Source organism: Helianthus annuus, chromosome 1 (assembly GCF_002127325.2).
Source record: "Helianthus annuus cultivar XRQ/B chromosome 1, HanXRQr2.0-SUNRISE, whole genome shotgun sequence".
Lineage (NCBI taxonomy): Eukaryota > Viridiplantae > Streptophyta > Magnoliopsida > Asterales > Asteraceae > Helianthus > Helianthus annuus.
The window spans coordinates 67,130,828-67,275,006 of NC_035433.2; the positions used below are offsets into that span (position 1 = coordinate 67,130,828).

The window sequence follows — 144,179 nt, forward strand, 5'->3', positions numbered from 1 at the left end:
AACTTTGGGCAGTTGGGCCGAATGTGACCTTTTTCGTTGCAACCAAAACACGTTGCATCCTTCATCTTCTTGCAATCCACAGCCTTATGATCGGTGGACTTGCAGATTCCACATCGCTTCTCCGAAGACTGGGATTTTGTTTCAAACCGACACCTCCCAAAGTGGTGTCTCCTACAAAACTTGCATCTGGGTTTTTCACCCGACTGATGATCATTTTTCCTAGACCCCGACCCTTTCCTGTGGTCGTTGTTCCCTCTATGTCGCTTTTCAGATCTTCGTGAGGTGTCATCCTCACGTTTCCGTTTGTTCTCCTCAGAGCTCTTCATGGCTCTCAATCTAACCATGTCTTGAGTGAGGGAGAGGGATAGATCCGCTACGGATCGAAATGTTGTAGGTCTTGAAGCTTTGACGCTGGCTTTAATCTCCGGTGCCAGACCCCCAATGAATCGAGCAATCCTACGTGGCTCCGGGGTCACCAAGTAAGGCACTAAACGAGACAGCGTGTTGAACGTAGTAAGATATGTTTGACAATCGAGGTTCTTCATGACTAAGGATACAAAATCCGATTCAATTCGCTCGACCTCGTGCTGCGGACAGAAGTTCTCTTTAATCAGGGCCACAAACTGTTCCCATGACAAACCGTACAGTGTGGCCTTACCGGCAGCTTGTAGGAGTGACCTCCACCATGCTAACGCATCTCCTTTGAATGATTGGGACACGTACTTAACGACGTCCCTATCAGCACACCCGCTGATATCAACTACAGTGTCCATCTCGTCGATCCACGTCATGCAGTCGACGGCTCCTTTTTCCCCAGTGAAATCTCTGGGCTTGCAAGATACGAAGTATTTGTACGTACAGGACCTGCTGTACGTGTCACGTTTCGGTTCAATCTCCTGCTTTGGGACGCTGCTGTGGTTGGAGGAATGATTATCATCCTCAACTTTCTTCGGCTCACTCTTTTTAGACGGCGGCTTACTATGAGCCCCAGAATGAGTCTTAGCCTTGACATGCGTCACTGAGCGGGTTCTACTCTGAGTACCACTAGATTCTCTGAACTGCCTATCCATAGCCTTGGCGACAGCATTATCAATCAGTGCTTGCAATTCTGCACCGGTAACGTGAATCTTCGCATTATCTGAGCGTTCCCCAGAATGACTGTTGGTTTCTTCCGATTTGGCCATCGTAGCTTTAAGCTACAATAAAGGACAAGGTCTTATTTAGAACCTAACAGTATTATCGTCCTAGACGATTTATTAACCATGGTATCAAAAACCTTAGCAGTTAATTTAATAGATTTCATTCAGGCTCTTATTAGCAATCAAGGAATGAAAATATATATATTGGCACCATAGGCCTAGTCACAACGGACAATTACTAAATTATAAATTTAGATTTTTATAGGATTATAAATTGTATAATTAAACAAATAATCCTTTACTAGACAGAGAGTCATAAACCACAACTGTCATTATATAACATAGTTATAACCCGTAGGTATCAAGCCATTAATAGACTTGTGTACAGATAAAAATCTGTAGATAATTCTTTACTAGGCAGGGAGTCATAGACCACAACTGCCACTATATGACATAGTCATAACCCGTAGGTATCAAGTCATTAATAGACTTGTATACAGATATAATCTGTAGATAATTTATTAAAAAGGGTGGCTTGTGTGATTCTACAGATCACGCTTAGCCAGAATGTTAACATGTTCTCAGATGTTAACAGGGAGTTGAATCCTTTCAACCAGGTTTTACCATCAGGGCCAGGCCTGTTAATAAGGCATTCAGGCTAGGTTATACCTTACTAAGATTCTTATAAAATGGCAAATCAAATAAAAATTGATATTTTCCATTATTTTAATATTATTCATGCATATAAATAAAATGATGAATTCAAATTAACCATTTAAATTTCCAATAAAATACCAGTACATAATTGCCCTAAACGGGACTTTGAAATAACATAACTAGCATGAATAACATGCCCGCGCAGGGGCTAAACAAGTACAACAATGACAAAATAAAATAAAACAAACCCACGCAGGGGTTAACAAGATAACATACCCACACAGGGGTAGGGAAAGATAGATATACCCACGCAGGGGTAGAGTACTGGAATAAATGTCCACGCAGGGACATGAGTACATGAAATGATAATCGAAGGATTCAACGATCCTTCTTGCTCTTACCCTTGAGCAAATCGAATACCTTCTTAAACAGGCCACTGGTGCGTCGGCGATCCTCTCGCATATTGTGCTGAAACTCGCGTCGCATGCTATCAATCCCCTGCAGGATCTCCTGAACCTGCGGTGGCGACATCATAGGCGCCGGTGGTGGTGGCTGGTAGTGCTGCGGCTGCGGCGGCTGGTAAGGCTGCGGCTGCGGTGGCTGTTGGTAACCTGGAGGGTAACCAAAAGTAGATGGGCCAGCAGCCCAAGGGTCTCCAAGTGGACCACTATGTGGGAGTGAGCTGTAGTTCACAGCTTGCCAATAAGGGTCTCCCGTGTAATCATAGCCCTGAGGGAACACCTGCTCGAACGGGTTGAACTGAGCGGCACTAGCATAAGCCGGAATCGGCTCTCCAAAATTCTGCGGCGGCAGAGGCGGGATCGGAACAGAAGTAACCTCCGATACGGGATGCTGAGACTCCCCTGTCTCAGACTCCCCGGGTAGAGATGTGTAGCGGCTGCTACTAACACGTGGAGGGGTGCCTATGCGAATCCCTCCGCGCGTAGACATGCGCGCATTCCTCCTAGGCCTCTGAGGCGGAGGAGGTAAAACTGGCGGCGGCGGTGGTGACGGAGTGATCACGTCACGCCACAGGGCCTCAGATAGGTCCTGCGGTAGAGGCGGCTGCTGCTGGAGCTGCTGCTGCTGCGAGTGGTGCTGTGAGTGCACCGGCGAACCATGGAGCGATTGAAGCATCGGAGTACCATGGAGTGATTGAAGCATAGGAGAGTTGTGGCTAGGGGTGAAGTACCAATCATGCTGCTTGAACCTCTCCTGGAAGCTGTCCACACCATTAAATGGTGATCCTGTGTATGGCGACCCATCCGATATCTCAATCGGGTGGTTTGGTGTGCCTGATGGTGGGAGCGAAGGGTCCGTCTCCTCGTCTACGTCCATCTCGTGACCACCAGAAAAGTGGTCCTCCTGTCCAAGTGGGTTATGGCCCACTGGCTCCTCCACATAAGCATTAGGGTTATACAAACCCTGGTAGGCTGGCGCTGGGTGCTGGTGTGGTGACTGGTGCAACGGTATGTATGATCCAAGCGAATCATGGGGCCCGTTCTCCGAATGGGGCCCAAACGAGTGGGGTAATGACGGAGAAGTGCTCGCGGAAACCGAATGCCTAGCAGGCTCGGCAATAGACCTCCAAAGGTCGTTAGCGGCTGTGTTATGTGTAGCAGATGGAGCCCGCCTATGCGAGGGACCAGCCTCATGATCGTGCGATGTAGGAAATCCTCCACGACCTCTCATCCTTGGCGGCATCCTGATCCTGTCAAAAGTCAAACAAGTTGCACAACAAAATATATAAGACAATGCAATAATAAAATAAAAAAAAATAATTAAACGAAATGTTGAACATTTCCTAAGTTCCTTGTCTAGACTCGAAAATCGAGGAATGTGCAATTGTGTAACTGAGATTAAACACAAAAGATTAGTGTTTAATTCACTCAGCGTTGGCTCTGATACCAACCTGTCACACCCCGAATTTCCACGTGTCACCGGTGGGCCCGGTGTGGGGTACAGTGACGTAGTTGGCATCGTCATAGACAATCAACACAATATAATAATGCACAGCGGAAGCAGAATAGAAACATTTCAACTTTAATTAAAGTGCAATAATAAATATCACAGTCGTTGAAATGGATCCACAGGCGGATCAAATAAAAATAGAAATAAATAGTTCAACAGATAAATGTCGTCCGAGTTTGCGAGACTATTGTGGACGCTCTCTAGGAAACAGCCAGCCTATTTCCGTATAGTACCTGCACTTAATCTTTTGGGAAAAATACGTCAGTTTACACTGGTAAATACAAATCAACCGACTCATTTTGAAAATGATTTAAAATTTATTTAAATGCACAAGGCATAAATGTTTTATTAACTTGGGATAATTATAAAATATAAACTTGTGAACGAATTACATGCACTTATATCTCTGGTGGCCCGGGATCTACTGTCCGGGCTAGAGATTTAATTGACACACCACATCAAAGAGTTATACACGACGGGTGTACGCCTACACCCCGTGCTCTGGTCGTGGCCATCTCGTAAGATAATGCCAAGGATATCCGGGACATGGTCAACAACCCCCCAAAGCCTTTAAGTAAGACAAAACTGTTTAAACGAAATCACACAAGCTATTCAAGACTGAACACCCATAGGGAGCAGGACTTGTGCGCCCGATCAAGCGGTATTTTAAATACCGTACCCCAAGCCCGTATAGGGAAAATAAGTCAAAATGTATTTACCTGAGCAAGTATAAGTCACAAACGATAAGTGGTGGTAGCTTTTACCGGGCTTCCTAATCTGGAACAAAGGTTTATAATTAACCTATTAGATTCCTAACGGGTCTTTTATTTAAGCCTAAGCTTTGACCGGTTAGTTTTAGGAGTGATACGGTTTACGCACGATTAAGCGAAAGACCGGATGGAATGTGATTTAGACCCGACAAGTTTGAATACTTGTATAATATGAGTATACTAAATACATTCTGGATTTTGAAGTAAAAATGATAACGTTTGCCCCGGTTTGGTCAATTTACGCAAACTAGTTACGTAAACCGCACCGAACGCGAAAAGGGCGATACGGGTAGCCAAAAGATTCAAATGCAAGTTTCCTGAAGTAATATGCTTAGAATATGATATTATATCAGTAAGTTATGTCCTATATTGCCCGGGATAAATTTTAAACTCAATTTATGCCTTAGAAGGGCATTTTGGTCATTTAAAAGGTAATAAATGGATAAAATTAGAAATCTGAGTTTCGGGTCTGGTTCATACAGTAAATATACTTAATATAACATATTATATCAGTAGGGTATGACCCATATACCAAATATATCATTTAAAGCCAAACTATGCACCATAGGGGTAATTTAGTAATTTCACAAGGGCTAAAAATGCCAAAACTGGAAACCTGAGTTTAAAATATCATACTTACTGTTATTATATGAAAATATGTGATTTACATCAGTAGGTATAAGTTTTATAGGTTTAAAACAAGTACAACGCTTACTATGCGCTTAAAACGCTAAAAATACGATTTAAGGGCGTTTTCGGGTTTTCACAGTAAATCTGAGATTTTTATATTTCCAGAAGTCTTATAATAATTTATTCATCATACAAAATCAGTAGAAAAAGGTTTCGGGTCAAACGGATGTGTAAAACTCCTTTTATGGCTAAAACGGTCAAAACCGACATAAGCCGATATGACTAGGTGATCTAGGATCCGTTCAGCCAAAAATTACTTAAAAATCATCAAAATTCCCAGAATATTATATATAATCAGTTGGTAAAAAGTTTTGTGTCAAAATGTGGCCAGAAACGGGTTCTACGCGAAAAGGACCGTTTATGTAAATTTATAATATAGTTTTACGCTAATGGCCATAACTCACAATCTGGACCACCAACTGATCCGAAACTTTCGGTGCAAGTTTATATTAATAAAATAAAGATTTCTATCCTTTCACTTTTCCAAAAATCCCGTTTTAAATCAAAAAGGGCAAAATAGTCAACTTTATGCATAAACCGGAAACAAGCATTCGAATAGGCTAAGCATAGACTCAATCAAAGAAAATTCCAGAAAGTTTAACTAAAATAAAAGTAGTCAAAAATACTTTCCAATACAGATCTCGAACATGCATGTACGAATCCGAATCGATAGTCTACGAAATAATCGTTTTACAAGACTTTCGGTTCCGATTCGTGTTTATACTATAGATCGTCGAGTTGATGATGATTAAAACACATTTATATATATATTACAAGTTATTTTCAATGATCAATCAGGTTGCATGTCATCTATATCATTAATCATGTCATTTTCCACAAAAATCACTTCTGTTGACTTTTTAGAAATAGGTTTGACTCGACATTAAGCATGCATGTAGTGGGAATCAGTTAGTAACCTTTAGAGGGTTTGTTTCCCACATAAATACTAATCTATAACAAGTTTCAATTCGAGAAATTACTGAAAGAAATCCGTTTAATCAGAAAGTCAAAGGTTATGAACACCCAGTTTGACTTTTACTAATAATCATAGCAAAAACGGATTAAAGAACGAATTGAATGCTTACAATAGTTCTATAGGTGTTAAATGATCACTAGGAGTCGGCCTTGAGGATCAGATTATCTCCAGAGAAGCTTTGAGAGCTCTTGCAAGTCTTGGTGTTCTTGTTTACTATGAAAATGCTCAAGAAATGGATGCAAATTCGGATTTAAAGCAGGTAATTGAGGTTTACTGTTGTAGTAGGCTTGCATGTAATGTTATTGGTGCAAGAGGAGGCAAGACCAGCTGTAATACACTTGAATTCGGACCCAAATAACCCATAATTGAATTTCTGGTCGCTGGCAGTCCCACGCGGCCCGCTTGGGCTTTCCCAGGCGGGTCGCCTGACCCTTGTTTCAGCCAAACAACTTTCCAATGTTGACAGCTTTGACCCCTGAACTTGCACGCGATGTTTCGGCTACTTTTCTCGACCCGTAAACCCCCAAACTTGGTTTCTATGGACCTTAGGACTTTTACCAACATGGTAATGCCCTCGGATAACTTTGCGCTCAACCGAAAAGCCCTGAATTCGACGTTGACGCTTTTAGTCCCTTAAGTACGGTTTTGGCCATAACTTTCTCATACGTTGACGAAACTTCATGAAATTTTTACCACATATTCTAGTGAGTATATTTTAGCTATACAAAGCTTCGGGTCTGCCAAAAGTTCACTCAGAGGTATAAATTAAACATGTTGACACTTTTGGCCCCTATAGTTTACAATACTTCACTTTAGTGCAATTTCCGCGTCGTATGATCCATGAACCATCCGTTAAAAGTTATAAACATTATGTGGGGTTATCATAGAGTCTATTTATCCATTGTTGACACTTTGGACCCTTACGTTCCATAGTTTTCACTGTTTGTCACTTTTAGTCCCTCTAAAGTATGTTTTCACATAACGGAACCTTATGACACGTGTCAAGACATTATTGGACGAAATTTTTCGAGGTGTTACAAATATGGACCTCACTATACAACACCCTTAACTGGAGCAGGCAAAGGACGCGGGCCTCGATATCCTATTCACCTGAGTTTGGATAGGATGAATTAAACCTGAAGACCATGTGCGGATGACCGGGCCTGAAAGGCCCACATAGCAACGCATGAGGACGATGTTTGACCTGTGGGAAAGTCAAGGTGGGATATTAGCAACCAGAAACATTTATACGGAAAATGAGAACATACTACCATGGACTTTGTCGCTAGCCTACCTAAATATCAAAACGGAAACATTATCGTTATCACCTAAGTGATCGTCGGTTGTCTCACGTAACCATCACACTTCCTTGCAATCAAGGAAACTGACGAGCCTTCACAGCTTATGAATATCCCTCTGAGAGAGACGGTTTTAGGCACGAGGTGCCAACTTTTGTTACCTTTGATTTTCAGCTATTCCTGATTTATGGCGGGCAATACACAACACCCTTGACTCACATCTAGACATGAGCATTGCTTATCACTGTAGGATAACCGGACAGAGTAACGAACCCTCCTGGCAGTCGAAGTCATGCTGCGAGCATGTGCGTGATTGACTTTGGTGCATTTTGGAAGGACTTTTACCTATGGTTGAGTACTACTGCGGCAGTTATCATCTTGGTAACCAGACAGCTCTGCTGAGGCATTACATAGACAATAATGCCAACCTTCTTGTTAGACTGTGATGGTTGACAACTTAATTACTGGTCCAGACAGGTACTTGAAACTCTTGGGAAGGTTGTTTGGATCGGGAGTTGATTGGCGACAACGCGTGACTATCAGGAAAACTGATAAACTTGGGAAAACGCTCGAAGATCGCTGTAGGCGATCGTATCATGTTGAAAGTCTCACCCTGGGAGGGTGTGGGATACTTGGGAAGCATGGCGAGCTTAACTGACGTCTGGGAGGAATGGGTAGCATAACCTACAAACTCGAGGGACCCGACGAATCAGATAACGCACACGATGTCATTTATGTTTCGGATCTAAGGTAGTGGTTGTCTGATGAAACATGTGCGATACCTTTACTGCAGGAATTTATCAAACACATGGACCAGGAAGTCAAGGTTCGTTAACTTGGTCGAAATCCAATCATGAGTGTTCGTTGGGACTCAAGATGTGGACCGGAGTTCACGTGGGAGCGTAAGGATCAGATGGAGTTAAGTATCCTCAACTTTTTCCTGATGACAAGTCTAAATCTAGTAAAGTTGGCGAATTTCGGGACGAAATTCCTCTTCAAGTTGGGGATGATGTGACACCTGAGGAGAACCTGCAACAATCTTGAGTTATCACTCCTTGATTTATCACTTCACCTCTCTGTGCTTACTTGTCAAATTTCGGGACGAAATTTCTTTTAAGTTGGGGATGATGTGACAACCCGAACTTTTGAGGTTAGTATCTTTTAGTCTCGCGGTCCTGTTTTTCCCATCTTTCCTCGGTTACGTTCTTTTAGGATTAAACTTATTTGTTAAACGCTTTGTGTTGTTATAAGTTTGTTAATTATAAACGAAATGGTTGTTTGTGTGTTTGGGCCACCGATATTGGGCCGCGTCTTGACACACACTTAATTTATCACTGGTCCGCGTTTGTTGCAAACCCCTTCGGCCCATACACACAGGATATCCTAGACTGAATTACATGAGTCCAATCTATAACCGAAGCCCACAAACTGAACACCATTATACATTGGATTATGGTTGGGCTTGGTAGAGCCCAAGTGCATGGTTGTTTGGGGGCCGGTTACGAGTTCTAGTATTCTACGGATGCTAGTTTGGAGATTACGTATCATAGCAACACTCATGTTAGGCCTTATCTACATAAGCCCAATCAAGATTTAGGTAGTGGGCCGATTAGTTAGAGAGGGGGGGGGGGCGGTTAGCTGGGTAATGGTACACGCACATATAGGAAGTTATGCATGGTCTCTCATATTAACAAACACATAACCCTAATCACCTCTTTCCCCCGCCGACGAAACCCTTCCCCCATCTCGTGTGATTTACTCAACTCCATCTTAATTTTCTCCGGTTAGTGTATTCCCTCCTTACTCGATGTGCATTATTTAGTATTCTTGATCCATGTGTGTTATGTTATATATATGAGTTAAGAAATCTGGACCTTGAGTAGTGAAGTTTATGAATGATCATAATGATTTCAATCTTGTTTGGCTAGTAATGATTGTATGAGAGGTGCTATTGGTATGTAGGCATGATCAAAATGTTTGGCATATGATCTGAAAGGTTCACGTGATTGACTGAACAATCACATGAACTTGGCTGACACCATTAATCACATTCAAAGGTCATTGGACCATTAATATTGATTCTAATATTCTAATTGGGCCAAGACAAAAATGATATACACTATTAAATGGGTCTTGATAATTGTTTAGGTTAGTGTGAATTTTGTCGGTAATGATATTATAATATGCTCATGCAGGTAGACGATCATGTGATGGTAGGATAGATGGATTTTTATGTTGCTGTGCAAGAACCTGATGTGTGAACGTGATTAACCACTTAATTTGTTAACTGTGATTGTTATTGAAATTATCAGTGATATTAGGTGGGTATTAGATGAACTATTATTTTGTCTTGAAAACTTTCGTGTTGATTAATCCGAACCGAGCATTGGTTTACTGATGATAAATTATTCTTGTTTAAGTGATCTAATACTCCTGTCACCATTAAATATGAGATAGCCCTTAGGTGTTATCTTGGGCTGTTTAGCACGATACAAGGGAGGGGCATAATGTGCTAATTATGGTGATTGTTATAGAATATGGAATAATGGATTAGTATAGTTTTGGTGGATTATTGTTGTTAACTGGACTATGCTTAGTGGGCCGCACAAAAGAAGATGGGGTATGGTACGGTTGGGTTGGATATATTCTTGCACATCCACTTGGTGATTGTTGAACTAATAATACATAAATTGGGTTTAGAGGCTAACGAATAAACTGTTAACAATGGGTCACATGAAATGGTCCGCGGAATGGATCATACACTCGAGTGGGCTGTATATTTCATTAGACTTGAATCATATGGGTTGCGCATGTTTAATGATTGGGCTCGACATGTTTGCGAGTAAACTATGCATGTGTGTATGAAGTGAAATTGAGCTATTACGTGTTATGCTGTTGTTCGGGGACACTAGGTGATTTGATTAATGGTCACGTCTTGAATTATATGAGTACGTTACTACTTGGATTGTATGATTAACTGTCACAAACTATATGATGACGTACGTGTGCTACAATGGATTGTTGCGTTATATGATCCCCTGTTATGACCTGCATAATGATATGTGATTTATGTGTATGCCACTTGTGTATTGTGTGAAGAATATGTAAATTATGTGTATACGAAACTGATGGTCTTTGGTAACCATGGTAGGGTTTGGTTGACCAACCCGGAATGGGTAACGTGATGTAACAAACCGAGCAATCTAAGGTGAGTTCACTACATTCGAGCATGCGTCCCAGTGGTTGGGGACAGTCAGTGGGTATCCCGTGGAGGGATAAGTCCTTTGGGTAAAAACGGGTATATTGGTTAATATTCTCACCTATCATTTTGTAATTCCCTTATTATGTTACCTGGAGGGTAACGGGTATTAGTTGGTAGCGCTACTTAGGTTTGGCACCCTCACACCGCTCCTGGATAGGACGGATGTGAACTAATGACCCAGTCGTGGCCCAGTACTAGATAGGAGTACGTGGGAAGGGCAGTCATGTATTTCAGGAGCCGTCTTGTTCGGAATTGAGATATTAACAATATTACTTGCATTTGTCAGTGAACTGTTTTACATACAACTGGTAACAAACGTTTTCTAAAACTATGAACTCGCCAGCTTTGTCTGATACACTTGTTACATGCTCGCAGGTCGTTAGGTATTTGGGAACAGGAACTGGCTGGCTGGAGGGCGTGAGTGGTCATGGTTGCATTAATGGGTTTATCTATCAAAAATTTATTTACTACGGATGTTCGGAAAGTATTTACATTATATTACGTTAACGCTTCCGCTGAACTTGATGGTTTTTGAATTACTTATGTTTGGATTTTATTACTATTAAATGATGAATCGTTATTTTAAGCTTATGGATTCAATGTAATTGGTGGCTCATTACTAGTGGTCACACGCCTAACAGGGACACTCCCTAGGTGGTAATTTGAGGGTGTGACACTTATATTGTTGTTAAATAAAGTTGATCCAAGTAATTGTTGCTTCCGATCCATAGCATAGATTTTTGGAGTACTAGAGCACAAAATCCAAGCTGTATAATAGAACAGGAAGATGCCTTTTGACTTTTTTTTGTCTTATTACCTCTTTTACTTTCTTATTACAGATTTGAGTAGTGGATGGTAGAAAATGAAGTTTTAGGACATCAAATACGGGTTGCTCAGAGTTCTTCATCGTTAAGTGTAAAAGGTAATACACGATTTATTTTGTTAACCTGTATGTAATACGGGCCGCTCAGAGTTCTTCATCATTGAGCTTCAGGTAATTCATATTCATGATTTCCGTTCATCTTGCTAATTGTTTTTCAATATTTATTTTTTTCTTACCAAAACTTACCTTTAATTAACAAATTTTGATCAATCAGATTTCAGGTTTAACAACTTATTATATTGCTTAAGATTTTATCTTTTACTTCTTATAACTACGGTCAGCGGATCGGGCAGATTATGCAACTAGTCTAAACAATTTAGGGTCAATATGGGTCATTTGTTTAGCAGTCATACAATGCATCGACATATTTGGTTCTTGGGCATGAATATAAGCAGAGGCTGAAAAAGATACAAAGAAGAAGAAAAATTAGAGAAAACATGTTAAACCGACAATGGAGAAGATGAAAAACCAAGTATGATAAAAGAAAGAAAGATAAAAAAAAAGAAGAAAATAGAAGACTGAGAAATAATGTATGGTTGAAAATTTGAAATTGAAGGATTTGAAATTTTTGAGTATGTTAAAGAGAATAGACTTGATGTTATTGGAGTTTGTTTTTAGATCATACTAAAAAACATTTACTAACAAAGTTCATTATAAAAAAAACTTGTATATTTTACATCGTTAAGGTTATTTTATTTAGAAAACATACCTTTTAATTAATATCATGTATTTTTATGTTTATTTTATTAATATCTAATTTATTTGCATTAAATTTGAACAAATATAAAGTATTTTCATTTGTTAAACCACGTGTACACGCGGGTTCTAACCTAGTTTTCTAGTAAAGATAAGCTATGAAACAATCATATTCGATTGATTCTCGTTGTATATATTTATGTAGAATGCAATTTCAAATATATAGAGATTGGTGATAAGATACGTAGAACTAACTACCGGATAAGATAATGTTGAATTCGTTTAATCTAAATCAGATAGAGTTTTTTTTTAATTAATTTGAACGGTTTATTTTCTTTTTTGAAAAGCAATTTTTTACATCTAAGATAGAAGGTTATCTATTTAAATCTTAAATTTTCACAATGGATTGCGGTATGCGCATGTAATGTATATATGTGTGGGCGTTCGGGGAGCAAAAGTGAAAAAGCACTAATTTTAACGTTATTTTACTAATTTCGTGAAAATAGCGTTAAAAGAGGGGGATGGTAATCATGAATCATGCGGTGGTGTTGATAGCCGAAAGACAAGGGGTACATGCACTAGTCGGTAGTTGTCTCAATTGTTGAGTGTTATGTGCCTTATGTCCAAGGCTTGATGCATAACTACTATCGAGCCGGAGGTCTCACTGGAAGCAGTCTCTCTATTCCTACGGAGTAGAGGTAAGGTTGTCTACATCTTACCCTCCTCGGACCCTACCTTAGCTTTGCTATTGATTGGATTACTGATGATGATGATGATGATGATGATGATGATGATGATGATGATGATGATGATGATGATGATGATGATGATGATGATGATGATGATGATGATGATGATGATGATGATGATGATGATGATGATGATGATGATGATGATGATGATGATGATGATACAGGGCAGACTTATGTGTGAACATCGGGTTCCTAGGAAGTCATTCGGTTTTTAATTTTTAGCGTAAATGTATAAGACAAACTGAAAAGGAACCTATAACTAAAATATTAAGGGAACCCATAACACAAATGCTCTAGTGTTCCACTGGTTAATTGGGCACCCCTTTAACTTGACACCTTGGTTCGAATCCTACATCAACCGGCGCACATACTTTCTCTTAGCCTCCACCCTCAACCTAATCCCTCTCCGTCTCTGGCCGTCCTCCTCCTGCCACCGCTTCTTGTTTCCACCATTCCAGCCTTCAAATTTCCCTCATCCTCAATTTATCTCAGGTGTGTTAATGTCAACTTTTAACTTTTATTGATGTTTTAATTTTAATTTAGATGTTAATTTTAACTTGTTTGATGTTTTAATCTTAATTTTGCCATTTGATGTTTTAAGTTGTTTTGTTGAAACTTAGAATTTAGCCATTTAAGGATCTAAAATTTAAAGTATTGTCTTTTAATCAGCTTGAGTTCTTGATTAGTGATGTAAAATTTGGTATTTAATCAGCTTGAATTCTTAATTTTGTCATTTCATATTGAAACTTGAATTTGGTATTTAGGTAGTATCGACTTGAAGGCTTTGACACACTTTTGAAAGATGTCACATCCTTTTGTGACAAATATGATATTGAGATAATTAACATGGAAGATGAGTATGTTGACCAGAAAAAATAAAGAAGAAAGACCAACATCACCAATCGTCACCATTTTGTGGTCAATAATTTCAACACGGTTCTCGACATACAAATTCAAGAGCATGGATATTGTTTCAACGAGGTAACCACTGACTTGCTTATGTGTATGAGTTCTGCAGAAACACTGGTTCAACAGAACGAAATCAATTGAACCAGGGGGTTTGAATCTGCATAAAAGGGTTAGGTCTTCTCGTTCGATTCGGGGGTGAATGATCTCCTTCTTCGAACAATAACTGCAAAACGAACAGCCGTTAGACTCGCCACGGGGAGAATGGGGGTTCTTTCCGTGACCACCCTCTGGCGTGAGAATAAGTACAGGTTTTGATGAAGAAGAAGAAGTAATAGTAAAGTGAAGTGAGAGTAACTTGAGAAATTGATACCTGAGTTGTCTTATTTATAACCGAATTTAGGCGGGAAAATCTGTTGACGGGAGAGATAACGGAAAGTATTTTTCGTAAGCGGTTACTTTCTCCACCGTTAATCACTAACGGGATGTGTGTGCACACGGATCGTGGACATGATCAACGGCTGGGGATATGCCATGTGGAAAGTGGGCAACTGTGGATCCTTCCCCAAGTTAGTGCCATCATCGTGATCTTGAGGGATGCTCAGGATGATGCCACGTGGCCATTCGGTTATAACCGAATGGTTTGTGCACGATGAGACCTTCTAGAAGGATTACAGCTGTAATCCTATGTGGCTTATCCTTATGCTAATTCTGATGTGACAGAAGAGTTATTTTTGTCCGAGTCTGAGTGACATTCGCGCGGAGATGTTGTTAAGATTTTATCCTATCTATTACATGAGAGCTTGCACAAGGATATGTTATCTCTATCTTGGCGCGCAGATGTTGGAGACTGCTTTCTTTTAAATTCTCTTCTCTAGAACTAGTGCGCTGTCGCGCAAGGTTCTTTGAAAGAGGTTCATTGATGGTGAAGTTGTGGTATGGTCCCAAAAACCTTACCTATGCAAGGTTTTTGGGACCTTACCCCTTCAAGTTCTTTGAGTCTATGTGATAATTTAGTTCCTTTAATAAGCTAAACTTGCTAAAGTTGACTGAAATGTATCCGTATGATTTTACTTTTGATGAAAAAGACAAGCTTATCGACGAACTCGGCCATTACATTTCTAATGTGAAAAAAGATAGTTGATTTGACAACCTGAATGGGGTTAGTGATCTTGCTACTCTGGTTCAGTCTTATGTCAAAGAAACAATAGCCACTCGACAAACATGGTTTTTGTTGTAAATGTGTTCTAGTGTAATTTTTATACAAAACCCCTACTAACTTTCTTCCCCAACAAATCCTATGTCGAAACCCCAACCCCTATAACCATCAAATTCAATCATCACGGTTAAAATTCAGACAATGACTAAAGAGGTTTTTATCCCGAATTAAAGCCGAACAGAATGATGTGATTTTCACTTACTGGTTGCGAAGATTCTCGGGTTCCGACGAGAGGAACCATTTCGGTGAAGCTCCGGTTGAACGCAGGTTACAGAGGGTGAAATTGATAGTGGGAATGATGTGGTAAGGTTTCGAATTAACACATAAGTCTTGTATTTAAACCGAATGTGACCGCCAATAGTTTGGAAGGAAATCACAAAAAGATTTGGCATTCATCCAATTTCCATTTTTGAGAGAGGGAGAGGAGAGAAAGAGTGGTGAAGGTGATGGTAGGTGGTGTGACGTGGGTGTTATTTTGTGTGGAGAAAGTGGCAGTGGAAGGTGGTGGTTGGTGGTGGAAGGTGGTGGTGAAGAGAAGTAGAGAGAGAGAGGGAGGTAGAGAGAATAGGTTAGAGAGAGAGAATATAGATTAAATTTATTTTATATATTTCTTATTATCTTACAAAAGAGTCCATATGTCACACCCCAACCGATGGCGGAATCATCAGGGCATGGCACTGAGCGAAACAGATTGTCTAGAAGTTTCCACAACAACTATTAATACAAATTTAGTTTAAAATGATACGTCCCATACCGTATCCCGAATAAATAACAAGTTATTACAGATAACATCCAAACAATTAATCCTGTTCCGACAACTCAGATTCAAACTAGACATAGATATTGTTCAATGCCCCTAAAGACCCAGACTGACAAGATCTACAGGCAACTATGCACTAGCAGCTTGTTCTTGACAGACAACTATTTGTTGGGGGCCTCTAGAGACTTTTTCTAGCTTCACTTCCCTAGCAAGCAAAAACCTTAAATACCTGTCACATACGTTAAAATAAAGTCAATACATAAAATGTAAAGGTGAGCATACAAGTTTGATAATAGCATATAGAGTTCGAATAGTTTACGCATAATCAGCACGTACACAGAGGGAAATGATGCATGTTAATTATCGACATGGACCTATCGATACCAACGACGGCGGGTTGACTGTCCGAGACAGTTCGCAATACATGATTACCACCGTAATCCATGCAAGTAATTGTCCTTAACAACCCCCGTGTGAACGGGTGCTGAGTCCAAACTATAGTACTACGTTGCTAAGGCAGGTAGACATCATTCCACGTGTAAACATAACAACAAGCATACATTTAGTCACGTAATACATGCAATCGGTTAGCGTTCAAATAGTTTGAATAGAGTGTTCGATTGTGATTTTGATAAGTAACGTATGTAACACCCAAAAGTGCTAAAGCAAAAAGGGTTCGAGTATACTCACAGTGATTGATTATGGATTGAAGGGAGCGCTGGGAGTAGGGTTAGCCTGAATAGTTCGATAACATAACAATGAGTAACACGGAAATGCAAACAAGTGTAAATGGATCGAGTAGCCTGGTCGATCGAACAACGGGCTGTTCGTTCGGCTTGAAAGTCCGTTTGAATAATCCTGTTCGATCGGCCGGTAGGCTCGATTGGCTGGACCATTCGAGTGGATTGTTTCTTCCTCTGATGTGTTTGTGTATGATGGTTTGAACTTTTGAAGTTTTCGTTGTAGTATTTGAGAACACTGAAGTGTTCTTACCTTTCAGGTCGATCGATCGAACGGTCTGTTCGATCGGCCGGCTTAACCGATCGGTTAGGAACTTCAGAAGTGGTTCTCAGCAGAATGTCACTCGATCGAACAGTCTGTTCGATCGGCTGGCACTCCATACTACGAACGAGTTGCAAAATCGATTAAGTGTTGAAGCATAGTATCTCATGATCCAGAGAGTAATGTTTACCAATCGAGTAGCGTATTCGATCGAACATCACTTCGTCAATAGCATACTTCATGAAATTTGAAAAGTGTGGAACCATGTGCTAGCCGATCGGCTGGCCCGGCCGATCGGCTCGGCTGTTCGTTCGAACAGCCTAGCCGTTCGGCCAGCAATTCTGACCTGGTCGGCCTTTCGTCTAACACTTGGCTGTTTGATTATTTGTCATGATTTGAAGGTATTCTGACAGCGAGTTAAACCGTAGAACGTGGGTTCTTACTTGCTTCACCGGTTCGGACAGGAATCACCCAAGTCCGGCCGGTGAACTGTTCGGAACGGTAGTTTGGTGTTTAACCCAAAATCGGTGAACCTTGTAGATAGTATCCGAACCTTGAACCTTTTAACCGTTAGAACGATTAGTTAGTTGGTTCGAGCTCCGTTTCTATCGGTTTTAAGGTTTTGAGTGTAAAATGTTGAAGAAAAGTTGGAGATCCTTCCATGATATTGTTAAGATTCTTACAAATCCTAGTTTGTTTATGTGGAAATCGGTCAGATCTAAGCTATTCATGGTTGAATGAGGCCAAAGTATGATGTTCTTCAAGAACACCATGATGACATCACCCAAGAACACTTAGATCTTGGTGATTTCACGGTTAGAAATCAAGTTTTGAAAGATAGAAATGTGTAGAATCATGTAATGATAAAAAACGTACAAGAATTATGGTGAAAACTTACCGGAGATGAGAGAAATCTGAGAAAAGGTGAAGAACAAGGCTGGTTCGGTCAGAGTTTTCCAAAAGTAGAAAGAGTGACAATGACAAGGCTATTTATAGGCTCCAAAAGAGGAAAGTGTCAACCGATCGGCCAGGATCTCCGATCGAATGGCCTGCTCGATCGGCCAGGAAGGTACTAGCCGATCGGCTGGCCTGTTCGATCAGGATGCTTCCTGTTCGATCAGCAACCCCTTTCGAATGTTTCGCGACGGTTTTCGATATTTCGATTTCGATAGAGGATGATACGAATACGATAGAGTTCCTAGTCAAATTACTTTCAGTCCCAACTACTATATCTAACATACGATCATCTATAAGTCACGTTTCGATGTCGGTTTCGATTGAGTTTGATTGCTTTTCGAGTTTCGATTCGAGTTTCCATTGATTCGATTGAATACCACAAAACATAAAGTAAACATGCACAAGTAACACATAAGGCACACACACACACGTAAGTATTACCACACCAGTTCCGCATAGTTCGAGTCTCGAGTTCGATTGATTGACTTGATTAACTTGATTATTGATTGATTAACTTTATCGCATTGTTACTTCCTACTATTCACTGTCGTAAATCGGTCGCATTGATTAAACATTCGATCATTTTATTTAGACAACACTTACTCCACATAATACAAAAGCAAAAAGAAACGTTAACAGTCAAAGAAGTCAAAGTTGACCTGGTCTTTGACTTTGACTTCGACATTCGAAAACACGGGGTGTTACACCATAGATATTAAATATTTACACAATAATCCCTGTAATGGTAAAATAACAAATATGCCCTCAGGTGCTAGTCACATGACCGGATTTGACATAAATATATAACCTGGTTATGGCTAAAGGACATAACGTGCAGGAATTTTAAACATTAAGTACAAAACTCGTCAATTTTAAATATAAAGGACGCCGCCTGAAATTGAATATAAACATAAAGGACAAAACTTGAAATTCACTCTATATTAAATATTATATAATTTTGGCAAGTTATACTTGAACTTCTTTTTTTTAGTGGCTCATTTCTTTTAATCCATGTCGTCTTTGTGATTTGAACTTAAGACCTCTCCTAACCAATCCATGTGTTTAGAGGTTTTGCCTTTGCCAACTGATATCCCTTGTTAGGTTTGTGATCTGAGTGTTGTCCCCTGGTTAATGATAGTATTTATATACCCTAATTACCCTTAAAAATGTGTTAGTGTTAGTAAGGGGTCGAACCACGAAGAGTTTGTGGTTTGCGTGTGGACGTGATTGGTTATTAATGGTCTGTCACAAATTATGAAGCTTGCTATGAAAATGGTTAATTTGTTTGTTTGTTGAAAAAGGGTGTCGGAATGTACCGACGATTTTGATGCTAAATTACTTAACTACTAAAATTTGAAAACTTCCAATTGCATGAAAACTTGATTTCTTGATTGAAATACTAATGAGAGAACAAGGCTCACACTCGGTTCAATAATTGCAAAGCCTAGGTTTGCTACACATTTTTAGATTGATTTAGTTAAATTTGTCATTAACAGTTTTGATATCACGAAGCTTAGGTGTTGATTGCTATCAACGCATATAATGGACCGCAGTGCGCTTCGTTACCTAGAACAATTAAATCCTTTTGAAAGCTAAGGCATAAATACACAAACTTATTTTGAAAAGTCAAATTTTATAATCACTCGACAATTCACAAATCTAGTTCAAATGTAAGACAATTAGCAATCAATTCAAATACAAATCAACTAATAAACATGAAGCAAACCCTAAAATCTTACAAAAGTCTACATCGAGGTGAAGCCCGAGAAGATTTGCCGCTCATGACGAACGAAACTTGATCACCGGATGAATGAGACTCGAGCACGAACATCTTGAAGATTTGAAGGTGGAAATGGAAGATGATTAGGGTTTATGGTTGTGGTGATAATGGATGATTTCGTGAGATAACAGAGATGATTAGGGATTAGGGTTAGGATGAATCGATGGAGGATGAGTTTGGAGGATTGTGAGTAGGGGTGCAAATGAGCCGAGTCAAGCCCGAGCTTTACTAGGCTCAAGCTCGAGCTCGAGCTTGATTAACTGATGAGATCGAGAGAGTTCGGCTCGATTCAAGCTTTGTTTTCAAAGCTCGAGCTCGGCTCGTTGGTATTTTCTCAAGCTCGAGCTCGGCTCGGGCTCGACTGGTTTTTATCTATTAATTAATATATTAGATAAAAATAATATAAATAATAGACTTTAAAGACTCACAAGCTCGATAAGTAAATCTCGGGCTCGTTTACTAAATAAGCTTATTTTTAGGTTCGAGGTCGGCTTGTAAGCAACTAAGGGATGAGCAAGGTACCCATTCGGTACCGAAAGTACCGGTACTGACAATCCCCAAAAGTGGGTATCGGTACCAGTACCGAATATACCCGGTATGGTACGGTTCGGTACTGATATTTTAGTGTAAAAACCGGTAAATACAGGTACCGTACCGGTACCGAAAATGTCAAAAGTCGGTATCGAATCAGTACCGAAAATGTACCCAGTTCGGTAAATTCAGTACCCAGTACCATTTGCTCATCCTTATAAACAAGTTTAAATAAGCTCGGCTCGACTCGGCTCATTTACACTAAGGTTCGATAAGGCTCGGCAAGCCTAACGAGCTTCACATGTGAGGCTCGAGCTCGGGCTCGATAAAAAACGAGCTTTATTTTAGGCTCAAGCTTGGCTCGGGCTTGATAAGACTCGAATCGTTTCGAGCTTTTTCTCGAGCCGATCTCTAGTAGCTCGCGAGCCGCTCGGCTAATTTGCACCCCTAATTGTGATCGATTGGGATGGAATGATGATGAGGTTGGTGGTGTTCTTGGATCCAAGATTATGTTCAGAACTCAAATAATTCGTAACTCCTTTCAAATGACCCAAAAATTGGGTTTAACTCGTCCAAATTCGCAAAATAAGAAAAATTCTCTTCGGCCACCAAGAAGAGGCGTCGCCGACGCCCCTTGGTGTCATCGACGCCACCCAGAACATGCAACTTTCTGCCGACGCTCTAATACGCTGTCTACGCGAATTCCATGGACGCTGGGGCATCAACGACGCGACTTGTAGGGTATTATTTCCTGTTTTGTCCGTTTCGCGTCCTTGGTTGATCCCGTTCACTTCCGATGCCCCGTATAGCTTCCGAATAGCTCCTTAAACTCCATTGGACCGGAAAAATATAATTCTAATCGAAAGTAGGCCATTCGAAACTAAAAGTTATATAAAAACATAAACTTAAACACAATAAAACACCGGTTTTCAACCACGTATCAGTTTGGGTACAAGGTGATTGCAAAAGTGCTCGCGAATCGGGTAAAAGCAGTGATCTTTTCGGCAGTGTCACCAGTTTAGTCCGTTTTTATTGAAGGTAGATCCATTTTTTGCGGTCCCCTTATAGTTAGTGAAGTTATTTCTTGGTCTAAGGCGCATAAACAACAACGAGTTCTTGTTTTTAAAGTTGATTTTAGAAAGGCATATGATTCCGTAAATTGGAATTTTCTCTTGGATGTGCTTAAATGTATGAACTTCCCAAATCAAATCTTTGGTGTAACTGGATCAAATCGTGCCTCAAGTCGAGGAGATCTTCGGTGCTTGTAAATGGTTCCCCGACTTCGGAATTTCAGCTTTATAGGGGTCTCCGACAAGGCGACCCGTTGTCTCCCTTTCTATTCGTTTTGATTTTGGAAGCTTTGAACAAAATAATGGATAGGGTGGTGGAGGCAGGACTATTTTGGGGGTGGATCTTCCTAACGGAGGTCCCACTTTAACGCATCTATTTTACGCCGATGATGTGGTATTCATTGGGGCTTGGACGGAAGAAAACATAAGGAATGTTAATCGTTCTTTGGTGATTTTATCTTTGCTCAAGGCTAAAAGTTAACTTAGATAAAAGTTGTCTTTACGGGATCGGGGTGAATGAAGAGGAGTATACAATATGGCTAATCTCATACATTGCAAAGCGGGGGTTCGATTTCGTATACTTTCTTGGGCCTTCCCATAGGAGTTAACATGAAACACATCAAATTTTGGAAGCCCATTATCTATAAATTCAATTCTAAGCTTTCTGAATGGAAAGCGAAAAAATTATATTTGGCTGGTCAGGTTACATTGGCGAAAGCGGTTCTTGGTGCACTCCCTAACTAAGTAACTATTACTTTTCGCTTTTCGAAGCCTTGGTTGGTGTGTTGAAAGAGCTTGACGAAATTAGGAGGAATTCTGTTTGGGGAAACAATAATGGCAACAAAAAGATAAAATGGATTGCGTGGGACAAGATGTTAGGCCCTATAAGACATGGGGGTTTGTGGCGACAATCGGAGTCTCGACTTAGCTCTTCTCGCAAAATGGTGGTGGAAATTTAAAGCTAGTGAGTCCGGTCTTTGGGTTAAAGTGATTTGCGCTATTCATGTTGCAAAAAACGGGTCTCGTTCTTACCTGTTTCATAAGCGTATCGTGGGCATTTGGAAAGACATCGGCGCGGTGGAAAAAGATTTCTTCAAATTCAGTTTACCTCTTCACGAAAATTTGTTAGGGGTCGTCGGTTCGGGTAAGGAGATTTCCAAATTTTTTTTTTTTTGAAGAATTAGATTCAAAAAGTCTACAAAACCATTTCCTTTCGATTAAGATTCATATAATAAATAATGGGGGTAAAGTTCTTGTACAAATAATCTTAACATACTAAACATACAAATTGAAGGAAAACTCAAAAAGACAAGGTGACATTTTTGTAATTATCAATAACTATCAAAGTTACTCTACAAATACCTCTAAAAAAACCTAACCACTCCCCCCACCCCCCAAAAAAAACCTAAACCCCACACCCCCCCCCCCACACCCCCAAAAACCTAAAAAAAACCTACCCCCCCCCCACCCCCCAAAAACCTAAAAAAAAAACCTAACCCCCCCCCCAAAAAAAAAACCTAAAAAAAACCTAACCCCCCCCCCCCCACCCAAGCTAAAATGCTAAAAACTAAACCCCCAAAAAACCTAAAAAAAAACCTAACCCCCCCCCCCAAAACCTAAAAAAACCTAACCCCCCCCCCCCCAACCCCCACCCCCAAAAACCTAAAAAAAACCTAAACCCCCCCCCCACCCAAGCTAAAATGCTTAAAACTAAACCCCCAAAAAACCTAAAAAATCTAAAAAAATAAAAAAAAAACACACAAATTATTTTATTTTATTTTTTTAACATTTTTTATTAAAAAATCGCTACTTTTAGTAGCAGCAAAAAAAAAAAATTTTTTTTTTTTTTTTTGCTAACGAAATGTAGCGATTTTTTAATAAAAAATGTTAAAAAAAAAATGTGTTTTTTTAGGTATTTTTGGTTGTAACTTTGATAGTTGGTGGTAATTACAAAAATGCCACCTTGTCTTTTTGGGTTTTCCTTCAATTTGTATGTTTAGTATGTTAAGATTATTTGTATTTGATCTTTTGCCTAAATAATGGACTCACATGATGAGCCATTTAAACTTGTAGTATAATAAATAATGGACTCACATGATGAGCCATTTAAACTTGTAGTTGAATACGGTGGTTTCAAAATTGGTACCTCTACTTATTAATTATTTTAAACTATTTGGATTGACTTCTTGACCTAACTGTATAAAAATTTACACCAAACAAGTTAGTGCGGAATACACACGTACTTGAGTTTATTATGATTTTAGTATTCAGGAACCCCCTAAGCAAACGAGGATTCCTAGGGGACAACGCCCCCTTTGAGGGGGGGGGGGGGGAGGGGTTTGTTCGGTGGAAACGCCCTTAGACTCCTAGGGGCGACAACCCTTGTCGAAAGTATTTTAATTGAATTGTTTCATTGTAATTTTATTTGACCATTTATTTTTTGGGAAATCGTATTAAGAATATGGGATGATTTTTTAGCTCCAAAAAAGAAACAATTTTAAATAAAGATAAAAACTGGCGGTTTTACTTGGCCTCCCAATCCTAAGTTCGAAATTCAATCTCTTTGGTCAAACACTAGTTCACGAAATTCTCTACAGAATCATACTTTGTTCTTGCATAATTTGTGTGAGTTTTATCCGGTTGAAAAGTTGAGGGAACCGTCAAAGTTTTTCGATTTGAAAGTGTCCCACCATAGACTCTCAAATTATCCAAGCATTGGTATATTTCAGATATTTCCCAACATATATCACGACGACTTATTATGTCCCATAAACGATGGGAGTTGTAGTGCAAGAATATCATTAATGAGATCACTAGCATCAACATCTTCACAAACCAAATTACGTAAAATACACGATAGTCTTCTTTGCAAAATAGGGTTAGAAATCTGAAAAGGTCATATTCAGGGGTATGTGGATTGTTCACTGTATTCTTCAAAACTTTAATAATCGCTCCTGAATAATACTTCTCGATTTTTTACCCCTTTTTCTTGTAAATAAGATTATTGCGTATTTTAGGTATATCATGGATCTTGCAGATATTGACGCTAGTGATATCATGAATGATCTTCTCTGATTTTCCTATTCGATATTGACAACTGTGAATCAAGTTCTTTTAATTCTTTGACAAGCCATGCCAATCACCTTTTCTAGTAAATGTATGTCGACAACGTACAAACTATTAACTGTGTGATTTTAATATGCATATGATATGATATTTATAGTGGGTAAAATTAAAGATAAGCTATGAAACAATCATATTCGATTGATTCTCGTTGTACATATTTATGTAGAATGCAATTTCAAATATATAGAGATTGGTGATAAGACACGTAGAACTAACTACCGGATAAGATAATGTTGAATTTGTTTTTTTTTTTTTAAATTAATTTGAACGGATGATTCTCTTTTTTGAACAGCAATTATTTACATCTAAGATGAGTGAGTTGGGTGTAACAGAATTAGAGGTGTGAAAAAACCGAATTAACCGACAAAACCGAACTGAAAAAACCGAACCAAATAAAAAACCGGTGGGTCGGTTAATGGTTTTTTCGAAAACCGAGAGTAGCGGGTCGGTTATGGTTATCATTTTTTCCATACCCACCATAACCAAACCAAACGACATGTAATAAATCTTTGTAAGATTTAGAACTTTTCACCATATTTTTAATATTTGATGTTTTTGACTGAAGATTTTTAGTATTTATGGGTTTTTCATATCGTTTGTGGTTTTGGTTGAATGTTTATTTGAATTTATGGAATGTATTATATCACTTTATTTGAATATTCGATAACAATTTGTATTAATATTATAGATTATATGTATTTTTAATACTATGTAATATACTAATATATATAAATAAGCAATAACAATTTATTTCATGTTAAAAAAGTTAAGCTATTTTAGCTAAGCTAAATACACGGTTAACCACCCATAACCGACCCGCTATAACCATCAAAACCGAATAACCATAACCACCATAACCGATCGGTTATGGTTATGGTTATCTATTAACCGACATCGCAGTTATGGTTATGATTTTAGGTAAGGGTGAGCAAAAGGAAAAACCCGACCCTACCCGACCATTACCCGACCCGACCCGAGAACCGATCAAACATAAAATACAAAACCGATTCACTACCCTAAATATAGGGTCGGTTCCGGTCCATAGATCAAAGTCGGGTTTCACCATGAAAAGAACCGAGAACCGACCCGACCCGATTTTTTATGAAAAATTGGAACCGATCTAAATACCTAGGTACTTGGGTTCGGGTCGGGTTGGGTAATTTTCGGTTCGGTTCTCGGTTATTTTCGGTCCGGACCTAAACTTGCTCACCCCTAATTTTAGGTCAAAACCGACCCAGACCGACCCATGCACACCCCTAAACAGAATTGTGTCAATGAGATTACGGAAATTGTGGGGACTCGAACCTGTAAATAAAATTAAAATTGATTTTTTCACAAAACCTCCCAAATGTTTTTGATTTTTGAGTGAAGATAATGCCCATCCTTGGGCATGATCTGCCATGTGACAGTATTGGTATTATGGGACATTTGTTTAAAATGAGTTTAATGGTATAATGCTCAATAATACTCTATCCAATAATTACCCAATTATTTTTTTTTCTTTTAAATTTAAAACTAATAATATTTCATTAAATAAAATAAATTACATTACTAAAAATAAAAAAAAAATCCAAAAAATGCTAAAAAAAACATATAATCTAAAGTCTGTATTTGTCACGGATTTGTTTCCGAAGCATTTCCGCTAGGATCGATGCGTCTCCTACGAGGTGATCGTGATCGATCGATTTAGACAAAAATTCTACTTCTTTCTTCATTTGCCTAGATTCTTGAAGCACGACAATTTTTTTGTTTTCGGCGTTCTTCTTTGCATTGTCTCCAAACGCCTATGACCGAGGTCTCGAATGTCTTGTAGGCGTCGATTCATCTCTTCGAAATCTTGCTTCATTTCGAAATTTGCCAAAGACGACTCCGCCTTCCCCCTTTTTCCCACTTCTTCTATCGGGCGGTCGGGCCAACTCCACTTCCTCATTCTCATCCTCCAAATTAATGTTTAAGTCGACATTTCGAGCATCGGAAGTGGGTGTTTTAGGATCAACCCCCCGAGGATAATGTTTTGGACCATTTTGCTTTACGTCTACCCGTAGTCGTCATGCTCGGTACGTTAGACCATTTAGGACTTCCGTGTAGAAGCTCCCAACAATTCAAGTATGTTAAAATGCCTCTCGTTTGGTTGTACTCCTCCAACGCTCTTGTTAATATATTCGCGTCGTTTTGTCCGCTACCCTAGTTATCCTTCGTGCGTTGGAAAACTTCTTGGAACTGATGACATTTTTGGTTTATATCGGTCCATTTGCTTGATATCGAGTCTTTGTCCCGATACTCACATTTACCCCTTGCATTAAAAAAAGTTTCGCGAATTTTGTTCCAAGAAAGGTATAGAGTTTGATAGTTTGCTACAAAAAATAAAACAAATATATTGTTATATTCTTTAAAAAAAACGATTACCAAACTATTTAAAAAAATTCACACTATTTAAAAGGTAAATAACGCTTACCAACTTCGGGGTCCTCCGATATGTCGAGCCACGCCCATGCTAACGCGTACTCCTCTTCTTTCGACCAAGCTTGGTAGGTTCGATTCCGGCGTGGAGCGTTTGGCTGTTTTTTATGAGACCGTTTACCACGTTGAGACGCCTCGGCTACGGGCTCGGGTTGTGTCTCCGGCACCATTTCAATGTCGGGCTCGGTTTCTTCTTGAGACGCATGCGACCCGCCCATGGATGCAACGCCGTGTGGACCGTGAAAGAATTGCGGAGACATGCCTAATATTGCGTGTACGCCATCATACTCAGGTCCGTCTCTTGGAAATTAAAGGACGGTTGCGGTTGGGTAGTGTTCGGGCGATATGAGGCTTGGTTTTCGAGTCTAGAAGGAACACCGAAATGGGGTCGGAAGGGATTCATGATGTAATTATTTTATAAAATATAAAGAAATATTAAAGAGAAAAGGGTAGAATTTATAAACAATGGGAGTTGTAGTGCAAGAATATCATTAATGAGATCACTAGCATCAACATCTTCACAGACCAAATTACTAAAATACACGATAGTCTTCTTTACAAAATAGGGGTAGAAATTCTGAAAATGTCATATTCGGGGGTATATGGATTGTTCACTATATTCTTCAAAACTTTAACAATTGCTCCTGAATGATAGTTCTTGAATTTCTATCACTTTTTTTGTAAATAGGATTATCGCGTATTTTAGGTATCATGGATCTTGCAGATATTGATGCTAGTGATATCATGAATCTGTGAATCTAGTTCTCGGTTCTTTGACAAGCCATGCCAAGCACATTATGTATTTCTACGGTTAAAAACTATAAACTACGTGTTTTATATGCATGTGATATTTTATAGTGGGTAAAATTAAAGTTAATCCTTTAACTTATGAAGTAAGCCACAATCTTATCCCTCATCCCAAAAAACCCTCTCGAAGTGAAAATAGCCTCCGGCGATTACACACTTTCGTCCACTATGAGCTCCGATCATCATCAATCAAGTCGACGATAGACAATATGTTGTTCTTTTGATTACATTCCACGTTATAGGTACCATATTGTCTTAATTTTGTATTCGAAGTCTCATTTGGTCATTAGATGTGTGTCTTGTCTGATGATCAATACCTGAAATGTGCTTTATTTTTCTTGCAATTCTAGGGGGATTCAGGGTCCAGGTGACAAGGCGTCACATTAGGATCCAGTACAGGGTCCTAATGAGGACCGGGTTGGGGGGGTTTCGAGTGGAACTCTGTTTCGCCTGTCGCATGTGAAGGCTTCCGGTTGCTTTTCCTGTACATATATGATGCATATCTAATAGCCTAACTATAAGATGTTTCTAAGTTTGGCCCTAGTCATTTTTGGGGGTTTTGTCGTTGTTGACCAGTCTGGCTTATAACAATTAAAGTGGGTCGCTTGGGTTGATCAACTTTTGGGAAAGTCAGATTAGTGATCAGGGGGTAACCCATGTTTTGGTACAAGACAATGTAGTATGCAACAATGTAATAGGACTAATGATCATTAACAATTATCTTTATTTAACTATGCTATGCTTACTGTTCAATGTCTATTGAATGGTATGATTTATTTGAATTTCTATTGTTTTTGACCAAGGATTTGTTTGGATTGGAATGAAAATGTATAAGACAGTAGATAAACCTGTTCATTTTGTAGGATCAATTTTGACCACACGAATGAGTCAATCAGAGCTAGTGCATACTGAAAATGTGGCGGAAACACATTTTCAGCATGATACAAAGATAAATGTAACAGAAAGGAGTAGAAACAGATGAATTCACACTTTAAACACTTTGCATAGCTCGTCGTTGGTAGAACCAAAAATAATATCGTCGACATAGATCTGCACAATCAGCAAGTGGCCAGCTACTTCTTTTGTAAACAAGGTGCTATCTACTGTGCCTCTTGTGAACCCGTTGTCCAGCAAGTAGGTCGATAGCGTCTCATACCAGGCTCTCGGGGCCTGGTGGAGACCGTATAAAGCTTTATCCAGCAGATACACCTTGTCTCTGTTTAGCGGATCTGCAAACCCCGGTGGTTGCCCCACGTAAACTTCTTCTCGAATCTTGCCATACAGGAATGCCGATTTAACGTCGAGTTGATAGACTTTGAAATCTTTCCATGAAGCAAAGGCTAGAAAAATGCGGATTGCTTCAAGCCTTGCAACCGGCGCATAAACTTCTTCATAGTCTATTCCCTCCTGCTGGCTGAAGCCCTGGACCACTAGACGTGCTTTGTTCCTCACCACGACTCCTCTATCGTCACGTTTATATTTAAACACCCATTTTGTCTTTATCAGCTTCTGATTCTTCGGCAGATCGACCAGTCTCCAGACGCCCAGTTTCTCAAATTGTTGCAGTTCCTCCTGCATAGCATTCACCCAGCTGTCCTCGGTCAATGCTTCTTTGTAAGTCCTGGGCTCAATCTGCGAAATAAAACATTTGTATGAGACTTCTTTCTGCATATCAGCTATATCAGAATAAAAACATGTAAAAGCTTGGTCTATCTGATGTCTTGTTTTGACACCACTCTGTAAATCGCCGATAATATGTTCTGACGGATGGTAAGACAGTGTCCTTGGCATCACATTATCTGGCACCACAACTTCCGATTCCAGATTTGAAATGTCGAGATCAATGATTTGATCAACAGCCTCCTCTGATGTCTTATTTGGTTCCTCGTCAAAGGTAGGAGCGGGTTCCTCCTCTGAGTCGTCAGAAACGTCAAATGATGGAGCTGGTTCCTCTGGTTCCTCTGGCGGTATATGAACTGTTCCACTTGGTCCTGCTTCATCATCGTGAGTACCCACGGTGGGCGTAGGAACATCTAGCGGACTAGATAATGGCTCTTGCGACTGACTTTGTTGATATAGATACATAAGAGCAATTTCCTCCTCACTCGGCTCGGACGGCAGATGAAACGATTCCCAGAGTTTGTCGTAATCAAATAGGAATCTTTGTCCGGGAAGTTGTTGCAACTGTGTGTGCTTCTGACAATCCATATGAAGGACCTGAATCACCTTCCCCAGACACGGTACAAATACCCTCTTTAATGGGCTGGCGTATCCTACGAAAAATCCTTCATTTGCTTTCGCTCCGAATTTACCATCAGCATTGATGAACGTACACGGAGAGCCAAAAGGTTCCAAGAACTCAAGATTTGGCTTATAGCGATGCAACAACTCAAAACAAGTCTTTTTATATTTCTTCACTGTCAGAACTCTATTCAGCGTATAACAAGCTGCTGACACCGCTTCACTCCAGAAGAAAATCGGAAGCTTTGAATCGGCCAACATAGTACGTGCAGTCTCAATCAAGGTTCTATTCTTTCGTTCAGCCACGCTGTTCTGTTGTGGTGTATATGGCGCACTGAATTCGTGAAGTATCCCCTTTTCATTGCAGAATTCGTACATTTTGTTGTTTTTGAACTCGGTTCCATTATCGCTTCGAATTCTTCTGATCGGTAGCTTGTACACTGTTTCCATCTTTTTGAACAAAACCATTAAAGCCTCGAACGTTTCATCCTTCTTTTCCAAACAAACGACCCATGAAAATCTTGTATAATCATCCGTTACCACCAAACAGTAAGAATCTCCACTGGTGCTTTTGACGTTGACCGGCCCAAAGAGATCCATATGCAATCTCTCGAGAGGTAACCGGATGGTGTTGAGCATCTTTGGCGGATGAGACTTCCGTACCTGTTTACCTTTCTTACACGCAACACAATCGTCAGGTAAATGAAAATTTTTAACATTCACACCTTCTACCAAATCGTTGTGCACAAGAAAGTTCATTTTACGAATGTGTATATGACCCATCTTTCTGTGCCACATAACCGACTCTTTTTCAGTTGCTTTAGATTTTGTCACAAAACATTGTTTTTGAGGAGTTGTTGGTGTTGCAGCGCTCATGTCTAAGATGTAAAGATCATTAACCCTAGGAGCGCGCAACAGAACCAACTCATCAGGGACTTTAAACCCTGGTTTTAAGACCAAACATTCTGTTTTGGTAAAGTGTACGCTAAAGTCTTTGTCGCAGATTTGCGAAATACTTAACAAATTGTTTGTCAATTCAACAATATAATTCACTTTGTCAAACGATATGATGCCGTTCGTGAGCATTCCCTGACCAACAATCCTTCCTCCTTGGTTACCGGCAAATCCAACGTAACTACCATTAATCGCTTTGACATCATATAGCAGTGCTAAGGATCCCGTCATGTGTCGCGACGCTCCGCTGTCCATTATCCACCTTGAGAGCACAGACTTGGGCAGCTCCTGCAATCAATTCACAAACACATCAGTTAAACAATGATGCCCACGACTTTTTAACTTCCGACACTGTACCAAAAACCACATTGCATTTCTCAGTTGTTTTTGGAAAGTTAAATGTGACATTTGAATCAATTTCCTTTTTATCTTGTTTCACATTGTTATGAAGTTTGGGAAATTCCGACAGAAACTGGTCAATTTCAGACTCAAATACAGCAACATCATCTTTCACAGACTGTGACTCATTTTTCAACACATTTTCCATCTTTTTAATCTCACCAGATGGTTTAGACTTCGCGATCCATGAATGATTTTCAAAAGTTTTTGCTTTATGGTAAAATTTCGAAGTCTTGGGGGACTTAGAAGACTCGCCAATTTCGAAAATCGATTCTGGCTTATCCTCCGACTTCAACTTTTCACCTCGTTTGAGAATTCGGATCGGCGAAACCATCACCTGTTTATCTTTTGCAACGACCGGTGATTTTGGTCGAGGTTTTTGAATGGTCTGTTTTGACACATTTTTGTTTTTATCCTTAGGTTTTTCAACCTTCGGTTTCTCAACCACTTGTTTGTTAACAGCTTTTACCACAACCGGTTTTTCGATCACTTTCTTACACTGCTTCGCCATGTGGCCGACTTCATTGCAGCGATAGCATACACGTTTGTCATACTCGACAAATGTGCTACTAACAGTTTCTGCTTTCAGCTTCTGCGCTGCATTGAAATCGTCCACGGGTTTTTGACTAAAAATATAATCTTTTTCAGTCTCAGTGCTCGGACCACAAACAAATACATCATCAATTCTATCTTTTGGCTTTACCAACTTCTTAGTCATTTTCTTCTCAAAACCAAGACCTTTATTCTTTAACTGATTTTTCTTGTTTTGGTTTTTACTCACCCCCTCTACCTTTTCTGGACTAGTAGGACGTGACGAACCAACTGACTTATTTAGTTTTGAAAAGAAATCATTTTTCTTTAACTCATTTACGCTCAGCTCAATCAGCTTAAACACTTTCTGAACATTCTCAAATTTAACATTCTGAAGCGGAAACTCGGTGTTGGAGTAAAGCTTGTCAGATCCAACCATAGTGTAAGCCACCATAATTGAATCATCATCCACACTTTTATCCGTTTTTGTCAAATAACGATCTAAAAAGTTTCCGTCCTCCTCAGACTCACTACCGGACTCCACTGATTTTGCCTTCTCAGATTTCTCACTATCATCGTCCAACACCTGATCAATAACCTTTTTGATTACCTGGGATTCGTTGTCAGTGTCAGACGCAGTGAAAGTTATATCAATGTTATCAGGTAAATCATTCTCAAGTGTTTTTAGTTTGATGTTTAATGCAGCTTCCACCCCATCTGGATATTTCTGTGTATAATGATTCCACATTGGGGGTGGAACACTGTTAAAGGCAGGTGAAGCATGTGGTTGTTGTGGTACTATTTGCTCTAACACATATGATGATGCCACATAACTCATCAATTTCTGATCAATTCTATCATTTTCAATTTTAGTCAACTCAAGCTCTTTTCTTAAAGATGCGATTGTGTCTAAATGAAAGTTTACTTCTCTTTGTTTGTCAAATAAAGTTGATTGTGCCAGCTTGGTTGCTTTATCGTTTTCAAGACTTTCTTTTTGGATCATTTTTATTGACCTAGACAATGTGTCGTACGCCTCTTTTACTTGCCCTAAGTCAAACTTCATCAGATCTGCATGTCGTTTCAGTTCCTGATACATGGTGTCTTTTTCAAGACACTCCGTGCATGGTTGTGAACAACGTTGACACGGTGTATCAGAGATTGAAACTTTTTCTACTATAATCTCATTCTCACAAACAATTTTACCAACAGGATTTGACTCCAACTCAGATGACTTGACCATGTTGACTTCTAAGACTCCAGATTCCTTTCCTAGACCTGACACTTTATCGACTGACTCCTGAATGTCTGAATCCACCTCTTTTAATTTGCTCATCAGTGCTTTATCTGCAATCTCCTTTAGAGTTTCTTCAGTCATTTCCTTCGACACATCAATCATCTCCTCGACTTCTTCTTTCTTTGCTTCGAATCTCGGGCACGTTCCGGTTCTTGGATCTTCAAAATAATCTGCAAAAGAACCAAAAACGTTAGGAGGTAAAATTGATTTCATAGTATAGACAAATTCCTCCCGTCGAGATTTAAAACTAAGAACATCAGATACAGATTCCTCAGTTTTTGCAGAATCTTCCATAGAAACATCTTTAACAACCTCTGGAACCTCCTAATCAACAACTTCAATAACCTCTTCAACCACGATCTCAGAAACAGATTCAACAGTTTCAGTAACTGCTTTATCAACCACCTCAGATCCAGACTCAACAATTTCAGTAACTTCTTCACCAACATTCTCAGTAACTACCTTCTCGAAAACCTCAGGCTCAGCACCCGTCTCGGTAATCTCCATAACTTCAGCCATCATTGCTTGATCGTCTTTTCCTGGAATATACTTGTCCCAACTAAAACCAGACGCAACCTTCTCATCATCTTGGTTTACGATCAACGCCTTCTCAGGTTTGTTCTCGATCTGAGGTCTCTGAACTGTAGACTGTTGGTTCGGGCGATGATATATAGCTTGTTTGTAATAATCATTGGTAAACGGATTCTGATGATTTTTCACCTCACGATTCGGACATTCGCGCTTGAAATGACCTTTTTCTTTGCATTTAAAACAGGTGACCTTGGTCTTATCGAACCCTAATTTCTGATCCGGACCCGACAAACTGTTTCTACCAGTGATTTCCATAAATCGTTGAGCTCTTCGAACTAAACTTGCCATACACCACTTAATATCTATCAATTCCAGTTCTTCCGGATCGATCTGATCGTAATCCTCTTTAGTCATATCAGGATTTCCGATCCTTCCAGCGACTAGACCTTCATAAGCTTCTAGAACTGATGCCAGTAACGCGATGTGCTGCTTGGCTGCATTCTCGGTGATTTCATTCCCATTCTTGATGTTAACCGCAATGTTACACTGCACACCGGACACAGACATCTGTTGATTTGACCCGGTAGAACTTTGAGGAGAATTCAGCTCTGAGACTTTGACATTTGGCTCGTAATTGGCAAACGGAGTCGATTGACTTGACTGATAGGCATTTGGAGCAACAGATGAAGTGTTGTCTGCACTAAAACCAGTTTGAATTTTCGGACTCTGAACATTCGATACTACCGGGCTACTCTTGTAATACAAAGATACATCCTGTGGCATATTCGTTGAATTCATCTTCTTGACTTTCACCAATTCCAACTCATGAGCTTCAATTTTCTCTATGAACTCACTCAAACTATAATTCACGAAATCCGAACTGTTTTTCAACATCATCACATACGTTCCCCATTCCTCATAGGGAAGTGCATCACACAATTTGTCTATCCACTCTTCATTTGTCTTCTCGATGTCCAACCTTCGCATCTCTAACACCAGATGACAATACCTCTCGATAAGCTGCTTTGTTGATTCACCCTTAATTCCTGTGAAGATGTCAAACTCTTTCTTTAGCAATGCCGTTTTACTTTTAATCATTGACGCGCTGCCTTTGAATTTTTTCTCTAATGCTTGCCATATTGACTGTGAATTATTTCTGTGCTGTAGTAACACTAAAATATCTTCTTTTATTGCTTGTTGTAAGATGCTGATCATCTTTTTCTCGGCTTTGAATTCGACCTGCTCTGCATCTGTCAGACTGGCAATTGTCTTTTTTATATTCAACCCGTCTATTGGAGGAACATACTCTCTTTCGTTTTTTATCCAACTCTCTCAGTGATTTGCCTGCACCCAATTTTTGAACCTCTCAGACCATCCTGAATATTCATCCAAACTCATCAATTTCGGAGGCTTCTGCATCGTTCCAAGTTCATTTTCTAGACTGACATTTTGCATGATACTTGCTTGACTTTGAGTCGCACCCACACCCGAAAACATGTTATAGAAATCCTGACTTTCCATTTTCAGTTGTAACGGAAAAATTTTTCAAACAGTCTGAATAAGCGATCTACAGAAGTTGAATAAGCGATCCACAGCAGTAGCAATGAGCAATCCAGAGAATGCACAAAGAGCGATCCAGATAAGTTGCACAAAGAGCGATCCAGAAGATTGCACAAAGAGCGATCCAGAAGATTTGTAAAACGAGCGGTCCAGACAATATGATGTTCAAGCGATCCAGAAGAGCGATCCAGCAACTAAAATCTCCATTATGAGCGATCCATAACTGAAAATTTGGAGCGATCCAGCTAAAAACTGTACTTAGGAGCGGTCCATAAAAGCGATTCAGTGATGACGTCAGAGCGATCCAACTTTCACGAGGGTTTTTAAGTCACTTTTAGTCCGTATTTTGATCCGAAACTTTCAAGGGTTTGTTATTACTGTATTTCACACCTACTGTCCAAATCTCAGTCCATTTCCACCGCTAAATCAGTCCAGATCTACAAAAGTCCGTGAAAACCACTTCGTATCTAGCAACTAACTCGCAACTGGCTCTGATACCAATTGAAAGAAAAACACAAACAAACCTTTTTACCGTTTGTTTGATTGACGTTACCGATTAGAATTTTAGACAGATGCCGATTCATGATCCACGATACCATCTTGGGATCTCCGGCAATTCCTGCAAAATCTTCAAACACAGATTTTAAAAAAAAATGCCGATTCATGCTCCACGCTTACAAACCTGGGAGCTCCGGCAAGTCAGGATTTTTCATTTAAACAGATTTACCCAAGCCTGACCAGCCTTGGGTGATTTTGAATTCTTGTTCAACAATGGTGGAAAATTTTTCTCATCCATTGTTAAATTAGAATTCTCAACTTTTACCTCAACACATGGCTCTTCTGGTTTTACCATACCAGAATCATTGCCTGACTGTGGCTTGTCTGACTTTGATGAGCCAGATTCATCGCCTGAAGGTGGCTTGTCTGACTTCGGCACGTCAGATTCATCGCCGACCTTTTCCTTCTTCTTCTCCTCTATTGTTGATGCATTTATTGTCTATCGCCTTCGTCAATCCGAGTCGTAGTGAGAAGCCGAAAGAAATCAAGCGCATAATGTCATATTTAGTCAGAAATGGCAAGGTGGCAAACTTGTAATTAATGTGAACTTTCATTAAATAGCCTTGACCATATAAATAGGAGTTTATGTCATGAGTTAGTTAGATTTTAGAAGACTTTCCTCCACATTTGTACTTTTGGAGATCCAAGTTTAGAGAGAGAAAGTCTAGAGAGAGAAAGTGGTGTAATCGTGATTCTTGTACCGTTCAAGTCGTATTTCTCAATGGAATCACGTTAGTAGTACGTTATTGTGTGTTCGGTCACGTTCGTTCACGGATTCCGCACGTGAAACGTTCGTTACGCAATCGAACGGCGTCAAAACCGGTCCTACGCATTTACCTGTAAGGGATTATACAATTTGGTTATAAGACCTTAACTTGATCAGGAATTTATAGTATTTAGGAGAGTTATACATAATGTGAGTTAGTTATATATAGAACAAGGATTATACGATTTGGTTACAAGACTTATAAAAAGGGTTGTGTGGTAGGCATTGCTTATAACTTCAACATGGATTTGACCAGGGAATAAGTAAAGGCTATGATTATTAAGGTATTGCTTATAACTTCAACATGGATTTGACCAGGGCTTTGTGGTAGGCATTGTAGGATTTAGGTGAATTTTAAACATGGATGATACACATTGGTTATAAGACTTATACCAAGGGTTGTGTGGTAGGAATTGGTTATAACTTGACAATGGATTTGACCAGGGAAATAAGTCAAGGCTGTTATAATTAAGGCCTTAGCTTGTTCAGGGATTTGTAGTATAGGAGACTTATAAATAGAGATGATACAATGCTCAAACCTGTTTGTAATTGAAGCCAATTCAAGTTGGCAGCCATGGCTTATAACTTAACTTTGGTAGCCATGGCCTGTTTGACCAGAATAGATAGTCAAACCTGTGAGTAATTGAAGGCAATTAGAGTTCTAACTACAAGATTGCAAATGTCAACCCAATTCAACTTGTAAAATTAAAAACCCAAATCAAGTTCTAATAGCCCAACCCATTTCAAATTCTACAGGTCAGACCTTTCGAATTCTAAAGGTAAATAGAGTGCAATTCTACTTAGATGTCTTCATATGGGCTTAACTAACGGTTATTAAGTTCATATTGCTGATTAATTAATGATAAACGATGGTTAATTACTAGATTAGGAAAGATTTTAAAAAATGGAGGGAATATGTAACTTTTACGTTCAGGGAACACACCATAAACAGGGTCAAGTACATATCACAACCGGCGCATTTGTCAAAAAAGGGCCGACTAAACAATTACCCCCCCCCCCCCCAAAAAAAAATGTAAAGCTAAGACATGGCTCACCAAAGGATTATCAACTAAAAGTCCCACAAGCAGCCATTACAAGAGTCACAACATAGATAAACTATGATTCAACAAAGTTAGGGTTTTAATATATTATTTAGTTTGTTAAATTTACAAAAAGTATTTAAAAGTTTAACTTGTAAAAACTTTTAAAAATAATTAATCAGTTTGTTTACAAAATGAATAAAAAATGGTTGGTTAAAAGCCTCTCTGTACAAGTGTTGGAACAAAAAAAACTCAAGCATTTTTTAACGACAAATTAACCTACTTTTAAATACTCTTATACCTTACAAGATTTAAACACTCTACAATGGGTGGTCCATATCTAGTATTCTCCCATTTATGTGGGTCATATAGTCATCATTGACCCTCCCACTATGGATGGTCCAATCTATAATACTCTACTATTTACTATTCCAACTCAACCCAACCTTTCATTAAAAAACTAATTTCCCTCCCTTCCATATATACAACATAACCTAATTCAACTTTTCACTCTCATTAACAACCAACCTACATCAATATTTTATTAAATAATTATAATTGTTTATCAAAAAGAACACAATTCAACAACTCATATAAAAAAAAAATACATTATAATACATCAAACAACTGATTGCAACCTATGATTACCGAACTGGTTGAGACATTAAATTAAACTTGATAATTTTAAAATACAAATAAGTTTTGTCTTTTTGTGATTCATGGCAACCAGTTGAGAAAAAGGTTCACCATAATAGATAAGTGTACTTTGTAAGATTTGAACACTCTACAATTGGTGGTCCGTATCCAGTATCATCTCGTTTATACCAGTCATATGGACATCATTGACACTAAAACATGAACTATAATTAAACTTTTTTTTTGTATGAAATCTTTTAATTTTTTTATAGTTTATTTTTGTATGAACTCTATTCAAGTTTTCTTTTCCGTTAACATGAATGTGATTTTATTGAGTACTTTTGGTTGTTTATTCACAAACTAAGAGCAAAAATAGACCTTTTTTTAGAATACTCTAATTTAACTTTAACGTATTGTATAAATTGAGTTGATGGGCTGGTCGGATTAGAAATCGACTACCTCGCAGATTTTTAAACTAGTATTATGTTCAAGATAACTACATTTTGAACTTTATGTTTGGATATTTTTTTTCTTGGTTCTCTTCTCTTTGTATCTTTATATTTGTATCTATATAATACTATAATAGTCATTACCACTGGTTATTATTTAAGTATTTAAATAAAGTTTAATAACTATAAAGATAACACTATTCGTACAATTAAAATATCTGTCTATAATCCAAATTTTCATAACTAAATGAAAAATAAAAATGTGTGTGAGGAGGGGGGGGGGGGGATTTCATATATCTAATTGCAAATATCATATTGCAAATATCATATTTTCTTAAAACACAAGTTTTCAGGACAAGCACAATGCTTTTCAAGAATTATTTAGAGAGAATATGATATTTTACAACTTTACAGACACAAATATAAGATTGCCCCAAGTAAAAAAAAAAAAAAAAAGTCTTCCATTGGTAATATTTCCAAAAAAAAAAAAACTAAAAAAACGTGTAATTTATAAATCATAAACCATAAATACACTCAAAACTTTTACCAAATCCTAAAAAAAAAAATCTTTCTGTATCACGCGATTGCTTTCAATGGAACAGTTGCTTCATCCGACTTATGTGATGTAGGTAACGGTGTATCGGGTTTCCTTTTTAAGAAACTCTTGGCATAAAGTGAACCAAACACGATAACCTGCAATGCAACAAATAAGATTACTATTGAAATAATATAACTTAAAATGTTTATCGCGTAAAACTTGCTAAAATGAAGAGAAGGGTGTAAACGAGTGCTTACGGCTCCTATGAATTGTTCCATGCTAAGAGGGTGCGAAAACCACACACACGACAGCAAAATGCTCACTAACTACAAGATATAAAAAATATATATATTTTTTAAAATAATGAATTAACCCATAGATAGGTTATAAATGGAGATGATAAAAGACTAATTTACTTGTCGAGTCGTCATTATTGTGGCGAATGTAAGAGCACCAAATGTGCGAATTGTGTAAGATATGAAGAATTGGCTCGCTGTTGCAACCTACAATTAAACAAATAACATAATTATAAAAAAAAATAGTTGCAATAACCAATCTAGATTTGATTCAAATATAACCCAATAACCAATCTAGACTTGAGGCACATTCAATACAGAACCAAATAAAAGAAGAGCATTGCGAGAACTAGGGGTGCAAACGAGCCAAGCCGAGCCGAGCCCAAGCTCGATCAGGCTCGAGCTCGATTAACTTATGAGAGCTCTAGCTTGAACTCGGCTCGTTGGTAGTTTCTCAACCTCAAGCTTGGCTCATTCAGTATCTATTAACTAATATATTAAATAAAAATAATATAAATAATAGACTCGTTTAAGCTTGAAAGCTCGATAAGTGAAGCTCAGGCTTGGGCTCGTTTACTAAACAAGCTTATTTTTAGGTTCGAGCTTGGCTTGTAAAGTTTAAATAGTCTCGGCTCGTTTACTAGAAAACTTTAAATAAGGGGTAAATGTTATTAAATATTAATAAAAACTAATATTACACTAAGGCTCGGCAAGCCTGGCGAGCTTCACATGCTAGGCTTGAGCTCGGGCTTGATAAATAAACGAGCTTTGTTTGAGGCTCAAGCTCGGCTCGGGCTCGATAAGGCTAGGCTCGTTTCGAGCTTTTTCTCGAGTCGATCTCGAGCAGCTTGGCTCGTTTGCACCCCTAGCAAGAACTATATAAACATTTGTGGGTGGTGTATCGAAAGAGGGGCAGTTAAAACTAAAAGACCATTTTATGCATCACCTTCAAAACAATAGATACAAGCATGAAGTATCTATGTGGTTCTCACAGTTATCAACTTATATTTGATTCGGTATTGAAAATCTCTCTTCAAACTTACAGTTGAAAGCAATGCAATGTCAAAGAAACAATCCTTGTGGCGAGATACAAAATCTATTGCCATCAGAAGATTGCCCTGCAAAATAAGACCTAACAAAAAAAAAAAAAAAAAAAAAAAAAAAAAAAAAAAAAAACTAAATGTATTAGTTTCAAAATTTTATTACTTTTACAATTTTTAAAATGGAGAAATTAGTTCCAAGATGAAGACACTTACCGGTCAAGCTAAGTATGCAAGAACAGAGAGTAGTGTAGAAAATTTGATTGTATATTCCCATATCATAACCTTTAAATAATTTATCTTGAAAAGTGCTAGTAAAACCATCAAACCTGAAAAAATAAACAAAAATAATAATAATAACAAACGACCCATCAATATATTATCACATACTACATTCGGGGGTGTTTGGATGTACGTTTAAACTAATTTAAGAGTATGTGATATACCCTAAATAACCGATCATTAAGGAGACTCCCCAAACGGTACTTTCCCTTTCTTTGCGGTATGGACTTAACTCACTTGCTCCCTAATATTGAAAAAAAATACTGTTATCAACTTATCATTTATTTCCCGGTTTTTAAAAACGGCAAAAGTGAAATTACACCAGTTGCGGAAGGGTAAAGCGTAATATTTACCGGAAAGAGAATAAATAACGAACACCCTATAGTAACAAGTAAGGCCAAGAAATAATCTGGCCCTTTGTACTTCTTTTGCATTATTAAGGTTCCCCAAATCTACAAAAGAAATTATCATAATTAAAGCATTTTAGTTAAAATAATCTAAAAGAAAATGAATTTTTTTTTAAAAAAAAAAACAACTTACCATTACGGGAATCATTTTGGCACACTTGGCTAAAGTCTGAACAGGAAAGCTAACGTATTTAAGAGCCTGAAAATATAATATAAAGATAAGAACATCAATAAGCAGTCCAATTTAACAAAAAAATAATAATAATATTATTATATATGAAAAAATAAAAAATAGAGTAAACTGCCATTTTGGTCCCTGTGGTTTGGTCATTTTTGCCACTTTAGTCCAAAACTCAAACCTTTTGCATCTGGGTCCCTGTGGTTTCACTTTTATTGCCATTTTGGTCCAAAAATGAAATCAGGTCATATTTGTCTTATAAAATCCTGCAATTTTGTCCTTTTCCTCAAGGGCAAATCAGGTTATATTTGTCTTATAAAATCTGGTATTTATTTATAAAAAAGAAATGACCATTTTACCCCTGATGAAAAAGACAAAATAGCAGGATTTTATAAGAAAAATATGACATGATTTCATTTTTGGATCAAAATGGCAATAAAACTGAAACCACAGGGACCCAGATGCAAAAGGTTTGAGTTTTGGACTAAAATGGCAAAAATGACCAAACCATAGGGACCAAAATGGCAGTTTACTCTAAAAAATAAGAGTGTAAAGAGTATTAACCTCATATTGACATGTTGTAGTTAGTATGTTAGATATTGATACAACACCATACTTGTAAATGGGAGCAACAGGATCCAATGCTTTTTTACTTGTCTGCAATAGAAATTATACCATAACTGATAAGAGAAAATTTAAAAAAAAAAGAAAGGAAAAATATTATAACCTTTTTCATATTATGTTGCATTAATGGTTCGATAAACAGATTTTGCTTCTGATTACCTAATAACTAAAGTTCAAAGAATCAAGTTTCATACGAGCTGCAACAAGCCGATTATCAAATGGTTAAACGACTTCACTAGTTACCTAATTTGTCTTTCTTTTAAGAGTAAATTACAAAAATCGTCCTTTATGTATGTCACTTATTGCAAACTGTGTCCTTTGTCTTTAATAATTACAGAAAACGTACTTGATGTTTGCAAACCCTTGCAAGTTATGTCCTTTAGCCCTAACTCAGTTATTTTTTTGTGGTTAAATCTGACCAAATGGACCCCACATGAGGGTATTTTGGTCATTTTACTCTCATGTGGGTCCATTTGGTCAGATTTAACCACAAAAATACCCTCATGTGGGGTCCATTTGGTCAGATTTAACCACAAAAAATTAACTGAGTTAGGGCTAAAGGACATAACTTGCAAGGGTTTGCAAACATCGAGTACGTTTTCTGTAATTATTGAAGAGAAAGGACACAGTTTGCAATAAGTGACATACATAAAGGACGATTTTTGTAATTTACTCTTCTTTTAATTATTATTTCATTAAATGATTATTGCAACTTTAAACAGCAGATACACATCCAAACACTATCTTCAACCACTTGTTTTATGTTTTATGATTTACTTTTACTACGGTTATTTATCTAAATCCTATTTGATCAACAATGACGGTAAAAAAATCAAGTTGTATTACCCAAGAAATGAATAACAACTTACATACCAATAAAAAAACTGCAGATACTGCTGAGGTGGTAAGGCGGTTACAGAAAACAAGAAATAATGAATGTTTGAAGAACTCGTGGGTTGGACCGTAAGGAACTCTCATAATCTTCTCCTGCAGATAAAGATTCAAGACTGTTTACATTTATTTCAACGGCGATGAACTATAAACATCATATTACTCAAAAAAAAAATATCGATTCAATATGATCTTGGATCATGGAACAGTCGTCTTGAGAAAATTCATCTAGTCGATAAACGATCTATAACAGTAAAATATGTATTACAAGCACTTGGGGCTGTTGGTAGAGCACGTGCGCTGATGGATCATGGAAGCCTCTCGAATGACTCAGCTAGTTTACTAGACCCTTTATCCGACCCCTGTCATGTAAAGAAAGCTAGATTGTACGACTTCCTGCCGGTCTATGAAGGCATTAAGTAATCTCTAGGACAAGTAGAACTAATCTTTATGGCCCTATTGTTTTAAGCTCGAATGAGCTGAGCCCAGAGGCTCGAGAGCTACTCGTGATCGGCTTAGTTAAAAGCTCTAAGGAGCTGAGCCTTAATGAGCCCGAGCTCGAGCCTGAAATAGAGTTCGTATAGTTATCGAGCCCGAGCTCGAGCTTTGGGTTTTACTTGCGAGCCGAGCTTTGGCTCGTTTAAGCGATACTGAAGCGAACTCGAGCCGAGCTTTTAGCTCTTTGAGGTTGTTCTCAAAATAGCTTGAGCCGAGTCAAGCCGAGCTTGAGCTTTGGGTTTTACTTGCGAGCCGAGCTCGAGCTCAAATAAGTAGGCTCGAAGCGATCCGAGCTCGGGCCTAGTCGGCTCGGCCCGGCTCGTTTACACCCCTTTGTTTAGACTGTTTTAGGTTGATTTCAGGCTTGTTTAGACATGTTCAAACAGGTTCAGACCGAAATTTGGCCGAAGAACCCACCTATTCGCCTGAAACTGTGCGTAATGCGCTTTTGACAACATCAAGTAGCAAATAACAACATTCAATCTTGTAGTAATCCAAAATCATACGAACAGAGTGTAAATGAATATCTTAAAAGGTGAAACTATCAAACAAACCATACCAAAGAAAGATCAAATTGGGGAAAACCCACAACTCAAATCATCACCAATTACTTCAAAGCATTCAACTTTCTCAGTTCACATGAAACTCCCAAAACAAATTATACCTGTAACACACCATAGATGACAAGGGTAGACATGATCCCCACAACAGAAAAAGTGCCCTTTAACAGCTTATTCTCATTAACATCTACTGACGGTGGGTTATCATCCATTAGCACCTCCTTCCTTCCTTGAGGACAGTATGTATGTATGTGTGTGTATCTATAAATGCAGAAGAAGAAGAAAAGGGAGTTTCATAAACCCTAAGATCATTGAACTGACATCAGATGTGACAGAGGCAACGTGCCGTAAGGGTTTTTGAAGATTATTATGTGATGACGGGGTGATCGATGATCGATGGCGGTTTCACCGGCGACTTTCTCTCCTTGTTTTCACCGACGATTTAAATTTGGTTTTGTGGGAAACTGAGTTGCTTCCCTCGGTCTTAACCATATTTTATCCATGTTTTATTCTTGTAGTTTATGTCTTATTGATATTACGAAACAGATTGGTGCGTTTGGTATAGAACTATAGATTGGTGTGTTTGGTATAGATGAATGGAATGGACAAATAAATTAAATGCATCATTTAATGACCCATGACTTTATAGTCTAGTGGTATTTTAGGAGTGAGATAAGACTTTGGACCGATAGGTTCTGGGTTCGATTCTCACAAGGGGTTTTCCCATATTTATTGGGTTTCCTCCTAAATTGGTGTATAGTGGAGATCGATATGATCGGCTGGTTCCGCTGGTGGCACGATGATACTCTAGTGGTCCGTCGGTGATCCAATTTTGCCATTCAAAAAAAAAATTAGAAATGGAATGGATTATTATCTTATGTTATTTGGTAGGTAGGAAAAGACGAAAGAATAAAATCGGCAATGTGTGATGGTGGTGGGTAGTGGTGGTGGCGTTGGTGGTGGGTGGTGGTGGCGATGGTGGTGGGTGGTGGCGATGGTTGTGGGCGATGGTCGGCGATGGCGGTAGCGCTGGTCCACGGTGGGTGGTGGCGGCGGCGATGGCTGGTAGTGGTGGTCGGTGGTGGTTGGTGGCGGTTGTCAGCGGTGGTCGGTGGTGGTGGCAGCGGTGTCTGCTGATGGTGGCGGGTGGTTGGTGATGGCGGTGGTTTGTGGCAGCGGCAATGGGTGGGAATGGTTCCAAAAAATCCAATCCCCAGACGTCGAAGATTTCACAAATAAGAATGTTATTTTGTGGGATTTCGTTTCTTCTTGATATGTTGTCTGCCCGTTGGCATGCATCACATGTTTTGACCAATACATAAGCGTCTTTGTGTATTGTTGGACAGTAAAATTCTGCATCATACACCTTTCGTGCGGTGCTGGCTATTCCATGATGTCCTCCACATGGTACTTCGTGACAATGGCGAAGAATTTGTCTTGCTTCACGATCATGGACGCATCGTCGAATGAGTTGGTCTGCACATATTTTGAAAAGATATGGGTATTCCCAAAAATAGTGTTTTACACCAGCGAAGAATATATTTCGTTGATGAAATGACAACCCTTTGACGATAGTGCCACTAGATAAGTAGTTAGCATAATCTGCGTACCAAGGTTCTTCCTATATTCTATCATTTCTAAGGATTATGTGGGAACCTTTTCATTGACGAGTTCTCGAGTTTCATCCAGAGCAGGTGTAACATGTAACGCCCTGCTTTTGCGTAACTTTCCTTATTTAGAAAGTGTGTTTGGTATTCCCATTTTTGGAAGCTTGTTCTTCTGGTAATCGTATTTCGTTGTATCAATTGTTTTATTCCAAATTATACCCTACTTATTCGTTATATATATATATATATATACGTTTCAATTCATTATACCTTTGACGTCTTATTCGTAAATCTTGTAAACTTGTGATAAACTTACACGTGCATATCGTATATACCTGACTCATATATTTCACATACGTTTATACGTCCTTTTGACACTTATAAATACTTATTCATGATTCTCATACTTATATTATACTTAATGATATGTTTTTATACTTGAAATCACATTATAATACACTTTATACCCTCAAAACATAACATATATAAACATCAGGGACTGAAAATGACAAAGATCAAACTTCTTCCGAAAACCAAGCTGGTCGCGCTGCGCGACGGGGATACCCCTTCACGGTCGCGGCACGCGACAATCCCGAATCCGCAGAATGTTCCGAGCAGATCATGGATTGGGCAATTGTGTGTATGTTTACTTGTGTTTTCTCTCTTAATTACTCACCTAACACAACCCTAAACCTCAACTATAAAACCACCACTTCTCACACTCTTTTACCACTTTACAAACCTCACAATCACTCTCAAAACACTCCCAAATATCACTTAAATTCTCAGATTATAATCAGAAAGTTCAAGGCTTTCTAAGTGAGTTCTAACTCACTTTTACTTCATTTTTCTACTCATTTCTTTCTTCTTAACACTTGGATAACCTCTAGGAAGGTTTTCACAAGATTATTTGGGTAATCTAAGGTGAAACCTCACCATATTTGAGGTCCAAAGTCTGATAAACTTTCTATTTTTGTATATATTCTTGTATGTTCATTTCTACATTGATAACTTGATGGAATCTCATTCCCATCAAGCTCACAATCAAGTCTATGATTATGGGTTTGTATTAGGGTGATTATCATCAAAGTTATGAGTTCAAACACTCACTTAGTTTCTGTTTAAACTTGATAATCAAATGATGAAAACAAGCACAAGTCATCATTTTCCATATGATGAACTTGTGACTTGTGAAGTGTGAACAAATGGAAGCCTTAGCTTTCCAAACTAAGTTTCACTCCTTCAGTTGAACACTCTTAAAACTTGTTAGATTAGATTTACATTCTTGTTATTCATGACCCTCCCACCATCTTCATGATGGTGTGTGTAGTGGTGAATCATATAATGAGGTTCTTAAACTCTATGCTTGACATACATGATGCTATATGACAATATTTGTTTGGACTTAGTTTTAGGATGTATTATTAATATATAAACTATAAGTAATTGTATAAGAACATGGCTGAGTTGTGAAGTTAATCAAGCTATAATTAATTGTCATGAACATAAGCTAACATATCAAAGATTCTATAGTACTTGTTATGATTCCAATGGGTAATTTGAGACCCATGAAACCACTTGATATGGTGTCATAAACAAACTCATAGAACTTAGATATTACTTTCGTATATACATACTTTCAATACTTTTAATTCATAATTTCGAGTCTAAAACACCCCCATAAACTCCAACACCGAACACATTCATTCTCCTATTCTCATTAACTCGTCAATACATGAATAATTGGAAGGCTCAGCAATTTTGTGAATACACTTGACCCTGTTGGGATTGAACCCTACAAAGGAACAGTTGATTAAAGCCAAAAACTGGACCAGATCAGTGGATTCAGAATAAGCAGATGTTTGCATCAGTCTTTCCCTTGGAAGTGGCCCTAACAACTGATGACCTCCATCCACTGTTCGTCTACAACAACTGCTGATCTTCAACAACTGCTAAAGATTATTAAAGGCTGTTGAAGGCTAAGCACTGATGCTCAATCTATTGTCATGGTTCAAGTACTACTGAAGACACAAGCACTGCTGGGAGTATAACAATGGAATGAGAAGCAACAGTTTAGTTTACTTCTTGTATTGTAATCAGTAGTTAGATAACAGTGCTTGTATAGATCAGTGGTTGTAGGTTGTTAGGAGGTTAGATGTCACTTTCATTGTGACGTCAGCAAAGATGCTTCAGTGGTTTGTTCGGTACTATAAATAGAACAGTACCCTGTACTGTTCTATTAGCTCTTTCTTCACAAGTCATTCTGTACGAACAAACTATCTGTGAGCTCAGGCTGAGGGGGAGATTGTATTGCATGCATGCATTGTTATTGAATCATTGTAATAAATATAATCATTCAATTTCATGTTAAACATGTGTGTTGAAAGCAATTATTCCATTTGATTGTGTTGAAAGTTTTATTCCATTTAATTCCGCTGCAAGTTGTTTATCATTCATCTTCACTTTAATCAAACAAACACAATCATAAGAAACTCCGATCCTAACAATTGGTATCAGAGCCAGGACAGTCAAATTTGATCTAACAATCATTTTGACGTAAAAGTTCAGCTCTAAATCGTTGATACTTTTAATTGTTCGTTTTGTTGAAAAACAGAGTAAGGTTTAATCATGAGCAAAGTTGATTAATCAGTACCTGTAAAACAACCAGGATGACGTCACAATCACAGGATGTTAACAATAACATCGGTTCACTTTTCAAACCACCTATGTTGAAGCGAAATGAGTACCACATCTGGGAGCGAAGGATGGGTCACATCCTAGCTCAACAGAACACCGGATGTTGGAAATCGGTTATCTATGGACCACATGTTCCAATGGTGCCGAGTGCTGAGGATCTAAAGGTTTTTGTTCCTAAGAAATTAGAGAACTACACTGATAAGGATTTTCAAAAACTTGAACTAGATGCCAAGGCATTCAGCATAGTTGCATCTGCACTACCAAATGAGATCTATGCTGGACTGTTACACTGTAACAGTGCCAAAGAGTTGTGGGATGCACTTAAGGAACAATTTGGGGGGACTAAAGAAGTAATTGAAAACAACAGGGAAATTTTGAACCAACAGTATGAAACCTTTTGTCACATTAACGGTGAAACATTAACACAGTAGTTTGAGCGATTTAGTTGTCTCATAAGTGAACTTAAGCTTGTTAAAACTGAATTTCTTAAATCAACTGTTAACAGCAGGTTTTTAAGATCACTTTCTGAAAAATGGGACACAATTGATTTTGTAACCAGAAACTCTGTTGAGTTCAAAGATCTAACCCTGACCCAACTTCATGGTAGATTCCTGACCTATGAAAGGGAGTTAAACCAGAAAAAGAAGTTGCAAGAGTCTGGCAAAGTTGCAGATGACTACTCATTTGGCAACACAGCTCTTTTGGGTCAGGAAGAGTCTGGCAGTAGTAAGGATCAGAGTTATGATCACTTTATTGACATAACAGCTGGTGGAGCTTTTAACAACTCTGATCCTCACTCATCCAATTATGCTTTTACAGCAAATGGAGAAAGCCAGAACTCTGATAATCTGTGCTTTGAACTCAATGATCTCCAGCATTTTGATCTAACTGACTTAGAGGAAATGGACATATTACACCAACTTGCACTGCTGAGTGTTAGAACCGGCAAGTTTTACAAAAGGATAGGGAGAAAATTCCTAGGGTTGCATGGGAATCTAAAAGTAGGGTTGGATAAGTCAAAAATCAAATGCTACAAGTGCAACAGGTTAGGTCACTTTGCTAGGGAATGTAGGAGTCAAACCAATGGACCTATTATCATTCACCCTAGTCCAAGACCACAAAATAACCAAAGCACTGTGCAGTATTCCCATTATACCCCTACTGCCCATGTAAACACTGCCCATTATGCACATCCTGCAACCCTTGTTTCTGTGCATTATGTCCAAACCACTGTCCCACAAATTCAGTATGTCCAAGCTCCTGTCCCTCAGGTTCAAGTGCAACCAGTTGCACCTCAATAAACTGCACCAGCAGTGGTTCAACCAGATCAGCAAAGCTTTTTCACCCAAGGCTTTGTTGACTGGAGCAGCTTACTTGATGAGCTAGGTGATGAAAATTTTGCACTCTATGCTACTAATGATGAATATTGTTTTATGGCATTAGAGTCAATACCAGAAGGGTTGGAAACTGAAGAAGGACAGTCAAATGTTGAAACAGTGGATGAAATTTCTGAAGCAGTGGTTACTGCTGTTACTGGTGAAATACTGTTGGGAGAGAGTTCAGAACCCTTGTTGGAACCACTGTCTGACCCCTGGTCTGAAGAAGAAGAGAAGAACCAAGGTGAAAAAGAAGAGAAAGAACCAGATGAGAAAGAGCATGTTTGTGATTGTGCTATGATGGTTGCAGCTAAGGTATCATCTCAGGTTCTTAAAAACCTTTGTTCAGACAAATGCATCATAACATTTGCAAATATCAAAGAGGTGAATGAAAACCTTAGGGATAGAGTGTTAAATGATGAAGTACAATTTGAAAAGTCTTTAAAAGAACTAAAAATCAAATTGGCTGAAAAAGATAATTAAATCTGCAGTCTCAAACAAGAGCATAGCATAACCAAGGACCAACTCCAAACAATGATAGAAAAATATCAAGTTTGCAAAAAGGAGTTGGAAGCCACCCAAATCACTTGTGAAAGATGGGTGGAATATTGCAAAGGTTATGAGATCATGCTTGAAAAACAGCTTGAAAGTAATGTAAAATTTGGCATAGGGTTTAGAAAAAATGACCAAGTTGAAAACACTGCTACAAATCAAGCTGGTTCTGTTGAAATTATACCAACCAACAAGGATGGCCAAGAGGTTAAAATAACTGATAAACTTGGTAACAAGATCACTTTGGAAAGATCTGTGAGGTCCTCGACCTTTGAGGAGATTGAGAAATACCAATTCAAACCCACATGGTCTGATGAGTGTGACATCCTTGAAAACTTCAAACCAATGGACTTCACAACTATCGATGGTGTCAAAGCTCCTAAGGCAAAGGTCATTCCTCTTAAGGACATCCCAACAGTGGTTCAAAACTCTGTTGCAAAGGAGTCTGAAAAGAGGAAGAAAAGAGAAAAGATTAAAAACTTGTTTTGTGACTTTTGTGAAAAGAAAAATCACTTGACCAAAGATTGTTTTCATTTAAAAGCTTATGATCTTAACAAAACAAGTACTGTTGTTCCTTCAAGCAGCTACACCATCTGTGGTAAAACAAATCATTCTACTCAGCAGTGTGTGTACTTGAAATCCTTTGAGGTCAAAAAGGAAGAGTACATTTCAAAAACACCAATGAGTGGAAGGAGGAAGGAAATTATATTCTACATTCATTGAAACGTACTTTGTATCTCTGACTAATACCGATTCTGGGAAGGAGAGAAACTTTTTTCATGCGTTAACTAAAACGCGTCCCGGATCTCCGACTAATCTCAACTACGAGAAAGGAGATGGTCTAAATGTCCCAAATGGCCAAAGATCTAAAGTCCAAGGACTTAAAGTGTAAAAATCTCAAAAATTAATTTCTGGCGGTCCCTTACGGACCGCAAGGCTTAAGCCTTAAGGTTCGCAAGGGGTGTCTGAATTTGTTGCGCATTGAAGGTCCTTACGGACCGTAAGCGGCCAACCCTTACGGTCCGTAAGGGGTGGCTCTAGCAAAATGAACTTGGCCTCTAAGGCTTTTCTTCACAACTTGACACATAGCTTCGTTTTGCCTCCATTTCTTCTGCTTCTTACACATAATTGGACATGTGTAATCATCTTAAGAACCCTTCCAACACTTGGCATCATCTTAATGATTTAGTTCAAGTATAAATAGCAAGTTGTTTCACTTGAGCACTTGTTCATTTCCTCACATCTTTCTTTAATTTTTCTCTTGGAGTGTTTCCTGGCCAAGGAAGCCTCCCTCTGAGTTCAAGACTCCTCCTTGGATCACTATTAAGTGTTCGATCTCAGTAATTTTCATTTATAGGCTAGTTATTAGCCGAAAGTCAAACAGTATGGTCAAGCCAAAGTTTGATCCGAACATGGCTACGTGATCATAATAATGAAGGTTATAATCCCCTGGGATCATAATTTCTAAAGATCACATTAAATAGGCGAAATGGTGAGCCAACTTTTTATTAAATAAACGGTCAAAAACGTAAACTTTGCAAATTACGCTAATCAAGTTTTTAACTATTAAAACTTGAAGTTTTGGCATTATATCAATTTATAAAACATGTTAGGACATATCTAAACATGTCCAACTCGTCATTTCTTGTTTTGAGCTTAAATTTATATCGAAAGTCAAGCAGTTTGGCTTTTGCTTTGACTTTCGATTCTGACATGTTTGGTCAACGTTTAGGCCTGTTTTAAATTAGTTATAGGACCATGATATTGTTGAGTATAACTCACTGAAGTTATACCAAATGGTCAGTTCGTTTGATGAGTTTTATGACAAGTCGCAAAAATATTGTTAAAAATGGCCACAATGCTCCTATGTGGTCAAATAAGCTAAATGAATGATTTTAAATTAAAACGGACTTATAATCTGACTTTAAGTCAGTAGATACTTCATCTAAAAATATGTTTTGATACTAAGACTTGTCATAAGCCCATCCGACCATCAAAACCCATTTTATGCGTATAACTAGTTATGAGAACCTAGTTTGCATAAACTAGGCGTAACGGGTCTAGGTATTTCAAAAACTCTCCAAATCATATTTGGTTAAATAACCTTTATCCAATGAGTCATTTCACTCGGCTAGATATAAACTACATTCTATTGGATATACGCTTAATCCAGTGAACCTATTCGTAAGTAACAGGTCATATCTAAAGGGACTTACCTTTTACCCGTATACATTTTAGCATATAATAAATCTATTCATTTCAGACTATAGTACCCCCCAGATAATCGTACTTGGGTCAATAATACTTAGCATTGCGGCTTTTTGCTAAATTATAATCATATTGATTGGAAGCTAGCAAAAAGGTAAATACTCTTAACTTATTTTAGTTTTTATACCTGGGATGACAATTATGCCACTTGGAGCGGGTATTACATAAATGGGTCGTCTATGTTGCGCATAAATGTAAGAATCTGGTTTATTCTGTTTTACTTGATAACTGAAACGGTTGGGGGTTAATGGTACCGTGTCGGGACGTCCCGACTCATATACCAATATGTCTTGATGGGCACAACCCCGTGCCTCCTTCTTCTCTGTCTTCATTTAACGAGTTGTGTCAGTCCGTATGCTTGCACGGCCCCGTGTGTTAACGGCACGGCCCCGTGGCCATTGTACTTGCTGTACTATCCAAGATTCTGCAAATCTGGGAGTTGACCACGACCTCTGTCCATTGGACACGACCCCATGTCTCTTGTCTGCTTCTGTTTGTCTTTTTCTTTCTAGAATCTTGAGTGGTGCATGGCCCCATGCCTTGGGGGCACGACCCCGTTCTTGTCTTCTGATTCGTTGTTTTTGGTCTTGAAGTGAAGCTCGGATGGTCGGTATGATGTATCAACTTCCCTTCTTTTGTATTTATGCTGGTTTTTGCCGTTAATTTGTTTCTTTTGTACATTTAAGCTCTTTTAATTCTGAAAATCAAAAGTATACAAAGAAATGCACTTTTTCCAACATTAGTACTAAAAAGGGTTGATTTTATACCTTATTTGATATAATTTATAAGTTGCATTTGGTGCTATCACCTACATACCAAACACCACCTTAGTTTTGGAGATCTAAGCCAAGGGGTATGAATAGAAGTACTAATTACAGCTAAGGAATGTAAAGTAGATACAAGGAGAAGTAATGTGGATGCATCAGAAGTAAGAGATGAGAATAAAGCTATAGTTCCATGTCTATGTCTTTGATCTGGTGTATGTTGCAATCCGTCCCTGGACTGGTATTTATAATGCTCCGGAGGTCCTCTCCTTCTGAGCATAACCCGTGATCTTTCCAGAAGATGAGACTTGCAGGTGGCATCCTCCTCCTCAGGGCCCTTGTCTTTTTCAAGCATTCCTTATTGGGTAATCCCCTTGACATCCTTGTCGGAAAAAAGCGACTACACGCGTTTTGTCCCTTTGTATGTACGTGTATCCCATTTGTCTTGTTTAACAGGTTGACTTATGAGATAATGATATTCTCCGATTATCATCTCGCCGACCGATTCGTTATTGACAAGGAGAATGTAACAACCCGACTTTTCGGATTGTTATCCATTTGCTACTTACTTTGATTTATAACCGTTTTGTACTCCGAGATTCGATATAAATAAAGGGTTATGTTATACTAAATACATTTTCATTACACAGCACCACTGCACGCTTAAACACTTTATATTCGCAAACACTCAACGCTAATGCAAAATGAATAACAGAGAATTATGCTGCTTTACTTGCCGAGTGTGTTTGTTTGTTCGATAACCACTCTCGCCTTCGCACTCGCTTATGGCGCTAAATCGCTAAATCGCAAACGTGGTTTATAGTAGTAATGTTATGTTGTGTGTTCTTATATGCTTTACTTGTGTGTGCTTATTATGTTTATGGATTATACTCGCACAACTCGATTTATCGCACTGAAACGCAAGACAACGCAATACTTGACATCTCGCTAAAATACTTAAAGTACCCTAGCTAACTAACGCAACAAAATGCATTAAACGAGCATCCTACACGCGAAACGAGGATTTCGCACACGAAACAGCACCCTTTGAACGAAGCCAGACAACCTCGTACGAAGGCAGGCAGCTTCGAACGAAGCCTGCTGTGCGAACCCACCACTTCTATAAATACCCAAGCAATTCTCAATTTCATTCATTGCTGCCATTTCATACCGAAACGCTGCCGAATTGCTGTCTGATTGTTTTTAAGTAAGATTTATCATTTTTACATGATTACTCAATGTTTTCCACTACGATTTTCCACAAGAATCATTTCGATTTCATCAAAACTCTTTTGTTTTCAACTAAACTTCATCTTTTCACTTAAACTTCATCTTTTTCATCATAAAATATTCTGTTTTACAACGGATCTACACTTTACCGAGTGTATTGGGCCTAGTTACGGCTTCCCAAGTTAGAAATCTACAGATTTCACACTCACCAAGTGTTAGATCTAAGTGAAAACCTTTTAAAACCCTTTTAAACTTGATTTTTACACTAAAACGGACCAAACCGACACATATTTCGTTCAATGAATAGTGGGACGAGGTGGTATCGAAACCGTCATGAATTGGACTCGAAAACACATCCGATTCAGGCGAAAACACAGCTCCTAACGTCAAGAACAACCACGAATGCGAGCTGGACTGTTCTGTGTGATGCCCGGCTTCGTACGAAGGCACTGGTTTTACACAACACAGCCCGATTCTCATCTGTGACTCAGACAAAGACCTCTCCAACTCTAAGTTTAATCAGTAGCTTAAGATTGGAGGGATGAACACTCAATTTTCCGAAGACAGGCGCGAAGAACACTCGATTTTGGACAACGGAAGCATCACTTATGCGAAGACTCCCTTCATACGAAGGCACGCCTTCGTACGAAGGCACAGCTTCGTACGAAGCCTCTGTTTCCCACCGACACTTCGATTTTCGACCGTTTTAGCACTTTGGAGGGCTTACGTTTCTGTTCCCGAACGCAAGCTGATTCGGCGCTCCCTTCAATCCATTTTCAGATCGTGTTTACTTGATAGACACACACTGTGAGTATACTCGAACCCTTTTTCGCTTAACGCACTTTTGGGTGTTACATATGTTCTCTATAAAAAACACAACACTTAAACGCTTTATAAACGCTAGCCGCACTCGCATGTTATACGTGATTAGTTGAATACTTGTTGCTATGTTATACAGTGATGACTTGCCTCTTGCCTTTAGCAACGATAGTACTATAGTTTGGACTCAGCACCGGTTTAGTCAGGGATTGCTAAGGATCACACACTTTACTTCACTTGTTCACTTCGATGAACTTGTGTCGCGCATACTCTACTCGTAGTCATGTGGTTCGCTTGTATCATTGTGATAGTTACTTGATTCGCCCGTTACGTGTTACATGCTGGTTATGCGTAAACGCTTTTTATACGATATTTATGCTAAACTTATGTACTCACCTTTACATTATTGTATTGACATTATTTTAACGTATGTGACAGGTTGATGATTATCATGTGTTGTAAATGGATAGGAAGTCTAGAAACTCACCAAATAAAAATCTAGGTTGTCGGATCTGTTTTTGTTTGAGAGATTTTGATATCTGTATGACTATTTGTGGATTATTTGTTTGATAGCATGGGATGTTAAATGTGTTAAAAATATTGTCACTAAATAGTTGTTATGGATCCTCTTGAGCAATCTGATTCGCCTAGTGCCGAGCCCCGATGATTCCGCCATCGGTTGGGGTGTGACAGAGAAACCCTTTCCTGCTGCATATTTGAGGGAGTAATGCTTTGTTCTTCTTAGTTGTTTGGGGAAGTGGGCCGACATGGACCAACCCAATCTTCAGTATGATTATGAGTAGTTTTATAATTTTATATGTTTGGTAATATTTGTTTGTCTATTGTTTGTTAAGGAGTCATGGTCTCCAAGACCCTACCAATATCGTTGTCATAGTCAGAATTTTGTTAGGTACTATTATTGTGGCTATAGCTTAGTTAACCAAGTTGTTATGGAAATGTGTCATTTCCTATGAGGTTAATGGTTCTAGTCCTAAGGTGTGTAAGTTGGGTGTTCCTAAAAGAAGACGTTTTAATTTAAATTGATCAACATTACATGATCTCATTTATACATATTGATACTTCGAGTACATCGAAAGTCATTATTCGAACAATAATGAACGATCAACGAAATAAATTTGCGGCTACATGGGGTAACCCAATGGCAAAGGGCGTTCCTATACGTCTGTGATCGCAGACAGCGTTGGGTAGCCAAGCCCACCATCGCCCGAAGGCCAACTATGGTAAAACCCAGTTGGGATCGTATTCGAACTTTAGACATATGACCTCATATCCAAATCTTCACTTCCCCTCCAATGCCAATTAAGCTATAGCTCATTGGCAATTTTAAACACTTAGGCGGTTAGGTGGCCCCAATGAAGCATGTGTCCGTTTGGGTGTTTGTTTGTGGGTGTACGGAAATCACACGCGACCATATAGAATTGTGGTGGGCATCTCTTACACACAACCGCAGTATTTATATTATTTATTTATTTATTTTATAAAGGGTGTTTGAAAGTGTAACTAACATTGAAGAGAAAATAAGTGTTTTGAATGAGGAATGAAAACCAAATGTAACATTTTTGTAATCGGTAAATTGAAGGTGCTAATATTCCATCGTCGTCAACTGATATCGGATTCCGGAATGTAACTCAAAATTATCCGCAAACAAATTTATACTAGATCCATATTCCATGTATTTTTTTAACGGTAAATGTTTTTCTACTCCAATTTACACTAAATAATACAAAATAATTCTCTTGTTCTGAACCAAAGATCTTCCCTTTTTTAGGCAAATATTAAATATATACATTAAATATTAGTTACAACAATGCGGAAGTAAATAATATTGAACTTGGAAAAAATAATGAAAAAGAAAAGTGAACAAACTAATAAAACAAGATAAAACACATGCGTACCATATAAATTGAACTTGGAAAAAATAAAGAAAAAGAAAATTGCACAAACTAATAAATCAAGAAAAAACACGTGTACCGTACCATATAAAGTCATAGATCTACTCAATGTGTCGTTGCCTAGTGCCTGAGAAATTTCCATTTACATTTGTAATTTTATGTTTCCGTAAATCTATTATTGTTCGTAGGGATGGCAATGGGTCGGGTTCGGGTCGGGTATTGGTAATCCCATACCCATACCCGGTTGTAAAATCGTGTCCCATACCCGACCCAATACCCGTCGGGTATATGTCGGGTAAATACCCGTCGGGTACCGGGTATACCCGAGGGTATCGGGTATACCCATTAGTTTGTTAAAAGATATACATTGGGATTTCCAAATACATTTTTTACTATTTTATTTATTATATAATTTAATTTATGCAACAACTATTATAAATTAAAATATACATTACATGCATATAAGTTTTAAAATAAATTAATAATAACTTTACAATATTTATACAATTATATGTATATACTTCACAACATACAAAATATAAATACTATCATCAAATACATATGCTAAAAGATAATTTATTTTTCACATTATGAACATGCTAAAATAAATCACTAATAGATAAGGGTTAACGGAAAATAAAAATATAAATTAAAACTTTTGGGTATATGATCGGGTATAGAGTTCGGGTAAACGGGTATGTGGTTTCGGGTAATCGGGTCGGGTATCACCTAATCCCATACCCGACCCATACCCACGAAAATTTTTAAAACTAATCCCATACCCGGCCCAATACCCATCGGGTATCGGGTATACCCGTCCCATTTGTGTCGGGTTTCGGGTATACCCGTCGGGCTCAGGTATTTTTGCCATCCCTAATTGTTCGTACATCTTTTTGGATCAAAGGGTACGGTAAAATATGATTGAAGTTTTTATTAATGAAAAACTATTTAGCCATTTAGCGTACAAAGAGTGGTTAAATATTTGAGAGTGGTAAACTTTAAAATCAATTAATAAGAGTGTACCATGTCATTCAACCTTAAGAGTTTAAACTATGCTGAAAAATGTTGGGGTTAGACACTTCATGAATTGATAAACTATTTAAAAAAAAAAAGAAAAAAAATGTGTGATTGGTTGAGAAGGCATGAACCCCACCACACAACCCCCCCTCTCTCTCTCCTTCCTCCCTCTCCCTGCTTCGGTGAAGGCTCGCCGCCTCTCCATCTTTACCGATTGGCAAAACCCATTGGCGGCGATGTTACCATGCGGTAAACCGTTTTGCCGAGTGGGTTTGCCGCCCACTCCAGACACCCTTAGGTTTAGTTTATCATTTTTTAAATTCAATATAAAATATTATTGCAATCCGTTATCAAAACATCTGCAATCTATGGGGCATTCTCAACTCATAACGTGTCACGTCATTTATTTTAACAATAAATTTGAATCACTGACGGAGAGTATTATCGTGTCACCAACGGAACCACCCGATCATCGATCATGTCACTTAACTTCACATCTTAAATTTAAATGTTTAAGCCTTTAAGTTATTACATTACATAATAACATTTATTGAAAACCCGTTAACTTTTGTTGGGTTGGGCTTGACTCCATCCCAATACTTTTTGCTCTGTCCTTTCTATATAAAAAAAAACATGATTTTCAATTTGTTTTCTTTTTTAATAATTCCTTTTCTATTGTGTCTTGGGAACACAATACATATGAGCAACTCACCATCAAATATCTGCTACTGTAATTCTTGAAAAGTAAATTATTTTGTGAAAGAAAAATAAGATATTAATAACCTATGGTTATAAATTATTTTCAAACGACAAAAAAAAAAAATGAATCAAAATAACTTATGTATATGAAAATAGCAATAAAGTTTGTCATATCAAACTCGAGTTTGTTTTAAAATATAAAACTTACAGACCTTAAACAATATCAAATTAAAACGAATCAAACACAAGGTTAGAAACTTCAAAAATATTAGAAAAAAAAAAAAAAAGAAACAGATCCATAAATTAAGTTTTTTTATTAGAATATTTGATGGGGTCATGACCCAAATGACCACCACCACCCTCCACGTCATCACTGTGTGACCTCATCCTCATCCACCACCCTATATGGTGTGAACCATGACCCCTATTATCACCCACTATCCTCCCCCACCAATCAAAATCCCTAATTAATTGAAAAAGAGTCATAGTTGCCATAGATTAAACCTTGCGAACCACCATGATTTGAGAAAAGAGAGGTGTACCACGAGAACCATATATTGCTCTATTGGTATTCATATTGTGTGTCACTCAATCTAAAACCAATTTTAAGTAGAGAACAATATAAACAACTCAATCTTTTAACAATATGTCTCCGCATAAGAGATTCCCCCTCTCTCTCACACATAAACACACTCTATATCTGGCAAAGCTACATACAAGTGTCTAAGCGGTTCGTGTTGTTCTCCACTTGGAATTGGTTGAGTAGCAGGGTGCCATAACAATTGGGACGAACGAAAAGACTTTGGAGAATATCGATTGGGCTAGGATTTCGATTGGCTCCTACATTGAGGTAACATATAGAATTGTTCGATATATCCAAGACACATCAATTAGCGTCAAATTTTAAGAAACTAAAGATTTCTTTTAAGCGTTTTATCAAACAACTAATATGCATACATATACCTAAATGAAAACATAAATATTCAGAATTAGTAATATTCACATACTAAAGATATTTGTTAAACCCAAATTCGAATTTGGTTTGATTTCAAATACGATTACAATCTGATTTCCACGTCTCAGAACAAGCTGCGACTTACCTGATTTCGCTGGTTAGAGGCCACCATGTGTAACAAAAACATTGTGACATATTAAATGATATATATCTTATGACACTCAGAAAACAAAACAAATAAACAAACATGTTCATTAGCAATGTCACTTAAAACATGCTTTGTCTGCCTGATTGGTTTATTAAAGATCTGGCATGCCCTTACCAGTTTTAGCATCATATGTCTTCTCCTGCACCAGCTCAATAGGAGTATCCTTGTGCCCCACTGTTGCAAAAACACAAACCCAATATTAATTTAATTAATATCCTGCGTACGTACAAATACCAACTCAAAACATATACCGATTGTTGGGCGTGGAGTAGTCCGAATTTTCAAAATCTCGGGACGAGGAATAATCGACCCTGATGCTCCTATGCCTCTTGAAACTCTTACTTTAGTACCATCTTCTTGATACCTTATTCCAACCTTACAAGGCTGCCTGAAAAAAAAAAAAAAAAAAATCATCGGACAACCTTATTGGGGCGCCTTGGGTCCTGGGGGTGGGCGGGGAGGACTACCGGCCAGAGCCCGATATTTCAAAGGGCACGTTATTTAGAAAAAAACCCGATATGTATATGTAAAAGAAATTTTAATATGGTATATACCCATACAAACACCAACATAGGCCTCACTTACAAAACTATTCTTATGGTTTATATTAGTTATTAGCCCACTGGCATTAGTTTTAGACCTTTAGTGAGCCGAATACCCAATTTCGTTAAGTCCTAAGGGCACTTTTTTTTAGCTCGACCAGGGTACACGAATTCTCAGAGCTAGCCGGCCCTACATACATACCCTGTAACTGGATCAACAATTTGAACATTTGAGACATGAAGAGGGGCTTCTACAGTAAAGATCCCACCTTCATGACCTTGCCCTTGCTTTATATGTTTCTTTACCTGCAAATTTTGATCCAAAGTGATGAGTGAATATTATGACATACATACAACAAATTTATTTATATTGCGTATCAATAAAAACGATTAATCACCAGGTTCTTTCCCTCGACAATAACACGATTCTGAGAGCGAATCACACGTTTTATCATGCCGGTCTCACCCCTATCTTTGCCCCTAATTATCATCACCTGTAACAAACAAACCATTTATTTAAAAATAATCGTATAAGGCGCAAAGTTTTATTGAAGTAATATTTTTTACATTATCTCCTCTCAAAATCTTCCAGTGATGTATGAGCTTCTGAGCAGCTTTCCATCCCATTGTCTGAGATGAAAATGATAACCCTTATGTTATAAAATATAAATATAAATAAAAATAAAAATCCCCAAGAAATAAATATCAATTCAAATTATAATTTTATCAGTCCTTAAATTCATAATAAGCATTCAAAGTAATAAACAATTTCACAACTCTATTTGCAAATTAAAGGAGTGGAAGTAGTTGTTTACCTCTTTAGTGAAATACGAATCTGGATTGATTGATTGTTGCTCAAAGAATCAGCGATGAATAGGCGGGTGAAGGATGAAACAAGTCGGATCTGTCGCTGCAAAATGAAACCCTAAAATGGGTTTTAAATGTTTCTTTCAAAATAAAAAAAAAGTTACATGTTAAGCTCGAACTTGGGTTAAAAGGTACACATTTTTCGTTGTGGTTTTTTATAATATGGGTTCATTTTAGATTTTACTAACATTTATTACCTGCAACCATCTACCTATGTTTAGGGATGGCAACAATACCCGAGCCCGACGGGTATACCCGAAACCCGACATAAATGGGACGGGTATACCCGATACCCGACGGGTATTGGGCCGGGTATGGGTTTAGTTTTAAAAATTTTCGCGGGTATGGGTCGGGTATGGGATTAGGTGATACCCGACCCGATTACCCGAAACCACATACCCGTTTACCCGAACTATATACCCGTTCATATACCCGAAGTTTTTAATTTATATTTTTATTTTCCATTAACCCTTATCTATGAGTGATTTATTTTAGTATGTTCATAATGTGAAAAAATAAATTTTCTTTTAGCATATGTATTTGATGATAGTATTTATATTTTGTATGTTGTGAAGTATATACATATAAGTGTATAAATATTATAAAGTTATTATTAATTTACGATAAAACTTATATGTATATGTAATATACATTTTTAATTTATAATAGTTGTTGCATAAATAAAATTATATAATAATTATAACAGTAAAAAATTGTATTTGGAAATCCAAATGTATATCTTTTAATAAACTTATGGGTATACCCGATACCCGCTGATATACCCGGTACCCGACGGGTAATTACCCGACATATACCCGACGGGTATTGGGTCGGGTATGGGACACGGTTTTACAACCGGGTATGGGTATGGGATTACCAATACCCGACCCGAACCCGACCCATTGCCATCCATACCTATGTTTTTGAAAAAAATTGCTGTGTCAATATATTCTTTTCAAGGTTTGGTGTCAGGCGCTACTATTTTTTCACAAATAAGGGGATGTTTGGCTAAGCTTTTGGAAACAACTTATTTGACTTTTTAAAAAAGTCAGTATGAAGTGACTTATTGACTTATTGTCCACCTTTATCTCTACATAAGTTACATAGGCGATGATGACATGCCGAATAAGACCATTTAAAAAGGGAAAAATTACTGGGTATGGTAAGGTGTGCCTACATCCCACCCTCCCCAGACCCTACCAATAGCTTTGCTATTTGTGGGATTTTACTGGGTATGATTGATTGATTGATTGAAAAAGGGAAAAATTACAAGTTTTGTCCTTTATCTTTATACCACTTTTCAGGATGTGTCATTTTTTACGAATGTTGACAGCCGGTGTCCTTTACTAGGTATTTTGTTGCGAGTTTAGTCCTTTACACCCAACTCAGTTAAAAAACCTTGTTAATTGTTGACAGGCGGTGTCCTTTACTAAGTATTTTGTTGCAAGTTTAGTCATTTACCTAGGTATTTTGTTGCAAGTTTAGTGCTTTACACCAACAATTAACAGGGTTTTTTAACTGGGTTGGGTGTAAAGGACTAAACTTGCAACAAAATACCTAGTAAAGGACACCGTCTGTCAACATTTGTTAAAAAGGACACCGACTGTAAAATGGTATAAAGATAAAGGACAAAACTTGTAATTTTTCCTTTAAAAAGGTTTTAGGCTAGGAAGTAAGCCCAACCCATGTCTAAATGGTACCGTTCTTATGTTCATTGGGCCACACGCCCACACTGGAACCAGGTTAACTTTTGTTGGGTTGGGCTTGTGTTTGACTGTTTACCTTTTTGGTTCATCTCCATCCCAATACTTTTTGCTCCTTATCGTTTCTCTATTAAAAAAAAGAGGGGTTAAGTTATTCTACAAAGGCTTCTAATTGTAAGAAGTGTAAGAAGGATTTATAGAGTAACAAGTGTCCAATGACCTAAAACTAAACCCACTACATCACCACCAAAAACCTAAACACCCACCCCCATCCCACCCCACCACCACCCAAAAACCTAACCCCCCCCCCCCCCCCCAAAAAAAAAAAAAAAAAAAACTATACCTCACCAAAAAACCCCAAAAAAACCTAACCCCCCCCCCACCCCCCAAAAACCTAAAAAAAACCTAACCCCCCCCACCCACCCACCCCCCCCCTCTCAAAAAACCTAAAAAAACCTAACCCCCCCACCCCCCACCCCCTCGGCAAAAAAAAAAATATATATATTTTTTTTTAGGGTGGGTGATGGGGGGGGGGTTAGGTTTTTGGTGGTGGTGGATGTTTAAGGTTTTTTTTTTTTTTTTTTGTAGTGGGTTTTTTTGTGTAGTGGGTTTTTTTAGGTTATTGGACATTTGTCACTATATAAGTCCTTCTTACACTTCTTACAATTAGGATCCTTTGTATTTGATCCTAATCCTAAAAAAGAGAACATGATTTTCATTTTTCAATTTCTTTTTGTTTATTTAAATATAAGTTTTTTTTTTCTATTGTGTCTTGAGAAGATAATGCATACAAGCAATTCATCATCAAATGTATTCTACTGTAATGTAATTTTTGAAAAGTAAATTATTATTGTGAAAGTAAAATAAGATATTTATAATCTATGGTTATAAATTGTTTTCAAAGGACAAAAATGAATCAAAATAATTTATTTATATGAAAAATTAAGCTTGTCATGTCAAACTCGAGTTTGTTTTAAACTATAAACTTAAAGACCTTAAACACTATCAATCAGATTATATTTTTACTAAAAACCAAATTTAAAAAGTAAAGATTTTTTTATTAAAAACTATACAAATACCATATCCATATAAAATGGATAATGAAAGACATTGAAAGTATAAATACAAAAATTATTATCAATCGGATAAATAAAACAAAAACAAACCACGTTACATATCACATCCACAACAAGTGGTGGTTCTTTTGGCCACCACCACTCATCGCCGCCACCACCACCACCATGGATTCCATCTTATTCCACCACCCACCGTTCACCACCACAACACACCCAACAACCTACGCCCTTCCTAAACAACCACCACCACTTTCCACCCTCAAGCCATCAACTCTCACTTGCCGTGCACTCGGAGACATCACCGGTGGCGAAAACGGTGCCGTTTTCGGCGTTTCAAGCTCCAACCCCGGTGAACTATTCCCCTCCCCAGAAAATTCAGAAAATTTCAATACAATTAAAGCCGAAATCACCCCCGAAACCGTTGATTTCTTCGTTAGTGATGCCGACGGTGATCCCGATTGCCCCTCAGACGGCTTCTCCTCCGTCGAGGACGCCCTTTCCACTCTCCGGCGAGGAAAGGTTTGTAAGATGAGACCAGTACCGAAAATACCAATACTGAAAATAACTAAAAGTACATACCGAATACCATACTATTATGGCGGTATGTACCGCCTCCATATTGGTGTTTCAAAAACTTTACAAGACCGATACCGAAAACCATAAAAATAAATATTTGCAATATTTGGTACCGGTTGTGAATAAATACCAAAACCGACTCGTACTAAAACCGGAAAAACCAAAAAAGTTAATACTCGTACCAATGTTGTTCGATCAGTCAGTATTGTAGCGGCTTGGTATCAATAATGCAAAAATAACAAAAAACCACAAAAATTATACCGGTTCGGTACCAATATTGTTTGGTCGGGTGTTACGATACTCGGTAAAAAATACTCATCCCTACGTATTACCGTAATTAACTAGAATTTAAACTTTAATTATTACACAATTAACTTGTTATGCCTTTTGTTGCAAATTGTTTAAAGCTTGTGATCGTGGTGGATGATGAAAACGGCGTTATCGAAGGAAACTTTGTGTTTCCGGCGAGTTTCACGACACCGGAAACCATCGGCTTCGTGATGAGACATGGCTCCGGCATCATATCCGTAGGTATGACGTCAGAAGATCTTGAAAGATTAAACCTCCCTTTAATGTCTCCGGAAAATGAAAACTCATTGGCTCCATCTTTCACAATCACCGTGGTAACTTTTAATTTCACTTATTTAATTGTGCTGTTCACGAGCCGGCCCGGGTTCAAAACAAACAGGCCAGTTAGCTCGGCTTGGCTCGGCTTGGTTTAAAATATTAAATCGAGCTGGGAATTTGAGCTCGAACTCTGCTCGAATATGATTATGTGTTTGGTTGGGTAAGAACATCATTTGGTAGATTATTTGATATTATTTATATTGCATTTTGTATATAAGGATTCGATTGATACGGCTACCGGAGTGTCGGCTTCGGATCGGGCGAAGACGATTCTCGCGTTAGCTTCTCTGGACTCTGGGCCCGAAAGTTTTAGACGGCCGGGCCATGTGTTTCCGTTGAAGTATCGGCCCGGTGGGGTTCTAAGACGGGCGGGTCACACCGAGGCGTCTGTGGATCTTGTTCAACTTGCGGGGTTGGATCCGGTTTCGGTTCTTTCGACTATTGTGAACCCTGAGGATGGTTCTATCGCGCCATTGGACCGGTTGAGATCACTAGCTGTTGATCATGACATTCCCGTTGTTTTGATCACTGATTTGATTAGGTAAGTTCTTTGGTCAATCAATTGAATATATAACGATGACTTCGGGTAGTTAATTACTTAATAGTGACGGTTTTCATCGAACTCTAGGTATAGAAGAAAGCGAGAGAGACTAGTTGAAAAGATCGCGATTTCTCGGCTGCCAACAAGGTGGGGTTTGTTTGAAGCTCATTGCTATCAAAACAAACTAGACGGAACCGAACATATAGCCGTTGTCAAGGTACACATACCCGTTAACATAATTTTATTTTTAAATAACATTAAAGATAAAACAGAAACATAATATGATCGACCTGTTCATAAGTAAATGGGTTGATATTGCTACATCTACTTAAAATTGCATGGTGTATAGGGGGACATTGGGAACGGGCTTGATGTGTTAGTACGTGTCCACTCAGAATGTTTGACCGGAGATATATTCGGGTCGGGTCGTTGCGATTGTGGCAATCAATTATCATTAGCGATGGAAATCATCGAGGAATCCGGAAGAGGAGTACTTATCTATCTTCGCGGACACGAAGGTAGAGGCATAGGCTTAGGTCACAAGTTACGAGCGTATAACTTGCAAGATCTCGGTCATGACACCGTAGAAGCCAATCTAGAACTCGGGTTTGCTCCTGATGCACGTGAATACGGGATTGGAGCCCAGGTTAGTTATATGATGGTTTGGCATGTTATTACAAGTTGGCCCGTTAGCGCTTTTTTGTTCACTTTTGTTGTTTACATTTTGGGCAGATGTTACGAGACATTGGAGTTCAAACGATGCGCCTAATGACTAACAACCCGGCTAAGTTTACCGGGCTCAAGGGCTATGGTTTGGCAATTGTGGAACGAGTTCCGGTCATGACTCCAATTACCGATGAAAATAGGAGGTACTTGGAAACTAAGAGAACAAAGATGGGCCATATATATGGATCTGATATACCAGACCTTTAATAAGCCCAAACATACCATTTTTTAAATGTTTGGACCATAATCAATATAATTTAGCCTTTATACACATTATGTTTGCATTCGGTTTTAGCTCGAAGCCAAGACCGAAAATTGCTCAAATATGAAACCGAGGGCCAACCACGACACCTTAATTTCGGTTCGGTCACTCAGGTTGGGCGGTTCGGACCGAATGGCACTCAACCCTACACACATGTACCTATTGTAAAAAAAAGAAAGAAAAATAAAGTTGGCATTTTAATGTAATCTTTGCTTTTTTGCTATTGTGCCTAAATTACTAGCACTAGGGCAAGCTTCCACCATCCTCCCTTGAAAATTACTAGCAAAATTAACCGCGCCGTAACTCAAAACACCGCCGCCACCAGCCATCATTTGAGAAGAACTCCCACAAGCCATTTGCGCGTACGGTTGTGATTGCTTCAACATCATCATTGGTGATATCAACTTATTTTGATTCCCGACGTCTAGCTTCTGGGCTGCAGTGATCTGATCAACTACAGTCACCATTGACGGGATGTGGACCGTCTTTAATGATGGCGGATTCCGCCATCTGGGAAGTGGGCCCGCCAGCATCAATGTTTGCAGAAGCGGGCCCGCTTCCACTACTGCCTCGAGTAAATTCCCCTTTTGTGGCAAAGTCTTGCCTTTAATCATACCCTCCATGACCAAAGTAGCTTGATCCACTTTTTGCACATTCATCAAACCATTCAAATGATTTGAATACCCACCATTTTGATCATAATCTTGAACAAAGGGTGTTTCAACATTAATATTCGAAAACTCGGGGGACGAGATCGGGTCAAAAAGCGAGTCAACAGGAGACGAGCTATGATTAAGACTATTTGATTCACTAACACTTGAATTTGCCTTCATGGGCATCATTAACGGGCCTTGATGATGCTGTCGAACTTGATCAAAACCATTTGCAATCAACGCGTTCGTTGTCTTGAACATTTGTTGGTCATTTGAGGGGATAGTCTTGTTTAGTAGCTTTTGAAGTTGATCTTTAGCTTCATCTCTTTCTTGACAAACAATCTTTAGCGACTGTAACAATCGTTTAACCGCTTCCCTGTTCCTTCTTATTTCTTCATCGTTTTCGGCTTTAACGGCTTCTAATTCAAGTGTTGTGTACATAAGCCTCTGTTTAAGTTCATCCACATTCTGCAATATTAAAAACCAGATTAGTTAGACCAATTATTATTAGAAGAACATATAAGTTTGTTTATCAAATGATAATCAGTCAGTAATGGGGCCAAAAACCAATCAAAAGGCAATCTTGATGAGATAAAAATGACATTTATTATTAAAGTATGAATTTTTATTCAATAATAAGAAATGGGTAAGGAAAATCAACGGTAACAAAGACTTAAAATGGTTGAAAGACTGTTTCTTGATCACTAACAAACAGTAAAATTGATAGAAATGTACAAAAATGAATATATATATATATATATATATATATATATATTAAAAAAATCAACATTTATTAATATGAATTTCTTGCAAAAAACACACAATAAAGCCACATTATGGATTTTCAAGAACAATTTACAAACATTTTTATACAAAATGATTTCAAATGGGATCTAAAGAACAAACAAATGTGAAAGTAAGATTAAAAATTTGAGAATTAACAGAGAAAAAAAACCATAAATTCAGTTCTAATTCACTTCTAAATTGAATTCAAGTTGACAAAAAATGCCATTTAATTGACATATAAGCACAAACTACTTCCAAAACTCAAAATCTTGAATACCCATAAAAAACCAAATCTTGATCACATGCCCATTTCAAAACTAATTAAAATCTGCAAGAAATGCAAGTAACTGAATAATTAGCAAATCCCAGAAGACAAAAAATGGCTTTTTTTCTGCTGAAAGTTACAGAAACATTCAACAATTGCAGAAAAAACGCGGGAAAATATTCAAGAATTTAACAGCAAACAAAGAAGAAATCATAACGCACCTCTTGATAACTCCATAAAGATGCAACTTCCTCCATTCTTTCTCTTTCTTCAAAATCTTGTTTGTTTTTTTGGTGGGGGAGGGGGGTCTAGAGAGAGAGGAGGGTGTGAACTCTTTTTATAGAAGAAAACTATGGAATAAAAAGACAAAAGAAAAAAATGTTTTTTTTTTCTTTTTTCTTTTTGTTTTTTCTAATTGTTTTGAGATAAAAAGAATAAGATTTCGGTGGAATTGAAATTCTTTTTTCTTTTGGAACTTTTAGAAAATTGGTTCCATTCTTTAAGGCAATTGTCTCTTGCTAAAAATAATGTTTCTCACGGGTTGTTATGGAGAATGAATACGTGGTTTAATTTTTACATTTTAATAAAGGTAAGTTGCCTTTAATAACCGGGTAAAGAAAACAAAAAAAGAATTATGTTATAGTGTAGTATCTGTTCTTATCTTATTGTCATTACTATATTTGCTTAACAAGGGATTGTATTAGTTGTTTAGAGGATGAGCATGGATTGATTCGCTTCTGTTATGGGTTAAAATTGAATCTGTAATTTGTTACATCCTTACACGTTTTAACCAAATGACGCAGCGGAAATACGAACTTAAAAATTTCTTTCTTAAAATGTTTCTTTACACTTGAAAATCATCTAAAAACATCTTTATGTAAGGAACTACATCGTTTATCTTTCATTAGTGTATCGATTATAACATACTAATACAGATTACATGACCACCCATTCCGTACAATCCATGTCTCTTTAACTCGATCTTCAATCACTTGCCTCTCATAATGTTGATCCATAATTCTGTACAACCTGCACTCACCACATACATTCATAACATTAGCACACATTATATATAAAGAATGATTCATAATTATGGAGTCTCGTTACGTTCTATCCTCGTATACTTTCCATTCCGTTATCTTTCTAAATTGAAGCATTTCATCTGGGTGTCTAATTCTTGTTGAGACTTCAATAATGAACCTGCATTACATTCTCAAGGTACACTATTAATAACGTAAATACTCAAACGTATTGAAACCATGTATACATACATACATGCCCCATTCTTTGTGAGCGATAATTCCTACTTCGTGCATACGCACATTCACATGTATATTCATACACACATACATACCTACATACATGCATACATACATATATACATACATACATACATACATACATACATACATACAAGCTCTTGCATACTATTTTACAGTTTCATATGATTATACTAACCTATCCCAATAAAAAACATCCATATAAATATGTCTCATATGTATCAACCTACGTACGTACTCATTTCTCAACGTGCTTACCTATGGATTTCATTACTAACATGTAGGTAAATCTATACCCATTCTTGTGCATGCCTTTAAATTTATTTCATTCCCTCTTATACTTATGTACGCGCTCATCACATCTCATAAAACACTCTACAATGAGTTTGGAATACATTTCGGGACTCTTTGAAGGTTACGGGATAAGTTACGGAAGACACGGAACTCATGGTGGGTCAAAATTACATTTTCAGCGAATTTACACACCAAATGGCGTCGGCGACGCCCCTCTAAGGCGTCAGCGACGCCTCTTTATTCTCCGCGTCGACAAACATCCTGTAGGCAGTGATTTAGGGCGTTAGCAAAGATGAAGGGCAGACACGGTGTCGGCGACGCCCTCTGGTTCTCTCGTTTTGCTGCTGTGTTGCTTGCATTGTTCGTTAATGCCAAAACTTGCGTAACTTTTAAACCATTTGTCCGTTTAACCTCCCGTTTCTTACTACATGATCGTAATTTGGTCCTCTATCATTTGGACACAAAATTCAACATCCGGATTAAGGAAATTTTCAACTTTTAAGTTTTCGGATTAATATTCATTTATGAATTATTCGACTCGTTCATGTTTTCATCAAACAAACTCATTTGTTTAAACTTAAAACTTACATGAACACTATAACTATAAAAGTTTTACATTATTCGGAGTTTCGTACTTGGGGTTTATGCACCCGATACCCGGTATGCGTTAAACTCATTCATCTCATTCAATTATACGTAATTGAACTTTTTTAGTACAATTTCTATACGCGAAATTGCTTATCCATTTAATCATAACTCACGACCAAGTATTTTGACTATTAACCCGCGTCTCCGTTTCTCAGTTAGCGTGCTTATATGCAATTTTACCCATTACCCGGTTATAATACCGTAGTTGTTACTTATGCAACCATTCCGATATAGCAATAAGACCTCATTTTGACCCGTTCGGTCTACTTATTCGAAAATCATCGATTTCATACAATTAAACCTTATTTGACTTCAATTTATAATGCTTAAAAACTAGTACATAACTTTACTTAAACAAATTAAGAAGTGATTCCGGAAATCACTTACCTTAGCGTTCGTATTTGCATCCGTTACCTTACCTCCTTTTGATCCGTTAGCCTTCCATGCTTCCATCCATCTTGATATGTGTAACACCCCGAAAACAGGTTTGATAATCAAACCATATTAATACTAAAAGACAGGTAAAGTACCGTTAGTGGTAAAATTAACCCGGGAAAATATTAGGATTTATATAATTAAACCTAATATTAAATAAAAAAGGGAAAAGAAAGCTTTCGAGAAAAATAAAGTTTATAGAAACCCTTGTTAACGGGACTTAAAATAAACTTAGTCATGAATTCCCCGAACCCATAAATTTAACTAGGAATGTTTCACCTAGTTAATAAGTGGATATAATGTTAGAAATTAAGTGGGTTGTGGCAACTTAATAAACTAACCAAACAAGAGGGGCCAATGTGGATAAACTTGAAAGTTTATTAAATAAAAAGAACATAAAACAAAACACACACATATGTGTGTTCTGTTGTATTCGGCCAGAAGCTCCCAGGGAGCTTTTCAAAACCCTAGTTCAACATAATTATCAAATTGAAGGCTCAATCGAAGCTCAAGTTCACAACTAAACGTGAATTAATGATCACCCAAGCTAGGGGATCATAAGTTGGACACTTAACAAGCTAGGCGGAAGCTTGGGAATGGAGCGGGTCAAACGAATCAAGAATGAAGAAAGGCATAATCTGGATGCTAGGTAAGTACAACTTACACTCTTTGTATTAAATACCTATTGGTTTTATAGGTTATGAATAATACAAAGTCTTATTTAAAATTGTGATGTTCCGACACGACATGTGCGATTCGGAAAAAAAGACAATGATAATAAACCATGTTTAATGGTTAAAAAGCACTAATTATGATTAATTGGTCATACAATGGTTAATAGATAATGAGTTTCGAGTGGTTACCGTATAGGGTAAACCCATATAACTAATAAGGGCAAAACGGTAAAATTGGTCACGCGTTGATAATAACTGTTAGTTCTAAAAGCCACTTTATGGCGAAAGTCGTAATGGGTCAAAAGCATTTAGAAATGGATTATAAGTAAAATGAACATACGGTGCAAACTGGAGCGAGTCATGTAGACGAGATGATAATAAATATCATCTTGCAAAGATAAACAGTCATTTAGACTAAACGGGTCAAAAGGTGAAAATATCACCCTATGACGATATCGACTAATGACTTTGTCGAGTGTATAATTACAGGAATATATATCTAATGGAAATTTGCATCGCTACTAATTAGCGTTTATTAAGCAAAGCATTAAATGGGTCAATATGTTGATCCGAGCCAGGTAAGTGTGATAGGTTAACTACTCATTTAGAACGTAAGGTTCAATGAGAGTTAAGTGAAGTTGAAAATGAATATTCGGTTATCTTATAGGTAAACCGAATAATTTAAGTTATAATCATGGTGTTTTAGAAACCTGATGGTTTCTAATCAAGATTATGGTAAAAGGTCGGATTTTGGGGCCAAACAAGTATTAAAAGTCCTTCGTCGTAAAAGAAGGACTAAAATTGACTAAAACGCCCTTGTAAGCTAAATCGAGCAAACGGCCCTTAAAGGTTGTTTGGAAATGAGTTATATGATGAAATAAATACTTTGAATAAGTATAAAAAGCGAAAGATGTAAAATATTGGTCAAATGACTCCATAAGAGTATTTGCCGTAAAATAATGATCCGAAGGGTAAAACTCGGAATATATAAATCACCACATTGAATCCACCACAAATACAGTTGTGGTGGGAGATCATTTGATAAGAAATGAGGACATATGCATTTAGAAACGAATGAAAGCGATTCGTGCTTAAAATATGCTTAAATACCCTTAACGGGTCAAAATAAGCATATGAGCGAAAATGGGTTTAAGAAGGTATATGAACCTGTAATTGGAACCTAATATGATAAATATTATTGAATTTAATAGGTTCATGAGAAATAGCGGTCAAACAAACTTGTTTGTTTGATAAATGCATAAACGGGTCGAATAATTTGGAACACTCCTACTGTACAGTGAAAACTCCTACTATTCAGTAAAAACCCCTACTATTTAGTGAACACTACTACTATTTAATGAACATTCCTACTGATGGGCGAACTCGTTTAGACATGTTTTAAGCGCTATATGACTAACTCATTTCATGTTTTATGAAATGTAGGTATTAATTGAGTTACCGGAGGACGATCAAGCTAAACGAAGAACCGAACACATAAAGAACAAAGCTTCCGCGAAATGATTCGTCGTCACGTTTTAAACGGCGAATGTTTTATAAAAAGTGGAAATGTTTTATTTTCTTAAAATGTTTTGACGAACCTGTATTTTTAGTGTATGGTTAACCGTAATACACTATTATAGTCGAAATTTATATATAATCGTATAATTGGACTAAGGGTCTTACAAGTTGGTATCAGAGCCCTGGTTTAAGAGATTCAAGTATGGCGGGGAAGAACTATGCTTGAACTTAAACCTTATGCTCTTGATAAAGATGGGTGTTCGGTTCGAGACTTGATCGCAAAATCCGGTAAGTTATTCAATACATTAACGGTCTAGCATGTAAAGTGTTGAAAATAACATATAGGGTTATCGTGTAAAACACGTTACCCCAAATAAACCGATAAAAGACCAATATAGTTAAACGAATTACGTGTATTAACACGTGTCGTAGAAATCATTGTAGTATAATACGAGTGCTTGTTAATGTTAACGTTACTAACAATTGTAGATGTTTTAAATTAAAGGATCCTTGTATCTGAAGATGACGAGAGTCTAAGGATCTATCGATACGATGAAGATATGGTCTAAAGTATGACAAGTAAGTCATACATGTTAAGGACATGAATCAAGAAATGATCTCGAACGAGAGATCGAACAAGAAAGTTATCAAAGAAAGTATCTACAAGGTACACGTCTTAAACTTATAGTATAACTAGAAATATGCAAGAAACATATAGTGAATGACAGTTGCATATAGAAGATAAAACTTGGAAAAATCTGGATAGGGTTCCTATCCAGGATGACGTTTCCAAGAGAAAATTCAGTAGAGATACGTATTATTCATAGTCGTGAATAATAAGACAATAACTGAATTTAGTTTAAATATAAACTTGGACGAAAGTAATCATCTAAGTAAGTATTCTTAATAAAGATCCAAATGAGAAAAGTGATGATCACATCAACGAATGTGATTGTATAAATGGTTATAAAAAGTAACATTGTATATGTTAAAAAGATAAAACGGGTAAAACTAATATTGTTAATTGACAATTATATAAAGTTTACCAAATGAAATCATAAAAATGAAATAAGTCGAGAGATTACTTACATGGGACGTGATGTAGTAATTATAATAAGGTCATGGGTACCATGTGTTGATCGCTTACTCTGGCCAAGTAAGTAGTGAACACATGATACCATGAGCTTCTTATAATGAGCACAATTATGTCCGATGTGGTAAGGTCAATATGAATGAAAAAGTTAAAAGAACCTTGGGGTCAAGAAATCTTATGGGCATACTCATATAAATGGTTTTCGAGGGAACCATTAAAACGATGTATGGCGTGCATAGAAATAGATGACCCAAGGGAATAGTGAAATAAGTCATAATGGACAAAAGAGACATGGTTGACAAAAAGGGCAATGTAAAACCAAAGTATAAATGAACCACAGGGTTATAGAATCGAAGATATTACCCATACACAAAAAGACAATCGAAGTCATTGACTTTGGTCGTAGTAAAGAAAGGATGATGATGATAATCATCATTTAGAATTTATAAGACCGACAAGGATGTCAGATAAAGAATAAATGTTTGGTTAAATAAAGCGATGGATTTCGCTAAGACAACCAAACAAGTCAAAACGAAGTTACAATGCATACCGAAAAGGATGCATTAATGAAGACTTCAGTAAAATACCCGGTTGATGGGTAAAGATTTAAACACATGCGTACACCGAGAGACGGGAACGTGGATTAAAAGTCAAAGGACTCGGATTATGAGTTATGCCTGAAAGATGACAAAATATCACAATTAGAAATTGTGATAATTATGTTCAACTATTTTGAGGTTGAACAGAATCAATAAAGAACAAAGTTTGACTGTTCACAAGTGATGGATTTCACATGAACAAGTCAAACGCGTTGGACACAAAGTAAGGCCGGATGGCATAAGAAAATGATTGTAGATACGGACTACACACTTAATGAATTTAAAATGTGAAAACAAATGAATTTCAAAAAAAAAGAATGATCTACGGGATCATCCTAACCTTCGGGTTACAAACAGTATAAAGGTCTACAGGACCAAAATGCCCCACGGGTCATGAATAGAAAGAAATAGATTATAAAGACCTTGTCTTAAAGAGGTGAAAGTCTAATGAAATAGCCCATGAGGCTAAGTGATAGAACCTACGGGTTAATTAGACAAAGCGAGGGAACTAGTTGAGAATCCCCGCATAAAAACAAAGACTGTAGAAGGATAAATTCTATGTTGTCAATTTCTTGATATGAAGTAATTGACATAAGTAAAAAGAAAACGTTAGACTAAAATTTAGTTTTAGTAAGAAATAACGTTTTTTTTTTTACCAATATGAATTCTGATAGGAATTTACATAGTAAATATTAAAAGATACAGGTCTTGACACTGATAAGTGCAAGACGATACATCCGAAAATAAATCTTTTCGATAATGAAAGGTTGAAATAAACCTAAACATGACGTGACACGATCACGATCAAGAAAAGTAAAGTGAAGTATAATCACATTATAGCTCAAGCGATGGGTATAAGGTAACTGGACTAATAAGTCTAGTCAGTGAGATCGGTTAAGGCCTTACTAATGAAAATTTATGATCACCTATATTGAGGGATCATAAAGCAACACAAGCAAAGAGTCGGGAGGTCAATTCGAGCAAAAGCTCGACTGAAGGATTAAGCTATAAAGTATGTTCTTATATACTTTATGGAATTATGTTAATATCATTTATTGAACTATTTTAAAAATAATTAAGATGAAAATCAAGAAATTCGGTTTGTTAATAAGCGGTGGATTCCGTATAAATAAATCGAATGAATGAATTCGAAAACAAACGAATTTGTTTGTCAAAAGTGAAAAAATTTCACTAAAACATTCAAACGGATTAAATTAGCGGATTCATGATGAATTCGATAGTCTAACAGTGATGGATTTCGCTAAATTAACGAAATTGGTTGAAATAACGAGATTACGTCATTTCAAAGTTGCATTATGTAGTGTGAGGTACATATATGCTTAGTAAAAAAAAATTAAAAAAAAAGATATTACCATACTTTTCTGATAATACTAACAATTGGTTAAAATATGAGTAATACTTAAAAGATTACTCATGTCAAATGCATTGAGTTTAAAACTCAATGAACTATGTAAGAAAGGTTTCGAGGACGAAACTTCTTTAAGGGGGATAGACTTGTAACACCCCGAAAACAGGTTTGATAATCAAACCATATTAATACTAAAAGACGGGTAAAGTACCGTTAGTGGTAAATTTAACCCGAGAAAATATTAAGATTTATATAATTAAACCTAATATTTAATAAAAAGGGGAAAAGAAAGCTTTCGAGAAAAATAAAGTTTATAGAAACCCGAGTTAACGGGACTTAAAATAAACTTAGTCATGAATTCCCCGAACCCATAAATTTAATTAGGAATGTTTAACCTAGTTAATAAGTGGATATAATGTTAGAAATTAAGTGGGTTGTGGCCTACTTAATAAACTAACCAAACAAGAGGGGCCAATGTGGATAAACTTGAAAGTTTATTAAATAAAAAGAACATAAAACAAAACACACACATATGTGTGTTCTGTTGTATTCGACCAGAAGCTCCCAGGGAGCTCTTCAAAACCCTAGTTCAACATAATCATCAAATTGAAGGCTCAATCGAAGCTCGAGGTCACAACTAAACATGAATTAATGATCACCCAAGCTAGGGGATCATAAGTTGGACGCTTAACAAGCTAGGTGGAAGCTTAGGAATGAAGCAGGTCAAACGAATCAAGAATGAAAAAAGGCATAATCTGGATGCTAGGTAAGTACACCTTACACTCTTTGTATTAAATACCTATGGTTTTATAGGTTATGAATAATACAAAGTCTTATTTAAAATTGTGATATTCCGACACGACATGTGCAGTTCGGAACAAAAGCCAATGATAATAAACCATGTTTAATGGTTAAAAAGGACTAATTACGATTAATTGGTCATACAATGGTTAATAGATAATGAGTTTCGAGTGGTTACCTTATAGGGTAAACCCATATAACTAATAAGGGCAAAACAGTAAAATTGGTCACGCGTTGATAATAACCGTTAGTTCTAAAAGCCACTTTATGGCGAAAGTCATAATGGGTCAAAAGCATTTAGAAATGGATTATAAGTAAAATGAACTGTAACACCTCGAAATTTTTCGTCCAATAATGTATTGACACGTGTCATAAGTTTACACGTGGTATTAAATACTAATTAAAGGACTAAAGTTGACAAACAATGGAAGTATGTAAATTCGAGGGTTAAAAATGTCAACGAGGGATAAATATATTGTACAGTAACCCTAAATGATGCTCGTACCTTCAAACGAATGAATCATGGATCGTACGGAACGAATTGTGGAAGAAAGTGAGGAATTACAAACTACAGGGGCCAAATGTGTCAACATGTTTAAGTTATACCTCTGAGTGACCTTTGGGCATACCCGAGACTTTGTAACAGTAAATTACACTCACTAGAATGTACGATATAAATTTCGCGAAGTTCCGTTTTGAAACGAGAAAGTTATGATCGAATTCGTTAAAAAGGGTTAAAAGCGTCAAACTTTGAGAGTTAAGATTTTTCGGGTATTAATAAATTAACCAAGGGTTAATAAGTTGGGTAAAAGTTCCGAGGCCCTTATTCGTAAATAAACGAGGCCCAAAACGCAAAGTTACCCCTTCGAAACCGAAAGGCCAGGGCAATAATTACAAAAGATTTGAAAATCTTGAAAAATTGGTCTCAGGCGGGCCGCGTTAGCGAACCAAGCGATCTTACGCGGGCCGCATGGTCAGTAGAAGATATGGGCTTGTCAGAAGGATTCAGGCGACCCGCGTAAGAGTTAAGTGATCTCTTACGCGGGCCGCGTCAGCCCCCCAGTTACAGAAAAGTCGGACAGGAGCACTGTTTGCTGTTTTAACCGACTTTCTGAGCAATTATGAGAGCATGGGCGCCCCCTAAACGACCCCTAGCACTCAGGGACACTTGGTGATCATCCAAGAACACTTGTAGCACTTGTTGTCAATGATCTAAGGGCTTATGATGGCTATAAAAGGCCACATTGTTGCAACAAGTTCTTCACACCTCCAATCTGCCTTCTTGATCACTCCTGGAGCTCAAGTGCCTTCTTTGCTCATCACTGGTTGTGCATAGGACTCTTGTAAGTATGCTCCACCCTTTCTTGGTTAAGTTTTGCTTAGATATAGCCTAAAAGTCAATCCGTCGTAATTAACGATTGGCTTAACGATAAATCACAAATGGTCCAGTGGTTTGTCGAATCAAAGGTAGTTATATGTTGGTAATTATGTGGGCATTAAACCCCTAAAAGGGCACCCTCTGATTCCCATTCTATCTAGTCCGAATGTCGAGTCAAACTTGCTTAGAAAAAGTCAACAGAATGCTAATTTGCGATTTTATGCATAATCAGTAATGTAGATGGCGTGTAACCTGTTTTAACACTCATATAACATAATAATAAATATATTAACTAGTCTAAGCTTGTTTGGTCCGACCATTTACTATTTTGACCCGGTTCGGAACCGAAAGTCGCAAAACTTTGACTTTTGCTTTGACTTCAGTTCTGACCCGTTATGGTGTGATTTAGATATGCCTTAGGACTCTCTTAGGACCAGGTTACATGATGGTATAACCCTCTGTGACCGGTTCGTTGTTTGTCCGAGTCTTTTGCACAATTCCGTTAAACGCCTAAAAGTTGACCATAACGCCCTTTTTACTTTCAAACAGGAATTTTGGACATGTGAAAGAACAATAACCTTAGTTACTGATTTCTAAACATGTCCCTAAAATTTCACGTCAATCCGAGGTCTAGAATAGGAGTTATGCTAAATAGCGCAATTACGGAAACTTTAGTAATTAAACGGCGCATTTAGCGTAAAGCCTATCTAAACCCAAATTTCGACACCAAAGCTTTTACACACTGATGTAAAATAATATTTTGGGATTTTTAAAGATTTTTAATTATTTTTAACCTGCTCATAACCTGTGGTTATGGCATCGATTCGGTAATTACCGAATATACCCTTTTCGGACATAACTTGAGTTCTACATGGTATTTTGACCCGATTCCAGTTGCTACTGATTTTAAATAATAAATAAAGTATTTTGGACTTTATAAACTGTTCGGGAAACTCAGATTCCCTGTAGAACTCGGAAAACCTCTTTTATAACCTTTAAAATGACCAAAATACCCCTACGGGGCGTATATTGGATTTAAACTCGTTACGGGCATAATGGAAGGTATCCTACTGATACCACAACCTCTTTAGAGCATGTTAACTTAGGAAACCTGTGTAGGACTCTTACGGTTCCCCGTTACGCCTTTTGCGCGCACGGTTCGGTTTATGTAACTAGTTTACATAAACTAGCCGAAACAGGTCAAACCTTATCGTTTATACTTCAAACTCCAGAGTGTGGTTATTATACCCATATAAAACAAGTCTTCAAACTTGTTGGGGCCCAAACCACATTCCATTCCCGGTTTTCGCCTTTCACGCGATTAAACCGTATTTATCCTTTGAAACTGACCGGTCTAAACTAAGGCTAAATTAAAGACCTGTTAGGATTCTAATAGGTTGTTATAAACCTTCATTCCAGAATAGGAGACCAGTAAAAGATACTTGCATTTGTTTGATTGAGGTTATTACTTGCTCAGGTAAATACTTTTAACTTATTTTCCGTTATACGGGCTTGGGTTACGGTATTTAAAATACCGCTTGGTCGGGCAATTGACCCCAATTCATTAGTAGCTGGGTATTATCAATGTGACCCGTTTAAAAAATTGTTTTTGTTGTATTTACGCCTTTGGGAGCTTAATGACCATGTCCCGGATATCCTTGGCATCATTTTACGAAATGGCCACGACCTCGACACGCGGGTGTAGGCGTACACCCGGCAATGTGTCTATATTAATTAAAGGTATAACCGTTGGTTTTCCCGCCACGGCTTTATGCTTTGTGGCGTGTCTATTAACCTTAAACCCGACACGACCCGGGCGACCGAACGCATAGTGAACATGTAATCCTTTTACAAGATTTAATCAATAAATTACCCCAAGTTATAAAGAGTTTGTGCCTTGTGCATTCAAATCAATTTTATTAAACATTTTTACAAAAGTGTCGGTTGAATGTATTTACCAGTGTAAACTGACGTATTTTCCTCAAAAAGATTAAATGCAGGTTCTGTACGAAATAGGCTGGCCACTCCTTAAGCATCGTTAGAGTCTCGCAAGCTTGGGATGCCATATCTGTTGAACAATATTTATATTTTTATTTTGATCCCCTGTGGATTTGTTTCGACTATTCGTGATACTTGGATATTACAATCAATGGTTGAAATATAATCTATCTTTATGCTTCCGCTGTGCATTTAAATATTGTGGTTTGACTATATTGTTGCCAACTACGTCACGGTAATCCCCCACCGGGCCCACCGGTGAAACACGTGGAAATCGGGGTGTGACATGAACATACGGTGCAAACCGGAGCGAGTCATGTAGACGAGATGATAATAAATATCATCTTGCAAAGATAAACAGTCATTTAGACTAAACGGGTCAAAAGGTGAAAATATCACCCTCTGACGATATCGACTAATGACTTTGTCGAGTGTATGATTACAGGAATATATATCTAATGGAAATTTGCATCGCTATTAATTAGCGTTTATTAAGCAAAGCATTAAATAGGTCAATATGTTGATCCGAGCCAGGTATGTGTGATAGGTTAACTACTCATTTAGAACGTAAGGTTCAATGAGAGTTAAGTGAAGTTGAAAATGAATATTCGGTTATCTTATAGGTAAACCGAATAATTTAAGTGATAATCATGGTGTTTTAGAAACCTAATGGTTTCTAAACAAGATTATGGTAAAAGGTCGGATTTTGGGGTCAAACAAGTATTAAAAGTCCTTCGTCGTAAAAAAGGACTAAAATTGACTAAAACGCCCCTGTAAGCTAAATCGAGCAAACGACCCTTAAAGGTTGTTTGGAAATGAGTTATATGATGAAATAAATACTTAGAATAAGTATAAAAAGCAAAAGATGTAAAATATTGGTCAAATGACTCCATAAGAGTCTTTGCCGTAAAATAATGATCCGAAGGGTAAAACTCGGAATATATAAATCACCACATTGAATCCACCACAAATATAGTTGTGGTGGGAGATCATTTGATAAGAAATGAGGACATATGCATTTAGAAACGAATGAAACCGATTCGTGCTTAAAATATGCTTAAATACCCTTAACGGGTCAAAATACGCATATGAGCGAAAATGGGTTTAAGAAGGTATATGAACCTGTAATTGGAACCTAATATGATAAATATTATTGAATTTAATAGATTCATGAGAAATAGCGGTCAAACAAACTTGTTTGTTTGATAAATGCATGAACGGGTCGAATAATTTGGAACCCTCCTACTGTACAGTGAAAACTCCTACTATTCAGTAAAAACCCCTACTATTCAGTGAACACTACTACTATTTAATGAACATTCCTACTGATGGGCGAACTCGTTTAGACATGTTTTAAGCGCTATATGACTAACTCATTTCATGTTTTATGAAATGTAGGTATTAATTGAGTTACCGGAGGACGATCAAGCTAAACGAAGAACCGAACACATAAAGAACAAAGCTTCCGCGAAATGATTATTCGTCACGTTTTAAACGGCGAATGTTTTATAAAAAGTGGAAATGTTTTATTTTCTTAAAATGTTTTGACGAACCTGTATTTTTAGTGTATGGTTAACCGTAATACACTATTATAGTCGAAATTTATATAATAATCGTATAATTGGACTAAGGGTCTCACAATATGATCCCTATACTTTCACGTCATCGCAATCACATTCTTATTAGCATACATGATTATGCATGTTAACGATCATATCAAATGCATATCTCCCATTTGACTTTCATTAGTCAATTCTAGCAAGCATAAGACATATACCCAAATTCACATCTTTTCAAACTCATAAAATTCATCATGTCATCACATATAACACATATTGATATAACACGCACTATATGACTTTCTGTAATCTTACTATCGTGACAACAAGTCTAACCATGCTTCTTATGCGCAGTTGACTTTTAGAAGTCAACGGTCTATCATATGAACTTTCGACTTAACCTCGTATATTCGTGTCATCATATTAGTTATACTAATGACACACTATATATATATTTTATACTCATGATGCAATATATTTATAACCATATGATCACCTAGTTATATCATGTACATGTATAACCAATTTAATACGAGGTAAAGCTCTCATGGTCCTATAATTGTCAACCACATTCAACACTAGTAATTTAACATAATCTCAACATCATTCTTTATTAATGAGTCCACAAGCTATTCATTTATTACCCAACCATTCTAAATTACCAATAAATAACTAGTTCGACACATTGTATGCACCACCATTCAAGCATGTAGTACAAGCCACTAATGCATACTTTTACAAATCTTGAAATCGGACAACAACCTTCATATGGATTAATTCAAACACACCTTTCTCATATAAGTTTTCTAACAATTTCATTGGTATCACATTCTATACTTAATTACAATGTTTTTGCTTACAACATCACCTTCTAACTTCACTTAGGCATTTCATCAACACTTGGTGTGCGTAATACTAATAAAGCATATTGTACAGCTAATTTATGCATGATCTTCCAAGTTTATACATAATTCAACAAATCTTCCTACTAATAAACAAATATTATTTACACATATTCATCAAGTGGAGGGTTCAAATGAGAAGAATTTTTTTGTTAGAAGAAAAAAAAAAGACTTTCAACCAATAAGAATGCTTCATTTTACTTCATTTAATATTTGCATTTAATTTTAATATAAGGATATATTGGTAAACTTACACAAATCATTAATTTGTATTCTTCCCCTTTAATAATTAAATAAATTAAATTTGTAACTCTTTTTCAAAATATATATACTTTTTCCAAATTAAAAAAAAACTTAATTTAAAGTGTAGAATAAATTATTAGTTGTGTAGGATAAATTACGAATTGTATTGGATATATTTCGAGGTGTGTAGGATAAATTTCGGCTGTGTAGGATAAAATTCTATAATGTGTGGGGTATATGTAGGAAAATTTTGATATGTGTAGGTTTTGTAGATTATATGTAGAATAATTAAGTCGACTGATTAATTAAAGAGAGAAAAATTAATGATATGAGTTATAAGTGAAATAGTATTTTACTAATATGCCTTTTCTTCTTTTTCTTCTCACATTAAATTTCTTCTCAAATGAACCTTCCCCTATTCATCAAATATAACAAACACCACATTTCCTTCAATTCATCTAACAAGATTCCATCATACACAACATGGGATACCAACATTGAACAAGAATTACACATGGTAAAATACCCATGTCATCTTCATTATTCAACTAGTGGGTTTTCATCTTTAAACATCAAATTAATCGAAATTATGCCTAACACATGTTTCCTAAGATGATGCTAACACATATTCATGCTCAAATTCATACAAATTCGTGGATTGATTATAACCCACTTCATATCAAAATCACCAAATCATAAATTACAACTTACCAAGTGATTTATAGGGCTAGATGATCAAGAATTTATGTACATGCATTAGATTTGGGCTGAATTCCCTTTTCAGTTTGATCAAAATGCATCTTTTGAGCATTCTCCCTTTCTTCTCTCTTGTTGGTGTCGACACACACACACCAAACACATAAAAACTAATGACTTCTGCATTTAACCAAAACTTCATCTCAAATCTTTAATTTCAGCCCCTCATGTTTGTTACTTGCTCATAACTATCCCAATTTCATTTCTTATTTCTTTTGACTAACTATTTAACTAGGTTAGGTAGCCTAGTCATCTTATTTTATGTTTTATCATACTAAAACATATGGCCGATGTAAACATTCGAGTTTTAGAGCGTTACATAATTGAAGTTTTGGTTTTTGAATGTTTATAACCGACCGAGTTAGCTTATAAACAATTGATTTGATTAATTCCGTTATTAGAAGAAAGAAAAGGTTATTCGGTTAATACTTTGATCACAAGTTTACTTTATTTTTAGGGACTAAACTTGTTACGTCATGCATAACTTGAGACCAGTTGTATAGTTTCCAATAAACATGTATCAAAGCCAAAATTTAGACACATCATATGAACTAGAACTACTGTGTAATTAATCTTTAATTTGATAAATAATATGATATTTTGATCAAATAAAATATTTATAATTTCTTATAATTTACAAAGAAGAGTAGACAAGTGATATAAAATTGTATAGAAGTATAATAGAACTTTTACATATAAATATGACAAAAGAAACAAATATACCCCGTAAAATATCACTTATAAGGGTGCTCGGGGCACCTTCCAATACCCCATTGCAACTTCACGGGTACCCACGGCTACACCGCTATCGCCCCCTATCCGCACGCTTGTGGCTTCAATCCGCATGTAATAGAGTCTGGACACGGCAAGTGAAGGAAGACGACTGATCAAATTCTGTGGTTTCATTGTCTTCCACCACGGGTTGAAGGCATGTGTTTCGGGTAATTCGAAAAGTGCAAATGTGGCATGTGTTTTTGCTCGGGTTATTGGCATGTGCCATGCCCACCCTAACATATAACCATATCTAAACCATAAAATTTAGTTATTGAAAAGTCATAACCAAATAATTATTTCTCAATTAGTTTTAAATATTTTGATTATTTTCCAGTTAATTCAAATACGATCCGGTTAATTTGATTTTTGTAGATAGTAACACAAACAAGTGACTAAGTGAGAATGTTTAGGTGTGGACGGTGCTTCTCATTGATGATATGTCAAAAGTTGGTTGAATGTGAGGCATGAGCATGAAGACGTTATCACCACCGTCTAATAAATCTGATACCTTCTTCAGCAGTAGCAATGGTCAACGGATACCTTCTGATACTTCATTCCCTAAAAAAAGAACCATTACACATATACATAATTCTTACTTTTATATAGCAAATGTACGTATATGTAGTATGAGGAACTGGGGAAGGATATGGTACAAAGGGAAGAAAATGAAAGATAGAAAGTTATCAAAGAGTGACACGTGTTTAATTAAAAATCAATAGAAAAAGGCAATGTTTTAAAAACTCGTATTTTAATCGTATCGGGTTGAACCGCGTTGTACCGAGTGATTCAAGCGTGTTAACTAATTAAGTTTATAAATCCATAAAATATAATTTGAAAGACCCAATGATTTTCTATCTTTGAGTGAGGAAGAAGTTTGATCGATGTGGATTGTCAGTTGTGAGCGCTAAGTTTTACACTTTAACTAAGAAGGTAAATAGTCACCTTTCTAGGCACCTAAAATTTAAAGTTCAAAATTTTGACATTTGGCCCGGTATGAACCCGTATACCGGTATAACCCAATTTAACGGCGGGACAACTTCTTTGTCATTTCCTTAGTTCACCAGTATGATTTGTGTCAGCCAAACATCCGGCATCCGGTTTAACCGCTTAAACCAACCAGTTTCAACCGGTTTTTAAAACAATGGAAGAAGGTAAATGCAGTTTGGGGAAAGGAAGCTGCACACGCTTTTCACATGTCAAAGAACTAACACATGCATGTTCCCCCATCAATTTTAAAAGCCCGTATCTTTTTATACGTCACATTTGAAAAAATATATATACCATAAAATTGAACTTCTTTTTATCTTTAATATGAATATATTATTGTTTACTTTTGAAAAATAATTGAAACCTCAGTTACGTAAAACACACTAGAACACAATAAAAATACAATGAACAATAGGTTAAAAACAGCATAGACAACAGAGCAAAAATACAATGAATGGTAGACTAAAACACAAAGGACGACAGACTAAAAACACCATCAACAACATACCAAAAACACAATGAACAGCAGACCAAAACATTATAGACAACATACTAAAAACACAGTGACCAGCAGATTAAAAACACAATGGACACCAGACAAAACACAATGGACAACAAATTAAAACACAGTAAACAACAGACAAAAAAAAAAAAAACTCAGTTAACAATATTTAAAAAAAAATTATATAGCAATATCATACTCATATAAAGATAAAAAGTGCTCGTTATTATAGTGTAACTTTTTTTAGAAAAATAAGACCGCATTAAAAGGCTATTAATGTTTAACGGTCATCAGTAATATGTATGTGCCATGCATTTAGAGAGAGAAAGTCAACAAATATAGATTATTCATTTTTCTGCTATACCTTGCCTTTTCAACATGACTTACAAGTAGCTATTTTCCCAATCTAATGTCAACTCTCCATATTCAAGATCAATGAATCATATCTCTTCCTACCCTTCTCACGGTATGTAGACTTTCTATCCGAACCCTTACCTATATAGTGTATTGTATATTGATGTGTATATTCTATAATGATCTCCATCTATTCACTAAAGAGATAAGAATTAAACTTGCATTTAGTTTAATGAAAAAAAGAGGAATAAACGCAATTCATGGTCAAGAATTTATTCAAGGATCACTTTTAGAGACATAACGTTAATTATGAACATAAACAAGAATACAATGAAAATATGTCATAAGTTACCACATCTATTTATAGACTTGTATCGAAATCTATTTAAATACATTGGTTATTCAAATGAATAGAATTTGAATGAAATGGAATTAAAAACTATCACAAAGTAAATAAAAATCGAAGGAATTGAAATATGTGAAACAAGTGATGTACTAAGTTGTATATATTTTTCTAATTGAGAAATCCAACAAACTAAACGCCCTAGTAAGAAAGAATAGAAGCAAACATCCACTAAAATTTCATATTAGTTTTGTATAATTTATTTACCAAGGGAGTTGCTCGAGGCGATTTGGCATATAGTTGACCTTAGCATATTCATTAATTACTAGTTCAATTTTAAAATACTCCAATCATTTTAGATTTAATTAAATAGTTCTATAAGCTTTAAATCGAGTCCCAAAGAAAAATGTGATGGTGAATTAAAAAGTAATGACCTAAGTAGATTAGCTAGATATAAAAAAGAATATACAAAATGTTATGGCAAGTAAGTCAAACATATGTATATGCCGTATGGTTTATTTCAGTTTTCTTGGGCAGTTCACAAGCACATCCCCCCCCCCCCCCCCCCCCCCCCCCCGATATTTTTAAAGAGGCAAAAGTGTATTAGAATTAAAAGAATGAGAAAAATACCTCGATACTCTTTATGGTTTACTTAAATTCCTCCTTTTTAACTTTTACATTCTTTAGTTTAGGGGGACGGTATGATAGCGGTGAACCCTTCAGGGATTCGATTTCATCGAGTGGTGAATGTTCGCCACCCCCTAAGCGGTGTTCGGTAATTGCCTTTTTCAGCGAGTATTCACCGATTCGATGAAGAAGAGGAGAGGTGGGAGAGAAAGGATGAATGGTAGGTCATAACCCCTTTCAACCAATCATAATTTTTTAAGTAAACTGTAATTTTACCTCCTGGGGTTAGAGCCCATTGGCACTCTAACCCCCTACCAGGGAAACATCGCTGCCTGACTCCCCAACTAAAGAAAAACTCTGCAATATTACCCCCTGCTGTCAAATAACTTAACAGTTCTGTTAAATGGTATGTAAAATGACTATGTTACCCTTTCATATTACCCCCTATGGTTTGTTGTAAGTAAACGTATTACCCCCCCCCGGTGTTAAATGATTCTATTATCCTTTCTTATTACCCCCTATGCTTTGTTGTAAGAAACAGTATTACCTCCCGTGTTAAATATTTCTTTGCTTCCTTACCCCCTGCAGAAAACAAACAATCCCGCCAAAAATGTTTGACCAGGTAAAGTCAAAGGCTGCAGAAACTAAATGTAACATACTGCAATTGATGTGATGATGTGATCCACTGCAGAAAACAAAACCAAACTTGCTGACTCATATGGTTTTTATTAACTGTGATTCACAAACCTTTTAATGCACATCAAACTGCTTAATTGATGTGATGATGTGATCCACTGCAGAAAACAAAACAAAACCAAACCTACTGCAAATGGATCATATGGTTTTTATTAATTGTGATTCACAAACCTTTTATAACTATGATCAAACTGCTGCACATCAAACTGCTTTTTTTTTTAACTGTGATCATCTAACATGCTGCACATAATTTAAATGGTCATTTTTGACCTTATAAACAACTCAAACCTGCTGCAAATGATAAAAATGGTCATTTTGACGTTATAATTAAGTCAATCCTGCTGCAAATGACCAAAATGGTCATTTTGACATTATAACTAAGCCTAACTGTTGCAAATGGTCAAAATGGTCATTTTGACCTTATAATTAAGCCTAACTGCTGCAAATGGATCATATGGTCATTTTGACCTTATAAGCTAGTCAAACCTGCTACAAATGACCAAAATGTTTTATTGACCTTAAGATTTAAGTCAATCCTGCTACAAATGACCAAAATGGTCATTTTGACATTATAATTAAGCCTAACTGTTGCAAATGGTCAAATTGGTCATTTTGACCTTATAAACAAGTCCTAACTGCTGCAAATGACAAAAATGGTCATTTTGACCTTATAAACAAGTCCTAACTGCTGCAAATGACCAAAATGGTCATTTTGACCTTATAATTAAGCCTAACTACTGCAAATGGATCATATGGTCATTTTGACCTTATAAACTAGTCAAACCTGCTGCACATGGATTATATGGTCATTTTGACCTTATAATTAAGTCAATTCTGCTACAAATGACCAAAATGGTCATTTTGACCTTATACATGCTGCAAATGACAAAAATGGTAATTTTAACCATATAAAGAATAAGTTTGTAATGCATGTGATTTTATAATTGGATAATTTTGACCATCATAATTAAGAAATGCTATAAATTAAGACTGAAATGCTATAAATTTTGACCATCAACATACAAAATTAACATCTACTTTAAGTTATCCTACTTCAAATGTACTAGTAACATCATACTTAAGTTAACCTACAAAATACACATTACTAATCCTACATAACTACTAACTTAACGCCAGCTCAACTCTCCGGTGGATAATGGAAGTTGATGACAGGGCGACCAAACAAGGAGACCACCAAGTGGACCACCAGCGATGAGCTTGATTGGCTCATCGTCAGGTCAACTGTAAAAAAACACCAAACAACACAAAATTAACATAGAAATCCGACTAATTTTTAATACCATGTTTATAACATCAAACAAATCTGACCCTGATCGAACCCTCCATTTACATCATACAAATCCGACCCTAATGGGGTTCATACATGACATCTGGAACCCTGATTAACTTAGAATGACAAACATATCAAACTATAATATACCCAATCTGTGATCTCTAATGTGGAACCCTGATTAACTAACAATGGAACTACGATTATACCTGAGGTGTGGCGGATCAGGTATCGGATCACCCAACACAGTAGCGACATTTGATCAGAGATAAGAAAGATCGTAGTTAATGTCGCCGGAGAAGAAACGAAGGAGAGCTTAATAGGGGGGGGGGTAAGATTGCAGCGAGTGTGATATATGTAGGGTGTTGTGTTGAGTAAGATATAAAACTAGAGTGGAAAAGACCATTACACCCTTTGACTGTTAATAACTTATGTTGACTTTAAACAGAATTTGACAGCAGGGGGTAATATTGCAGAGTTTTTCATTAGTTGGGGGGGGGGGTCAGACAGTGATATTTCCCTGGTAGGGGGTCAGAGTGCCAATGAGCTCAAACCCCAGGGGGTAAAATTGCAGTTTACTCTAATTTTTTTTAGAATTTTTTACCACTGTCAAGGTGTTTGAATCACCGCCAGTGATTGAGTGCAAAATGGGGAGTGGAACGGGGACTTGACATGGCATGATATTATTGGCTAGACGGTAACTCAGACACCCTAAAGTGATTGAATGATGCCCTTCAACCTTAACTAGTTGTTAGTTAGATAGTCCTTAAAGCGGATGCATGCTAGTTTTATCAATTAAGCGAGTAAGAAACAACGAAATTTGCCTTGCTAATAAAAAAGATAACTAAAACATTAAAATAAATATAAAAAACGTGAGGTTATAATCTTGGACAAAAAGATGGGACCCACCTTCCATTTCTTCTTCGTCATCCTAAAATCATCACCCCAACCTCCTAAACCCACCACCGGCCACCACCTCCATAAACTACCACCTCATAAAACTGACACTTGCCACCACCTCCTTAAACTACCATTGCCTACCACCTCCTTAAACCACCATCATCAGTATCTACCGCCATTGACCAAATTAATCATCACAACCAGACCAGTTTCACTATCGTCTTCGAATCACCGTCTTCATAATGAAACCACCACCAATGGCCATGAAAGGGACTGCTGATCAACATCATTATCACCACCCCATTACCATTGTTTCCGGATCAAACCCATCCCCGTCATTATCTTAGTCAACCAAAAATATTGGTTACCAGAAACAGTTCAGCTCCTCATTGTTGCTATCGTCGCCTTTGCTTGAGAGTCTTAGAAATCAACATGAACTACCGTAGAGCCTTGAAACAATCACCGAGATCTTTCTCATTGTCTGCTCTGGTCGGAAACCATAACTCATCGCCGATCACATCTGAACTCAAGGTCATGGCTTGCATCAGAATAGTCGTTGTCGCTACCATCATGCGTCGGTGATGGTCGCTAGAAGTAGGTTCGACTCCTCCTCTAAATGGAAGTTTAAGGCTTCCAATGGAAGCTAAGGAAATAACTTCTTCAACACGCTTAATGTTGGTGCATACGTCTGTCGACTTCGTCTTGTATCGAGTCTTGTATTAGAATAGATAGACCAGGGCACGTAGTACGAGAAAAATGTCAAATTGTGTGTTTAAGGCGATTTCGCACGAAATGACATGTGTGTCATTTCATACGAAATCAAGTGGCTATTTCGTGCGAAATAGTGATTTCGCATGAACTTGATTTCGTGTGAAGCATTCCGTGCGAAACCACCCAGCCTATAAATACTAGAGGTGCCTTGTCATTTGTAACTTTCCGGTTTCAGTGCCGAACTGTTGCCGAAGTGTCTACTGATACGCGGTTGAAAACCGGTGCTTGTTATTGTTTAACTTAACGTTTTTACGTAAGTTTTAGTTTCGAATAGCCTACTTTTAATCAAGAATGTGTTTTGCAGGTTTGATGGAGTTTAAGGAGCTTTTCGGGAGCTTTACGGGTCATCGGATTGAAAACCGGAACATTGGAACGCATTACGGATCAAACGGGAGCGAAACAAGCGAAAGCTGGAAATCAAGTTTTGAGAACCCGTCGCCGACGGGTCCCAAGCCGTCGGCGACGCCCCCTTAAAATACTCGTAGGATAGTTTTGCCCGTATCCAGGTATTTTAGCCGTCGGGACAAAGCAAGAAATCCAAGACCCGTCGCCGACGGGTTGAGGGCCGTCGGCGACGGCCTGCCAAAATCAGAAACGGGAATTTGCGCATTTGGGGGTTTAGTTCGATTTTTATTGGTCCTAACTCCTTCAATTCGGGAGTTACAACTTCTTTGGAGTTTGAAAACATAACTTGGAGCCATTATTCATCCATCCTTGACTACCACTTGATCTGGAATCCATAATCCATCTTCTCAACAACCAAATCACGATCCGAATCAAAACCCTAGTTCATCACTATCACAACCATTCTTCCACCTTCAATCCATCCATCACCACCAACCATTCCTAAACCCTAATCATTCCACCATCCATCCTCAAGCCCAAAGATGATCCAATTGAAGTCTTGTGCATCCGTTGATCGTGTCGTTTACACCATGAGCGGCTAGTTTCTTGGAGGTTTCACCCCGGTGTAGACTTTTGTAAGGTTTAGGGTTTATTATGTTTTGTTAATTGTTTTGTGACAACTTGAATTGCGTTTGAATCTTAGACAATTGTCCTACGTTGGTATTGAATTTGCAAACTGTCGAGTGAATGATTAAATTTGACTTTGTGAAATGAATGCACGTATTTATGCCTTGTCTCTTGGTAGGATTTGTTAATCCAAAGTAACGAAGTGTATCATGGTCCGTTGTTTACGACGTTGATAGCGATTGACACCTAAGCTTTGTGATTGCGACCCGTTAACGAACTATTTCAAGTAAAATTAATTAAAATACATAGTAACCCTAAGTCTTGCAATTGTTGAAACCGGGTGTGAGCCTTGTTTTCTTCTTATTGTTTAAACAATCATTTTCACTTCTTGCATTTAGTAGTTAAATTTAGTTAATCGTTTTAGTAATTTCAACTCACATCTTTCAATCAAACCAAAATATTCAAAAACAAGTTAGCAAGCTTCATAAAAGTGACAACTATTCATAATTCAATCAAATCCGCACACAAACCACATACTCTTCGTGGTTCGACCCCTTGCTACCACTAGCTATTTGTTAAGGGTAATTTGGGCATATAAATATTATCTTTGACCGGAGCGCGACACTCCGATCAAATTTTGGCGCCGCTGCCGGGGAGTGCGTGCGCTTTGTGTTTGGATATTGTTTGAAGTTGTGTGATTAACTGTTTAATTTGTTTTGCTTTCTTTTTGTATTGTCTTTTTCCTTGTTACGCGGGGTGTGTTACTTGTGCAGGTTACAGGTAGTGCATGCGTACACGAAATTCCGGGAGGACTTCACCTCTAGTCTACGAACCGGAAATTGAAAGACTCGCAAGAAGAAACTTAGCAAGCCGGTTAGAAGCAACTCTTGCTTCTAATCAAACCAACCGAACACCACCACTCACACCGACCATTGAAACCGATTCAATGGCGAACCACAATTCCAACCAAGAATTTAACCCAAACCAAAACCTCCACCCAAATCAATTCCAAACCCGAGGAACCTTTTTCCCCGCTCAAGAGCTACCGGGTGGTAACACCAATGCAAGACCACCCACTCCACCTTTCCGAAACCAAAACACCAACAACACCCAACGAACACCTCAGCAACAACCTATTCACCGACAAGCATCGTTGCCTATTAACCTTGATGATCGGAATGTCAACTCCGATCGAAGAGGTAACCGTGATCACGGCAATCCCGTGAACGAAGACCCATTCTTCAACATTGACGATTTAAGGAATGCAATTCCCGATGACGAACCGTATAGTGTTCCCGGTTATCAATCGCCGGAACACGTGAGTATTCATACGGAAAATTCGGACGATGGGGGTTATTATGATGATCGAGCCAATGATGATGAAGATTGGGGTTACTTGAATAGGGGAAACGTATATAATGCTCGAAGGTATGATGATGAGGAGTTTGGGTCTCAAAACGCCAATTACGTTGGGGAAGATGAATATGGTTATGGAGGTGGAAGAAATGAGGGTTATGGGAACAACCGTCAACCACAAAACAACAACCGACGAAACCGGAATGAAGGGTTTTACAACAACAACAATAACAACAACAATGTAAACCCTAACCGGATTCCTCGTTTTGTGGGAGGTGGTAACCCGAGAGATAATCGAAGAGAGGAGCGAAGGGATGAAAGACGGGATAATCGGAGACAAGTCGATCAAGAAGTCAACGGGCCACAACGTCGTCAACAACCTCCACGGGGAGTTAATGACCGTTTCCGACCGATAGTGACCGAAAACAATTCTCCAATAGTATGTGAAAGGAGGATGTTTGATTGTAAACCTCATTACATCAATATCCTTCCTCATTTCAACGGAAGGTCTAACGATGAGCCGTACAACCATTTGACGGAGTTCTCATCCATTTGTGACACTATTGGAGGACACAATTTCGCATTAGAGGAAGTGAAGCTTCGCCTATTCCAGTTTTCATTGAAAGATAAGGCAAAGCAGTGGTTCTTTACACTTCCGCCCAATAGTATTCGAACTTGGGAACAAATGCAACAAGCATTTTTGGATGAATACTATTCCATGGCCAAAACCGATGATGCTAGGGATGAAATTCGGTCATTTCGTCAACTTTCAAGTGAGCCGTTACATGAAGCATTCACCCGATTCAAAGAGCTAATGAGGAGATGCCCACATCACCAAATAGAAAAATGGGAACTGGTGAAATGTTTCGTACGGGGCTTGGATGATGCGACGTGGAATCGGCTTGAGACGACAAGCAATGGTACCGTTTTGAGCAACCATGAGGATGACGATTGGGAATTTTTGGAGAGGATGAGCAAACGGTCCAAGCAAAAAGAATCGGCCGATAGAGCAAAAAGGCATCCGGTTTCCCGATCACTCCCCGATCTTGATTCCAAGGATCGGATTTCCTCCTTAGAACGGGAGATAGCTCAATTGAAAAAGAAGAAAGAGGTGAACGCGGTTCAATTCGAAGTATGTGAGGATTGTGGTGATATTGGACATAGCACCGAGCAATGTTCAATGGGTTCGAGTGGTTACCCCGAAGAAGTCAATCACGTGTATGGAGATAGGAAGCAATATGACATGAACTCCAACACTTACCATCCGGGTTTGAGAAATCACCCCAACTTTCGGTATGGTAATGCTTCAAATCAAATGAACCCGAATTTCCAAGCGGGTAATCAAGGGGGAAGCGGGTCATCATACCAAAACCGCCAAGGTGGTAACCAAGGAGGCTACCAACGAAATTACAATCAAGGGTACCAAGGTGGATACCAAAAGAATTACAACAACCAAGGCGGTAACGGAGGTGGGTCAAACAACCAAACCGGTGGCAATGACTTGAATACAAAGATGGATGTGATGCTCTCGATGATGCAAGAATCTAAGAAGGAGAATGAGATTCGAGACAAAGCACATGAGGCATTAGCAAAGCAAGTGGGCCAACTAGCGGAAGAAGTAGCCCAAATCAAGGGAGGCACGGGAAAGCTTCCGAGTGACACCACCGTAAACCCTAAGCATCAAGGGTCGAATTCAAGGAACACACGTGAGGTACCAATTAATAAAGTTACTTTACGTAGTGGTAGAGTTGTTGATAATGGTGTCAACACACCACCACCCCAATTTGTTGAAGGGGTGGTGGAAGATGCTAGTGATGATGAGCTTGAGGATGGCCAAACGGGTCAAAACAAAAATGATTTGAAAAAGAATAATGTTACCCCCGTTGTGGCCATCCCCGTCCCCAAGGCTAAGGAAACGGGTGTGGAGGTTAATACCGCCCCTTATCCCGAAGCATTGAAGGGACCGACGAAAAAGGTTGTAAACAAAAGAGGTCCACAACAAGAAGAGTTGTTGGAAATTTTCAAACAAGTAAAAATCAATTTACCTCTTTTGGATGCAATCAAACAAGTACCGTCTTATGCTAAGTATTTGAAAGATTTGTGTACCCAAAAACGCACTCACAAATTTCCAAAGAAATTAGATTTAACCGAAAATGTGAGTTCGATCCTTTCGGGTACACTTCCACCTAAGCTCCAAGATCCGGGTGCGCCTATCATTTCAATTCAAGTGGGCGATTTTAAAATCAACCGGGCACTTCTAGATCTTGGTGCTAGTGTAAGCATCCTACCGGGTAGTTTATATGACCAATATGAATTTGGTCCACTTCAATCGTCAAACACCACTGTGGTGTTAGCCGATTTGACACCTAAACTACCCCGTGGAGTTGTTTCGGATGTGATAGTGAAAATCGAGGATTTTTACTATCCGGTGGACTTTCTTGTACTTGATTATGTGGCCAAGGACCCAACCAAGCAACCTACGGTGATTTTGGGTCGACCGTTCTTAGCAACTGCAAATGCTCAAATTGATTGCAGAACAGGGACGGTTGACATGACATTTGGAAACCGGAGGTTGAGGTTGCATGTTTTTTCCGGGCTTATGAACCCTCCAGTTGATGATGAATGCTTTATGGCAGACATTGTTGACACGTGCATACCTCTTTGCGACACAGTCGTTTATGGGGAAAACACAATGGAGGATTGTTATGTGTTTGACAGGTCACAGGTGGAGGTGGAACGAAGCATGGACGAGGAAGTGAGGAGTTTAGAGGTGCTTGCGGTTAGAGAAGGAAAACCGACATGGACGCACCAAGTTGAGAGCTTACCGGAGAGCATTGATACTAAATTGAAGCCGTCTTTAGTGGAGCCTCCGGAAGTTGAGTTGAAAGCATTGCCAAAGCATCTCAAATATGCTTATGTTGGAGAGGGCAATACTCTCCCGGTTATCATTGCATCCAACTTAACCGGAGAGCAAGAGAAAAAGTTGATGGAGGTGTTGGTCACCAATCGGGCGGCGATTGGATGGACCATCGCGGATTTGAAAGGTATTAGTCCCTCGGTGGTGATGCACAAAATCATCACGGAGGAGAATGTGACTCCCGTTAGAGATGCGCAAAGACGGTTAAATCCGAACATGAGGGAGGTCGTGAAGAAAGAGGTGTTGAAGTGGCTTGATGCGGGTATCATTTACCCGATCTCGGATAGCCAATGGGTAAGCCCAACACAAACGGTTCCCAAGAAAGCCGGCATACAAGTCGTCAAAAATGACGCAGGTGAAGAGGTAGCTACCCGGCCGGTAACCGGGTGGCGAATTTGTATTGATTATAGGAAGTTGAATAACGCAACTTCTAAAGATCATTTTCCTTTACCGTTTATTGATCAAATTGTTGAGAAATTATCGGGGCAAAAAATTTATTGCTTCCTAGATGGTTATTCTGGTTATAACCAAATTGCCATCCATCCGGAAGATCAAGCAAAGACTACCTTTACATGTCCTTACGGTACCTTCGCATTTAGGCGGATGCCGTTTGGATTATGTAATGCTCCCGCCACCTTTCAAAGGTGCATGATGAGTATCTTCTCCGATATGGTGGGAGAGTCTTTAGAAATCTTCATGGATGATTTCTCAATTTTTGGATCATCGTTTGAGACTTGTTTGGACCAATTAGATAAAGTGTTAAAGAGATGTGTTGAAACTAGTTTGGTTCTAAGTTGGGAAAAGAGCCATTTTATGGTTCAAGAGGGAATTGTGTTGGGGCACGTAGTGTCAAGTCGTGGGATAGAGGTTGATCGTGCTAAGGTACAAGTCATATCTACTCTACCTTATCCCACGACCGTTAAAGGTGTTAGGTCGTTTTTAGGTCATGCGGGATTTTATAGGAGGTTTATAAAAGGGTTTAGTGATATTACAAAACCTCTATGTAATCTTTTGTTAAAAGACCGAGACTTTAATTTTGACAAACAGTGTGAAAATGCCTTTAATGTGTTGAAACAGAAATTGGTTGAAGCCCCAATCTTGCAATCACCAAATTGGTCATTACCATTTGAAATTATGTGTGATGCAAGCGACTATGCGGTTGGGGCCGTGTTGGGTCAACGGGTAGACAAAAAGCCGGTTGCCATTTACTACGCAAGTAAGACTCTTTCGGATGCACAACTTAACTATACAACAACTGAGAAAGAGCTACTTGCGGTAGTTTATGCATTAGATAAATTCCGGGCTTACATCTGGGGTAGCAAAGTTATTATTTATTCTGACCACAGTGCTGTCAGGTACCTCATGGAGAAAAAGGATGCTAAGCCGCGGTTGATACGATGGGTACTCCTATTACAAGAGTTTGATTTGGAGATTCGAGATAAGAAAGGGAGTGAGAATGTGGTCGCGGACCATTTGTCTCGGTTGAGTGTAGAGGATTCTTCCCGTGAAGAAATTAATGAGACTTTTCCAGATGAGCACATTTTAAAAGTTGGAATATTACCATGGTATGCTAATATTGTTAACTATTTGGTTACAGGTGACTTACCGGCTCATTGGGATAGAAGGAAGAGGTTGCATTTCCTGTCTCAAATCAAGTACTACACGTTGGAAGAACCGGACTTATTCAAGATTTGTCCGGATCAAGTCGTTCGAAGATGCATACCCGACGAGGAGATTCCTAGCGTCTTGATGCACTTGCATTCATTTGCTTGTGGGGGCCATTTTAGTGGTCACAAAACAGGGCACAAAGTGCTAAATAGCGGTCTTTATTGGCCGACTATTTTTAAGGATGCTTTTCATTTCGCTAAAAACTGTGTTGAGTGTCAAAAGTTGGGGAGTATCTCAAAAAGGGATGAAATGCCCATGCAACCGATCCTTATTGTAGATATTTTTGATGTATGGGGGATCGATTTCATGGGCCCATTCCCTAATTCGCATGGCAATTTATACATTTTGGTGGCGGTCGATTATGTATCCAAGTGGGTCGAAGCGATTGCCACCAAAACGAATGACCATACCGTTGTTTGTAATTTTGTTCAAACAAATATAATTTCTCGATTTGGGGTTCCCCGGGTAATCATTAGTGATGGGGGATCTCATTTCAAAAATTTTAACTTTGGCAAACTATTGAAACGGTATGGTGTTGACCATCGAATTGCTACCCCCTACCACCCACAAACAAGCGGTCAAGTTGAAGTTTCCAATAGGCAAATAAAAGAAATTTTGCAAAAGACTGTTCGACCCGACCGAAAGGATTGGTCAACAAAGTTGAATGATGCTTTATGGGCTTATAGAACAGCTCATAAAACACCTATTGGAACTACTCCTTATCGCTTAGTTTATGGGCGAAATTGTCACTTGCCAGTGGAACTTGTGCATCGTGCTTGGTGGGCTATAAAAGAGGTTAACATGAAATATGACGATGCAGGAAAGGAGCGAAAGTTGAAGCTTTGTGAGTTGGAGGAGCTTAGGGAAGAAGCGTACGAGTGTGCTTCAAAGTACAAGGATGACATGAAGAGAGCACACGATGCAAAGTTGAAGCCAAAGGAGTTTGAAGTGGGTCAAAAGGTTTGGCTTTACAATTCGAGGATTAAATACTTCCCTGGAAAGCTCAAGAGCAAGTGGATGGGCCCGTATGTGATTACACGGGTCGGGAAACTTGGCGATGTTACAATCAAGGACCCGAAGGACGGGTCGAAGCAAACGGTTAACGGTCACCGTCTTAAACCATTCCTTGATGGTAATGAAGAGAAAAAGGATGCAAATGTGGAGTTGGTATGTTTCTTGGGAAGCGTACCAACATATGAGGTAAATTAAAAGGTCCGGTAACACGTTTTGTAAAGTTATGTACACTTATTCAATTGTTTGCGTAATTGGATGTGAATCGTTTCCGGTTCATACTAACCTTTCTTGATTGTGTGAAGTTCGGGCATTCCAAACGGGTCGTGAAGATACAAGGTATGATTTAGACTTGATTTGGTGCATTGAGGACAATACACGATTTTTTTTGGGGGGTGGTAGGGCCGTTAATGGTTATTTGTTTAAAAATTTTAATTTATAAAAAAAAAAAGCACAAAAATATTTTTAATATTTTTTAGGAATTTTGGATGTAAATAGTCCCTTTGGTAAATATTCATATTTTTCTTCCTAAAAAAAAAAAAAAAAAAAAATATGGCAACCCGTCGGCGACGGGGTCATGACCGTCGGCGACGGGCTCTGAAAATGACCCGTAGACACATTTCAACCCGTCGGCAGACCCTTAAGCCGTCGCCACCACATCCACATTTCCTTACCCGTCGGCGACGGGGTGGGACCCGTCGGCGACGGGTTCTCCTTTTTAATCCGACGCAGGTCCGATCCAAAGACGTAAAAACCGATTTTAAACCCACTTTCACCTCACCTAACCTCTTCCAAACACATTTTTCACCACAAATTCGGTCCACCATCCTCTTACATCATTCCTCACCTCACAAATTCCTTTTTCTCTCTCTCCAAACTCACTCAACTCGTTCATCTTCTCCATCTTCTTCCCCCAAACCCTAGAAACCTTCAAGCTACCATAACTCTCTCAATTTTCCACCAAATCCTCTGATTCTTGGGTCCATCTTGAGTAATTTTTCAAGACGAACAAAACCCCTAACACGGTTTTCATCAATTCTTGCTATTGTGCAAGATTTCTGGGCGTGTTCTTGAGGGTTTTTGAAAGGGTGTTCATCAAAGTGATTGCTTGTCATCTTTTCTTAGTTTTTCTTGTCTAACAACATCAAAGGTATGGATTCCTCTTAAATTTATGCTTGATTATTATATATTAGTGTTTTTCTTCCGAAATTTTAAACTTTTTGGTTTAAGAGTAGGTTGTTTAGACAATGTATGTTATGATAGTATGATTTTGAGCAAGATTAGTGGTTTTGAATGGAATTTGAGCATGTTATAACCATAGTGAAGTGATTACACTGTTATGAACATGATTGAACATGAATATGATGTTGATTCTTGTTGAAATTATAAGATATTGTAAGATTGACAAAAGATTAATAAGTTATGATAAAGTAAGCAATTTTGGAAGTTTAAAGAGGCGACTTTACATATACTCGTTAATTAAATTGTCAACATCATACTTCATGTTCAAAGTTTGGGAGTTAATGAAGGTTGAATCTATATTGATGATTTGCTTGTTTGTGATTGTAGTCATGGCAGGAAGCAAGAGACAAAAGACTACGGGTCAAGCGTCATCATCCGGGATTGGGTCTTCTTCCGGTTTAATACCGAAGAAATGGGAACAACCGAGCACTGTTGCAGAAAATGATCCAAGATTATACCGACAAGATTGGGAATGGGCAAAGTTCAGGGATAGTCAAAATGCCCGAATTTGGGAAGATGAGAAGAACAAGCAGTTGTCGAGCTACCAAGATAGAAAGTTGGAAGCTAAGTTGTGGAAATGGAAGATGACAAATGGGGTGAACACGTCGGTTCCAACAAGAGTGATATGTGAACGGACCGTGAATGTAGAAGAATTCCGGAACATCGGGATTGTACAAATGTTTGAGAGGTTGGGCTGGGAGAGTGTATTGGATTGGTGTGAAGACAACACTCACCGGATTTACTTGTCAGAAGTATGTGAGTGGTTGTCCACATTGAAGCTTGTCAACAAGAGTGAACCCCCTGCGCAATGGAAGTTAGTGGGGAAGACATCTCGAGGAAACATGACGATGTCTTTTGAAACTATGAATCGTATTGCTAGGTTTGATTCTTTGGGGGTACAAGCCTATGATTATCCATCCATTGAAAATTTTTTGGATAATCATTTGAACACCAACGACATAGATCAATTGGTAGATGTTATCTTGCCAACCCACCCAGGGGGTGATATGAAACGAAAGCATATGTCACTCGAGGGAAAGATCCTTCAAGGGATCTCGGTTGAGAACATTTTAGCAAGATTTGGTGATCGTGGGGGTGTGAGAGTAAGTGATTGCAGGGTGGCGCATGCCTTATTGTATGGGACCCCGACACTGTCGTGGAGGCACATAGTCATGATGAACACATGGGCTACCAGGGAGTCGTCTCAGAGGCGGTTTATTCCGTATGCACGCCTCATTAGTGCCATGCTTGTGCAGCAGAATTGCTTGCCCGTGGAAGCGCTATGGGTTTCTAAGCCAGTGGAGGAATTTACTTGGGGTTACATGAAGAAAAATTGGAAGATAGAGGTCAAGTTTTCGGGAAATAGGTATGTGGTGACCGATGAGTTGGGGAACAAGTTTGAGGTTCGTACTTCCGGGGCACCACCCGTGCAGGAAGAGGATGTGGAGATGGAGGAAGAAGAGGAAGAAGAGGAGGAAGCTGAACCCTCCGAGGCACGAAGGCCAAGGCAACGTTATATGCGGCCACATAGGGAGATAAACGCTGAGGTGGCAGGTTTTGTGACCCGACGACGGGTACCCTCCTACAAAAACTTTGACAGGGGGCAACAGGAGATATATGATAATGTCTCCGCGTGTATAGGAGAGGGTCGGGAATACAATCAAAGGAGAGAAGCTTGGCAAGGGTCTTACGGAGCTTCAATGCACGAATATTGGGACGCTCAAGGAGCCCAACGTGAAAGAATGAATAAGTTCATGGAAGAGCAAGAACTGTTTCAAGCCATGCAAAGGTCACATATGGAACAGTTAGCAAAGCAACAGGAGGATGAAGCAGCCCGAAGGCGGGCATGGGAAGAAGCGGAAACGGCGCGTCGACAACAAGAAGAAGAATTGAACCGCCGCCGTTGGAGTGCCCTGTATGTCTCCCAAGAGATGGCGCTTAATAACGCCAAAGTGTTGCATGATCAGGAGCGACACCATAGAGACTACCAAGCCGGCCTCCCCTACGCCGAGCACTCGGGGTGGACAAATTACTCCGATCTTCCCTATCCTCAAGGCCCATCCGACCCGACTCCGCATTGGCCTGAAGCGGTAGGGTCTAGCTTCGTTCCAATCCCGTACCAACCACCACCCCAAGGGGAGCAAAGCCCCTTAGATAACTATAGGGAGATGTTCGAGGCCCTCACTGGTTATCCATACCAACCCAACCCGCCCATGGATCCAAACGAGCGATATCAGCGGTAGAGGTATGGTATGTTTTATGTTGTTGTTGTTGTATATTATTTTCCGCTATTTCTTTTTGTTTTTATTTAATTATTGCCTAGTTAAATGAACTTTGTGGGTGTGTTCCCTATATAACCCTCACGAGACCTACTCGTCCTCCCGAGCTATCGGGAGGTTTAAAAGGGCTTGTTGCATAAGCTAAATGCAACCGTGATTCCTACGAAAGTGAGTTAGGTTGATTGTTGTTGTAAAATATTTTCCACATAAAGTCAAAGGTACAATAACGTATGGCTTGGTAATAATTTCATAAAAGTGGTAGAACTAGGCAATTAACAAATTTTGATGGTTGTGAGAAGCATGCTTCTACACAAGGGTTAAGATTTGTAGGTACATTATGTTCGTGAGACAACTGCTTGGTGAAAAGATGAAGAGCACACAAGGAACTAGCGAAAAACCAGGTGCATACGTTTCTTTTTACCTTTGATCTTTAGTTAGCAAATAAGTGGAGTGTATTTTGTATTTTATTTTCCGGGGTGTAATTTTGGGGAGGTTAGCCGTGTCACATCCCTTGCGTTTTACAAACTCTAGTTCTTACATATTGAGGACAATATGTACCTCAAGTGTGGGGATGGGGGAGTAGTAAAAATTTTCGATTTTGACCCGTTCATTTAAATACTACACATTGAGGACAATGTTTACCTCAAGTGTGGGGATGGGGGAAAATTTCAAAAATTTTTCAAAAATGTCTTGTTTTCAAAGCAATCTCAAAAGCACAAGTAACCAAGTCAACGAGGGATGTCACAAACCATTTGGTCTTTTGTCATGGTCAAGTTCAAATTAATAAGCATATCGGGTATTTAGTGGGTGGTTATTTGAGAATAATTCGCCTAAGGAACTAGCAATGTATGCATATCACATATCATACCCTTATACGTGAGGATTGAGCCATTTTACATCATAGATTCACATTTACATGTTTCATTGTTGAGTGGGCCATTAGTCGCGTATTGTAGAACTTGCAACTTTTGATACATTCGAGACTATAGACCGAATACAAGCACGAGAATGATTAAGGCATTAGGTAAACATTTTTCTTTTACACCATTTGCTTACCCTTACCCAAATAAATCCCCTAGTCGCCCACTTTGAGCCTACTCCTTTCATTTGACCGCCCTATAGCCCATAACCGTAAACCTTTTTCTTTTAAACCCGTGTGATGGAAATTCGATTTTAGGATTATTTGTTTGTATAGTTGTGGTTTATATTTGTAAAAAAAAAAAAAAAAATCAGAAAATGTTACGAAAAAGAATGAAAAAGCAGTGAGAAAAACACAAAAAGATGTACTAGTAGTTTATTGAATAAAAGGCGAAAGTTTTTGCCCATTGTGGATGTTTATGGTTTGCTTTTGTTTAGGATAGTCTTTTGTAATAAAATTCGAATTTTTCATCACCATAACCACTTAAAAATATCTTATTCCTACCCTTCGCCTAGCCCCGTTACAACCCTTCAAAGACCTTTTGACTTGTGCTTAGTATTTGTGTTCGATAGTGGAGAATGATTGAGTTGCAAGCCTATGCGGGTACGTGTTCTATTTGGTTTTGAGCGATTAATTGTTGAAAGCTAACACATTACACATGTTAGCAAACTTTAAACCGAGTGGAGAGCACATTGTGAGGGATATGCATGATTTGTTAGTTTTACGGGCGGGTTAATCTTGGGTAACCATTTGTGCACCTAAAGTACTTCACCGTTAAATACTTTGAATATTGTGAAGAGTTTGAACTTTCGTATGACATTAGACCTTAACCTTTGTCTCGGGAATGGGATGTATATTCGTTGTTTGACCCACGTGAAAGTGAAAAACAGATTTGCTTGAGGGCAAGCAAAAGACAAGTGTGGGGATGTGATACGCGGTTGAAAACCGGTGCTTGTTATTGTTTAACTTAACGTTTTTACGTAAGTTTTAGTTTCGAATAGCCTACTTTTAATCAAGAATGTGTTTTGCAGGTTTGATGGAGTTTAAGGAGCTTTTCGGGAGCTTTACGGGTCATCGGATTGAAAACCGGAACATTGGAACGCATTACGGATCAAACGGGAGCGAAACAAGCGAAAGCTGGAAATCAAGTTTTGAGAACCCGTCGCCGACGGGTCCCAAGCCGTCGGCGACGCCCCCTTAAAATACTCGTAGGATAGTTTTGCCCGTATCCAGGTATTTTAGCCGTCGGGACAAAGCAAGAAATCCAAGACCCGTCGCCGACGGGTTGAGGGCCGTCGGCGACGGCCTGCCAAAATCAGAAACGGGAATTTGCGCATTTGGGGGTTTAGTTCGATTTTTATTGGTCCTAACTCCTTCAATTCGGGAGTTACAACTTCTTTGGAGTTTGAAAACATAACTTGGAGCCATTATTCATCCATCCTTGACTACCACTTGATCTGGAATCCATAATCCATCTTCTCAACAACCAAATCACGATCCGAATCAAAACCCTAGTTCATCACTATCACAACCATTCTTCCACCTTCAATCCATCCATCACCACCAACCATTCCTAAACCCTAATCATTCCACCATCCATCCTCAAGCCCAAAGATGATCCAATTGAAGTCTTGTGCATCCGTTGATCGTGTCGTTTACACCATGAGCGGCTAGTTTCTTGGAGGTTTCACCCCGGTGTAGACTTTTGTAAGGTTTAGGGTTTATTATGTTTTGTTAATTGTTTTGTGACAACTTGAATTGCGTTTGAATCTTAGACAATTGTCCTACGTTGGTATTGAATTTGCAAACTGTCGAGTGAATGATTAAATTTGACTTTGTGAAATGAATGCACGTATTTATGCCTTGTCTCTTGGTAGGATTTGTTAATCCAAAGTAATGAAGTGTATCATGGTCCGTTGTTTACGACGTTGATAGCGATTGACACCTAAGCTTTGTGATTGCGACCCGTTAACGAACTATTTCAAGTAAAATTAATTAAAATACATAGTAACCCTAAGTCTTGCAATTGTTGAAACCGGGTGTGAGCCTTGTTTTCTTCTTATTGTTTAAACAATCATTTTCACTTCTTGCATTTAGTAGTTAAATTTAGTTAATCGTTTTAGTAATTTCAACTCACATCTTTCAATCAAACCAAAATATTCAAAAACAAGTTAGCAAGCTTCATAAAAGTGACAACTATTCATAATTCAATCAAATCCGCACACAAACCACATACTCTTCGTGGTTCGACCCCTTGCTACCACTAGCTATTTGTTAAGGGTAATTTGGGCATATAAATATTATCTTTGACCGGAGCGCGACACTCCGATCATCTACTCACTGTAAATCTTTGTCAAATCAATAAATAAGACATTTAAAGTGAATTGCAAGCTGTTTCGAACTCGATACGTTAGTTTCCGCCTCTCGTATTGAGAAGAACACCTCTGAACGACTCGTTTCGGTCGTGAAAACGATCCTACAATTGGTATCAGAGCTCAGGAGGAGGAGTTCTTACCGATTCAGCTCAAAATTTCTGATTTCTAGACCTTCTTTTCAAAATTAACAAGTTTTCACGGTTAAAATGGATTGAATTTCACACATTATACACGCAACACTGTTTTAACAAAGCCTTGATAGAATTGGATCAAAATTCGAACTAAAACCTGATCAAGTTGACAAAAACCAGTTCGAGATGATGACATCAACGGTATTTCGCATGGAATAGCATTTTTGATTTCGTATGAAATCACATTTGCTAGTCATTTTGCTTGAAATTGTTGCTTATTTCGCACGAAATCAGTATTTCATGTGAAAGTTGGTTGATTTCGCACGAAATCACCATTTCGTGTGAACTATTTCACACGAAATCAGTATTCCGTATCAAAGTGCTTTCATTTCGCACGAAAGTAGTATTTCGTTTGAGCTTTTAGTTCATTTCGTACGAAATCAACATTTAGCTTGGCATTCCGTACGAATTTAGTCATTTTGTGTGAAAGTGTTGTTTTCGTGTGAAATTTCTTTTCATTTGAACTCATCATTTCGTTTGAGTGTTTGGTTTCAGGTTGATTTTCGCTTGGAAGTGTCTGATTTTGAAAAAACTTGTTACCGAATCATGGAAGAGGAATTTTATAACGCATTTGCTACAGCTCCGACTACTCTGGTTACCATTGCTCAGAGTGTGAACATGGAAAATGAGACTGGAACTTTACAAAAATCCCCGAAACTAATGGGCATTGAGGAGTATTATGGTTGGAAAGATCGGTTTGAAAATCGGGTTCAAGCTAATCATTTGAGATCTTGGGAATGTATTGAGAAAAAGTATGTTAGACCACGTACTGATTTGGGAGTTATCAAGGCAATTTCTGAGTTGTCAGACAAAGAAAGAGATATGTATAAAGCAAAAAAGATGATGACCAGTCTACTCCAACAAGCTGTAAAAGAAGACATCTTCATTTTACTTCAACATGATAACACTTCACGTTCGATTTGGGAAGCACTTCGAATTAAGTTTGAGGGAAGTGAGAAGATGATAAGGAGTAAGAAAGCATTGTTAAAGAAAGAATTTGACTTGTTTTCAAGCTTGCCAGGTGAATCTTCAAAGAAGCTGATTGAAAGATATTGTCATTTAGTGCGATCAATGTCATTGTTGGATATTAACAAAGATCAAGAAGAATGGGTCGATAAGTTAGCTGATGCTTTACCTCAGAAAGAATGTGGTACATATTTGATGATCTTGAAAAATACTGGAGAATATGATAACTTGACAATCTCTCAGTTCATTGAAAAGATTGAAGGTCAAGATCTTGAACAGCAAAAGATTGCTAGAATGAACAGTCCAAGTGGTCAACAAGATATCAAGATGTACTACAAAGGAAGTGTTCAAGAGGTTGAAGCAAGTCCAAAAGTCCAAACTGCGTTCAGTGCAGAGAACTCATCTGGATCAGTGAATCAAAGTTCAAGCAGCAGCAGTGGATTTTCTTCATATCCAAGTGTTAATCCGAAGAGTTCAACCTCAAGTCATTAGTTTCAAAGCACAAACAACAGTAATGGTCAAGTTTTAAACTGCAATATCGCGTTGCATCTTCAGAATGGTCAAAATTTTTCGGAAGAGGTCGTTAAAGGTCACATGTCATTACTTGCTACAGTGTTAGAATCATATGAAGGGTTGGTTACTGGAAGGATCGGAAATCCTATGCTGAAAAAAGAGGATTACGATCAGATCGATGCAGAAGAAATGGAGCTCACGGATATTAAATGGTGTTTAGCTAGTGTTTTGAGGAGAGCTGAAAAGTTTAAGATGATTACAGGGAGAGATGATTTTAGAGATGCAAATGTTTCTACTTTAGGTTTTGATAAATATAAAGTTACTTGTTTTCGATGCAGGGAGAAAGGACATTTCAAGAGGGAATGTAAAAATCGAGAAGCAAGTGGAGCACAGAATCCGTTTGGTGGCAATGATTATTATCGGAAAGCTATATATCAGCAAGTTGCTCAACAACCGTTTCAACAGAAAGAACCACAAACTGCACATGCTAAAATGATTGAAGAAGCAAATAAGAAAGCTTATTTTGGTATAATTGATCAGGAAGATGAAAAAGTTGCAGAAGGCTTTAGCTGGGACAAATATGTTCCACCTGATACAAAGCTTGGAGCATTCATTGCACAAATAGTTCAAGAACCAGAGTTGATGAAAGAATGGATGAGTGTGTTTGACAACAAAGATGGAGAGTCTGTTTCTTCTGATAATAGTTCAGACAAGACAACAGTTTTTGATCAATCATCATCTGATGACAGTGATGATGAAGAAGAAACACAAATAAACATTGGAAAAACTTCTTTATCTCCTGAAAGTTTTCAATTTTATTTTGCAGATAGATTGGAGAAGCTGAAGGAGAGACGAGCAGCGAAAGAACAGAAAAAGATGAAATGTGAGAGTGTTGCTCAAAAAGAGAAGATTGAACAAAGTGAAGAAGTTAAAGTCGCTGAGAAGATGGTTGAAGTTGAGAAAGTTGTTGAAGTGGAGAAGAGAATTGAAGTTGAAAAGATTGTTGAAGTTATCAAACCGTGTTTAAAGTGCATGGAATCTTGCAAGCAGTGTGAAGAGAAAGATGAGAAGTTGAGTGAACAAGATAAGATGAAAGAGAAATTACTGTTCGATCTCAATTATGTGAAGGAATCATACGATGTGTTGAATAGAACGGTGAATGATCTTCAAAAGACAAATTCTGAAAGAGAAGATGCTTTGACTATGATGAATGCTGTGATGATGACAAAGCAGAAAACTATCAATTATTACATCGAAGAATGTGCAAAATGGAAGCAAGAGTTGGAAACGGAAAAGACAGAGAATGAAAGAATCAGACGGTTGTTACAAAGTTATTCTAGTTCAGATTATTTGATTGACAGAATTTATCCAACTGTTGCAGGTCTTGAAGCCTTTCAAGATGAGAAGCCGAAAGAAAAGGATACTGGTAAGAAACAGAGTGTCAGTTATGACAAGTGTCCGCCTCCGATCTGGGAAGGTTATTCTCCCAGAAAAACGAATGAGGAGCAAGTTAAAAAGGCTGTCAATACAAAGTTAAAATTAGAAACAACTGATGAGTTACCAGAAAACATTGATGTCACGTTCACAGCGTCTGACACTGATCATGAGTCTGAGTTAATAAAAAAGGTGGTCGATCAGGTGTTGGATAAAGATGAGGAGTCAGAGTCAAAGTCTGAGTATGAAAATTCGAGATCATCATCAGCTGAAAGTCCAAAATCGTCGATCAAACGGGTTTACATTAAAGATTTCTTGTTATCAAAATCTAATTTGAATGAGAACCAATCAAAGTAGCATATACTTTGAATGATTCAGACAAATTATATTCTGATGAAGAATTTCCAATAAGAGGTGTTAAACCAGAAATGATAAAAAAGGTTTTCAAATTAACAGAAATTAATATTTCTGAAATAAAAGATTTAAATCTTAATGAAAAACCTAAAAAGTACACTTCAAGAGTTCAACAAAGGTTAAACAAGAAAAAGGGTTACGGTTCTGGTTCTGGTTTTCAAAAGAAACCAAACCATAACGGTAATTTCAAAAAGAAAGGACTTGGTTTTGATGTAGAAAATCATAAAAATATGAAAAATTTTAAACCAAAAACAAAATTTGTTTCAGGAACAAGTTCGGAAGAAGAAGCAAAGAGTAAATTTTGGAAGCAATCGAATCAAGAATTCCTTGCGAAAAGGCAAGAGGGAATGAAGAATGGAACTTATCAGAGGAAGGAAACAAGAACCTGTTATAGATGTCAAGAAATTGGTCACATAGCCTGGAATTGTCCAATGGCTACCAAAACCAATCAGGAAGTTGTTTTTAAACTGAAAGAAAAAGTTGTTGATAAAACCGAACCACCAACTGAAAAATTCAAAGTTTTCAAAAATTCAACATATGAAGTTGGTGAATGTTTGAAACAATTTTACAAACGAAGGGGAAATCTTGACAACCAAACATGGGTTGTTAAGAAATCTGATGTGAAATCTGGCAATGAATCTGATTCCACAAAATCAGAGGAGCCACAAGTTGAGATTAAAAGTGAGAAATTAGTTCCTCCAATGGATGATGTGAATTTTCCACCATTGAGGATTGAAAATTTCAAACAAAAGGTTGGAAAAGTTGAAATCTCGAATCAATTCTATTCTGAAAAGAAAGAATTTGATGTCGAGAAAGCATTTAATGGGAATTTAAAAAGATTTTTGGGAAAATGATTGAGGGAAAGGCAAAAGGGGTAAAAGATTTTTATGAAGAGAAAAGAAATGTTGGAACCCAGATGAAGTTGAGAAGTTCACACCCAAAGCTGGTCAGGCTTGGGTGTCTGTGTTCTTTACTTAAAATCCTGACTTGCCGGAGCTCCCAAGTTGGTAATCGTGGAGCAGGAATCGGCATCTTTCTTGAGAAATTCACTCCTGTGATATTTCGAAGTTCAAAAGGATTAATCCGGGACATTTAGTTGTACTTGATTTATCTTTCCTATAAGTGGTAGTGTTTTTTTTTTTTTTTGGTCATATCTTATCTTACAAGTGGCTGTCAGGAGGATGGTTCTTACAAGTGGTTATTCAAGGTCATTAAATTGAACTTGATGTAACCTCATACAAGTGGTTAAGAAAATAAAGTGATGAAGTAATCCCCAACCTACAAGTGGTAAAATCATAATGGGAAAATAGTTTGTTGTAAGGGGGAGTTCTAATTGTTTATGCCAAGTGAATGGAGAATTGAAGCAATTAACAACATTTGTCACTTTACTTGTACAGTTTATTTTTAAAATTTTCTTTAAATGTTTTTGAATTTTAGGGGGAGTAAGAAATTTCAGAAAATCCAAAAACACGAAAAATTCAAAACGAGTTTTGTTGGGTAAAAGAGGAAATGATAGTACATCAGTGGACTATCACAACACGCTAAAGAATTGGAAAGTTTTGACTATGATAAACGATCTCACTGAGGATATGCCAGTAGGTTTTTATACATTTAGTAGATTGTTTTCGAGATATAAACTTAAATATCAAACTTACTTATATCGTGGAGAACATCTCTCGGATATATGGGTAACCCCCGAAATCTTGTTTGAAAGATTTTCTATTTCTGACATACTAGGTCTTTGTGCGTGGTGATATCTGGGGTATTATACCAGGACTTCTGATTTTGCGGGAGCAATAGCCTAGTCCTCGTATAATGCTTTGCATTTGCTTTAATCTTTAAAGTCAGCCCTCAGTACAAAAAATGATGAAACATTGAAAAATGCTAATCATGTGCTGTTGAAGAAAAGATCCCCAAACGGGACACACCAAAAGACGAGCCATCATCTCTTTGTACGAACGGAAGTTCTAGCCTGAGCTCTCACGGTCTCGCATTTACCCGTTTACAGATATCATTAGTGTACATTCACCTGTAAGACTGAATATAGAAGTCTGGATACGAGAGTATATTCTGAGGTGGTACACGCGAATAAGTTTAAGTCATTAAAACAATAATCTCGTATCTCGGAACAGTTGAACTTTGCGTGAAAATTTAAGTGGATCAGTATACTAACAATCTAGGTGAATTGTTTAGAACTTAAAATGTTTAAAGCTTAACGGTGTTAGTGATTTGTCTCATAAACTGATATAATCCTCTTACACAAACTCACAAAAATATTGTATGAAAATATTTCTTTACAGTATTTCTTTTAAATCAAAAATCCAAAAAGATTTTCAGTGTGTTTTAATATAAAATTTTGATAAATTCAAAAAGATTTTCGACAACTGATGTTGAAGAGCTGATTTTCAAAATTCCAAATGCTAAACATGATGAACATTTCGTGAGGGGAAGTTTATGTATAATAAGAAAAGATTTTGGATGTTTTGCCAACAAGTGGTCATCAGAAGCTTTTAAATGTTAAATCATTCTATTCATGCAAGTGGTATATAAATTTGTCAAATTTTAAATTTGTGAAATTTATTGTGAGGTAGAGATGTGTGCAGGTTAGCCAAGTTCCTGATCCTGAGCAAAAGAAAAGCCAGGTTTTGATCTATTCAAAGAGAGTTTGAAGATTGTAGAGCCAAGTTCAGATCCTGACATTCACGCAAGCTGATAATGCTGATGATCTTAAAGAATCAAGAGATCTGATCAAGAGAATTAGAGTGAGTTAAGAGCCAAGTTGAGATCCTGGAGATGAAAAGTAAACAGAGATTGAGGATGCTTAACATTGTCGGATACTTTGGAAGAGTTCGAGAAGACTGATAAAGACTGAAGATTGAAGACTCGACACTGAAGACTTCGTCAACATCCGAGGGGGAGTCTGTTGGTGCATACGTCTGTCGACTTCGTCTTGTATCGAGTCTTGTATTAGAATAGATAGATCAGGGCACGTAGTACGAGAAAAATGTCAAATTGTGTGTTTAAGGCTATTTCGCACGAAATGACATGCGTGTCATTTCATAAGAAATCAAATGGCTATTTCGTGCGAAATAGTGATTTTGCATGAACTTGATTTCGTGTGAAGCATTCCGTGCGAAACCACCTAGCCTATAAATACTAGTGGTGCCTTGTCATTTGTAACTTTCCGGTTTCAGTGCCGAACTGCTGCCGAAGTGTCTACTCGCTGTAAATCTTTGTCAAATCAATAAACAAGACATTTAAAGTGAATTGCAAGCTGTTTTGAACTCGATACGTTAGTTTCCGCCTCTCGTATTGAGAAGAACACCTCTGAACGACTCGTTTCAGTCGTGAAAACGATCCTACACTTGATAGGTGGGGGTTTTAACATACTGGTCAATAACGGTAGATGGTGGGTAATAGTGGTTTAAGGAGGTGGTAGCAAGTGATTATTTTAGGAGATGGTGGCTGGTGGTGGTTTTAGGACAAAGAAGAAGTGGAAGTGGAAGGTGGGTCCCACCTTTTTGTCCAAGATTAAATAATTAATGGACCCTACAAATTCTTTTATTTCTTTTAATGTTTTAATTATCATTTTATATTAGAAAGGGAAATTTTGTAATTTCACACCCATTTTATTGATAAAACTAACCTTCAGGACTATGCGTGTAACAACTAGCGAAACCACATGAAACAAGAATGCAATTTTAGAAAGTTAGGGGCTAAAGATGAAATTTGGGCAAACCACCCATGTAAATGGTTCGAGCCTTCCAAGAAGAAACCCTATTATCAAAAATATCCTACACAGGTTGACAACTAGCAACCTGATTCATGTTCTCTCCAACTATTAAATTAGGCTACCAAAGACTCGCTTTTTGGGAGGATGTGGCACTGCTTTCGTGTACCCTAAAACCCACTAATTCTGTACTGCCACCTCATTTGCACCCTCAATTATCCTAATACCACAAAATCATTTACATCACTCCTTTCAACTACTTTAAAACTTTTTTTTGTTTTTTAATAAAAAAATTAATTAATCAATTAAACACACAAAAAATAAGCTTTGATTTTAAATAAAAAAACATAATTCAAACAAAAACATATGAAAATAGGAAAAAAATACATGACTATAAAATTAAACTATTTTTCGTCTGACTTGAGGAGGTAGGGTAGATTTTTTAATGAATTAAACTTGGTTAAAGGGTTGGGTATTTATACGGTTATTATTTTTTTTAATTGATTTGACCGTTCAACAGTCACCTAATGGCTCCACATCGTCAGATTCCATTACCAGTTAAACAAACCCGTAATGCCTACCCCAAGAGGGTGGCGACAGTGTATCCAAACCATTGGGTGTCAGCCCAATGGCCACCAGCCCGCATTCTAACCCGGAGGTGGCGGGTTCGAGTCTTGCTCGTTCCCAATGCCCCTACGGTAGCGGATTTACCCCCAGACTCAGGCTTGCTGGGTGGCGGTCTGCGAGGTGGGATTACCTCGGCGGTTGGGAGGACCGTGGAATATCCCCCTACACGTAAGGCTCTCCCTCCTCCCTTAGGTATTGGATTGTTGAAGTCAATTAATTTCATGAAATTTACTTCTCTAGGTAGCTTTACCGCCCTATTCAGCCACAATGGAATTTTTATTTATTTATTTTTTATAATAAACTTTGTTGGAACTAATATTGTCAATACTCAAAAGTTGGAGTATTTAAATGGTTTATTTTATCTGTATTTTATTTTGGTAGAAAGATTTAGGAATTACTAGTTTTTTTATTTGATTTCCTTATAGGAGTCGGTTACGTGTTCTCAAAGGGATTGTCTAGTATAAATAGGGATTATATGTTTACGGTTTATGTACCTTCAATTTTAATCAAAAAGTTTTTTCTTGTTAAATCCATTGTTTGATTAAGCTGAAGAATACCTGATTTCCAACAATTGGTATCAGGGCGGTTTATCAGTTTGGAAGGTTTGTCATTAAAGGGAAGGAAAAAAAGGGTTGTTGCGATCAATAAGGCAGGTGCAAGAGGGTTTGTTGTAACGCCCGACTTTTTCGTAACTTTCCCTATTTAGGAAGCATGTCTTGTATTTCCATTTTTGGAAGCTCGTTTCCTTTGTAATCGTGTTTCGTTTCAAGCTATTGTAAATCCGAGACTTAGATCATAATGAAATTAATCCTTCGTGTGAATTACTCATTGTTTATATATGTTTATACATTAATACGTGCATTCGTTTGATACATGATTCGTAATTCGATTAAACGTAAGTTTAACTTGTAAACATTGATCGTGTATTCGTAATTCTCAAATCTCCATACATTCAAATACTTGGTTATTCAATTGCAAGATTAAGTTATATGTTTTCACTTGATTATACCTACTCATATATCAAACATACTTGTTACATTTGATATGTCACATACATGTATTTTTATCACACATTTTGGTACTTTAAAACATGTTTAATATGCACATTAGACCTTGATAACATGTGAATGATACACCAAACATTATGTAACATTTTATTTATATAAAGTGCATCTCATTTATACCCTTTATTACATTTAAACAACAAAAACTATATATATAAAGCTGTCAATAACAACATGCGATGTTACACCCCGATTTCCACGTGTCTCACCGATGGGCCCGGTGGGGGATTACCGTGACGTAGTTGGCAACATTATAGTCAAACCACACAATATAAATGAATGCACAGCGGAAGCATAAAGTTAAATATATTTCAACGTTTAAATGTAATATCAAAGTATCACCATTGTTGAAATAAAATCCACAGGGGATCAATAGTAATAATAAAGTATTGTTCAACAGACTTCAGGCATCTTAAGCTTGTGAGACTTCTAATGATGCTAAGGAGAAATCCCAGCCAATTACGCATAGTACCTGCATTTAGTCTTTTTGGGAAAATACGTCAGTTTACACTGGTAAATACATTCAACTGACACTATTGTAAAATGTTTAATAAAATTGGTTTAAATGCACAAGGCACAAACTCTTTATAACTTGGGATAATTTATAATTAAATCTTGTAAAGAATTACATGTTTGCTATGCGTTCGGTCGCCCGGGTTGTGTCGGGTTAAAGGTTAATAGACACGCCACAAAGCAATAAGCCGTGGCGGGAAAACCAACGGTTATACCTTTAATTAATATAGACACAATGCCGGGTGTACGCCTACACCCGGATGTCGAGGTAGTGGCCATTTCGTAAAATGATGCCAAGGATATCCGGGACATGGTCATTAAGCTCCCAAAGGCGTAAAGCCAACAAAACAAGTTTTTAAACGGGTCACATTGATAATACCCAACTACTAATGAGTTGGGGTCAATTGCCCGACCAAGCGGTATTTTAAATACCGTAACCCAAGCCCGTATAACGGAAAACAAGTTAAAAGTATTTACCTTTGCAAGTATAAATCCTTAATTGAAATAAATTGCAGATAGCTTTTACCGGTCTCCTAATCTGGAACGAAGGTTTAAATTAACCTATTAGAATCCTAACGGGTCCTTAATTTAGCCGTAGCTTAGACCGGTCAGTTTCAAAGGATAGATACGGTTTAATCGCGTGAAAGGCGAAAACCGGGAATGGAATGTGATTTTGACCCAACAAGTTTGAAGACTTGTTTTATAGGGGTATAATAATCACACTCTGTATTTTGGGGTCAAAACAATATGGTTTGACCCGTTTCGGCTATTTTATGTAAACTAGTTACATAAGCCGAACCGTGCGCGCAAAAGGCGCAACGGGTAACCGTAAGAGTCCCACACTGGTTTCCTAAGTCAATATGCTTTAAAGAGGTTGTGGTATCAGTAGGATACCTTCCATAATGCCCGTAACGAGTTTAAGTTCATATTATGCCCTGTAGGGGTATTTCGGTCTTTTTAAAGATTATAAAAGAGGTTTCTGAGTTCTACAGGAAATCTGAGTTTTCCGAACAGTTTATAAAGTCTAAGATACTTTATTTATTACTTAAAATCAGTAGCAACTGGAATCGGGTCAAAAGACTTTGTAGAACTCAAGTTATGGCCGAAAAGGGTATATTCGGTATTTACCGAACCGTTGCCATAACCGCAGGTTATGAGCAGGTTAAAAATAATTAAAACTCTTTAAAAATCCCAAAATATTATTTTGCATCAGTGAGTAAAAGGTTTGGTGTCGAAATCCAGGTTTAGATACGCGTTATGCTAATTGCGCTATTAAATTACTAAAGTTTTCGTAATTTGCGCTATTTAGCATAACTCCTATTCTGGACCTCGGATTGACGTGAAATTTTAGGGACATGCTTAGAAATCAGTAACTAAGGTTATGATTCTTTCACGTGTCCGAAATTCTCGTTTTAAATCAAAAAGGGCGTTACGGTCAACTTTTAAGCATTTAACGGAAACGTGTAAAAGACTCGGACAAACAACGAACCGGTCACAGAGGGTTATACCATCATGTAACCTGGTCCTAAGAGAGTCCTAAGGCATATCTAAAACAAACTTTAACGGGTCAAAACTGAAGTCAAAGCAAAAGTCAAAGCTTTTGCGACTTTCGGCTCCGAACCGGGTCAAAACAGTAAATGGTCGGATCAACCAAGCTTAGACTAGTTAATATCCTTATTATCATGTTTTATGAGTGTTTAAACAGGTTACATATCATCTACATTACTGATTATGCAAGAAATCGCAAAATAGCATTTCTGTTGACTTTTTCTAAGCACATTTGACTCGACATTTGGACTAGTTAGAGTGGGAATCAGAGGGTGCCCTTTTAGGGGTTTAAAGCCCACATGATTACCAACATATAACTATCTTTGATTCGACAAACCACTGGACCATTTGTGATTTATCGCAAAGTTAATCGTTAATTACGACGGATTGACTTTTAAGCTAAACTAAGCAAAAACAAAGCCACAAAAGGGTAGACACACTTACAGAAGCTTGGTGCACGACTAAGGATGATAGAAGAGTGCTTTGGAGCTCCAGAAGTGATTTAGAATGCAGGTTTGAGGTGTGTTTCACTTTGGTGAAATGCATTGGCTTTTATAGTGAAAAATTGGGCTTAGGATCATTACACATCAACCTACAAGGGATCATGGATGTTCAGCAGGTGGCCCTGGGTGCTAGGGGGCATGTAGAGGGCGCCCATGCTTCATTAATTGCTCAAATGATCGTTCACAAGCTCAAACAACAAGTCTGTCCAAAGTTTCTGCATCTGGGGTCCTTACGCGGCCCGCATTAGGATTCAGGCTACATGCACGCGGGCCGCCTGAATCTTCATGTCAGGAAACGTATCCACAGGTGGCTCGCGGCCCGCATTAACTTGCTTATTTCACTCAGGCGGGCCGCCTGAGGCCTGAATTTCAAGATTTTCTAATCTTTTGTCATGATTAACCTGACCTTTCGGTTTCGAAGGGGTAACTTTGCGATTTGGCCCTCGGTTATTTACCGTTAAGGGCCTCGTGACTTTTACCCGCAATGTTAAGTCCCCGGTTAGTTTAATTACTATCCGAAAAGCCTTAACTTTTATTGTTGACGCTTTTAACCCCTCTCATACGAATTTGATCATAACTTTCTCGTTTTAAAACGGAACTTCGCGAAAATTATATTGTATATTCTAGTGAGCGTATTTTACTGTTACAAAGCCTCGGGTTCGTCAAAGGGTCACTCAGAGGTATAAATTAAACATGTTGACACAATTAACCCCTGTAGCTTGTAATCTCTCACTTTCTCCCGCGTTTCGCTCCGTACGATCCATGATTTATTCGTTTGGAGGTACTAGCATCATTTAGGGTTACTATACAGTATATTTACCCTTCGTTGACATTTATAACCCTCGAATTTACATACTTTCAAGGTTTGTCAACTTTAGTCTTTTATTTAATATTTAATGCCATGTGTAAACTCATGACACGTGTTAACACATTATTGGACACAAAATTTTGAGGTGTTACATCCTCACCCCTTAAAATAAATCTCGACCCGAGATTTACTGAAATAAATAAGGGTATTTCTCTTTCATCGTGGATTCAACCTCCCACGTGAATTCGGGACCTCTACGGGCATCCCATTTGACTTTTACAATCGGTACATGCTTCCTTCGAAGCTTCTTTACCTGTCGATCTTCAATCGACAAAGGTTTTTCCACAAATTTCAAGCTCTCATCTATATGCACATCTGTATGGGGTATTACCAGTGATTCGTCAGCGAAGCACTTTTTCAGATTGCAGATGTGGAACACATTGTGAATTCGATTGAGCTCCTCTGGTATGTTTAACTTGTAGGCAACTGACCCGTCACGTTCGATAACCTCGAAAGGTCCTATGTATCTCGGGCTTAGTTTGCCTTTCTTACCGAAACGCATCACCCCCTTCCAGGGTGATACTTTAAGTAACACTTTTTCACCTACTTCGAAGTGAAAATCTTTACGCTTTGGATTTGCGTAACTCTTCTGCCTATCTCGGGCAGCTTTGAGACGGTCTCGAATCTGGACAATCTTGTCCGTTGTTTCGAAGACTATCTCTGGTCCTGATAATTGGACATCTCCAACTTCCGCCCAACAAACAGGCGATCTACACTTTCTACCGTATAATGCCTCGAAAGGCGCAGCCTTTATGCTGGTATGGTAGCTATTGTTGTAGGAGAATTCGATTAGTGGTAGGTTCTTATCCCAACTACCACCCAAATCGATAGCACATGCACGCAGCATGTCTTCCAACGTTTGAATAGTACGCTCACTCTGACCGTCTGTCTGAGGATGGTAAGCCGTACTAAAATTCAAACGTGTGCCCAAAGATTGCTGGAAGCTTTTCCAGAAATGAGATGTGTATCTAGTATCTCTGTCGGAGATAATAGACACAGGTATGCCATGTAGGGCTACAATCTTATCAACGTATAACTGGGCCAACATATCGGAGCTATAAGTCTCCTTGATGGGTAAGAAATGAGCTGACTTAGTCAGTCTATCGACTATAACCCATATTGTGTCGTTTCCTTTCCTTGTCTTGGGTAACTTGGTAATAAAATCCATAGTTACACATTCCCACTTCCATTCGGGAAGTTCAGGCTGTTGTAGCAAGCCTGACGGCTTTTGATGCTCGGCTTTGACTTGCGCACAAGTCAAGCATTTGGCTACATAAGCGGCTACAGACTTTTTCAAGCCTATCCACCAATAATTTGCCTTTAGATCCTGATACATCTTATCAGCTCCCGGGTGAACAGAATATTTGGAACTATAGGCTTCCTGGAGGATAACATCTTGTAGTCATCCATAAATTGGAACCCATATTCGCCCATTCAATAGTAAAATTCTGTCCTTGCTAAGAGTTAACTGCTCCTTAGTTACTCCTAGCTTTTCCCTAGGATAGTTAGCTTCCAACATAGCTTCTCGCTGTGCAGCTAACAATCTTTCAATCAAATTATTCTTGACTTCAATGCTCTTGGCATTGATTCAGATGGGTTTCACCCTTTCCTTTCTACTCAGGGCATCAGCGACTACATTCGCCTTGCCGGGATGATATCTGATTTCACAATCATAATCATTTAAAGTCTCCATCCAACGGCGTTGCCTCATGTTTAGATCCTTCTGATTAAACAGATGTTGAAGGCTCTTATGATCAGAATAGATCACAAACTTGATACCATACAGATAATGCCTCCACAGTTTTAGTGCGAACACAACGGTACCCAGCTCCAAGTCATGGGTGGTGTAATTCTTCTCGTGCACCTTTAACTGTCTTGAAGCATAGGCAATAACCTTGCCTTTCTGCATGAGCACACATCCCATGCCAGTGTGTGATGCGTCGCAGTAAACTACGAATTCTTCGGTACCTTCAGGTAATGTCAGCACAGGAGCGTTGCTCAACTTTTGCTTCAGAATATCAAAGGACTCTTGCTGCTTAGGGCCCTAAACGAACTTTACTTTCTTCTTGGTCAAGGACGTTAAGGGCGCAGCAATCCTTGAAAAATTTTCAATGAAACGCCTGTAATATCCTGCTAACCCCAGGAAACTACGAATCTCTGTAGGCGTCTTTGGCTCTTGCCAATTCATGACAGCTTCAACTTTAGCGGGATCCACTTGGATACCACGTTCGCTGACAACTTGTCCTAGAAATTGGACTTCTCGAAGCCAGAATTCGCACTTAGAGAATTTGGCATAGAGTTTCTCATGATGCAGGAGTTTGAGAATACAGCGAAGGTGTTTCTCATGGTCAGCTTGGTTCTTCGAGTATATAAGAATATCGTCGATGAAAACGATGACGAATTTGTCCAAGTACGGCTTGCAAACGCGATTCATGAGATCCATGAACGCAGCCGGTGCATTAGTGAGCCCAAAAGGCATCACTAGGAACTCGTAGTGACCGTAACGAGTCCTAAATGCGGTTTTATGTACGTCTTCATCTCTGACTTTCAGTTGATGGTAGCCTGACCTCAAGTCAATCTTCGAGAAATAACTTGCCCCTTGTAACTGATCGAACAAATCATCGATCCTCGGCAAAGGATATCTATTCTTTATCGTGACCTTATTAAGCTCGCGATAATCGATGCACAGACGCATCGATCCGTCCTTCTTCTTTACAAACAGGACAGGTGCTCCCTAGGGAGACGAACTAGGTTTGATGAAACCTTTAGCTAGCAGTTCATCCAGCTGGGTCCTCAACTCCTTCATTTCGGTTGGTGCTAGCCTGTAAGGTGCTCTAGCAATAGGTGCTGCTCCAGGGATGATATCGATCCTGAATTCCACTTGCCTATCTGGTGGCAAACCAGGTAGATCTTCAGGGAAAACTTCTGGATATTCCGAAATGACGGGAATGTCTTCTATCTTCGGTTTAGGCTCTTCACTAATCACCTGTGCCATGTAGATGACACAACCTTTCTTTAGACATTTAGAAGCCTTGAGCATTGTCACTTGCTCAGGCAATCCGTACTGGGTATCTCCTCGAATGGTAAGCGATTCACCAGACGGAGTCTTTATCACCACTTGCTTTCTGTTGCAGACGATTTGGGCCTGGTTGTGAGATAACCAGTCCATACCCAATACTAGGTCAAAACCGGCCAATTTAAAGGGAAGTAGAGATAGAGGAAAAGAGTGGTTCTTAATGGATATCACACATCCATCTAACACAGTGGAGACGGTTTCTATGGTGCCGTCTGCTAGCTCTACCTCATAATTCACATTTAAGGTTTTGACAGGCATATTTAGCAATTTGCAAAATTTATGATCTTCGAAAGACTTATCAGCACCCGAATCAAAAAGTACTCTTGCAAAGATATCATTTACGAGAAAAGTACCTGTGATCACGTTATCATCTAGCACTGCTTCTTTCGCCTCCATCCTGAAGACTCTTGCATTGGTCTTCTTGGCCTCTTCCGGCTTCTTGGCATATTTAGGGCAGTTACTTTTAATGTGCCCTTTCTCGTTGCAGCCGTAGCAGGTTGCATCCTTTATCTTCTTGCAATCCACGGTCTTGTGGTCCTTGGACTTGCATAACCCGCAAGCATACGACTTCGACTGAGTCTGCGAGTTTGATTCGAGTCTACACTTTCCAAAGTGATGTCTCTTGCAATTCTTGCACTTGGGCTTCTCACCAGACTGTTGCCCATCCTTCCTTGACTCAGACCCTCTCTTGTTGTCACCGTTTCCACGGTGCTTCTTGCCCGACCTTCGTGAAGTATCATCTTCACGCTTTCTCTTCTCAGCCTCTTTGTTCCTCAGCGATCTTTGTCGGACCGCATCAAGAGTAAGGGACAAAGATATGTCGGCTACAGATCTAAAGGTCGCTGGCCGAGAGGCCTTCACGCTTGCCTTTATCACGGGGGCTAACCCACCAATAAAACGAGCTATTCTCTTTGGCTCCGGGGTTACCAAATATGGAACCAACCGGGACATCGTGTTGAAGCTCGTGAGGTAAGCTTGACAGTCAAGGTTTGTCATAACCAACGATAGAAAGTCGGTCTCGATCTTTTCAACCTCATGTTGAGGGCAGTAATTCTCCTTGATGAGAGAAATGAATTCCTCCCATGTCATGCTGTATAGAACAGACTTCCCGGAGGCCTGAACCAACGACCTCCACCAAGCCAGGGCCTCGCCCTTGAATGATTGTGAAACAAACTTTACCACATCTTTCTCTGCGCAACCACTGATGTCCACCACGGTGTCCATCTCGTCAAGCCACGTCATACAATCTACCGCGCCCTTATTCCCGTTGAAATCTCAGGGTTTACAAGATACAAAATACTTGTAGGTACAGTCCCTGGTGCGAGATGCATCAGTATACACTCTTTCTGGACGGACACTGTTTTCATTGGATGAGTGATTATCATCGTCCTTTTTGGGCTTAGACGGTGGTTTGCTGTGAGATTTTGAGTGGGTTTTCGGCTTTGAGTGTGGTTTGGATATGGTTCTGCTCCGGGATTCAGTATACTCCTCGTATTGTCGATCCAGGGCTGCCTTAACAGCATTGTCGACAAGAGCTTTCAATTCTGCGCCCGTCAAATGAACCTGGGCGTTATCGTATTCGTCTTCTTTCGAATGACTATTCTCCCCACTTGGATCAGCCATGGTAACTTGAATCTGCTACAGAAGATAACAAAAATTTTTATTTAGGAGTTTATTATGGAATTGTATTTTATGGCAATTCATTAACCATGGTAAACAGAGACCATATCTGGTTAATTTGTTACTCACTTTTATTTAGGATTTGAACATACTTATCCTAATTACAAACAATATTGTTATTGGCATAAAAGCCTAGTCACGAGGGCGTTTTTATAATATTAGCCGGGATTACAGAGAATCAAGGCATGAAGGTTTGAACCGTAGTCCTTTTACCTTTTCTGACAGGGAGTCATAGACTACCACTGCCTTTTGTCTTATATGACAATAATTATGGCCCGTAGGCACGACATCACTAATGGATGTTTTATAATTTGGCCCGTAGGCACTACATCGCTAATGGATGTTTTAATAAGTTTGGCCCGTAGGCACTACATCACTAATGGATGTTTATAAGTTTGGCCCGTAGGCACTACATCACTAATGGATGTTTATAAGTTATCGTCTTCATTGACGATTTAACCCAAGATTTGTAAATCATTAATTTGGGCTTTGGAATCCTTAGAAGGATTCTTATACAAGAATGACGCGTGCGATTTTAACGAATCACATCTGCCATGAACGTTAACATGATTACAGAGGTTAACTGGGAATCTGAATCTTTTAATCAGGTCTTACCATCTTGGCCGGATCTTATAAAGACACCTGGCTAGGTTTCACTCTTAAGATTCTTTATTTAGGCAGATTTAAATTTAAAAGGAACGATTTTTGATTTATTTCATATATAATAATAACAAAAATGAAATTTATAACGTAACATTCCATAAACTTCAAATATGATTACACGCTGCCCTAAACGGGACTTTTTAAATAAATAATTACCTACGCATAGGTTTATAACAAAACATATCCATGCAGGGACCAAATACAAGATAGATGTTCGCGCAGGGACTAAAAGATAAGTCCACGTAGGGACTGGAATACGATAAATGTCCACGCAGGGACCAAATTGTAAATACAACAATACTTAAGGAGACTAATGATCTCGTTTCTTCCTCCCTTTTAGTAGGTTTGCTAGGCCCTTGAGAAATCCACGATTACTCTTTCGTTCTTGTTCGAAGTCTCGTTCCACACGGTTTAAACGGTGGAGTATTTCTTCTTGCTCCGGTGGAGAAAAACGTGGCTGCTGCGACGGTTGTTGAACCGGAGGTCTAGGAGGTATTGGATACCCATGAGCTGAGTAATCTGGTCTCCTAGAGGTTCCATGGAGGGCATTATAATTTGCCGCTACCACATACGGATCGACATCATAGTTATAGTTGTAGTGCTTGTGAGTCGGCTGCTCAAACGGATTGTACGCCGTGGAAGCGCCGTACGCTGGTATCGGATTGTCATATCCGAAAGGTGGCGGAGGTGGTGCAACTGGTGCAGAATTCACCTCTGCAGGGTGACCAGAAGGTTCCCCTAATTGTGGTTCTTCTTCAGGTACTGACGGAAAGTGACTAGCACTCGAGTGGCGAGGGGTGCTGAAATGAAATTCCCCTCCTCGGGTAGACATCCGTGCGCCTGATCTTCTACGCCTTGGCGGATCTGGAATTACTGGTTGAACCAGTGGCGGTGGTGGTGGCGTAACTGCCACGAACCGCGAATTCTCAGAAGGATCCTGTTGTTGCTGTTGGTCGTGAGGCGAGAAATGATGTGAAGGTGTAAAGTACCAATTACATTGGTCAAACCTCGCCTGGTAGCTGTCGGGACCTTGATAGGGTGTTCCATGGAAGGATGACCCATCAGAGATCTCGATTGGATGATTGGGAGTACCCCTTGCAGGCTCGACGGGATCTGTATCCTCGTCCATATCCACTGCATTATCTTCAGAAAAGTGATCCTCTGGTCCTAAAGGGTTATACCCTATTGGCTCTTGGACATAATCCGCCGGGTTAAATTGTCCTAGAAAGAAATATGAAGGATCACCATAAGAACGGTGCGAAGCAGATCGCTGGAGAGGTATAAAGGATGGTTGAGGGTTATTGGGTTTGTTTTCCGAGTCTGGTCCAAACGAATGACGGTATGAGGGTGTTGAGCTATGCGAGGTAGAATGTCTCGCAGGTTCAAAGAGGTTTCTTCTTCGTCTCTGTGGTTCCTCACTTCTTGTACTGGAATGTCACACCCCCAAAATCCACCCGCGGATAACACCCGCTTCGGGGGCGTGACTGACCAGGATCCAGCCACCAATTATACTAAGCATTGGTTAATATTAAAGTAATACTTGCTAACCTTAAAAATTAGCAAATATCAAGTTCAGAGTTAAAGGTTTTAAAGTTTAAACAGTAACAAGTAGCGGAAGCATAATTAAATAGTTTTTAAACAGTGTTCATAAGGTAAGCATAATAAATGCCCAACACACGGGCAGACGACCACTACACATCCCAAGTAGCTGCTCCAGTCACTGGCCACCTGCAAAGCATGCAGTAAAGGGGTCAACAATAATGCTGAGTGAGTTCACTAGTTGTCCAGTTTTAATTACCAAAAACTTGTTTCACCAGTTAATTTATCCGTTTATACATGCCATGGGGAGCTACCCCAAAAGTTAGCGACTAAACTGTTTTTCCAATACCGAACACTAGGTAACCGAATGCGTTTCCGCAGGATGCCCCGATGTCAATGTTCTATCATCATTGACGGATGCCTGAGTACATTAGTTCACGACCGATCCCATACCATGGCACGGTGTGAGGCTGGTAAGACCTAAATAGCGCTATCAACTAATAACCCGTTCGCCTGGCACCGGCGACTAATCGGTATTATGTAGTAGGGACTTGAGTGATAGAGTTGCGTTTAGTGCCGTTAGTTGCAATCCGTATAAACAGTAATTAACTAAAAAGGTTTCCCAATACAAGGGAAGATAAAGTAAGTTGTTTCCCAATAACTAGGGAAGGAGTGTAGACGGTATCCCCTTTACAAGGGGATAGGGTTGTTTTAGTCTCGTGTCCCAAACCACCGGGACGCATGCTTTTAAGTTGTGAACTCACCTTGGGTTGCTCGGTATGATACGTTACTTGGTTAAGTATGTTGGTCACCACGTCCTAACATGGTTACCAAATATGGGTCAAGTCGGGTACAAGTAAACACGTATAAGACACACTTAACGTAAATGCAGATAACCACAGTAGCAGGTAGACATGCAGCCCAGTCAACAGGAAGTCCAACATACAAACAGTGGGGCTATTGGGCCGAAGCAGTTACACAAGCAATCCAGTTAACAGACAATCCAACAAGTACGTTGGCCCAATATCAGCCCAGTCGAGACGGAGGTGACTCGCAACCAAGGTTGCGACTCGCAAGCGAGGTCTCGGTTCGTCATGCTTTGGTTGCGACTCGCAATCAGAGATTCCGACTCGCAACCGGCGATTCCGACAAAGCAGCTGTGGTTACGACTCGCAATCAGATCGATACGCGTTGATTACGACTCGCAACCGGGAGGTCTCGACAGATCTTGGTGCGGTCTCGAGTAGCAACCAAAGGTTGCGACTCGCAACCGTAGTTACGTGTGCATGAAGACCTTCTAGAACCTGTCATATGTACGAACCAATGGAAATGCATTTTCATGAAACCAATATGTACCATTTCCACTAAAACATGTTTTCTTGTCTGATTACAAACCACAACAGATCAAACAAGCACAATTTCAAATATTTATCATGTTCATAACACATTCAAATTGTTCTTCACACATTCAACATATTCAATCACAAGTATCCAACTGACAATTAACCAAAATCAGGTTATTCAAGCAATATTTAACCACAATCTCAAATCATGAAAGTCATGAACACTCAATCCAACATCATGTCCAAATCCCCTTTAACCAAACCCTTGTTAACCGGAAACAAAACTATCTCCCCCAAAACCGAATACTCACATACTTTCATAAACATTCACCCTAAGTTATCTAGGCATGCTTTTCAAACATAATCAAGCATCAAATCTTTTATCCGAAATTTATATCATCATCCTATATTAATACAAGCAAGAATCATGGTAACACATAGTGACCTTATTAACACATGAACATCTAGAAAGAGCTAAAACCACTAACCGGTTATAGATTCAAGGTGTGCGGGTATGATGGATCGATGAATGAGCTCCCGGTTGGCGGTTCCGAGCTAAAACCGAGTAGGTTCTTGATGTTGGTTGACCCGAGAAGAAGGAGAAGGATGAGAAGAGTGGTCTTGGTTGCTAGAGCTTTAGGGTTTTGGTGTGAGAGATGAGAGTGTGAGAAGAGAGTGTGTAAAATGGTTAAGGGAGGTGGGGTTGGGTTTATATAGTGTTGCGAGTGTGGGCTTGGGTTGGGTTTAATTCCTACGAGGCCAAGGCCTAGCCGGCCCATTACTAATGTTCACTCGAGACCATGGTCTCGAGTCGGGTTGCTTGTGGTTTCGGTTTACGTGTATAACACTTATATATATATATACATACACATAAGCAAATCGGCACATAACACATAATAGCAAATAGTTTTTATATATTTTTACTGTTAGTCGATTACGTACACGTTTGTTACATCGAAAGGTTATCCGGAAAGATCCGAGGTGTCACATTATCCCCAAGTTTTAGGAACTTTCGTCCCGAAAGTTAAGGCAGCCACTGTCAAGCTAGTGTAAGTGAAAGCGTTTCAACGGGGTGTCACATCATTCCCCCGTTAGTTTGGAATTTCGTCCCGAAATTCGTTCGTAGCTTCAGTGCTGGGATTTTCGTTAGGGAACAGCTGGGGATACTTGTGCTTCATCTGGTCTTCCCGCTCCCAGGTATACTCTGGGCCACGTCGCGAGTTCCAACGAACTCGTACAAGGGGTATCTGGCTACGTTTGAGGATTTTGATCTCTCGATCAGTGATCTCAATCGGTTCCTCAGTAAAGTGTAGCTGTTCGTCAATCGTCAGTTCCTTAAAAGGAATCACAAGTGTTTCATCCGACAAACACTTCTTCAGGTTGGATACGTGGAAAACGTTATGTACCGCACTCAGTTCTTCAGGCAGGTTCAATCTATAAGCAACCTTACCGATCTTCTCGGTAATTTCGAATGGTCCGATATATCGCGGATTAAGCTTGCCCCGTTTACCAAAGCGAACCACACCCTTCCAGGGTGAGACTTTAAGTAGAACCCGGTCACCGACCTGGAATTCCAATGGTTTCCTACGCTTATCAGCGTAGCTCTTCTGACGGTCACGAGCTGCCGCCATGCGTTGTCTGATCTGGGCAATCTTCTCCGTTGTATCTACCACCATCTCTGGGCCCGTGATTTGACTATCACCGATTTCCGCCCAGCAGAGAGGTGACCGGCATTTACGACCGTACAATGCCTCAAAAGGTGCTGCCTGAATGCTAGTGTGGTAGCTGTTGTTGTATGAGAACTCTACTAACGGTAGATGCTTCTCCCAGTTCTTGCCAAAGTCGATCACACACGCTCTAAGCATGTCTTCTAGAGTTTGGATGGTACGTTCGGACTGTCCATCCGTTTGCGGGTGATAAGCAGTGCTCATATCCAAACGTGAGCCAAAGCATTTGTGCATAGCTCGCCACAATTCCGAAGTAAATCGAGCGTCTCGGTCGGAAATAATCGAGGTTGGCACTCCGTGCCTCGAAACTACTTCCTTTAAGTAAATCTCTGCCAAGGTAGAAAACTTGTCTGTTTCCTTAATAGCCAGAAAGTGCGCGGACTTGGTCAATCGATCTACGATTACCCAAATAGCATCATTTCCTCGTTGAGATCTAGGTAACCCTGTAACAAAATCCATGGAAATTTGCTCCCATTTCCATTTCGGGATTTCTGGTTGTTGGAGTAGACCTGCTGGCTTCTGGTATTCTGTCTTGACTCTCGCGCAAGTCAAACATTTGCTAACGTATGTTGCTATGTGGGCCTTCATACCAGGCCACCAGTAGGTAGTCTTTAAATCATGGTACATCTTGTCCGAACCAGGATGTACTGAGTAGCGGGACTTGTGGGCTTCGTCCATCACGAGTTCACGTAAACCTCCAAAGAGTGGAACCCAGATACGCCCTGTCACATAGTAAGCACCATCTTCTTTCTGTTCCATTTGCTGTCTCGATCCACGCAGAGACTCAGCCCTAATGTTTTCCGGCTTCAATGCTTCAACTTGGGCATTTCGAATCTGGGTAGGGAGGTTAGACTGGATGGTAAGTTGCAGTGCTCGCACGCGCTTTGGTACGGTGTCCTTTCGACTGAGGGCGTCTGCCACGACATTGGCCTTGCCCGGATGATACTTGATGGCGCATTCGTAGTCATTCAAGAGTTCGACCCATCGACGCTGTCGCATGTTCAATTCCTTTTGCCTAAAGATATGCTCGAGACTCCTGTGATCGGTGTAAATAGTGCACTTGGTACCGTACAGGTAATGTCTCCATATCTTAAGAGCAAAAACCACTGCTCCTAGTTCCAAGTCGTGCGTCGTGTAGTTCTTCTCATGCGTCTTGAGTTGTCGAGAGGCGTAGGCGATAACTTTCTCGCGTTGCATTAGCACGCAACCGAGCCCATGAATAGACGCATCGCAGTAAACCACAAAGTCGTCCGTGCCGTCAGGCAACGAGAGAATAGGAGCGCTACAGAGGTTATCCTTAAGCCTCTGAAAGGCAGATTCCTGTGCTGTATTCCACTTGTAGGCGACGCCTTTCTGAGTGAGTGTTGTGAGAGGTTGTGCAATCTTGGAGAATCCCTGAATGAATCTGCGGTAGTAGCCTGCCAAGCCCAAGAATTGGCGAATTTCAGTGGGGGTCTTAGGCGTAGGCCAGTTCTTTATCGATTCGATCTTAGCTGGGTCGACGTGAATTCCGTCCTTATTAACTACATGACCGAGGAAATGGACTTCCCGAAGCCAGAAGTCACATTTAGAGAATTTGGCGTACAGTTGCTCGTTGCGAAGAAGTTCGAGGATAAGGCGTAGGTGCTGTTCATGCTCTTATTGACTCTTCGAGTAAATCAAGATGTCATCGATAAACACAATCACAAATTTATCGAGGTAAGGTTTACATACGCGGTTCATAAGATCCATGAACACTGCAGGTGCGTTGGTCATTCCAAAAGGCATGACGAGGAACTCGTAATGACCATAACGAGTCCTGAATGCAGTCTTGGAGATGTCCTCATTACGAACTCTCAGCTGATGATAGCCTGATCGCAGGTCAATCTTTGAATAGTAGCTCGACCCTTGCAACTGATCGAATAGGTCGTCGATGCGCGGGAGAGGGTAACGATTCTTGATGGTAACCTTGTTCAACTCACGATAGTCGATGCACATTCGGAATGTGCCATCCTTCTTCTTGACAAAGAGTACTGGGGCTCCCCAGGGTGATGAACTAGGACGGATAAATCCTTTATCCAATAGTTCTTGTAGTTGCGTAGAGAGTTCCTTCAGTTCTGCAGGAGCCAATCGGTACGGTGCACGAGCTATGGGTGCTGCTCCGGGAGCTAGCTCGATTTGGAATTCGACCTGACGGTGAGGAGGGAGTCCAGGTAGTTCCTCAGGAAATACTTCGGGATAATCGCGTACTATAGGAAAATCTTCAATCCTCTTTTCCTTTTCGCGAGTATTGGTGACGAGTGCTAGGATAGCGGTGTGCCCTTTCTGTAAACACTTCTGGGCTTTTAGAAGCGAGATAATGCCTGTGACTTCTCCACTTGTTGCCTTTGACGATGAGGGGTTGACCAGAACGGCGAGGTATACGAACTGCTTTCTCTTGACAGAGGATCTCAGCACGATGTTTGGATAACCAATCCATACCAATAACAACGTCGAAGCTTCCAAGTTTGACAGGGAAAAGATCGATACTAAACGTATGGCCAGACAATTCTAGGGTGCAGTCGTGGATCACGTGCGTGGCCTCGATGTTCTTACCATTAGCTATCTCGACGGTATGCTTAGAACTTAATAATGCGGGCGAATGCTTAAGTTTCTTACTAATGCGAAGGGATACATAACTGGCATCGGCACCGGAATCAAATAACACAGAAACATAACGATCATCAAGTAGGAACTTACCCGCCACGACGTTGGGATCGTTCCTAGCTTCTCCAGCTCCAATCACGAAAGCTCTGCCCCTTGCATTTCCAGCATTGTTATTCTGCTCATTGTTCCCAGCTCCCTGGTTGTTGTTGCGATTCTGATTCAGTTCAGGGCAATCCTTTCGCATGTGCCCTGTTGCCCCACATTTAAAACAAGCTCTGTTGTTTCCCTGCTGCTGTTGCTGTTGAGGTTGTTGCTGATTCTGCCTTGCTGGGAACTGACTTCTGCAATCCTTGGCTTCGTGCCCCATCTTGTGGCATCGCTGACACTGACCCTTGTTACATGCCCCATTGTGGTGCCTGTTACACTTGTTGCACTTAGGGTAGTTTCCCCGGTAGCCACCCTGTTGTTGATTGCCCTTGCTGTTGTCAGTTTTCCTTTGCTGAGCTGGGGCTTGAGTAGGGTTAGCATCCTTGCCCTGATTTCCATCCCACTTCCGTTTGTTGTCACTAGGACTTCCTTCCGCAGCACTGATCCTTTTGGGCAACCTGCCCTCTTCCACAGCCTGATCCGTGAGTTTGTGAGCAAGTCGAACGATCGGCTGAATGGTAGTGTGGTTGGCTGAAGTCACGTGGCTTCGAATTTCTGGAGCCAGACCCTTGATGTACAGTTCGATCCTTCGGTACATAGGTCGAGACATGTTTGGACAAAGAGCAGCATAGTCGTTGGACAGCTTGGTGTAGGTCTCAATCTCTGACCCAACCATCTTGAGTTCATAGTACTCATTCTCAAGCTTGTGGATGTCATCCCTGTGACAGTACTCTTCCTTGATCATATCCTTGAAATCTTCCCACGCAGTAGCGTTTGCAGTCTCCAAGCCAAGCATTTGAATTTGCGCCTTCCACCATGAAAGTGCGCTTCCCTCTAGAGTACCAGTAGCAAACTTCACCCAATTAGCAGTTGGGCATTCACAGACAGCAAAAACAGCTTCGACCTTCTCAATCCAGTGCAGAAGGCCTATGGCACCCTCCGTGCCATTGAAAGGAAGAGGCTTGCAATCCATAAAGGTCTTGAAGGTACAAACACGTGGTTGCACAGGTGCAGGCTGACCTATCGGGTGAGCTGCGAAAGCTGCAGCCACAGTGTTGAGCAGGCTAGTGAACTGAGCCGGGGTCATGTTGACGTTTCCTCGTCCGCGTCCACTCATTGTCTTCATAACCAGAAAACATAGTATGAGTGTGATGTCGTAACATAGCGAGAATAAGATAGAAGAGAGAAGACGCATCTATCTAATCAGGTAACTAGTACGTATAGTAAAGCAGAAAGCATAAGACAAGTAAGCAAGTAACTATGGGTCCGAGCTATGAGGTCAGATAAGTCGAGCCTTGTACTTGGAGTGTAGTGTCGTCACGAGTCACGGGTTATAGTCTGGTTTTTCTCAAAAAGATTTTTCCCCTTTTTAAAACCAAGTTCACTATAACCAATGGCTCTGATACCAATCTGTCACACCCCCAAAATCCACCCGCGGATAACACCCGCTTCGGGGGCGTGACTGACCAGGATCCAGCCACCAATTATACTAAGCATTGGTTAATATTAAAGTAATACTTGCTAACCTTAAAAATTAGCAAATATCAAGTTCAGAGTTAAAGGTTTTAAAGTTTAAACAGTAACAAGTAGCGGAAGCATAATTAAATAGTTTTTAAACAGTGTTCATAAGGTAAGCATAATAAATGCCCAACACACGGGCAGACGACCACTACACATCCCAAGTAGCTGCTCCAGTCACTGGCCACCTGCAAAGCATGCAGTAAAGGGGTCAACAATAATGCTGAGTGAGTTCACTAGTTGTCCAGTTTTAATTACCAAAAACTTGTTTCACCAGTTAATTTATCCGTTTATACATGCCATGGGGAGCTACCCCAAAAGTTAGCGACTAAACTGTTTTTCCAATACCGAACACTAGGTAACCGAATGCGTTTCCGCAGGATGCCCCGATGTCAATGTTCTATCATCATTGACGGATGCCTGAGTACATTAGTTCACGACCGATCCCATACCATGGCACGGTGTGAGGCTGGTAAGACCTAAATAGCGCTATCAACTAATAACCCGTTCGCCTGGCACCGGCGACTAATCGGTATTATGTAGTAGGGACTTGAGTGATAGAGTTGCGTTTAGTGCCGTTAGTTGCAATCCGTATAAACAGTAATTAACTAAAAAGGTTTCCCAATACAAGGGAAGATAAAGTAAGTTGTTTCCCAATAACTAGGGAAGGAGTGTAGACGGTATCCCCTTTACAAGGGGATAGGGTTGTTTTAGTCTCGTGTCCCAAACCACCGGGACGCATGCTTTTAAGTTGTGAACTCACCTTGGGTTGCTCGGTATGATACGTTACTTGGTTAAGTATGTTGGTCACCACGTCCTAACATGGTTACCAAATATGGGTCAAGTCGGGTACAAGTAAACACGTATAAGACACACTTAACGTAAATGCAGATAACCACAGTAGCAGGTAGACATGCAGCCCAGTCAACAGGAAGTCCAACATACAAACAGTGGGGCTATTGGGCCGAAGCAGTTACACAAGCAATCCAGTTAACAGACAATCCAACAAGTACGTTGGCCCAATATCAGCCCAGTCGAGACGGAGGTGACTCGCAACCAAGGTTGCGACTCGCAAGCGAGGTCTCGGTTCGTCATGCTTTGGTTGCGACTCGCAATCAGAGATTCCGACTCGCAACCGGCGATTCCGACAAAGCAGCTGTGGTTACGACTCGCAATCAGATCGATACGCGTTGATTACGACTCGCAACCGGGAGGTCTCGACAGATCTTGGTGCGGTCTCGAGTAGCAACCAAAGGTTGCGACTCGCAACCGTAGTTACGTGTGCATGAAGACCTTCTAGAACCTGTCATATGTACGAACCAATGGAAATGCATTTTCATGAAACCAATATGTACCATTTCCACTAAAACATGTTTTCTTGTCTGATTACAAACCACAACAGATCAAACAAGCACAATTTCAAATATTTATCATGTTCATAACACATTCAAATTGTTCTTCACACATTCAACATATTCAATCACAAGTATCCAACTGACAATTAACCAAAATCAGGTTATTCAAGCAATATTTAACCACAATCTCAAATCATGAAAGTCATGAACACTCAATCCAACATCATGTCCAAATCCCCTTTAACCAAACCCTTGTTAACCGGAAACAAAACTATCTCCCCCAAAACCGAATACTCACATACTTTCATAAACATTCACCCTAAGTTATCTAGGCATGCTTTTCAAACATAATCAAGCATCAAATCTTTTATCCGAAATTTATATCATCATCCTATATTAATACAAGCAAGAATCATGGTAACACATAGTGACCTTATTAACACATGAACATCTAGAAAGAGCTAAAACCACTAACCGGTTATAGATTCAAGGTGTGCGGGTATGATGGATCGATGAATGAGCTCCCGGTTGGCGGTTCCGAGCTAAAACCGAGTAGGTTCTTGATGTTGGTTGACCCGAGAAGAAGGAGAAGGATGAGAAGAGTGGTCTTGGTTGCTAGAGCTTTAGGGTTTTGGTGTGAGAGATGAGAGTGTGAGAAGAGAGTGTGTAAAATGGTTAAGGGAGGTGGGGTTGGGTTTATATAGTGTTGCGAGTGTGGGCTTGGGTTGGGTTTAATTCCTACGAGGCCAAGGCCTAGCCGGCCCATTACTAATGTTCACTCGAGACCATGGTCTCGAGTCGGGTTGCTTGTGGTTTCGGTTTACGTGTATAACACTTATATATATATATACATACACATAAGCAAATCGGCACATAACACATAATAGCAAATAGTTTTTATATATTTTTACTGTTAGTCGATTACGTACACGTTTGTTACATCGAAAGGTTATCCGGAAAGATCCGAGGTGTCACATGGAAGGAGCTCGCATGTTCGAAGGTCCAGCCTCGTGATCATTGTGAGTAATGATCGTCCCTTGCCTCTTCCTCCTCTTCCTCGTCTGATTGCAGGTGGCATATTTCCTGCTTTCAAAACTTTAAATAACAATAAACAATAAAAAGACAAACTGGAATAACAAATTCGAATTTGTCCTATGTTCTTGTCTAGACTCAAGTATGTGCAATTGTGTCATTGAGATTAAACACATAAAGATAGTGTTTAATTCACTCAACGTTGGCTCTGATACCAACCTGTCACACCCCGATTTCCACGTGTCTCACCGGTGGGCCCGGTGGGGGATTATCGTGACGTAGTTGGCAACATTATAGTCAAACCACACAATATAAATGAATGCACAGCGGAAGCATAAAGTTAAATATATTTCAACGTTTAAATGTAATATCAAAGTATCACCATTGTTGAAATAAAATCCACAGGGGATCAATAGTAATAATAAAGTATTGTTCAACAGACTTCAGGCGTCTTAAGCTTGCAAGACTTCTAATGATGCTAAGGAGAAATCCCAGCCAATTACGCATAGTACCTGTATTTAGTCTTTTTGGGAAAATACGTCAGTTTACACTAGTAAATACATTCAACTGACACTGTTGTAAAATGTTTAATAAAATTGGTTTAAATGCACAAGGCACAAACTCTTTATAAGTTGGGATAATTTATAATTAAATCTTGTAAAGAATTACATGTTTGCTATGCGTTCGGTCGCCCGGGTCGTGCCGAGTTAAAGGTTAATAGACACGCCACAAAGCAATAAGCCGTGGCGGGAAAACCAACGGTTATACCTTTAATTAATATAGACACAATGCCGGGTGTACGCCTACACCCGGATGTCGAGGTAGTGGCCATTTCGTAAAATGATGCCAAGGATATCCGGGACATGGTCATTAAGCTCCCAAAGGCGTAAAGCCAACAAAACAAGTTTTTAAACGGGTCACATTGATAATACCCAACTACTAATGAGTTGGGGTCAATTGCCCGACCAAGCGGTATTTTAAATACCGTAACCCAAGCCCGTATAACAGAAAATAAGTTAAAAGTATTTACCTTTGCAAGTATAAATCCTTAATTGAAATAAATTGCAGATAGCTTTTACCGGTCTCCTAATCTGGAACGAAGGTTTAAATTAACCTATTAGAATCCTAACGGGTCCTTAATTTAGCCGTAGCTTAGACCGGTCAGTTTCAAAGGATAGATACGGTTTAATCGCGTGAAAGGCGAAAACCGGGAATGGAATGTGATTTTGACCCAACAAGTTTGAAGACTTGTTTTATAGGGGTATAATAATCACACTCTGTATTTTGGGGTCAAAACAATATGGTTTGACCCGTTTCGGCTATTTTATGTAAACTAGTTACATAAGCCGAACCGCGCGCGCAAAAGGCGCAACGGGTAACCGTAAGAGTCCCACACTGGTTTCCTAAGTCAATATGCTTTAAAGAGGTTGTGGTATCAGTAGGATACCTTCCATAATGCCCGTAACGAGTTTAAGTTCATATTATGCCCCGTAGGGGTATTTCGGTCTTTTTAAAGATTATAAAAGAGGTTTCTGAGTTCTACAGGAAATCTGAGTTTTCCGAACAGTTTATAAAGTCTAAGATACTTTATTTATTATTTAAAATCAGTAGCAACTGGAATCGGGTCAAAAGACTTTGTAGAACTCAAGTTATGGCCGAAAAGGGTATATTCGGTATTTACCGAACCGTTGCCATAACCGCAGGTTATGAGCAGGTTAAAAATAATTAAAAATCTTTAAAAATCCCAAAATATTATTTTACATCAGTGAGTAAAAGGTTTGGTGTCGAAATCCGGGTTTAGATAGGCGTTATGCTAATTGCGCTATTAAATTACTAAAGTTTTCGTAATTTGCGCTATTTAGCATAACTCCTATTCTGGACCTCGGATTGACGTGAAATTTTAGGGACATGCTTAGAAATCAGTAACTAAGGTTATGATTCTTTCACGTATCCGAAATTCTCGTTTTAAATCAAAAAGGGCGTTACGGTCAACTTTTAAGCATTTAACGGAAACGTGTAAAAGACTCGGACAAACAACGAACCGGTCACAGAGGGTTATACCATCATGTAACCTGGTCCTAAGAGAGTCCTAAGGCATATCTAAAACAAACTTTAACGGGTCAGAACTGAAGTAAAAGCTTTTGCGACTTTCGGCTCCGAACCGCGTCAAAACAGTAAATGGTCGGATCAAACAAGCTTAGACTAGTTAATATACTTATTATCATGTTTTATGAGTGTTTAAACAGGTTACATATCATCTACATTACTGATTATGCAAGAAATCGCAAAATAGCATTTCTGTTGACTTTTTCTAAGCACGTTTGACTTGACATTTGGACTAGTTAGAGTGGGAATCAGAGGGTGCCCTTTTAGGGGTTTAAAGCCCACATGATTACCAACATATAACTATCTTTGATTCGACAAACCACTGGACCATTTGTGATTTATCGCAAAGTTAATCGTTAATTACGACGGATTGACTTTTAAGCTAAACTAAGCAAAAACAAAGCCACAAAAGGGTAGACACACTTACAGAAGCTTGGTGCACGACTAAGGATGATAGAAGAGTGCTTTGGAGCTCCAGAAGTGATTTAGAATGCAGGTTTGAGGTGCGTTTCACTTTGGTGAAATGCATTGGCTTTTATAGTGAAAAATTGGGCTTAGGATCATTACACATCAACCTACAAGGGATCATGGATGTTCAGCAGGTGGCCCTGGGTGCTAGGGGGCATGTAGAGGGCGCCCATGCATCATTAATTGCTCAAATGATCGTTCACAGGCTCAAACAACAAGTCTGTCCAAAGTTTCTGCATCTGGGGTCCTTAAGCGACCCGCATTAGGATTCAGGCTACATGCACGCGGCCGCCTGAATCTTCATGTCAGGAAAGTATCCACAGGTGGCTCGCGGCCCGCATTAACTTGCTTGTTTCACTCAGGCGGGCCGCCTGAGGCCTGAATTTCAAGATTTTCAAATCTTTTGTCATGATTAACCTGACTTTTCGGTTTCGAAGGGGTAACTTTGCGATTTGGCCCTCGGTTATTTACCGTTAAGGGCGTCGTGACTTTTACCCGCAATGTTAAGTCCCCGGTTAGTTTAATTACTATCCGAAAAGCCTTAACTTTTATTGTTGATCCTTTTAACCCCTCTCAAACGAATTTGATCATAACTTTCTCGTTTTAAAACGGAACTTCGCGAAAATTATATTGTATATTCTAGTGAGCGTATTTTACTGTTACAAAGCCTCGGGTTCGTCAAAGGATCACTCAGAGGTATAAATTAAACATGTTGACACAATTAACCCCTGTAGCTTGTAATCTCTCACTTTCTCCCGCGTTTCGCTCCGTACGATCCATGATTTATTCGTTTGGAGGTACTAGCATCATTTAGGGTTACTATACAGTATATTACCCTTCGTTGACATTTATAACCCTCGAATTTACATACTTTCAAGGTTTGTCAACTTTAGTCCTTTATTTAATATTTAATGCCACGTGTAAACTCATGACACGTGTTAACACATTATTGGACACAAAATTTCGAGGTGTTACATGCGACCAGCCCTCATGGCTAAGTTTTAGTTGTTTTTTTACTAACCAACCTTCAATTACTGGTATATCATAAATACATATTATGCTTCACTAAAATACATTAATTGTATGTCACACAAAGAAAAAAGGGGTATTTTATGGCTGTTAACACCCTTGGGCTCGGTTTAATGGACTTGTTTCAATGATTAACCCTACTAAACACTCCCAAAGCCCAACCCAATGAAACCCTAATCCATCCCTTATATAACCCAAGCCTCCTCTGAGCATTTTTCACTTTTTAAACACTCCCCATTCACTCTCAAACACTCCAAATCACGGCTGAGATCAAGAGTTCGAGCAGATTTAGCACCTCTTACAAAAGTGTGCATAACTCACTCATTTCTTAAATGTTTCCCTTGATTCTTTTTGCTACTTACTTGGATTGACCTTAGGAACATTCCCACAGGTTTTCCATGGAAAACCAAGGTATGGAATGTCACCAAAAAGGCTCCAAAGTTGACTGATATTTCTGTTTTTGATTCAATCTTTGTTAAATTTGATTAAACTTAAGTTATCTCATCCCAAACCTATGTCCTTATGCTCATAACCACTTCTATGGTTAGTTGGGCTTAAAAACAAGGTTGAGACATATAAAATCAGACGTGTAAACCTCATAAACTTTCTGTTTTGTTTAAGGGTTTAACCCACAAGTGATATTCAAGCCTAAAGCTTGATGATTGTGTGATTTAGGATTATCTTGGGCTATCCTACTTGAAAATTCACAAATTGCTTGATGTTTTCTCATAGATTAGTTGTCTTATTTCCTTTCTTATTGTATGTTCATGACCCTCCTTGAATGTTCATAACATCAAGTGTAGTTGTTGTCACACCCCCAAAATCCCACACGCGGAGTACCACCGCTTGGGAGTGTGACATGACCAGGATCTTAACCCAATCATATTGAACATGTAATATAGTTAAGTATAGCGGAAGCATTTAAGTAAAACCCAAACGTAAGTGTTAACGTATGAAATATCATATGTGTTTAGTAAGCATTCATGAATCCATGTCCACAACAACCCGCTCCCCCTTGTGCAAGCTCCATAAAGTACCTAAGGTCCTGCAAGGCATGCAGCAAATAATCAACAAACTAGTTGAGCGAGTTCACAGAAAGTAAGTTCGTAACAAATATGTAAGTTCATCTAGTGGGGGCTTCCCATACAAGTATATACTATTGGTGAGGGATTCTCACATTTATCCTTTACAATGGGGGATTCCCATTATGGTACTTACTAGACTATTTGCAACCATGTGTTCTTCTTAATCCGAGAACAGGAATACGTACAAGGTCATGCAGGATTTACGTGAGTGCCCTTCCCCGAGGACAGTGGTACGCGTGGGGTTTACGCAGGATTTACGTAAGTGTCCTTCCGACCCGGAAGACAGTAGTGGGTATTAGGTTACGCAGGATTTATGTAAGTGTCCTCCCGACCCGGGAGACAATGGTAGATACTAGTTTACGTAGGTTTTACGTAAGTGTCCTGACTATCCTGAGGACGATGGTCTATAGTCTAGCGATTGCGTAAGTACGAGTAATCATTCCATATCCAACATATCCAACCCAATTCCCAACCCGGGAATCCCATGCCTTGGCTGTGTGAACTCACCTTGGTTTGCTCGGCAGATACACAAAGAGTACAGATAAGCTAGTAAGTGGTCAACCACGTCCTATCATGGTTATTATACAAGTCAGATTTTTGGTTTCGAGTTGCGCATACAAGTATCACATAAGATAGCATATAAGAAACACATACGAATCATGGCAACTCGCATCACGTTGTACAGTCCTAGCGTACCCAAACTTGTGTGACCAAAAGATTGGGCTCGCACAAGTCTAACGGCCTTGTGCGAGTCACCCGTTGATACCCATTAGTACCCGGCCCAATAACACGAAACCCATCAATTAACTTGTGCGATACATGCGGATCCTACAATCTTGTGCGACTGGTGTTATTTGTGTGATCGGCCTTTGGGTTTTGCGGCCCAACAATTATTAAGGAAACACAGCTTGTACGATCCAATAGTCTTGTGCGACTATTGGTATCTCGTGCGACACAAATCAGACTTGTGCGATCAGGATCATTATACGCAATTTATGGAAATCAGTATCATCTTTCCTTCAATCATGCAATCGGTTACTACGTTTCCAATTATCTTGCAATATTTAAACTTAACAGTTTCCTAGTCATGCGATGATCAGTCAACATGTTATTATCAATTAAATAAATAAAGTATCAATTAATATGAACCCAATATCATAACAAGTCATCATCATTTCAGTGAAGAAAACCACCAAATCGAGTCTTTTTATCATTTGTGGCCGACCACCTTTAGTCACCTCAAAAGGCTATTGGACCAACCTAAGATATGCAACATTTACTAATTTCTTAACTTGAAAATTGAATTAACACAGAGATCACATGGCCGATTACATGCATACTAACGACAAATTCCAATAGTTGACACACCATAATTTGATTTACATGCACACACATATATTTGATCATTAACTTTTCTGACAATACATATGCCGCCAATCTACCTATTCAACCATTAAATTTTGTGCAACCTCAAATCCCATTGGACCTTTAAGCCACTAACCTTTACTTTAATTACAAACCACACATATCTTTCATAGTAATGGTCGAATGATCTCATGCCATCGGTTTCATCATCCATCGAAGAAATCATTTAACCAATTCATTTATATGCAACATCTAAACTATCAAATCATTGTAAGACCAATATTATAAATCAATCAGCCGCTTATTAATAAAATAATTCATCAATGGCCGACAAGTGTTATATGCATTACAATATCATTGAACCGAACATAGTTTGTGGTGGCTGCCATTGTTTTATTCACACATGCCACTTTAATACTCAATTTACAAACATCAAATATAATTGGACCGAACAATTAAGATAGGCTGACACCAATCACATCTATTCATTATCACACACAATTATTATCACCCAATATCAACATTAGTAAGTGGGAACTACTAACCGGAACCCTGATTGATTGAGATGCAAACTCGAACAGGAGGGGGGGTGTTCCACTGCCGTACGTAGTAGGGGATGTGTTAGGGTTTAGGTTTAGTTCTTGTGATAATAAAGAAGGTGTATGCACATACGCTTATAACAAATCGGGACAATATGGGCCGAACCCATATGTGTTGGTTTATAACCTGAATGGGCTTCTCATACCTATGCTTGGGCTTAAATAACACATGCGATGACTTGGGCTTGTGCGAATCGGGTTTGACACGAGTGTGGGCCGAGTGCATATAAGGAGTAACAAGAGTGTGTGTATAGTGAGTTTCGCGGCCCACTTGTGTAGAATAGTTCCCGCGACATACAAAAGCGTTTAACAACTTTATACATGATTGATCAGTCAAACATACGTAATCACATAGAGTTCATACAGGTTAATACATAATACAAGAAACGGTTCTGAAATACGAGTTGTCACAGTGGTGAACACCTAGAGGTACCTAAATGGAAAACTTGTTCTTCCTACCTCTTACATGACTTCTATGATAAACAAAGAGGTACCTAAATGGGGGATTCATCCTCCTACCTCATGCTTGACCTATATGACTATATGAACATTATATAATACTTATATATTATCCAAATAATCGAACCTCTGATGATGAATTTGTGTTCATTTTTCAAAATATTAGATTACATCATCTAAGACTTAATAACTTGTTATGATTCTAGTGGGTAATTTACCCATGAAAGCATTCTAACCCTTGGGGTTTCATAGTGTCAAACAAGAATTATATGACTAGATGATTACTTTTGCATATGTACCTTCCACATTCCTTTTATATTCCGAATCTCGACTCTAAACATACCTTGAACTTTAACTCTTATACATTCGTCCTCCCAATCTCATACACTCGTCAACACTTGGATAATCGGAAGACTTAGCAATTTTGTGAGTACACTTGACCCATTTTCCTTTTAATACACTTTGGGTGCAACATGTTTTACTTGTTAAAATGAATGATTCACAAACATGCTTTATTCAATCAATCCTTATACATGCTTTGTTATGCTTAAGTTCATGCTAGAATTCATACTACTTGTTAACCCGCCTTAACAATTATAGCGCTATAGGAGTAGCACACCACCCGACGGGGTTTTGTTAAATTATATTCTTTACGGTCTCGATATTGCTATATCGGAGGATGCTATTATTCATACTTTACGGTCTCGATATTGCTATATCGAGGGATGCTATTATTCTTGTGGACACTTGGGTTTGACCTTTAGTTTTGCATGATAGTTTGACCTTGTATACCAAATTGCTATGTTGGATTAAAAATACTTTTTATACATATGTCACGAGTCTAAAATTAGTGTACTTGCCAATACCTTTGTATTGAATTATGCTTTTAAAATATGTTGCAGGTTTAACGATGATGTTGGTGATGCACGGAATCTAGTAGGATGCTTAGATACACACTTTAAATTTTGTACTCCTATTGTATTGTATTTCATTATTCATGTTGTTGTATTTGCTTCAAATCCTTGTAACGGACTCTTTAGAAATGGAATGAAATTTATTATTTAAATACTTGTCACAATTATTAGTGTTATGATGTCTCGAGCAATCTATTTCTTCTCACTCCGATGTTTCCGCCAACAGTTGGGGGGTGAGATTTGTTGATCAAAAGAAAACAATAGGTTGTAGTGATTGAGATTGTCTTTAACAACATCAAAACCGTAGCAATAAAGGAGCAGAGATTGCAGGCTTGATCAAAAGAGAAAACCTATGTGTAGTGCTGTGTTAGATCAGATCAACAACATACTTCAAAGGTGGTGAAGTAGCAGGTTTTATCAAGGTGGAAGAGAAAGGATGTTGTCGTGTTTGTGGTTGATGGTTCAATGGTTTGGAGAAGTTTTGGGTGTGATCCCAAAGGAGTCAGAAATCAGGGGGTGCAGTGTTGTGTCGGTTGCAACGAAGGTGTTGATGCAAAGCGAATGCAAGAGACCGAGTATTAAGGTGGAAGTACTTCAGGTCTTACTTCGTTTTCAAAACTTAGGAGGAAGTTGACGATACTACGGGGGTGATTGTTGGAACTAATCTTGTCAATACTCAAAAGTTGGAGCATTTAAATGGTTTATTTTATTTTGGAAAAATTACAAGTTTTATCCTTTATCTTGATACCCTTTTCCAGGCGGTGTCCTTTTCAACGAATTTTGATAGGGTTTGCTCTTTATAGGGAAAATTGTTGCACGTCTTGTTCTTTAGC

General features: G+C 38.7%; 4 protein-coding genes across 4 annotated transcripts; 1 reads left to right on the forward strand and 3 right to left on the reverse strand.

Annotated features, from left to right (window-relative positions):
* Positions 1-39,113: 39,113 nt before the first annotated feature.
* LOC110867843 (UDP-galactose/UDP-glucose transporter 5B) lies at positions 39,114-44,519 on the reverse strand. The gene is made up of 11 exons (XM_022116897.2): positions 44,090-44,519; positions 42,910-43,023; positions 41,977-42,069; positions 41,368-41,433; positions 41,181-41,279; positions 40,992-41,071; positions 40,762-40,874; positions 40,549-40,637; positions 39,626-39,712; positions 39,467-39,535; positions 39,114-39,364 (listed from the first exon to the last, which is right to left on the reverse strand). Exons 1-11 carry the CDS (start codon positions 44,195-44,197, stop codon positions 39,248-39,250), a joined length of 1,035 nt encoding a protein of 344 aa, XP_021972589.1. The 5' UTR covers positions 44,198-44,519; the 3' UTR covers positions 39,114-39,247.
* A 15,412-nt stretch (positions 44,520-59,931) lies between these two features.
* Positions 59,932-61,605, reverse strand: LOC110867837 (50S ribosomal protein L24). Its single transcript, XM_022116889.2, has 6 exons — positions 61,448-61,605; positions 61,200-61,262; positions 61,031-61,126; positions 60,835-60,938; positions 60,342-60,478; positions 59,932-60,264 (listed from the first exon to the last, which is right to left on the reverse strand). The coding sequence occupies exons 2-6, from the start codon at positions 61,257-61,259 to the stop codon at positions 60,182-60,184; spliced, it is 480 nt and encodes a 159-aa protein (XP_021972581.1). The 5' UTR covers positions 61,260-61,262; positions 61,448-61,605; the 3' UTR covers positions 59,932-60,181.
* A 2,735-nt stretch (positions 61,606-64,340) lies between these two features.
* LOC110867829 (monofunctional riboflavin biosynthesis protein RIBA 3, chloroplastic) lies at positions 64,341-67,216 on the forward strand. The gene is made up of 6 exons (XM_022116862.2): positions 64,341-64,797; positions 65,262-65,477; positions 65,700-66,022; positions 66,110-66,239; positions 66,372-66,668; positions 66,755-67,216. Exons 1-6 carry the CDS (start codon positions 64,444-64,446, stop codon positions 66,953-66,955), a joined length of 1,521 nt encoding a protein of 506 aa, XP_021972554.1. The 5' UTR covers positions 64,341-64,443; the 3' UTR covers positions 66,956-67,216.
* Positions 66,958-69,059, reverse strand: LOC110867830. The gene is made up of 2 exons (XM_022116878.2): positions 68,936-69,059; positions 66,958-68,131 (listed from the first exon to the last, which is right to left on the reverse strand). Exons 1-2 carry the CDS (start codon positions 68,969-68,971, stop codon positions 67,208-67,210), a joined length of 960 nt encoding a protein of 319 aa, XP_021972570.1. The 5' UTR covers positions 68,972-69,059; the 3' UTR covers positions 66,958-67,207.
* Positions 69,060-144,179: the final 75,120 nt, after the last annotated feature.

Coding starts and splice junctions, on each gene's coding strand:
- LOC110867843 (XM_022116897.2), bottom strand. CDS start 44,197: ATGGATGATAACCCACCGTCAGTAGATGTTAATGAGAATAAGCTGTTA. Junction 41,434..41,976: donor CTACAACATGTCAATATGAG/GTTAATACTCTT, acceptor TTATATTTTCAG/GCTCTTAAATACGTTAGCTT. Junction 39,536..39,625: donor CAATAATGACGACTCGACAA/GTAAATTAGTCT, acceptor TATATCTTGTAG/TTAGTGAGCATTTTGCTGTC.
- LOC110867829 (XM_022116862.2), top strand. CDS start 64,444: ATGGATTCCATCTTATTCCACCACCCACCGTTCACCACCACAACACAC. Junction 65,478..65,699: donor CATCTTTCACAATCACCGTG/GTAACTTTTAAT, acceptor TTTGTATATAAG/GATTCGATTGATACGGCTAC. Junction 66,240..66,371: donor AACATATAGCCGTTGTCAAG/GTACACATACCC, acceptor CATGGTGTATAG/GGGGACATTGGGAACGGGCT.
- LOC110867837 (XM_022116889.2), bottom strand. CDS start 61,259: ATGGGATGGAAAGCTGCTCAGAAGCTCATACATCACTGGAAGATTTTG. Junction 61,127..61,199: donor AGATTTTGAGAGGAGATAAT/GTAAAAAATATT, acceptor TGTTTGTTACAG/GTGATGATAATTAGGGGCAA. Junction 60,479..60,834: donor ATTGTTGATCCAGTTACAGG/GTATGTATGTAG, acceptor TTTTTTTTTCAG/GCAGCCTTGTAAGGTTGGAA.
- LOC110867830 (XM_022116878.2), bottom strand. CDS start 68,971: ATGGAGGAAGTTGCATCTTTATGGAGTTATCAAGAG. Junction 68,132..68,935: donor CTTTATGGAGTTATCAAGAG/GTGCGTTATGAT, acceptor TTAATATTGCAG/AATGTGGATGAACTTAAACA.